This window comes from Hemiscyllium ocellatum, unplaced genomic scaffold (genome assembly GCF_020745735.1).
Source record: "Hemiscyllium ocellatum isolate sHemOce1 unplaced genomic scaffold, sHemOce1.pat.X.cur. scaffold_98_pat_ctg1, whole genome shotgun sequence".
Lineage (NCBI taxonomy): Eukaryota > Metazoa > Chordata > Chondrichthyes > Orectolobiformes > Hemiscylliidae > Hemiscyllium > Hemiscyllium ocellatum.
Genome location: NW_026869341.1, coordinates 851,089 through 995,267, shown reverse-complemented (window position 1 = coordinate 995,267; position 144,179 = coordinate 851,089).

Here is a 144,179-nt window from a genome sequence, read left to right as displayed (position 1 = left end):
CAGGAGAAAGTGAGGACTGCAGATGCTGGAGATCAGAGTCAAAAAGTGTGGTGCTAGAAAAGCATAGCCAGTCAGATGGACTCTGCGGAACAGGATATTCGACGTTTCAGACATAAATCCTTTATCGGGAATGAAGCGGGTGGGCGGGAAGGGATTGAGAGATGAATGGGAGGGGGCGGGGAGGAAGGTAGCTTGGAAGACGATGTCTAAATAGAGGTGTGTGGTGAGAGTGGAAGGTGGAGTGGATAGATGGGAAGGAAGATAGACAGGTAGGACAGTTCAACAGGCGGTGTTCAGTTGGAGGGTTAGATCTGGGATAAGGTGGAGGGAGACGAGATGAGGAAGCTGGTGACATTGCGCTGGATACCATGTGGTTGAAGGGTTCCAAGTTGGAAGACGACGCGCTCTTCATCCAGACGTCTGGTGGCTAGAATGAAGTGGAGGAAGCCAAGAACTTGCATGTCCTTGGAGGTGTGGTGGGAGAGGCGAAGTATTCAGCCACAGGGAAGTGGGGTTGTTGGGTATGTGACGGAGAGTGTTCCCTGAACCGTTCTGCAAGTTGACGCCCTGGCTCCCCAGTGTAGAGGAGACCAGGAGCAATGGACAGAGTAGATGAGGTGTTTGGATGCACAGGATCTTCTCTGCCTGTTGTGGAAGAATCCTTTTGGGCCTTGGATTGAACTGAGGAGGAAGTTGTTGGCACAGGTTTCATACCTCTTGCAATGACAAGGGAAGGTGCTGGGAGTGGAAGGTGGCTTGTTGGGGTGTGGAAGGTGGGACTCGTGAGCTAACGAGGGAGTCGTGAAGAGAATGGTCTCAGTAGAATGCTGATAGCTTTGGGAATGGAAGTATATCTCTGGTGGTGTGGTCTTACTGTTGGTGGCAGAAATGGCGGAGGATGATGCGTTGTATCCTGAGGTTGGTGGTCTGGAAGCCGAGCATCAGAAGGGTTGCTAGAGGGTGCTACTGCACCCTCCTGCAGCTGAACCACCTCTTCGATGCTACCTATCCCTCTATTCCATCTTTGCACTGTTTGAAAACTTCGTCAGAATGCACTCAGTTCCTTCATGCCGACCATTAATGCACAAAGCGAATTTTGTAATCCCAACACTGATTCTTGAGGAATACCACTTGTCACTGGATGCCGTCCTGAGAAGGACACTTTTCTCCCCACTCTCTGCTTTCTGTCAGACAGCCATGCATCTATCCAAGCTAGCACCTTGCTTGTAACACCAGGGGCACTAATCTTTTTCTATCGCCTCCTGCGTGGCACCTTATCAAAGGATTTTATAGAAGCAGGTGGATAACATCTACTGGTTCTCTTTGGTCAAATCTGCTCATTACTCCCTCAAAGTATTCCAGTTGGGCATGAGCTCCCATTGATGAAACAATGCTGACTTTGGACTATTTTGCTAAATCCAAGTATTCAGAAATCCCATCCTTCACGATGGATTCCAGGGTGTTAACCACAAACAAGGTTAGGGTAATCAGTCTGTAATTTTCCATCTTCTGCCTAACTCTCCTTATTAAATGGAGTGTCACGTTAGCAATTTTCCAGCCATTCCTGATTTTAGTCATTCCTGAAAGATTACTACTTTCAATTTCACTACCTCTTCAGTTATCTCCCTTACAATGCTGGGGTGTAGTCCATATGGTTCAGGTGATTTATCCAAATTCAGGCCGTTCTGTTTTCTAGCATGTTCTCCTTGGTGATGACCACCATACCAGCTCTGCCCTCTCACTCTCTTCAATTTTTGGGAAATTACTCGTGTCTTCCACCATGAACATTGATGCAAAGTTCCTCATTCGTTTCTTTGTTTTCCACTGCAGTCTCTCCAGCATCATTTTCCAGTGGTCCATATTCACTTTTGCCTCTCTTTTGCACTTTGTATATCTAAAGATCCTCTTACAGTCTCCTTTGTTGCTGGTTAGCTTATCTCCATATCTAATCTTCTCTGTCCTTTTTTTGCCCTCTGTTAATCTTTGTAAGTTTCCCAATTCTCTAGTTTCCCACTGCCCCTCACCGCATTATACGCTTGCTCTTTTGCTTGTATGCAATCCCTGACTTCCGTCGTCAGCCCTGGCTGCCTCATCTTCCCTGTACGATGCCTTTATTCCTCGGCAAAAATCTCTGCTGTGACTCCTGAATTAATCTTGGAATCTGCTGCTATTGCTGTTCCCCTGTTTTTCATGCTTGACCCCTCTCCGAATCAATTCTACCCAGCTTCTCCCTTATGCCTCTGTAGTTGCCTTTAGTCAGCTGAAATACTGTTACCTCTGATTCTATCTTCTCTCTCCCAATTGCAGAATAAATTCAACCATGTTTTGATCATTGCTTCCAAAATTTATCTTCATCCTAATCTCCATCACGAATCCTGCGTCATTAAATGCAGTATCATCTGTTCCCGAGTGGGCTCCACCAGAAGTTGCTCCAAAAAGCCATCTCATAAATATTTCTAAAATTCCTTTTCTTGCGAACCACTACCAATCTAATGTTCCCAGTGCCCCTGCATACTGACATCACCCATGATTACTGTACTTTGCCTTTCCGACACATCTTTTCTATCTCCTGGTGTATCTTCTGCCCCAGCTCCTGACTACTCTTTGGAGCCCTGTACAAGACTTCAACTGTGGTTGTCTTACCTTTGTGGTTCCTCAATTGTACCCACGCAGATTATACGCCATCTGACCTTACTTCCTTTCTTACTATTGATTTAATTTCATTTTTTAAATAACAATGCAAATCCATTCCCTCTGCCCACCTGCCTATCTTTTCGATAGGATAGATATCCTTAAATATTCAGATCCCCTTGCAGCCACATCTCTTTGATGCCCCTCGCTTCTTATCTGCTGATTTAATTCTGCGCCAGAAGCTAATTTACCTTATTCCTTGTACAGCATGCATTCAGTTGTAACCTCTTCAGTCTTGCATTGTCCGTCCCTCTTCTCATTGTCATTCATTTGTGCAGTGCGCCTGAAGTTTGATATGTTAAACATTTCCAGATGCTCTATCCTATTTGTGCCTGTGCTGGAGATTTTAATAACCTCTACTGAGTTCTGTACTTTTGCCTCCTCTTTTAATTCGGCTTTTCTAATTAAACCTTATAACTGCACCCCTACCACACACACACACACCTAATCAGTTTAAAGCTCTGTCTGCAGCCCCGGTTAGGATTCACTCGGACTTGGTCTCAGCACGGTTCAGATGACCACTGTGCCATCGGAGCAGGTCCTTTCTTCCTCAGTAATAAAATGTGTTTATTCAACACAAAATACAAAGATAAAAAAGCGTTTCTGTACATCCCAAAATATGAAAACTACAAAAAGACGATATTGTTAAAATATACTTACTATGTGGAGCTATATCAATTATAATGTGAATTACAAAACCATGGAAGTGGTGTGGAAACTTTATCAATCATTGTTTGACCCAGAGCTGAGATCCTGATTTCCCCCCTGCCAGTGATTCCCTTCACTGAGATTCCACCCTGCCTCTCACGCAGTGTCTACAGGGGCTATATGTTCCTGTTGGCCCAGAATATATAAATTAATCCACCTTCTCTCTGGAACCAATCTATTGGTCTATTGGATTGTGTTTAGCTGTCAGCAACTCAGCTCTGGGATGTTATTGGCGATAAATGATCTGGGATGACAGCCAGTATCAGCATGGTGCTCACAGGGTATGGCACCAAACAGTCTGTGAGAGTTTCTAAGAAAAGTTTCTGTGTATTTCTCCTCATGCTGTCTCCTGATCTAACTTCACATTCGTCTGACACCCCTTGCTCTCACTCACTCTGTCGCTCCTTTTTTCACTCTGTTTATCTCACTTCACTGTTTTTCTCTCTGTTTATTTCTCTCCCTTTCAGTCTAGCTCCGATCATTATCTCTATTTTCAAGTTGTCAAGTTGGAGAGCTCATGGACGCATGGTGGGCTGAATGGCCTCCTTCTGTGTTGTATTAATTCTGAAGTTCTCTGACCCACAGTAACATGTTTTGGTGCCTGGAGAGACAAGCTGGTCCAGTGAAGGACACAGTGGACAATTAACCATTATCTCTTCTATTTTCTGACATGCAGCGACATCGAAATATCCGTTCAAACAAACAGATTCCTCATATTAAAATCAGCACACTTCAGACATGCCAGGCCATTGTGTTCAGTACACTGTTTTGTTTTGTTGGTCTTAGTTGTACTGGGATCAGACTCCAACTCCTCCTCAGTCACTGTACCTGTGGACCTACTGCTGTGGTTCCACACACCCCTCCCCCACCGCCGCCACACACTAGTTTAAACCCTCGTAAAGGACGATATCAAACCTGCCTGCCAGGAGGTTGCTGCCAGTTCAAGTCCATCCCGTCCATCTTGTTCATATCCTATCAACCGGGAATCCCAATGATCCACATATCGGAGAGTGTTGTCAGTTCATGTGTATCCCGTCCTTCTTGTGTGTATCATACTGACCCGTGAATCCCAATAATCCATATTTCATAAATTGCTGCCAGTTCAGGATCATACCGTCCTTTTTGTGTATATCCTCCCGACTCGGGAATCCCAATGATCCACATATCGGAAGTGCTGCCTCCGCTGCCAGCTCTTTGATCGTGTATTTAACTGTGTTACCTTACGATTCCGTACCTCATTCGCACGTGACATATTCTAATGTCTCCAGAATTCAAATATCCTTTCAGCACAACTCCAGCAAGGCCTTTTCTTTAAACTGGATAGACTTGATAATAAAAACTTAAGTGTGACGTCAGGAAAGTGAGACCACTGAATCAGTCCAATGACCACCGGATCTGATGTCTATCCCCGCCACCAAACCTGTTTGACAAGGCATACATATGGACCATCTATTTGCAGATGGACGAGGATAAACAGAAGATTAGAAAACGTCAGAGCAGATGGATATGATTCCGCCTGTTTACTCAGCTTTGCTATTCAATTGGATTCTAGTTATTCTGTTCCTTTCAATGGCAGGGTCTTTACCCAGCATCCCCAGCGGGTCAGAAAGTTTCCAGTGTCGTTGTGTGCACAGTCCTGCGAAGGGAGTATCTAGTGCCAGGCAATGGGGTATGGGGAGTCCCAGGGGTGGCATAAGGAAATGCTGCATGTAGTGACGATGGACTGAGGGAACTGAAAGAGGTGGAATGGGCATCCAGTGACACTGCACTCAGACAAGTTGCTGGGCAAGATTCCTAAAGATCCAGAGGAACCCGCGAACCACAGCTGCTTTTACAAAAACCTGACACATTTGCTGCATTTCTCCATCAAACAAAAGCAAAAATACTGTAGATGGTACAAAATCTGAAACAAACACAGAAACGTACTGTGGAGAGAAAAAAGAGTTAATGCTCCCAATGCAGACACGGGTAAATCTACAAAGTCCACACAGACAGGGTCCAGACATTAGAAATGAACCCAAGTCCCAAGCACTGTGAGGCAGCATTCCTGTGTCACCATGCTGGCCAATGCTGGATAATTGGGGATAGTATAGTTAAAAACACAGATACTGTTCTCCGTGATTGGGATTATAAGTCCTGATGGTTGAGTTGCCTACATGGTGTTCGGTTTTGGGATATATCATCTGGGTTGCACAACTTGGAGCGGGAGGGGAATGATTCAGTGGTCAGGGTCCGTGTAGGTACCAACGGCTGGACAAACAAATGACAATGAGAAGAGCGACGGGTAATACAGGACTGAACTATTATATCAGAAAGCATGCAGTATAAGCAATAAGGTAACTCATCCATAAATTGGCAGGTACGAGATAGTGGGCATTACAGTGACATCGCTGCAAGAGGATCAGGATTGGGAGCTGAATATTCAAGGATATTCATCCTGCCGAAAAGATAGGCAGGTGGGCAGAGAGATAGAGTTGTCTCAGTATTAAGATTGGAATCGAATCAATAATCAATAATAAGAAATGTAATAAGGTCAGATGGTGTAGAACCTGTGTCGGTAGAATTGAGGAATCAAAAAAGTGAAAAAATGCAGTTGGAGTAATATACAGGGAGCTGGGGTGTAAGATACACCAGGAGCTGGAAAGATATGTAGGAAAGGCAAAGTTACAGTGATCATGTGGGATTTTATTTTACAGATGGACTGGGAATTCAGATTGATAGTGGTTGGCAGGAAAAGGAATTTGTGGAATGTCTACGTGATGGCTTTTTGGAGCAGCTTGTGCAGGCAGACTAGATGAGGGGATCTTAAGGTGACAGTGATCATAATATGATTGAATTTACTCTGCAGTTTCAGATGGAGAAGATAGAATCAGAAGTAACAGTATTACACCTGAATACAGGCAATTGCACAGACATGAGTGAGGAGCTGGGTAGAATTGACTGGGAGACGGGCCCAGCAGGAAAGACAGTGCAACAGCAATGGCAGGAGATTTTTGGGGTAATTGAAGATACAGCAGAGATTTATCCTGAGGAAAAAGAGGCTTGTATAGGGAGGATGGGACAACCATCGCTGACTAGGGAAGTCAGGTATAGCCTAAAAGCAAAAGAGCAATGATATAATGTGGCAAAGTGCAGTGGGAAACCTGAGGATTGGAAAGCTGACAAAGACAAAACAGAGGGCAAACAAAATCAAATAAGGAGGGAGATTATTAAATATGGGGGTAAGCTAGCCAGTAATGTAAAGGAAGACTGTAACAGTTTCTTTCGATATATAAAGTACAAAAGAGCGGCAAAAATGAACATTGGACTGCTGGAAAATGATACTGGAGAGATGGTATTGGGGAACGAGAAAATGGAAAAGGCACTGAATAATTACTTTGCATCAGTTTTCATGGTGGAAGGCACGAGTAGTACCTTAAACATTTAAGATATTGAGGAGCCAGAGCTGAGTATGATGGCCCCCACCATGGAGAACATGCTAGATAAAAATGTAATGACTCGAAGGTGGTTAAATAACCTTGACCAGATTTACTACATCCCAGTATTATAAGGAAGATACTGAAGATGGAGTGGAGGCAATCGTGGAGATCTTTCAGCAATCGCTAGAGTAAGGAACGATCCCAGACCATCCCAGACGTGATACCCCTTTTTAACAAGGGAGTAAGGAAAAAGACAAAAAAAAACCCACCATGAATAATTTAACCTCTGTCGTGGGTAAGATCCTGGAATCCATTGTGAAGGATGAGGTTTCTGAATAGTTGAGAGTGTTTGGTAAAATAGTGCAAAGTCGGCATGATTTCATCAAGGGAAGTTCATGCCTAACAAATCTATTGGAATTCTTTGAAGAGGAAATGAGCAGGCTCTAGCAAGCACAGCCAATGGATGGTATCCACCTGGAATTCAAGAAGGCCTTTGACAAGGTGTCACACAGGAGATTACTGAGTACGATAAGGGTCCGTGGTGTTAGAGGCAAGGTGGTGGCATGGATCGAAGCTTGTCTGTCTGGCAGAAAGCAGATAGTGGGGATAAAAGTGAACTTCTCAGGATGGCGGCCGGCGACAATTGGTGACCCAGAATGCTCAGTGTTGGAATCATAAATTTTTACTTGTTACATTAACAATGTAGATGAAGGAATTGAGGGCATTCTGGCTCGGTTTGCAGACGATACAAAGATAGGCACATGGACAGGTCATATTGAGGAAGCGGAGAGGCTGATCAAGGATTTGGTCAGATAAAGAGATCGTATGATGTATTCCAACGTTGGAAAGTGTGAGGCTATGCACTTTAGCATGAAGAATAGAGGCATAGTCTATTTTCCAAATGGCGAGAAAATTCAGAAATCTGAAGTGCAAAGGGACTTGGGAGTTCTAGTGCAGGGTTCTCTCAAGGTCAGCTTGCAGGTTGAGGCAGCACTTAGAAGAGTATTTGCAATTATGATTGGGAGCATTTACTACGAGAAAAATTGAACATAAGAACTGAATGTATCCTGCTCTGGTCAGACAACATTTGGAATATGAAATAGACAGGATACTGAATGACCTGGAGAGAGTGGGTGTTGATAAGATGTTTCCATTGTATTAGAATCAGAGGGCACAGCCTTAGATGAAAGGGAACACCTTTTAGAACAGTGATAAGGAGAAAGTTATTTAACAATAGAATGTCGAATCTTTGAAATCTATTGCCATAGAAGGCTGTGGGGGCAGGTCATTGAGTATATGTGAGACGGAGATCGATAGTTTTTGATTATCCAGGAGATCAAAGATTATGGAGAGAAGGTCGGAGAATGGGTTTGAGAAACCTATCAGCGATGATTGAATGACGGAGCAGACCCGATGGGCTAACTGTCCTAATTTATGCTCCCAATGTCTTATAGTCTTCTGGTCTAAACCGGAAGGAAGTACCTTGCATCTCTGAGAAGATAGATTCATGTTCTTCATGAAGGTCAGAAACTGTTGGAAATAGTCAACTGTTTTAGAATGAAGGTAATGTGGCTGCTGTCAGGGTGGTGGATAATATAACATTCAGTGCAGGATCACACACCAACTGAACTATATTAATGTGGGGATTAATACTTGGACCTCTCCATCTCTCTGAATGGGAGTAGGGGTTGGGGTGGGTGGTCGTAACATCCGCCCAGACACTTAAAATGTTCCGAATCATGCATCCTGAGTGAAATAGCAGGCATGGAATTTATCACCTTCTCATTGACTGTTTAGAATATAAGAAGTGATTGTTCATCCCTCTCAGGATTCAATGCAATCACCTCTTATTCTCTCACAGCGCTACAGATCAACCTTCAGTCACTCCTCATGGTGCCATCATCCCAGGGGTTAATCTGGTTGAACTCCTCTTCACTCTCTCTGTGATAAGGAGATCACTCCATATAAAGGAAAGAAAATCTGTCCACAATACCCCAAATACTGCCTAAGCAACACTCTCAGGTTTGATCACAATAATTCCTTTCCCTCACTTAGTTGGCTCCAATTCTTTTGTGTGACACAGGAAACAATTCATTTACAATGCGCTGCCACTGACGTAGAATTTAAAAACATCCTTACATCTGGAGGTCAGCATTAATAAAGAACCAGCACCAGAGGTGACATTGGGGATGGACATCACTCTTGGAAGAGACTCAATCACAAAGGATACATCTAAAATAGTGAATGGCTACCTACATTAATGGAAATGAGCCGTTGGAATATGGGATGCAGGCAGAGGAAGGGAGCTATTATTCCTTCTGTTCTGCTCTCACGGGATGTGTGTAGCCATGGTCAGGCCAGGATGTTATGCCGATCTTGAACTGAGTGGCTGGTTCAGCTGTCCCACAGGACAATAAATAGTGCAACAAATTGCCGTGGGTTTGCAGTTAAACAGAAACTTGACCAGAGAAGGATGACGCACTGCCTTCTCTAATGGGCATAAGGCAAGTCGACATCAACAGATTATTATTCTGTGGCTCTAGAATACGAGGCAATGACGTGACCCACCATACACTGTCTGCCCATCTTTCAGATTTTGTGCAGAGAACAAGTCAAACATCTCACGTGCATTTATTTTGTATTGGACACATGGTTAGAAGGGACTTGAAACAGATATATCTGGAATTAACAAAGGAACAAACGATGGTTTATTCAGGAATTGAACTGAGGCTGAGGAGACTTGGACGTCTTAACGGTGGTAATGGACAGGACTGGTATGTGGGTAGGAGATGGAGATGTACACTTTGCAGGAGGAAATGAATCAAAGAGGCTGAGAACAGTGCGTTTTCCTGTCGCGTATTGGTGAGCAATTTGTAAATAATAATTTGCTAGTTTTAATTTCTAAGGAATGGAAATTTGATTGGAGCTGAAAATGCCGGCTTGCACCTTAACAACATCTGCATATCATCAGAATCGATTCAGTTCAGATCATTTCACTAAACAGACAGAGTGACTTACCAGGAACACCAACTGTAGCAAGGATAGGATAGTAACCAGCTTGAATAACCATCAGTACATCTTCAATCCGATATGCTAATGATATCCAAGGCTGTGAAAGCCAGTAAAGACCTTCGGATAAACCCCGGTCCATTGTTGGAATATTCCAGTCTAATGATCCCAGATTTTCAGCTCTCCTGCCATTCTCTCTGAAGCTGCTAATCCCACTTATTGCTGTTGGACATGCTTCCGCTCACACCATGGTATAAAACACTGAAAACATTCCCTTATTGATAGAAGAGAGAAACTCTAGGGACGCATACGATCCATGGAGACTGACATCATTACAATGGCTGAACAAATAGTTCCAGTTAACCCCTTTGAATTCAATGCTACTTTATTAAAATTCAAAATAACGTTGAACATTTGTGCATTCTGGGTGTGATATGCGAGTGTGACTGAAGGAAGGAATGTTGAAGATGGCAGATTGATTGTGTGTAATCATTCAGTCAGCCTTGGATATGGAAGTAAGGCCAGAAGTTTAACGGAACATAAACATGCTTTTCTGTTCATAAATACAGAAATAAATCCTGTCACTACTGATCAGTCATTGCAATATCTGTAAAACATTGAGAAAACAACTATCATCCATGATCTGATAGCAAAATGTGCCAAAAACATCGTGGGTTACAACAAACAAACGGCATGGATACGTGAACAGAGAATTGCACATGACGAACACAGTTCAGATTGTTATTCCAGGATCAGGGAGGGCAGGTATGGGTCATGCTGTTGATGTTTTCGATGTTAAGGAACTGTCATGAAGTGTCATTTAATGGACTTCAATAACATTGTGATTATGATACCGGGGAAAAGACAGAAGATGGAGAGGGCTGGGGGACATGGCTTTTTAGATTGGGTGGAGGGACGTGATGTCCCCCAGTTACCAGAATTGCAACGTAACTCTTTATAATCATATGAAGAACAGATTCAAGAGTACACCTACAATGAGGAATGAGCAGAGATAATATTAATGAAATGCGTTTATGCAATATAAAATTCAGAACCAAAATGATTTTCTGCACACACCTAAGTACAAAGAGATAAGGTTGTTAAAATACACTCCTGATATTGAGCTATATAAAGTGAAATACAAATTACATCACTAGGAAAGTGGTATGCAAACTTTATCAATCATTATTTGACCCACAACTAAGATCGTGATTTAACGTCTGTCAGTGAGTACCCTCACTAAGATTCTCTGGCCTAGTCTCTCATACAGTATTGGTGTGGGTGGGGGGGGGGGGGGGGGGGGAGTAGTCGTGGAGGGGGTGGTGGTGGTTATCATTTCCTGCTGCTCTTGGCACAATCTATAAAAAACTATGCTTTCTCTATGGAACCAATCTATTGACCGAATGAGTTCTGTTTAGCTGTCAGTAACCCAGCTCTGTGATATTGTTGGAAATAAATTATTTGGGATGACAGCCAGTATCAGCACAGTGCTCACAGTGTACGGCACCCAGACAAAGGGCTTGCCGTCCAGAGGAATTTCTAAATAAAGCTTCTAACTTCTGTCTGTCCATATTTATCTACCGTAATGCAGTCTTCTGATCTATCTGACTTCACCCTCATCTAATCCCTCTTCCTCTCGCACTCAGTCAGTCGCTCCCCTTTCAATCCTCTCTCAGTTTATCTCCCTTCACTTGCTTTCTCTCTGTTTATTTCTCTCACACACAATCTCTCTTCACACACTCTCTCGATCTCCAATTGTGCAGTTGGAGAGCTTGTGACTCCAAAATGGGCTGATTAGCCTCCATCCACTCCATAATAAGTGAGGTTCTCTGACCCACAATAGATACTTCCTGGACAGGCATGCTGGTCCGGTGACAGGTACAGTGCACTATCACCTATTATCTTTTCCTGCTCTTCTCTGGTGTACAGCTGCCTTGACATGTCTATTCAAACTAAACAGACTGAATGAAATTCGAGCAGTCGAGAAGGTGTTCATGACTGTGTATTTCCATCAGGATTTAATGAAGGATGAGATTCCAGAATAACATAAGCAATGAATGAAAAACAGGGCAGCACAAGAAATGGCAGCTGAGTAAAACATGTGGTTCCAAGTAGATCTCATGGTATTACCAATAGATTATCAATCCGGAAAAATCAGCTCCTGTTCTGTGGATCCAGGTTGAATCCCGCCACTGCAGATGGTGGAAATTCAATTCAATAATGTAAAAATATCCCTGGAATTAAGAATCTACTGATGAGAATGAAATCATTGCCGATTGTCAGAAGAATCCATCTGGTTCACTAATATCCTGCAATGAAGGAACCTGACATGCCATTCCAGACCCAAAGCAATGTCATTGACTCTCAATCGCCCCCTGAAAAGGTCTAATCGGTCATTCAGTTGTACCAATCACTACAAAGATTCAAACAAATGAAACCGGATGGACCACCTGGCATCGAAATGGGCACCGGAAAAGTCAACATTAGAAACATTACTGTAGAACCTGAAAAGTCTTCCTTACTGACGTCTGAAGTCAAGTGCCAATATTGAAACAACTGCCTTACAGAATAGTTAAGCAACAGCCTGACATAATCATACTCACGGAATCATACCTTACAGAAACAACAGAAATTGAACATGGACAAAGGAGACTCTCACTGATTACCACGTAACGTCGTTCCTCAGCTGAATCAGTCCTTCTCCATGTTAAACAACACTTGGCGAAAACATTGACTGTGGCAAGGGCACGAAGTGTATTCTGGCTGGGGGATTTCAAATTCGACTGTCAAGAGTGGTTTTACAGCAGCACTACTGATCACGCTGGTCGGCTCCTAAGGACATAGGTACTAGATTGGGTCTGCAGAATGTGTTGAGGCAATGAACGAGAGGGTAAAAAACATACCTGACCTCGTCCTTACCATTCTACCAACTGCAGAGGTATATGTCCATGACAGTATCGGTAAAAGTGACCACCACACTGTCCTTGTGGAGACAAGGTCTATTGTCTCCATAAACTCTATTGTGTTGTGTGGTACTACCACCATGCTAAATGACACAGACTTTCAGCAGATCTAGCAACTCAAGACTAACCGTCCATAAGACACTGTGGGCCATCAATAGCAGCAAAACTATACTCCAGCACATTCTGTAACATCACGGCCCAGCATGTCCCCCACTCAATCATTACCATCAATCCAGAGGATTAAACCTGGTTCAATGGAGAATGCAGGAGGGCATGCCAGGAGCAGAACCAGGAATATATAAAGATAAAATGTTCATCAGCTGAGGCTTCCAAACAGTAATACTTGCGTGCCAGATAGCATAAACAGCAAGGGACAGGTAGAGCTTAGCGATCACAGAACCAATGCATCAGAATTAATCTCTGCAGTCCTGCTAATCTGATCCTGTAGGGTGTCTGACGATTAAACAACTCACCAGAGTAGGAGTCTCCACAAATATCCCCAACCTCAAAGATGGAAGAGCCCCGCACAACAGTGCAAAATATAAGGCTGAAGCTTTCGTTGCAATCTTCAGTCAGAAGTTTTGAGTGGATGATTCATTTCGGCCTCCTCCGGTCATCCCCATCGTTACAGATAGCAGTCTTCAGCAAATTCGATTCACTGATATCAAGAAACGGTTGAAGGCACTGCATACTGCAAAGACTATAGGCCCTGATAACATGCTGGCAATAGTCCTGAAGACTTGTGATCCAGACCATCCCGCTGTCCTAGCCAAGCTGTTCCAGAATGTTGACAAACCGACAATGGGGAAAAACTGCTCAAGTATGTTCTGTACATAAAACGCAGGACAAATTCGACCCGTCCAAATACAGCCTTATCAGTCGACTCTCTATCATCAGTAAAATGATGGAAGGTGTCATCAACAGTGCTATCAAACCGCACTTCCTCAAAACTAACCTGCTCAGTGACGCCCAGTTTGGGTTTTGCCAGGGTCACGCAGCTCCTGACCTCGTCACAGCCTTGGCTCAAACATAGAAAAAGGAACTGAATTCCAGCCCTTGACATCAAGGCTGCATTCTGCCAAATGTGACATCAAGGACCCCAAGCAAAAACGGTATCGCTGGCCAACACTCCATTATTGGAGTCATACCTGACAGATAGGAAGATGGTCATTGTTGTTGGAGGTCAGTCATCTCAGCTCCAGAACATCTCTGCTGTAGTCCCTTAGTATAATGTCCTCGATCCAAACATCTTCAGCCGCTTGAACAATGAACTTCCTTCCATCATAAGGTAGAATTGGGGATATTCTATGATGACTGCACAATGTTTATCGCCATTCGCAAATGTTCAGATATGGAAGTAATCCATTCCCAAAGCAATATCCAGGCTTGGGCTGGCAAGTGGCAAGTAACATTTGCGCCACATAAATTCAGACAATGACTGTCATCAATAAGAAACAATATAACCACTTTGTATTCAGCAGCAGTATCATCACTAAACTCCCCCACTATCAATATTCTGGTGGTCGTGGTGGTGGGGGGAGGGGTGGTGGGGGCTGTTGGGGGGGGGGTGTTAATTGACCAAAACATCAACTGGACTCGCCACATGAATCTAAGAGCAGATCAGAGGTAGGAATACTGCACGAGTGACTCACCTCCTGACTACCCAAAGCCTGTCCATTATCTACAAGGCACAAGTCAGGAATGAGATGGAATATTCTCACTTGCCTGAATGAGTGCAGCCCCAACAACACTAAAGAAGGTTGACACAATCCAGGACAAAACAGCCCATTTGATTTGCACCACATCCACAAGCATTCACTCCCTTCACCATGGTCACTCAGGAGCAGCAGTGTGCACTATCTACAAGAGACAATGGAGAAATTCCCCAAAGATCCTCAGACAGCTCCTTCCAATCTCACGAACACTTCCATCTGGAATGATAAGGGCAGTAGACTTTTGGGAACACCACCACCTTCAAATTCCCTTCCAAACGAGTCAACATCCTGATTTGGATATGTAGTGCCGTTCCTTCACTATTGCTGCGTGAAAACCCTGGAATTCCCTCTTTAGTCACTAGTGGGTCACCGCACAGCAGGTAGGTTGCAGCAGTTCGAGAAAGCAATTCACCACCACCGTCTCAAGGGCAACTGCGGAAGGGCAAGAAATACTGGGCACATCCAGCGATGCCCACATTCAAAAAAATCTTTTTTAAAAATAGTTCCAAGTTGAGCATCTCGATGGGACAGGTTATCTGATTTGAACACGAACAGGAAAGCAGTGTTTCTAATATTGAACATTTTAGACTTTTCTGTTATTAAAGGGTGTTCAGTATTCGATGACATATTGTTGCTGAATGCTGTGATAAATTGCACCTGTTTTGTTTAAATCAACAATACTGGCGTAACAGGATCAATCCTTTGAAAATACCAGACAGAAGCAGTGGCTTGACTTGAATTACACCGATAAAGTCTTCACTCCCTGCAACACTGACTCTCAGTAGAAGCACACCCTACCCCCTTTTGCTGTGAGTTTACTTCATTATGGCGCACAAGCCCAGTCTACTGATGTCACTCCGTCTCAATACTAACTCATTGGTGCTCACACCAACCATGTCACTGTGTATTGATGACGATGGAGGTCGGTCGGGGATGTCTATGATGAATAATTGTGTGACTGCCAGGCTGAAACCTGCCCCGACAGCCTCGGATCTACCTGTGCCCGCTGTCACCGCTGCAGGTATGATCAGTCTTCCTGCTGGTCAAATCAAGGAAAGCGACAGCCATGGATAGTGTTCCCGGCTGACCACTCAGATCCTGTGAGGACCAACTGACAGAGGTACTCACATACAATTTCAGCCTTTCCCTCCCATAAGCCGAAATCCCAACCTGATTCAAAAAGACCAACATCAACCTTCATCATTGTGCTTCCAATTAAACCTGTTGGACTATAACCTGGTGTTATGTGATTTTTAACTTTGTACACCCCAGTCCAACACTGGCATCTCCAAATCATAACATCAACCTTGTAAGTGAGAAAGCTCATGCTTTAATGACTTAATAATTACTGCCAAATGGCTCTGTCCTCAATAAACATGGAGTGATTTGAAAGGCTGGTTATGGCCCACATCACCTCCAATCTCCCAGCCTTACTTGGTCCCCTATAATATGCCGACTGATGTAACGGATCCACAACAGATGGCGTATCCTGAGCCATGTACTCATCCCTAGGACATCTGGACAACAAAGACACCTACATCGGACTCCTGCTCATTGAGTACAGCTCTAACTTAAACATCATTATCCCCTCCAGACTGATCTCAAAATTCTGTGACCTTAATCGTGGCTCCACCCTCTGCAACTGGATCCCCCAGTTTCTGACCCACAGACTACAATTAGTGAAGATAGGTATCTGCAACGCCGCCACAATAACACACAACACTGGAGCTCCTGGAGGATGTGTCCTCAGCCCCCTACTGTACTCCCTGTACACACACGGCTGTGTCCCTCAGCCCCTACTGTACTCCCTGTACACACACGGCTGTGTCCCTCAGCCCCTACTGTACTCCCTGTACACACACAGCTGTGTCCCTCAGCCCCCTACTGTACTCCCTGTACACACACGGCTGTGTCCCTCAGCTCGCTACGGTACTCCCTGTACACACACGGTTTTGTCCTTCAGCCCCCTACTGTACTCCCTGTACACACACGGCTGTGTCCCTCAGCCCCCTACTGTACTCCTTGTACACACACAGCTGTGTTCCTCAACCCCCTACTGTACTCCCTGTACACACACGGCTGTGTCCCTCAGCTTGCTACTGTCCTTCCTGTACACACACGGCTGTGCTCTAAGCCCCCTACTGTACTTCTGTACACACACGGTTGTGTCCCTCAGCTCGCTACTGTACTCCCTGTACACACATGGCTGTGTCCCTCAGCTCGCGACTGTACTTCCTGCACACCCACGGCTGTGCTCTCAGTCCCCTACTGTACTTCCTGCACACACACAGCTATGTCCTCAGCCCCCTACTGTACCCCCTGTACACACACGGCTGCGTCCTCCGCTCCCTACAGTATCCCTGTACACACACGGCTGTGTCCCTCAGCTCGCTACTGTACTCCCTGTACACACACGGCTGTGACCCTCAGCGCTCTACTGTACTCCCTGTACACACGGCTGTGTACTCAGCCCCTACTGTACTCCCTGTACATACACGGCTGTGCTCTCAGCCCCCTACTGTACTCCTGTACACACACAGCTGTGTCCCTCAGCTCGCTGCTGTACTCCCTGTACACACAAGGCTGTGACCCTCAGACCCCTACTGTACTCCCTGTACACACACGGCTGTGTCCTCAGCATCCTACTGTACTCCCTGTACACACAGGGCTGTGTCCCTCAGCCCCCTACTGTACTCCTTCTACACCCACTTCTGTGTCCTCAGCCCCCTACTGTACTCCCTGTACACACACACAGCTGTGTTCCTCAACCCCCTACTGTACTCCCTGTACACACACGGCTGTGTCCCTCAGCTCGCTACGGTACTCCCTGTACACACACAGCTGTGTCCCTCAGCCCCTACTGTACTCCCTGTACACACACAGCTGTGTCCCTCAGCCCCCTACTGTACTCCCTGTACACACACGGCTGTGTCCCTCAGCTCGCTACGGTACTCCCTGTACACACACGGCTTTGTCCTTCAGCCCCCTACTGTACTCCCTGTACATACACGGCTGTGTCCCTCAGCCCCTACTGTACTCCCTGTACACACACGGCTGTGTCATCACCCCCGACTGTACACCCTATGCAACAAAAGATGTGACCTCAGCCCCCTACTGTATTTCTGTACACACATGGCTGTGTCCCTCAGCTCGCTACTGTACGCCCTGTACACACACGGCTGTGTCCCTCAGCTCATTACGGTACTTCCTGTACACACACGGCTGTGTCCCTCAGCCCCCTACTGTACTCCTTGTACACACACAGCTGTGTTCCTCAACCCCCTACTGTACTCCCTGTACACACACGGCTGTGTCCCTCAGCTTGCTACTGTCCTTCCTGTACACACACGGCTGTGCTCTAAGCCCCCTACTGTACTTCTGTACACACACGGCTGTGTCCCTCAGCTCGCTACTGTACTCCCTGTACACACATGGCTGTGTCCCTCAGCTCGCGACTGTACTTACTGTACACACATGGCTGTGCTCTCAGTCCCCTACTGTACTTCCTGTACACACACAGCTATTTCCTCAGCCCCCTACTGTACCCCAGTGCACACACGGCTGCGTCCTCCACTCCCTACAGTATCCCTGTACACACACGGCTGTGTCCCTCAGCTCGCTACTGTACTCCCTGTACACACACGGCTGTGTACTCAGCCCCCTACTGTACTCCCTGTACATACACGGCTGTGCTCTCAGCCCCCTACTGTACTCCTGTACACACACAGCTGTGTCCCTAAGCTCGCTGCTGTACTCCCTGTACACACAAGGTTGTGACCCTCAGACCCCTACTGTACTCCCTGTACACACACGGCTGTGTCCTCAGCATCCTACTGTACTCCCTGTACACACAGGGCTGTGTCCCTCAGCCCCCTACTGTACTCCTTCTACACCCACTTCTGTGTCCTCAGCCCCCTACTGTACTCCCTGTACACACACACAGCTGTGTTCCTCAACCCCCTACTGTACTCCCTGTACACACACAGCTGTGTCCCTCAGCCCCTACTGTACTCCCTGTACACACACAGCTGTGTCCCTCAGCCCCCTACTGTACTCCCTGTACACACACGGCTGTGTCCCTCAGCTCGCTACGGTACTCCCTGTACACACACGGCTTTGTCCTTCAGCCCCCTACTGTACTCCCTGTACATACACGGCTGTGTCCCTCAGCCCCTACTGTACTCCCTGTACACACACGGCTGTGTCATCACCCCCGACTGTACACCCTATGCAACAAAAGATGTGACCTCAGCCCCCTACTGTATTTCTGTACACACATGGCTGTGTCCCTCAGCTCGCTACTGTACGCCCTGTACACACACGGCTGTGTCCCTCAGCTCATTACGGTACTTCCTGTACACACACGGCTGTGTCCCTCAGCCCCCTACTGTACTCCTTGTACACACACAGCTGTGTTCCTCAACCCCCTACTGTACTCCCTGTTCACACACGGCTGTGTCCCTCAGCTTGCTACTGTCCTTCCTGTACACACACGGCTGTGCTCTAAGCCCCCTACTGTACTTCTGTACACACACGGCTGTGTCCCTCAGCTCGCTACTGTACTCCCTGTACACACATGGCTGTGTCCCTCAGCTCGCGACTGTACTTCCTGTACACACATGGCTGTGCTCTCAGTCCCCTACTGTACTTCCTGTACACACACAGCTATTTCCTCAGCCCCCTACTGTACCCCAGTGCACACACGGCTGCGTCCTCCACTCCCTACAGTATCCCTGTACACACACGGCTGTGTCCCTCAGCTCGCTACTGTACTCCCTGTACACACACGGCTGTGTACTCAGCCCCCTACTGTACTCCCTGTACATACACGGCTGTGCTCTCAGCCCCCTACTGTACTCCTGTACACACACAGCTGTGTCCCTCAGCTCGCTGCTGTACTCCCTGTACACACAAGGTTGTGACCCTCAGACCCCTACTGTACTCCCTGTACACACACGGCTGTGTCCTCAGCATCCTACTGTACTCCCTGTACACACAGGGCTGTGTCCCTCAGCCCCCTACTGTACTCCTTCTACACCCACTTCTGTGTCCTCAGCCCCCTACTGTACTCCCTGTACACACACAGCTGTGTCCTCAGCCCCCTACTGTACTCCCTGTACACACACGGCTGTGTCCCTCAGATCGCTGCGGCAATCCCGGTACACACTGGGCTGTGTCCTACTGTACTCCCTGTACATACATGGCTGTGTCCTCAGCCCCATACTGTACTCCCTGGACACACACGGCTGTGTCCTCAGCCCACTATGGTACTTCCTGTACACACACGGCTGTGCTCTCAGCCCCCTACAGTACTCCCTGTACACACACGGCTGTGTCTTCAGCCCCCTACTGTCCTCCCTGTACACCGACGGCTGTGCCCTCGGTACTATTGTACTCCCTGTACACACACGGCTGTGTCCTCGGCCCCCTACTGTACTCCCTGTACACGCACGGCTTTGCCCTCAGTCCTACTGTACTCCCTGTACTCTGACAGCTCTGGCCTCAGCCCCCTACCGTATTCCTTGTACACACACGGCTGTGTCATCACCCCCGACTATACTCCCTATGCAACAAAAGATGTGACCTCAGCCCCCTACTGTACTCCCTGTACGCACACAGTTGTGCCCCTCAGCTCGCTACAGTACTCCCTGTACACACACGGTTTTGTCATCAGCCCCCTACTGTACTCCCTGTACACACAGGGCTGCGTCCCTCAGCCCACTACTGTCCTCCCTGTACACACACAGCTATGTCCTCAGCTCCCTACTGTACTCCCTGTGTACACACGACTGCGTCCTCCGCTCCCTACGGTATCCCTGTACACACACGGCTGTGCTCTCAGCCCCCTACTGTACTCCTGTACACACATAGCTGTGTCCCTCAGCTCGCTACTGTGCTCCCTGTACACACACGGCTGAGACCCTCAGCCCCCTACTGTACTCCCTGTACACACATGGCTGTGTCCCTCAGCCCCCGACTTTACTCCTTCTACACCCACTTCTGTGTCCTCAGCACCCTACTGTACTCCCTGTACATACACGGCTGTGTCCCTCAGCTCGCTGTGGTACTCCCTGTACACACACGGCTGTGTCTTCAGCCCCCTACTGTACTCCCTGTACACACAGGGCTGTGTCCTCAGCCCCCTACTGTACTCCCTGTACACACATGGCTGTGTCCTCCGCTCCCTACTGTACTGCCTACATACATGGCTGTGTCCTCAGCCCCATACTGTACTCCCTGGACACACATGGCTGTGTCCTCAGCCCACTACTGTACTCCCTGTACACACACGTCTGTGCTCTCAGCCCCCTACAGTACTCCCTGTACACACACGGCTGTGTCCTCAGCCCACTACTGTCCTCCCTGTACACCGACGGCTGTGCCTTCGGTCCTACTGCACTCCCTGTACACACACGGCTGTGTCATCAGCCCCCTACTGTACTCCCTGTACACGCACGGCTGTGGCCTCAGTCCTACTGTACTCCCTGTGCTCTGACAGCAGTTGCCTCAGCCCCCTACCGTATTCCTTGTACACATACGGCTGTGTCATCACCCCCGACTGTACTCCCTATGCAACAAAAGATGTGACCTCAGCCCCCTACTGTACTCCCTGTACACACACAGCTGTGTCCCTCAGCCCCCTACTGTACTCCCTGTACACACACGGCCTGTCCCTCAGCTCGCTACTGTACTCCCTGTACACACACAGGGCTGTGTCCTCAGTCCCCTACTGTACTCCCTGTACACACATTGCTGTGTCCTCAGCCCCTTATTGTACTCCCTGTACACACACGGCTCTGTCCTCAGACCCCTACTGTACTCCGGTACACACACGGCTGTGTCCTCAGCCCCCTACTGTACTCCGGTACACACGTGGAGGTGTTGCCAAATTCCAAGCAATGCCAACTATAAGTTTGCTGATGACATCACCAAAGCAGGAGAGATATCAAACAACGATGAGTCTGAACACAGAAAGAAGATAGTGGGTTTGGTGGCATGGTGGAATGATAATAACCTCACTCTCAAATTCGGCAAATGTAAAGAACTGATCATTGACTTTAGAATGAAAGGAGGGGAACAAGCCACTATCTACATCAAGGTCGAGACAGTGCAGAGCGTCAAGTCCCTCGGAGTGATGATAACTGGCAACCTACCTGGGACTTCTCACATAGGTGTGACAGTCAAGATGATTCAAAAACGTCTCTCCTTCCTCACTTGGCTCAGGATATTTAGCATGCACTACTTCTACAGATGCACTATTGTGAACATACTGTCCGGGTGCATAATGGCCTGGTACGGCAACACTCTGCCCAAGTCCGTCAGAAATTACAGAAGATTGTGTTCACAGCGCAGACTATGATGGACTCCAATCTCTCAACCATTGACTCGATTTACACGGCTCGTTGCCGTAGAAAGGCTGCCAACATCTGTCCAAGATTACTGAGGGAAGAGAGAGAGGAAATAACTAGGGCCTTAACAGATATCTTTGTAACATCCTTGAACACAACTGAGGTCCCAGAGGACTGGAAAGTTTCTAATCTCCTTGTTTAAGAAGGTTAGCATGAATAATCCCGTTAATTATAGACCGGTGAGCCTGACGTCTGGGGTAGGGAAGCTGCAAAAGAAGATACTGAGGGAAAGGTTCTATTCTCATTTGAATGAAAATGGTCTTATCAGTGATAGGCAACATGATTTAGTGCAGGGAAGGTCATGTCTTACCAACTTAATAGAATTATTTGAGGAAGTGACAAAGTTGATTGATGAGGGAGGGGCTGTAGATGTCATGTACATGGACGTCAGAAAGACGTTTGATAAGATTTCCCATGGTCGGGTAATGGAGAAAGTGAAGTCACATGGTGTCCAGGTTGTGCTAGCTACATGGATAAAGAATTTAATTGGCAAGAGGGGACAGAGCGTAATTGGGGAAGGTAGTTTCTCAAAATGGAGAACTGTGACCAGTGGTGCTCCATTTAAGATGTTTCGAGAAATATACATGAATGGGCAGGGAGCATAGGGATACAGACCTTTAGGTTGAGATGGAGGATTTGGATCGTCGCAGGCTTGGACCGCCGAATGGCCTGTTCCTGTACTGCAATGTTCTTTGTTCTAACATTACCAAAGACACATCATATGCCTGTAAAGATCTCCCACAACCTTTTCCATCAGGCTAAAAGATACAGACGCTTGAACACACAGAGCAGCAAGTTCAGGAACAGCTTCTTCCTGGCTGTTATTAGCCTGATGAATGGGCTCTCTAATCTCAGATAATGCTGATTTTGTTCATATTGACCTCGCCTAGCGCACGCCCTGTGCAGCGTAACCTATATGCCTCTCAGACATGTTTTACAGCCATCGTTCAGGACATCCATGCTTACCTTGATCTTCCTGGATATTTTGGCACAGGACAAAATAAATCCTCATCTCCCTACCCCCAGCTCCCTCCAGTGCTCACGATCAGGTTTCTCCGGTCCTCACCCCCAGGTCCTCCCATTCCCCCAGTTCCCCTTGACACTATCCCCAGCTCCCTGTGAACTTTGTCTCTCACTGTTTCTCTCACACTGCCTATTTCCCTGTGTTTTCCTTTTCCCTGTCTTCTGTTACTTTCCCTGAACGTATTATCTTCCCGTCTCCCTGCACATGCAACTGTTTGTTCCCTTGTTTTGTTTCCTTTCTCTCTTTGACTGACTGTCCATCTGTTTCGCTCGCTGCGTTCTCCCTCCTTCCCTTTGTTTCTGTCTCTTTGTCCTTCGTTGTGATGGTGATGGCTTCTATATTCGTTTGAAGCAGGTGAATGGTTCATTGGTTCGATGTTGGCAATACCATGCATTCAACAAAGTTTTGGTATGGAGGACATAATTTAAAATTATCAGTTAAATTTCAATTGTTGTCAAAACAACAACCAGAACGTGGGTATCCATTTAACAGCCAATTATTGCATCTAACTATTTTGAAACCGCTCGGCTCACAGTGCTCTGCATACCGGCAACTCAAAGCATTCTGTTCGGGTGCATAATGACCTGACATGGTAACTGCTCTGCCTAGGACCATAAGAAACTACAGACGGTTTTGTGCACAGTCCAAACCATCACGGAAGACAATCTTTCGCCCATTTGTACTTGTCATTGTCGGAGAAAGGCTGGCAACATCAAAGATCTCCCCCAAAACAGGAATGATATCCTACAAACTCTTCCAACAGGGAGGAGACACAGAAGTTTGAAAACATGGACCAGCATGCTCAGGAACACTTCCTTCCCTACCATTATTAGACTGACAAATTGACATGTCTCACTTTTTAAACAATATTAATCTTGTTAATGTCGATCTTACTTTGCACACCTCCTGTGAAGCTGTAACCATTGTATGCCCTACTCTGTCCAAGGACCCTGTGATCTCTGTTTTCTTGTTTAGAGTCACGTGCCTGCATTACAATAAAAACAAACCTTTCCATTGTACATTTGACGAAAATAAACGAAACCAAATCAGATCAAACACGTGGACTGCAGGGGCTCAAGGTCTTCTCAAGGGCAACTGGAAAAATGAACTCATGCTGCCCCAGTCAGAGAGACCCCATGTAATTAATGAATATACGAAGATGACCACACTTAGGGAGGACAGACAGAGGGAATCAAATCGCTTTAAACATGATCTTAGATATATACAGGTTTCCCTCAGTATTTGTAAGTTGAGTGTTCCTACGAAACCGTTGTCAAGCTGATATGGTGTAAAGTGCAGTAGGACTAATTTATCTGGGAAAAAATTCGGCTTTCTTCGTAAAAGTGAAAATCCTGTTCGGATTTATTTTTGGTTAGCGAAACAATGTCATAATGTAAGTCAGTCGGAAAGGGAAGTGGCGAAAAGCGAACTTTGGAAAAGTAGGGGATACCTGTATTTACAAGGGCATGATATTCAGGAAGATGGGAAAGCCGAAAAATAGATGAGGTGAATCTCACATTAAATCTCCAGCCCAGCTGATCATCACTCTCTTTGTTTGCTGTTTTTCTTCTATATCTCTCTTTCTCTATTGATCTCTCCTTCCCTTCAAAGCAGACTTCCCTGTCAACGGTATTAATCACACTCCTTTCCAGCTGCTTTCAGTTCAGGAACGTTCCTCAGCACTTTCTGTTCGTTTTTTTGCATTTCTTTCTATAATTTCAGATTTAGAGCATCATCCTTTATTTGATTTCACCTTCAATTTTATTAATTCGTGGGATGTTGGTATCTCTGCCAAGGGCAGCATTTGGGACAATCACTCATTGCCCTGACTCTGAGGCCATTCCACAAGCCAATATAAAGTTAAGCAGATTGCCATGGATCTCAAGTCACAATTAACCCAGACTGGGTAATAACTCTAGATTTCTTTACCGAAGGTGATCAGTGAAAGATGAAGGTTTTCAGACAAAATGTTGCTTTTATATTTGGTTTTCGTGAAATTCAGTTTTATTCTAATTCTTATCATTTTTATTTCAGTTCTGTCATCAGCTGTAGTGGACTTGAAACAAATCATTTGAAGCATTATCTTTCGTTCAATAAATTTTGCTCTGAATTACGTCCAGCGACATTCCTACATTCATGCATTGTCCTAACCATGAAGTAACGCGACAAGAGCAAGTTTGTGATTGAGATATTTGTAATTGGGAAAGTGGTCAGAAGAGAGCTTGAAATCTTTAGTCTGAATTTTAGCAACGTACAGCCAATGGTTTGCTCAGCAACAGCACTGACACAGAGATGAAGATTGTGGATATGAGGAGCTGGGAGTGGACAGGTTTGGTGACAGAGAGAACACGAGACATAAGTCAGTTCAAGGCAAAAAGGGATCTCGTGGTTGTGCACAGCTTTGTTCGCAGATGTTTGTGAGGGAGGGGTCTTCAATTCATGGATAATGAATGGAAACTGAATTGAAACTGAAGGCAATAGTTTATTCCTCTGACAAATATAGATAACAGAAATTGCAATGAAGTTCAAACTTGTTTATGGGATTAATGAATGGACAGAGGTAGAGAACGCCAACAATAGCGAGAATAGGTTAGTAGCACACCCTTCACCCCGCCCAGAACAACCATCAGCACTGCTGATATCCGATATGGTAGAAATCCCCAAGAGGGGGAAATCTTGAAAAGACTCAAGGAAAACCTCCTCTCCATTGTTGTAATGTTCCAGTCCTCTATTATCAGATTAAGATCCATGCAGCTGTTGATCTCTGTTACTGTTGGAGCTGACGCATCTGTTAGTACAGTGGGTTAGCGCACTGAATGAAGCGCTTACTAATAGGAGAGAGAAACCCTCCAGTGACACAGTTACATTGCACCGAGACTGACATCAATCACGGTCAGAGCAAACAGTCCCAGCTTTCAATACAGCACAGTCAGTTCACATTATATCTGGACTGGACTACATGTTGACATTTCTGACTATTGGTCACATCTCCCATCATCAATTGCTCTAGTGAAGTCAGTTGTGAGGGAGAATAAGAATATTTTCTTTTCGTAGGCTACATGATTCTGCTCTGTTGTCCGTTTACTATGTTGTAACCATCTCTCCAAAAATCCTTCCACCTCCCCGCCTCACCAAAACAATCACAATCAGGATGTTGTGACTGTGCTGATCTCTCCTCCACGGGACCAAACGCCAGCGAACAGACTGTTACTGGGCACAACCGCCCTGAACATAGACAGGAAGTGTGGACTTCTCTGAATATTCCTCTCACTGCTCTAATAAGGCAACTTTTGAACTTCCATAGGGAATATGCTTCAGTAATTAATTTATATAAATTGACAGACTTCTAAATGCAGTTTTATTTGATGTAAACCGTATTTTTTACGCATTTTGGCATCTGTCCAAAACTAAAAGGGATAATTATAATGAAAGTATTCATTTAGACTTATGAATTAATGAGTCAGGTTCGAGTGAACATGATATTGGATGGGAGATAGGGCGGAATGGGAGCAGTGTCTGTGGAGACTGCATGGGCAGTACAATGATATTCCCCAGTCATCATCCCTCTTTCTGACAGACAGAATTAAATCTAAAGCATAACAAGGAAACAGCCAACATTTGGGTGATGCAATGCTGAATGACAATGTGAACTAAAAGAATAATATTAAATGTGATAAAGTGAACTATATTTTATACACACACCATTTAATCATTGGGAATACAGATCGAGTAGGGTCACCGGGCCTGAAACGTTTACTTTGATTTCTCTTCACAGATACTGCCAGACCTGCTGACCTTGCCCTCTAAGTTCTGGTTTTCTTTTTGTTTGAGATTTATCATATTGTTCATATCTGGCAGGATACTGACAATAAAAAAGCAGACACTCATAACAAAATGTGAAGGGCAATGGGGTAATACAGGAGACTAACAGTAGAGACAGTCATTCCAAGCTGGAAGAGACAATGGGTTGAGTTCCCCCCAATTTTGCTGTAAGTAATTCTGTGATATGTAATCAAAACCTTTGGAGACAGGGTAGACAAGTTTGTTCAATGATGGTCACAGAGTGCTCCACCAACAATAATCTATTCCTATTATCTCATGAAATTTCAGCTGCCTCTAAAGTGTATTTTTAAACAAAGTTGAGTTCCTGAGATTTACAGGATCATCAGAAAAAAATATTCTTTTTCCTTTGAATCTTAAAGAAGAAACAGATTTCGGCCGTAGCACAGGTATCACAGACACACCAACTATAACAGGAACAGGAAAGGACTACATTGTCCATATGTAACCAAATTCAGCATGTAGCCCTGTCAAGAAACATGAAATATAGTGATACGGAAACATGAAATACAAACTGAAAATGATGGTAGAAGTGCAACAGATGAGGAAGTATCTGCAGAGAGAAACAGAGTTAGCATATCGAATATGATGTGACACTGTTCTGAAAAAGTCATATTGAAATCAAAGGTTAATTCTGTGTATCCCTGCTCAGAGGGTGCCAGACCTGCTGAGTTTCCCTCTATCGATTCCTTTTTCTTTCTGAACTGTGACAAATTGACTGATCTGAACGATATAAGCAAAGCTCTACCTCAGTTCAATCTTGAATATTAGTTTATGGACATTAAATGAGAAATTACAAAGTTCATATATTTGACAGAGCTCCAAATATCCATGACGGATTGCATTGAGGGACAAAACCATTGTGAGACATTGTTGAAACGAAAACCGAAGTTGCTGCAAAAGGTCTGCACCATCTGTGCAGAGAAATCAGAATTAACGTTTCTAATTCAGTGGCCCTTCCTCAGAACGGATGGTAGCCCCGAATGTTGATTAATATACAGCAGAGGCTGAATAGCTGTTCATGGAGACTGTTAGTAGCTAACAATAGGGTGTGAGTAATGGAAGGCCACGTGAGGACTAGGCCTGGTGTATGGGTCGGGAGCATTGAGGAGTTCAGTCCCTAAATTATTGACCATTATTTTGAGTCTGAATGGCTGCAGGGTCCACCCGCGGAAAATGAGGTGTTGTTCTTCCAGCTTGCGTTGAAATGTCCTGGAACACTGCAGCAAGCCTGACACAGAGATACTGGTCAGAGAAAAAGATAGGAGTAGTAAATTTGCAGGCAACTGGAAACTCAGGGTCTTTTGCAGAGGTACAGCTTGGATATACTGTTAAGTAGTCACCCAGTCTACCTTTAGTTTTCCCAATGTAGAGCAGATCATAATGTGAGCAGCGAATGTAGTAGACCGGATTGTGGGAAATGTTGGCAGGATGCTGCTTCACCTGGAAGGTATGTTTGGCCTTTGGTTCGTGACGAGGAGGAGGTAAATGGGAAATGTAACAACTCCGGCAGGGGTAAGTGAAGTGGACCTGCGGTGGGGGCTAGGGGAGGTGTTGTGTGTGTGTTGGGGGGGGTAGGTGTGGGCAGTGAATAACGAGTGGACCAGGGTGTCCTGGAGGAAATGGTCATTTCAGAAGGCGGAAAGGGGAGAGGAGGCAAATATGTGTCTGGTGGTGGCATCTCGCTGGAGGTGGGGGAATGCAGACTGATGATCTTCTGCATGTGAATGCTGGTGGGATGGTAGATAAGGACAAGGAGAACTCTAATGCTGTTTCAGGAGGGAGGAGAGAGTTTGAGGGTAGAAGTGCAGGAGGTGGGTCGGAACTGGTTGAGGTCCCTGTCAATAACAGTGCTGGGGAGTTCTCGGTTGAGGAAGAAGGTGGATATTTCAGAGGCCACATTTTTGAAGTTGACATCATCAGAAGCAATGTGGTGGAGACGGAGGAACTGAGAGAATGGAATGGAGCCTTTGCAGGAAACAGGGTGTGAGGATGTATACTCCAGGTAGCTGTGGGAGTTGGTGGGTTATTACTGGATATCAGTGACCGGTCTATCCTCAGAAATAGAAGCAGAGGTATCGAGTAAAGGAAGGGAGGAGTCAGAGGTAGATAGGTGAATATGAGGGAGAGGTGCAAATTGGAAACAACAAACTTTTCCAATTCTGGACAAGAAAGAGGAGCAGCAGCGATGATAATATCTACATATTGGAGAAAGAGTTGTGGACGGGGGCTGGAATAGAACTGGAACAAGGAATGGTCTCCGTACCCCATGAAGGAACAGGTATAACTTGGGTCCACAAATGTATCCATGCACCCCCTCTGTATGGGAGGAGCAGGCTGAAGCAATGGGTCTGCATGGGCAGTTCTGTTTGTGGATTTTCAGGAGGAGAGAAAAGCGAACTCTGCTATCACAGGACCATCAGCTTCGAGAATATTAGGAGGGGGTGAGTGGGGTGGGGGGAGATGTGGGCCAGTGAGTGGGAATCTCCAGATGAAATGTGGTCAGACGTAGTAAATAAAATAGCCTGATGTGCCATAGTAGAGTTATGGACCAGCAGGTGACATGTGGAGATATCTGAGAGCTGGCACTCAGCCTCTGAAATGTAGAGGTGAGTCCACCAGACTACAGCAGCACCACCCTTATCGGTACAGGCTGAATAACATAGTCAGGGTTGATTGAAGCATACAGCGTACAGTCTGTTCAGAGGGTGATAGGTTGGATAGGGAGAGGGGGAATACAGAGAATTTAAGACAACTAAACTCACATGGAAAGTTTTCAACGAACATATTGAGTTCAAGTAAACGCCAGAGGAATGGATCAGGTGGAGGGAGAGTGTTGGAGCTGGGTGAAGGGTCTATGGGATGGCGAGTGGACTCTTGTCCAAAGAAATGGACACCGAGGAGAAGATGGTGGTAGAGGAGTTCAACATTATGTCGTTCCAGAATTTCATTAAAGTGGGGCACAGAGGGATAAAACTGAGACCTTTGCCGAGTACAGAACGTTCAGCATTAGAGCGTAGGAGATTAGGAGGAGGATGATGAATACACGACAGGAGGTGGGCTTGGGGGAGGGGATGGAGTCAGAGCACAGGGCATGGCAGATTCCAGTGGTTCATAGGCATCTCTAAGTTATTCCATCTTGTGGGCCTCGTATATCTGGTGAGCATGGCAAATGAGCTGGAGAATGAAGTAGAATTGGGGAATGGTGCAGCCTTGAGCCAATGCAATGTGATGCTGTTGGACAGAGAAAGTGTTGATCGCAGTGACAAAGACACGGTGCGACCAGTCCTCAGAAAGTAAGTGATTGAAAATAATCGAAAACGTTACCTTATTGTAATGCTCTGATTTCATTGGGGTGACACTCAACCAGCAAGGTCTTACTTTTCTGAGACTTTAGATCAAACTGTGAAAACTGAATGTATCTTGATGTTATTAATAAAACAAATCCATCCTTGGTTTTGGAAGGCACGAGCAAAAGCAGAGATTATTTGACATTCCCAATAGCTCTAGAGAAGGTGTCATTTTTCACTGGGGAAATTACCAGCACAGAATTTCCTCTGATTTCCATTAACCACAGTTTGCTGAGGGTGAATGATGCTACATGAGTCAAATACTATGATGGCAGGGTAAGTTAGTCTGATCTCACCTCAACTGACATTGGAAAATCAGTTAAAATACTAAAGAGAAAAAGGATAGAACACGGCTTATTGAACAATGTGATCACTGTCCTCGCAAAGTTTAAGGACAAACACATACATGGACTTCTGATTCTGAGAAGAGGTGTTTCCCATTTGGGATGAGGCTGTTTGGTTAAGCGCTGTGACAGAGAGACAGAAAAAAACGTTCCTCTCTCTATGGAGAAAAAAGCCTACCCTATTCACGGTGCATTGGTCAATGACAGACATACACTATTAGACATTGGGCATTGATCATCTCAATCTCATCATTCACTGATGACCAATAGCAGCACAGAAGTCAGGAGCTCCCATCACCCCATTTGGAAAGCAAAAATGGGTAAGGGATGGCCAGTGGAAGTGGGAGTAACTAGGGAATTGGTGTAACTTACAGTGGGAGTGGCAGAAGAAGGGTGTGAAGAGATATCATCAGTGGAAGAGTATGTGGCAGCAAAAGGTGTAGTGCAAGGGAAGTAGGAGTCTAAAAAAAGAGTAGGACGGGGAGGAAAAATGGCTAATGAGGTTTTAGTGACTGGTAAAGCTTGTTTTTGGAAAAGTGAGGTTGGGTGAAAACCACCACTGTTCAGGAAAATTGGGATCGGATTCCATTGAAAATTAAAATTTGATGCACTTCTTTTTCTATCACTTGATTCTTTATCAGATAACCCAACCCAATCTAGTCCCACCTGCCAGTACCCGACTGCTCTGTAGGGATTCTGTTAGTGCCCCATGGTCAAGGACATCCAGCTCCTTTTCACCAAGAGCATTTCCCATCATCTCGCCTTCTCATAAATACACAATGAGAAGGATGGCATTTTTTGCCAATCATTTATTTGCCTTATGAAGCAAAGTCACACCAACAACAACATCACTGTTGCCATTGGAGTTGATTGGAGATACTGAGGAGGCGATGATCCAGCTGTATCATCTCTGATTATGAATCCAGAGAATCAGGTAATTATCCAGACACCGGATCTGAATCCCACAACGGCAAATGTTGGAAATTGAATTCAATAAAATATCAGGAATTAAGAATCAAATGAAACAATGAAACCATTGTCGATTGTCCTACCTAGCACCATAATGCACTCCAGGAAAGGAAATCTACCATCCATAGCTGGTCGGGCTTACATGTAACTCCAGACCCACAGCAATGTGGTTAACTCTCAGTTCCAGTTTGAAATGGCCAAGCCAGCCACTCAGTTATATCAGTCACTTCAAAGCCTCAAAGAAAAGAAACCGCATGGACCTCAGCACTGACTACTTACAGCCCACGGACTGCAGTGGGTCAGGAAGGCATCTCACCAAAATCTTCTCAAGGACAATGAGGAAAGGGAATTAAATACTGGACCAGCATCCCATTAATGAATAAAAGTCGATTATCACACTCAGTGAAGAGAGAAAACAGACATAAATAACTTTAAACAGGGACTTTGACATACACCTTACGTGGTCATGATTATAAGTAATATGGGAACAGGAAAAACACAAGTAATGTTTAATTTCATTTTTATTTCCATCCCAGCTGAGCATCAACAATCTCTTTGTTTGCATGTTTCCTTCTATCTCTCTCTTTTTCCATCTATTCAACTCAGTCCTTCTCCCCTTCAGAAGAGATGTCGGTGTCACCAACATCAATAACACTATTTCCCAACTGTGTTCAGTTCTGATGTATGGTCATTAGAATCGAATTGCCAATTCTGTTTTTCTCTCGACCCGAGGGGGCTGCCAAATCTGCTCAGTTTGTCTGCCACTTTCGCGTTCTTTATTGGTTCTGATCTGTTGCATCATTCTTTGCTTTATTTAACCTTTAATTTCGTTATTACTTGGAATGTCTGCATCACTGCTGGGACAGCATTTGTTGACCTAACCAAATGTCATTTACTGCGAGGTCATTCTTTCAGGCAGTACAGAACCAAACACATTGCTGAATGGTCTCACATCAATCTTAAGCCAGACCAGATAATAACGCAAAATCTATTAACCAAAGGACATCAGTGAAATAGAGAAACGTATAGACAAAATGCTGATTATTGTTATTAGTAAAACTTGCTTTTTTTTTCCAATTCCTGTCTTTAGTATTTACTTTCTGACATCGTCTGTCGTAGGATGTGGAACAGTGTATTTCTGTGTAATACCTGTGCATCTGAATTACATTTCTTCCGACATTACTGCTCTGAGTGAGTGTTCCTGTCATTAAGTTATTTTAAAGACAAGAACAATATTTGCAACTGAAAGAGTGCTTAGAAGAGAGGTGAAACCATAACGTCTGAATTTTACCAAGGCAAAGATAATGGTTTATTAAGCGTTAGCATTGATGCCAAGATGGTGACTGGGCATATAATCGAGCAGGTAGTGGATAGGTTAGGTGATGGACAGAATACGTAGACATAAATGAATTCAGGGGAAAAAAGTACTTCGGTATTGTGAACAGTCTCGTTCTCAGATGTTTGTGAGGGCGGGGGTGTGGGTGGTTCTGAAATTTGTGAGAAATCAATGGAATTTGCATTTGAAACTGAACATAATAGTTTTCGTCTTTGTCATATATAGATAACAGAAATAGTAACGAAGTTCACCATGGTTGAAGAGATTAATAAATGGACAGAGATGAAGAAACTTACCAGGAACACCAACAATAGCAAGGATAGGATAGTAACCCGCCTGGATAATCATCAGTGCACCCCATATCCGAAATGGTAATGTTGACCAAGACCAGGAAAAATAGAAAAGGCCATCAGATAAACTCCTGTCCATTGTTGCAGCATTCCAGTCTAATGTTCTCAGATTCTGATCCATTCATGGATCATTCCAGACTTTCTCAGATGTTTCAATCTCCTTTTTTCTTGTCTCTGCAGCTGCTGATCCCTTTGAGCGTTGGAATTGATGCATATGCTGCTACAATGGCATAAACAATTGCAAGTGGCCCCTTATTAATAGGAGACGGAAAACATCCAGTGACACAACTAGGATCCATGGAGACTGGCATCAATCACAGTCACTGAACAAACAGCTCCATTTAACCCTTTTTCAGTATGGTTCTTTCAGTTCACAAAAACTACTGGACTGTATTGAATGTTGGTACCGCTGGCTATTGACCTCGTGAATTTAGTAGTGAGGGAGAGTGATGCATGTTTTCTTATCCCAGGCTAGGTGATTCTGATGCGTTGCCCGTTTGCAATACTGTAACCAGCTGAACCTCCCACCACCACCCTCAAAAACCACAATCTACGTGCTGTTACCGTGAAGATCTCTCCTCGACTAGAACAGGCACCAGCCAATATATTTACAGCGGATATATTTGCACTCCAATCCATAGGAAATGTGAATTTGCCTGGGCATTCCTTTAATTGATCTAAAGTTTGGTTGAAGATTTGTAGCTCGAGTGTCCGTTGTTGTGGTTCTTCTTCGCCGAGCTGGAATTTTTTGCTGCAAACATTTCGTTCCCTGGCTAGGAAACATCATCAGTGCTACTGGAGCCTCCTGTGAAGCGCTGCTTTGATGTTTCTTCCGGAAGAAACATCAAAGCAGCGCTTCACAGCAGGCTCCAATAGCACTGATGATGTTCCCTAGCCAGGGAACGAAACGTTTGCAGCAAAAACTTCCAGCTCGGCGAACAGAACCTCTAATTGATCTAATAAGGCAATTTTGTATCTTCAACACTCAATGTGCTTCAGCAGTTTTTTTTAAATATAAACTCACAAACACCTTAACACACTTTATTAAGCACACGTTTCTTCACTTTCTCTTCATGGTAGCATTATGCCAGGGTTTAGTCTGGTGAAACCCCGTTGGACTGAATCGCTGACAAGATCAGTATTTATAAAGCTGATTTAGCCTGTACACAATACACCTAACAGTCTCTCAAAAAATACTATCATTGGGAAAGATACATTTACTCTGGTACTTTAATCATTTTGCATGAAGAGCCACATATCGTTTACTTCCTGCTGTGTAAAAATTCTTTTTGTGACTTATGACTAAGCACATCCAGGTCTGTTTCAACAACAGCATTTCCCAACCTCCAACTATTTCATGAACATAAATGTGAATTATGATATTTGTTGTTCATATCTGTAATATTTTATATTTTGCGAAGAGCTATTGCCCAAACACTGATGCTTCTGTTACCCCAAAGACTTCACTCCAGACAGTTATATTACTCTCTTCATTCTCTTGGTTATCCAACTTTTAATACATGTGGTGTATTCCACCCCTACCTACCCATGGACTCTAACATTCCCCACTCATCTGTATTTAACCATGTCAATCGTCTGCTGAAAATTCAAATACTTCATCCCCACTGGCTCTCAATTGTCGATGTCACAACGGAAACCTCCACAAAGTCCAGCAGATTTATTACAGATCAAGATAATTTCCCCTACCTGAATCTAGATTGACTTTACCGAATCGTGTCATTATTTTCCAAGTGTCTCGTTGTCACTTTCCTCACAAAATGTTCCAATATTTTTCTCACAGCTTACATCAAGCTAACCACTGTTTAATTTGCTGTTTGCTCTCTCCGTCCTGTTTTAAATATTTAGGTTTACAATCGCTGCTTTCCAGTCTGGAGGATCCTTTCCAGAATCTAACCAGCTTTGAGGAATAATCAGTAATTCTTTCACGAGCTCTACTGCCACCTTCTCAATACTCTGGGATGTAGCTCATCAGATGCAGCAATATACCAACCTTAAATTCAATGAGATTTTGAAAGACATAACTTTATTAATTCTAATTTCCTGTTGTTCTCCATTTTCACCAGTCACTCTGTTCCCCTGTATTTCTGGAAGTTTCTTTCTGCATCTTCCTCAGGGAGATGGACACAATATATTGCTGTCAGCGGACAGATGGGTTCTGTCAGAAAATGAATATATCAGAGGACTGCACACCGGTGAGGATGGATATGTTACTCACCCCTGCCTGCAAAGTTCCAGAATTAATCCAGTTTAATTTATGGTGAGCATCAGCACAGTCCTGTCACCGGTGTGAGAATTCACAGTATACTGAAGGAGTGGACACAGCTTAGTGACCACCTCAATTTTGAAACAAACAGCTTTTGTACCTGACGCCTGGTCCAGCTGAGACAAATGTCCCGGGAAATCCCAGAAAGATAATGTACTGTCCTACACCTCCCTATTTATAGAGCTTTCCCTATGTGGCGCCTCATCTCCATTTGTTTACCATGGACCCAGACACTCTGTAAATGCAGTGTACAGTGTGTGGTCACCAGACCCAGCAACTGACAATACAAACCCGAGATAAGCATCCACACTGATTTTCCAATGACACGATCAAGTCAATTCCCCACACGCATGGTGCACGCGCTCACTGTTGAAAACTATTTCCACTCCTGAGTTTCTCTTCCTGACTGAGAAAGCCATTGCATCTCGGCACAGTCCAATAGTAAAAGTTTCCCTCTCCAAAGAAGCAGTTGACAATGTCGTATTACCTTCCTCTATATCTCAGCAACTATAAGGGCAGAACCAATATTGCCAATGGATTTGATCATCACACTCAGAGATGAGAGATAGAGGGAACCTAACTCACTTTAAACAGGGATGTATCTAAATGGACGCGATATTCAGGAATATGGGAAATGGGGAAATGTGAGAATAACTTATCATTTTGTTTTCCTTTCGGTTTATCATCAGCAATCCCTTTGCTCACTTTTCATTTCTTTTCCTCTGTTTTTCTGGCCATTTCTCCATCCATTCAATTTAAACCTGGGCCCCACCTCTCTCTCCAACCCAACCATCCATGATACCAGGATAAATAATATTATTTCCCAGTTTGCTTTCAGTCGTGAAACAGAGTCACTGGACTCAAACCGTTATCTGCATTTCTCCTGACAGAGGCTACCATACCTGCTGAGATTCTCCAACACTTTCAGATGCTGGAGAATTTTATTTTCGATCTCTAGCACCCACCGTTCCTTGGTTTATTTCACCTTTCATGCTGTTGTTTCTCGGGATGCCAGCATCACGGGCAAGGGCAGCAATTGTTGTCCATCACTAATTGTCTGTGACAACGCGGCCATTTATCAAGACAAAATGGAACCCACAATGTTGTTGTGGGTCTGAAGTCCAACTGGGTAATAATGTTAAGTTTCTTAGCAAAGACTATCAGTGAAATAATAAAAATAAATCCTAACGGATTCTGGTTTCCATGAGTGAAATTAGGTTTCATTCCAATTTTTGTCGTTCGAATTTAAGCTCTGTCATCGGCTGTGGTAGGATTCTAAACACTGCCTTGGAGTCACAGCCCATGCCTCTGAATTACCCGTCTAGTTACATGATCACTCTGATACAGAGTCCTTATTGCCTAGTCCGTATTCCTTAGTTCCTGCCAGAGAGAGATGGCGGGGAAATAAGTTTAACTACCAACAATCAAAAGGACTTTGGGGAAAAAAGCGAAAGAGAAATTGAGAGACAATTTCATGTAAGATCACAGATTTCAGAACGCTGAAATGAAGACATTTCGACAGCATCCTGCAACATGAGCCAGTATTCCTAAGAATGATATGTGAAGGGGTTATTTGCGTCAATAAAGATGAGGGAGAGCTTTAGATGAACATTTGTTCTGCAACTTTGTAACTGGGTGGGGGTTCATCAGAGTCTTCGACTCATTGGGCTGAATCTAACAATAGTTTGTCTCAGTGACATTTTTATTGAGTGTGACAGAGGGATTGTCTGTACCAGACTGAACTAGTTTCATGGTGCTATCTTATCGAACTCACCACATTCACTACCCACTCAATCTCATAGTGTTCCTCGCATTCAATGCCACCCCGATTCTCCAACCCAACATGGCTGGAGGGACTCACCGTCGCACTGATGCCCCTGGCTATTCTATGATCACTGACACTTGTGCCATCTTTCAAAGACCAATGGGCACACTGTTGTACTTCCTCAGTTTGGAGCCACCCTGCACAGGTGACCCCGAGCATGGCAGATAAGGGGAACTAACACCACGGTTTTTCAACAGGGACACAGAGGTCCTAGTGGATGGGCTAGTATGGGGGTCCGTTCTCTTTCCAGAGGAGGCTAACCACTGTGCCACCGTGCCGCCGTAAGGCTGGCATCACTGACACGACAGAGGTCTTAATCATGGTCATGGAGAAGAAACAGAGGAAAAAAACATTCTCTTCAAACCTGAAAGATCGTATTACTGGAAATAAAATGATTCAGATGAATATGTTAATGTATTTGAGTAATGCAACAAATTGGAGGTGTGACATCAGGGTGAGACCCTCAGCAGAATGAAAATATGAAACTGCATGTGTACACACATCAGAAATCAGGTTAGGTCACTGAGTGCAGGGCTGATGGGTGAATGGGTCTCAGTGTGAACTGGGGGAACGTCAGTAGAATTGATTTGCAGATATTGCAGATCCCACTGGGTTATCATGTGATGCTGTAGATCTCAGCAGCAGTCGCAGAAGAATTGCATTCAAACACAATCCATGACGTTTACCCAAGGATAATCCATCACTGTCCCATTATTATCAAGCAGATCTAAGGTTCAGTGCGGGGTTTGGGTGAACATGCCAGAGTCAGAACCATGTGTATCTAAACCTGATGATAACCCACTAAAGCTACCGTACTTGACTGGTTACATTGCAAACAGCAGAACTACCATCTGATCGAGAGTGGGGAAATAATCCCAAGACAAACTGATATGATGGAAACTCTGCAGTCAAGCCACATCCAGTCATCAATGTCGATGGACTATTAAACATCTAACAGGAGGAGAGGACTGCACAAATACCCCTCGCCCTGCACATCAGTGTACAAGACAAGGTGGTAGTATTTGCACCATCCTGAGCCAGAAGTGTTGAGTCGGTAATCCACCTCACCCTCCTCATGATGCCCACAGAATCACAGATGCCAGTCTTCAACCAAATCGATTCGCTGCACGTGACATGAAGAAACGGCTGAACACAGTAGATATGACGACGGCAATGGGCCTGGATACCATTCCTGCAATAGGAATGAAGATTGTGCTGCACAACAAGCCATGTCGCTGGGGAAGCTGTTTCAATCCAGCTCCAACTCTCACATCTGCCTGGCCAAGTGGAAAGTTCCTCAGCAATGTCCAGTCCCATAACAAGAGAATGACTACAGTCTGACCATTTACCATGCCCTCAGTTCCGTCACGATTATCACATTGGTTGGAGTTCGTTTTGAGTGAGCTGTTAAGCAGTACAGAAATAATGTGCTCAGTGTGGTTTCTGATAGGTCCCCATATGGAGATGGTGCTGTTGTGGAAATGTCACTGGATTTCTGGTCCAGACCAGAATAATGCTCTGGCAGCTGGTGGAAGTTAAAGACTATTCACAAAATATCGAGACATAAAATCTGGTGCCAGTAATATTGACCTTGAATCTAATGTCCATTGTAAACAACTGTTCCTTTCCCAACGTAGTTTCAGGAAGTGAATCTCCCGTGCTTCCTGGTCTGACCGACAAGTGTCTCCAGACACACAGACATGTGATAAACTCCACAATGGTCTCTGAAGCGGACAAGCAAGACACTCAATTGTATCAAATTGTTCTGAGTTCTTCAAGGACAAAACCAGACAGAACACGACAACAAGCTTGGTTTTGGAAAAGGTAACGGGAAACACAGTCCTGTCGACCAGACAGATGCTGCCTTCCTAATGTTTGAGAGCTTATGACAACAATGACAGAGCTTTCCCCCAGACTGCACAGAAACATCAGGAAGGGAGCAGGGTATTGGACACTTTTAGCTTTCCTTGTTCTAGCTCATGGAGACAAGTTCACTTTTATAACTCTAGTTAATACATTCTTCAGAAGCTCATCAATTCATGTCTTATACTGCTCAATCACTGAAGGACTGGCTCTGTACTGTCATAAATACAGCACGATCTACATTAGTTCCACTTTCCAAAATGAGGCCCACAGCCATGTATGTTATGGCAGTTCAAGGGCACGACCACGTGTTTATTAACGGTTGTGAGGTTACCAGCCCTCTCAGGAAGTGCATTCCTGACCCCAACAGGCTCTGGGTGAAAACCAATCGTCAAATCCTCACTAAACATCAAACCCTTCACTTTAACATGGTACTTTCTTGTTCTTCGCCCTTTGACTGAAAGGAACAGCTGCTGTCTATCCATGCTGTCTATGCCCCTGGTAATCTTATCCTTCTGAAGCACATCCCTCTCAGCCTTCTCTGCTTCATAGTAAACAACCCGAGCTGATTTCCTCCATTCAAGGGAACATCCTGGTGAATCTCTACTGCACCTTGTCCAGTGCAATCACATACTTCCTGTTTTGTGGCTCACAGGACTGTACATAGTATTCCATTTGGGCTCACGAAAATTCCACATAGCTCCTGTAATCTGTGCCTCCATGAATAAAGGCTATGTTTATGGTCGCTATGCTTTGTCAACTTGTGCATTAACTTGTTTAATCACATTCAGGGATGTTTCCAGCACCCTCTGAGCTGACTAGTGTGCTGCTATTCATTGCGTCCTCCCCTGTCTGGTTCCTTCTTCCAAAGTACATCATCTCATATTTATCAGGGTTACATTCCATTGGCCATTGATCCACCCATTTGATCATTCCATCTGTATCTTCCTGTAATATAAGGCCTTCCTCCTCACTGCCAACCAACCAGCCAAGCTTTGTGTCAAACGCAAACTGATTTATCACACTCACCCTAACCCCCCGACACCCCCAAATTCACAGCTGCATCATTTATGAATGCTACAAATAATAAGGTGAAAAATCACACAACACCAGGTTATAATCCAACAGTTTTATTCGCACGCACTAGCTTTCGCAGCGCTGCTTCTTCATCGCGTGATTATGCTCTTCGAAATGTCGTGCTTAAATAAACAGTTGGATTGTCATCGAGTGTTCTGTAAATTTTTATCTTTGCCCAAGCCAGTCCAACACTGGCATCTCCGAATCACAAATAAAATGGGACACAGCACTGATCCCTGTGGTACACGATTGGATACTGGTCTCCAGTCAAGCAAACAGATTTCTACCAGCAGACCTTCTGTCTCCTACCACTAAGTTGATTTGGATACAACTTGGCAAATTACTAATAAATCCTACCTTTTCCCTGGTTATTCTGCTCCACTCGACCTACCTGTAGCATATTTGGGGATTCTCCTCAATCTTTCCTGCCAGCAGCTTTCCATGTCGCTGTGTTCGTCCGTCCCCTTCAAATGAAGAATGGCCTTCTAATTGCAGTCTGAAATGGTCTATCCTTTGCCTGCAATAATTTGCCTTAAATATAGAGTAGACAGCCAGAGAAAAATCCTGTTTATTTCCACCTTGTCATGTGTTCAGTGACTTCTCTAAATTTCAATATGATCATCTCTCATTCTTTGAAACTGTAAAGAACACAGGCCGAGTTTCCACATAAGGCAATATCGCCATCTGAGGGATAAATCAGGAGAATATCCATTGCACACCCTCCGTGGGCATTATATTCTTTCTCAGATTGGGTCACCAACACTGGACTCAATACTCTATGTACAGTTTCATTAACAAGCTGTGAAACTGCTTCAGCATGACCTTCCAACAATGTTCTGATTCTCTTATATGAAGGCGAACCTGACTTTAATTTTTCACTTTTATATATTCCTCCAATTACCATTCGCATTACTTTATTTATGAATTCACTGCATGAGTTCTTATAAAAAAGCCTTCTGAAAATCGAAATACGCCATTTCTATTTTGCAATAAACAAGTTCAAATCATTCTGAAGTTTGTCAAATATGAAGACTCTGTCAGACTCTGTCAGTGCATACTGATTCTCTCCAATGTTGCTGTTAATTTCTAAATATCCAGTATCAGATCCTACATAATAGATTCCATCAGTTTACCTACAGACGCCAAGTTAATTGGTCTGCAGTTCTCCACACTATCTCTTCTTCCCTTTGCAGATACTTGAAGCCCTTCCATTTATCTCCAGTGCTTGGAACACATTTACTAAATTCCAGCCTCTGCAGAATGTACAGGAAAATAAAACAGTCATCGACAGCACAACAAATGCGTCTATTGCTGATTTATTTCTAATATTTTGATACGAAGTACAACTGGCTCATCAATTTAGCAATTCTCAATCCCGCGACAATACTACTATGCTAGCCTTCAACTACTACCTTGTAACTGATATGAATTGACTTTATGTCTTTCGTTCCACAAGTTCCATGTGATCATTTGGTATTACTCAGCGATTTTATGGATCTTCCTCCTTGATGACAGATGCAAAGGAACTGGTTACTTTCTTGGCCATTTCCCTGTTCTCCTCAATAACCTCTCCTCTCCTGATTACAAAATCCCACATTTGACCCTGCTTTTATTTTGTTTTCTTTGCAATACAGATTGTAGATTTATGTAGTCTTTGTGTTCTTCTTTCACAGAATCATTAAAAGCCCACAGTGCGGAAAAGGCCTTTTGGGTCAGCAAGTCCACCCTGCCGCTCCGAAGAGTAACCACCCAGACCAATTCCCATCTAATTCTACATTTTGCGACCTAATCTACACATCCCTGAACACTTTGCACAAATAAGCATGGCCAATTCACCTAACCTGTAATTCTTTGGACTGTGGGAGGAAACCGGAGCACCCAGAGGAAACCCACGCAGACACGGGGAGAATATGCAATCTCCACACAACCAAATTTCTCAGAATCCTCTGGTTGCCACAATGTCTAAAATTCTCCTGAGCTCACTTCCTATGATTAATATAATCTTTAATTTATTATGTTAACCTTCATAAAGTCACTTGCCCTTTCTTTGGTGATTCTACCTTAAAGAAATAGACATATTTTTCAGACAATGCAGGATTTCTCCAGATCTCCAGGTCCTGAACAGGTGTATCCAAGAACACAGCAAGAGGCGAGAGAAGATATTGCGGGGGCCCTGGCTGATCTTTTTCCATCACTGCTGTCCACGGGGGAGGTCCCAGAAGACTAGAGAGTTGTGAACGTTGTGCCCTTGTTCAAGTAGGGCGGCGAAGAAGAACCTGTAAACTATAGACCAGTTAGCTTAACAACTGTGACATGTAATTTCCTTGAGAAGGTTCTGAGAGATAACATATGCATGCATTTGAAAAGACACGGTTTCATAAGGAGCAGTCAGCACTGCTTTGTACATAGGATATCATGGCTCATATTGCTTTCGCGTTTTTTTGAGGAAGGGACCTCAAAAGGTGGTAGTTGGTAGACGTAGTCTATCTAGGTTTCAGAAAGGCCTTTGATAAGATTCCACATGATAGGCTGCTCTGAAAGGTCCGATGGCATGGAATTCAGGGGGATCTGGCAAATTGGACACTCAATGGGCTTGATGGGAGAAAGCAGAGGCTAATACTGGAAGGATGCTTATTGGACTGGAGGCCTGTGACGAGTGAAGTGTCTCAGGAATCGGTGCTGGGCCTATTACTAATTTTTATCTATATCAATGTGTTGGATGAAAATGTACAAAGCATGATTAGTAATTAGGATGATGACAATAACATGGGCAGTACTGTGAACAGTGAGAAAGATTATCAGAAATTGCTGCATGACCTTTATCAGCTGGAGAAGTGAGCCGAGAAATGGCAAATAGAGATTAATATAGATATATGTGGGGTGATGCATTTTGGAAAGTCAAATGCAGTTTGGAGTTTCATGATGCATGTTAGACCCCGAAGGAGTGTAGGGGATCAGAAGGACCTTGGAGCTCGTGGTTCTCTGAAAGTAGTTGCACGTAGACACGGCAGTGAAAAAGGCTTTTGGCACACTGGCCTTCATCAGTCAGGGCATTGAGTATAGAAGCTGGCGAGGTATATTGCAGTTGGACAGGACGCTGGTGAGGCATGCACTTGGAGTATTGTGTTCGGTTTTGTTCACTTTGCCATAGGAAGGATGTGATTAAACTGGAAAGAGGACAGAAGAAATTTACCAGGATGTTGCCTGTACTCGACGGTCTAAGTTGTAGGGAGAGTTTGGACCGGCCAGAATATTTTCCTTTTAGTGTAAGAAACTGAGGGGTAATTGTATAGAAAAGTATAAAATCATGAGATGCATAGATAAGGTGAATACACTCCTTCTTTTTGCTAGTTTTGGGAATCAAGGTCTAGAGGACATCAGGTTAGAGGTGAAAGAATAAAAAGGATCCTGAGCGCCAACTTTTTTATGCAGAGGTTGGTACACATATGGAATTAGCAGACAGCGGTTTGGTTGAGGCACGTGCATTAACAACATTCAAAAGGCTTTTAGACAAATACACGGATAGGAATGATTTAGAAGAATAAGGGGCAAGGGCAGGGAAATGGAATGAGCAGGATGGACATTTTGGTCGGCACGGACCACTTTGGTCCAAAGGGCCTGTGTCCAAGCTGCAGGGCTCCATGGTTCTATGACTCTAACAACCATTGCGTGTCTACCACTTCATGCTCAAACATTCGATATTGTATGCAAGCGCCATGTAAAATACAACATATTAACGTCTCTAGTCCTCAGAGCAAGGTTACTAATGAGTCCTTCTGAGCACACAACACCAAATCGAAAATAACCTCCTCTCTTGTTAGAGTCACAACATACTCTTCAAACAACCTGTTTAACGCTTATGGAATTTGTTTTTCACAACATTAACGCAATTTAGATACAATTTAAGATCATTCAATAATACTGCAGCACCCACAGTATTTGCATCTCTGATTTCCAGAGTATACAATGCACAGAATTTGCACGAGAGCATTGGTTTAGATACAATGCTTGCTTCTTCTTCCTATTTGTAAGATCCACCCAAACTGATTCTGTGGAATCTGAGGGATAGGGTCAGTGGCGTTATTAATGATAGACTTGGACAAGACATTTGGGGAGGGTCACCTCGACACTGACATGATCTGAAGAAATGACCAGCATCACAGGACAAGTATCAATATCCTCCCCACTCTGCCAGGTTAACTGTTACCTTACTCTCTCTGCTCCCTCACACTCACTACCTGTTATAGCACCTACCCCCTAACAAGGCTCACACTCTATCTCCAAATAAGGCTCACGCACTACCACTCTCACTATTGAATTCAGCATTTTTCCCACGCCACCCCCACCCCGCACGCTCTCTCTCCCTCCATTATACTCCCAACACTAATAACACTGCATGGGATACAACACTGTGGACTGACTCCCTCCGGATACCTCACCATTCCCCCTCCCCCTCCACCTACAGCAGCTCTAAGAGCAGGGCCACACCCCCCCGACCATCACTCCTCCCCGCCGTTCTCCCATTCCAGGAGAAACGGACTGTAATAGGAGAGAAAGGACCTAGCCAGATGGTGGAGCACCCGATACCTGACCCATCCTCCATCACCCCCCCACCCCGCGCCATGTGAGGAGGACCCTGGTATGAGCTGGAGAGGAAGGGGACGTGTCGTATGGAGATTCTGTGACATCCATGTCCTCTAACTGAGTAAAAAACAATGTTCAGTTAAGGGCAATTCGCACTTTAACCACTCTGTCTGTTCTCACAATTTTCTCCCTCCCAAAACAACAAATATCTCATTGCAGAGCGATACAGACACAAAAATATTCAGAGACACATGTGAACACGCTAATATATTTACACTCACAGTAATTACATGGAGATAGAACCGCACACAAGTAGTGGCATACGGAGACATAGTCGCACACAAATAGGCACAAGCACAAGTAAAACGCACAGGCTAATACACAGATAAACCAATGTCAGCACATAAATACACAAACACACAGACACATAAACAAACACAAACAAGTACACATATGGAAACACAGAGACACAGATACTAGTGCTTATAAGACAGAGATATATAGGTTTTTGGTGAATAAGCATGTCAAGAGTTACAGAGAGTAGTCAGGAGAATGATGTTGAGAAACCTCTAAGCCTGTATTAAATGGCATTCAGAGTCGATTGGCCGAATGGCCTAATTCTGCGTTTTTAATGTTCGTGTGGTGTCATGCTATCAGTTATTCTCTTCCTGGGACAGGAGCAGAGAATGAGTTTAATACATATTTAATTTAAAAGAGTCAGTGGTCCTATTGGACAGGTTTAGAGGGCTGAATGGTTTATGTCTATGCCTAATTATTCTATCCTTGTGTTTCAAAAGAGGTGGCGATTTCATGTTAGGTTAACACAGTTTAATATAACTGGTCCCACACTGAAATAAGGTCGTCCCTTTCACTTTAGTGTTGTACTACCTGTGGTGTCCTCATCCTCAGGGAGCAGTGAAGACTCGGTTTTTGAAGATATTCAAGACTGAGCTCGACTGATCTTTGCTGGACAGGAGAGGCAATATTTATTGGGAACAGGCAGGAGATAGATGGTCAAACACAATCAGATCAGCCATGAGCATTCTGACTGGTGGCGCCGAATAGCCAACTGCAGCCCCTACCCCACGTGTTGTTCCCTCAATCCACCCTCGATGCTGTTACAGGGATATACTGCTGCCACTACCCCATGTATTGTGCCCTCCATCCAACCGTCGAAGCTGGGACAGAGATAGTGGACCACCTCATTCAGCCAGTCTTTATCGTTACCATGGGACTGGAGGAGACCATTCTGCCTCTTTAACGAGTTACAGACAAAAATGAATCGAATCATTTTAGCTCATTGAGTACATTTTACTGCACAGCAGGCCATTTAAACTGCCTGAACTGCTACACAGGAAGCGGTTGCTAACAGTCAATAGAGAGAAGATGTAAATGCTTATTTTCAAATTACAAAGCTGAAACTGGTGGAGTGCCTCAGAGTTCACTGTGGAATCATCAACGATCAATATCTGTATCAAAGATCTGGAGGAAGGGACTGCATATAACAATGCCCAATTAGCTTAAACACCAAGCTGGTCATCCAGTATGTTACCAAATGGAAGTCGTGTGTCATCAATGTGATAAAGGCAAAGGGAAGTTAGTGAGCAAACCTTCAGCAGATATAGCATAATGTGAGTTGTCAATTTTGGATGGAAGGATAAAACAATGTTAAACAATTTAAGTGTAGAGAGAATAGAGAACTCTGTGATACAGACGGTATTCATGATCCTGGTACATGAATCATATGTAGTTAGGCTGCACTTGCAGTAAGTGATTTGAAGCTAAGTGGAATGATTGTGTTTCTGTCAAAGGGTACTAGATTTAATCAGGAATGTTTTACTACATTTGTACTGGTAAAAGTCAGAAGTGCAGATGCTGGAGATCAGAGTCGAGCAGTGTGAGGCTGGATAAGCATAGCCAATCAGGCAGCATCCGAGGAGCGGGAGAATTGGCGTCACGGGTATAAGTCCTTCATCAGTAATGTGCCATAAATATCGAGTCTCCTGTTCATTGGGTGCTGCCTGACCAGTTGTTATTTTCCAAAATCACATTTTTCGAGTCTACATCTGTATGGGCATTGCTGAGACCACATATGACATTTTATATGCAGTTTTTATCCCTTAACCTAAAAACAAGATAATTGTTTTAGAAGCTTATCAACAATGTTTTGTTAAAAATTTCCTGGAGTGAAGGCCTTTTGTTCTGAAACGTTATCAGTTTTGGTCTTAGATGAGAAATCTTTTTGAAGCATACACAATATTGAGAAAATTCAGCTGGATACATATGTTCTCTTCTCAGGGACACTAAAATATGGAATAAATGTTAAGAATAAAATGTATTGATTTTTGCACAGATATTTTGAATAAATCAAACGGTTTTCAAAAATTAAGCATATGCATACCTACATATCATCAAATTATAAAGCAGGAATTTTCTTTTTTTGCTAACGAAAGGCACTGTGTATAACAACAACAATGATGCACTTACATATCGTCCATTTTCATCCATTCCAGAGAATGTCCACAACGAGCGCACACGGACCAGTTTAGTGTTCAGTTGACATGATTGCTTGTTTCAACACAGAGAGGGGGAACAATGTTCCCTGCCGGAGAATCAGCAACTGATTGATCCCTCTATCTTCTTTTGTTCCACCTGACAACAGTAAATCCCTGACTCACTGCTACCTGATGTGTCGTGGAGAATTCCTGATGAGAGATTCATTGGAATCTCCCTACCATCTGAAACAAAGGTAATTCAGCTAACTCCAACTATTCTGGGGAGAAATCGCATTGCAAGCAGCATGCCTGAGCAAAATGGGCGGCACAGTGGATCAGTGGTTAGCACTGCTGCCTCACTGCACCAGCGTACCAGGTTTGATTCCAGCCTCGGGCGACTGCCTGTGTGGAGTTTGCATATTCTCCTGGTGTCTGCGTTGGTTTCCTCCAAGTGCTCGGATTTCCTCCCACAGGTCCAAAAATGTGCAGGTCAGGTGAATTAGCCAGGCTAAATTGCCCATAGTGATAGGTGCATTGGCCAGAGGGAAATGGGACTGGTTGGGTTACTTTCCGGAGGGTCGGTGTGGACTTGTTGGGCCGAAGGGCCTCTTTCTACACTGTAGTGAATCTAATCTAATAACTTCAGAGGACAGAATAACATTTGGGACTGTCTATCATCTATCCATTTGTTATGAGTTCAACTGTTGTGACACTCTGGAAAACTTTCATTTTTCTATTTTGTCTTGAGATGTGAGTGTTTGTGTGTGTTTGACATTTTTCTAGAGGATGAGCCAGGCTGACATTTATATCATTACCCATATCACAAACTTTGAAATTTGTTGTAAACAGTGGAGCTGTCTGACTACAAAAGGTAATACTGACCCTGCAACATTGATTGGATTACGAATGACATATTCTAAAAGGGCTGTTCAAGTGGGAGTACCCTTCCCCAGAGGTTTGTGGTGCCTGGATGTTTACATTTATTCAAAGTTGTTTCTGTTAAATATTTGAGAGACAAGTGAATGTAGGAAAATGGTGCACGTACAGAAGAAGTAGTGCTGAGACCACAATCAGATCAGCTACGATCTTAGTGCGAGACAGAGCAAAGACAAAGTGCCTAATGGCCCACTCCCACTCCTCAGTCTGATGTTCCTATATTCCATTCAGCCCCTCATAGCTCCTGCACAGTTGTAGATGCAGGCCACTCGCTCGAAATACCTAATCCACTGTAAGACGGGATCTTCTTCTGTCCCTCACATTTGTCACACACAGTTTGGCGTGGGTTGAAAAATGTTTATTCAAAACCCAGGCTGGACTCAAAAGACGCCTCTGATCTATTGAAAGAGTGTCTCCTCTCTGCAACTTGTGCTTCGCTTGGTTGTCATGGTGCAGACCCAGATTCACTGTGAATACAGTCCCCGTACCTCACTCAGAGATGACTCATAAAATGCTTTGCTCTCTCTGACTGCAATGTCCAATAACGGAACGCCTAGGAAAATTGCAACCATTAACTTTCTAATTACAGAATATGAGAACATAAGGATCAGGATCAGATGGTAATTCGGATGGTCAGGCCTGCGGTGCCATTGTATAAGATTATGGATGATCCACTGTTGTTATCAACTCTGCTTTATTTCCCGATTCTTCACATCACTAAATTCTATGGCAGGTCAAAAACCCACCTACCTCATCTGTAAATACTTTCAGTGATATAGCTCCCGGAACTCTCTTGACCAGATAATTTCTGACATTCACTATTCTCTGTGAGACGGTTACACGCCCCAAACATACACAATAACATATTTGTGTGTTCAAAAGAGGTGACCACAGCAGCTCATGTAAGACTGACCGATTCTGATATCAAGGCCGGAGTTGACTCCGGATGGTATCAAGAAACGTTGACTAAATTAAATTTAATAGGAATCAGCCACAATCTCTCCAAAGGGGTTTCAGAAGACAATGGATCAGAATCTGAGAACATTTGACTGGAATATTCCATCAATGAACAGGAGTTTATCCAAGGGTTTTTTATTACCTTTCTCAGCCTTGGATATCATTAACATCACGGATCAAAGATATCCTTTGGATTACTCAAGGTGGTTACTATCCCATCCTCGCTATAGTTGGTGTTCCTGGTAAGTCATTCTCTTTCTGTATTAAACCATTCAGCCCAATCCAGTCTTCTCAAACATCAGTCAAAGCTGATAAATTCCTCAAACCCATTCTCCCCGGAACCTTTGATCCTCTTTTCAGTCGAAAACCTATCCTACGCAGTCTTAAATATACTCAATGATTTGGCCTCCACAGCCTTCTGAGGCAGTGTATTCCATAAAACTCACAATGCTCTGTCTGAAGAAGTTACTCGTTATCTCTGTTCTAAAAGGTCTTTGCTGTGGTCTATGGCTGTGCCTCGGATCCTAGTCTTACCTACGAATGGACACATTTTCCAAAAATCCACTCTATCCAGGTCATTCAGTATTGTATAAGTTTGAATTAGATTCCCCCTCATCCTTCTAAACCCCATCGAGTTTCAAACCAGGCCCTCAAACGTTCATCGTATGTTAAGCTTTTCATTCCTGGGACCAATCCAGCCAATCTCCTCTGAACATTCTCCAGGGAAAGTACACATCTGCTGGGATATAGGACCCAAATCTAAATGTGGCCTGACCAGAGCTTTTTAGTACCTTGTAAGTACTCCCCGCTTTTAACATCAATTCCTCTCGAAATAAATCCCTTCATTGTATTTACGTTCTTAACTACTGACTCAACTTGCAAGTTTACCGTGAGAGAAGCCTGGACTAGGATTCACAAGTCTCTTCGCATTTCAGACTTCCGAATTTTCTCCCCATTTAGAAAATAGCCCGTGGCTCTATTCTTCATACCAAAGTGCATGACCTCATACTAGCGCATGTTTTACTCCATCTGCCACTGCTTTGCCCATCTCCTAACCTGCACAAGTTCCTTCTGCAGCTTCTTTGCCTCCTGCATGCTAACTGTCCCTCTGGATAACTTTATAATGTCTGCAAACGTAGCCAGAATGGCCTCTGTTCCATATCTTGATCATTAATGCACAATGTGAAAAGTTGTCCGAACACTGATACTTGCAGAATACATTTGGCCACCGTTTGCCATCCTGGGAAGGAACATTTTATCCACACTACCTGCTTTTTGCCAAACAGCCAAACTTCAATCCATGCTAGCACTTTGCCTCTGACACCATGTGCCCTTATGTTAATCAATAGTCTTCTATGTGGCACTCGCCAAAAGCCTTTTTGTGGTCTGGGTAAGAGTATCCATTGGCGCTCCTGGGTCGAAGCTGATCGTTACTTTCTCAAAAGGTTCAATCAGATGCGTCAGCCATGACCTCCCTTTGATGATACAATGCTGAATTTGCCGTATATTTCTATACACCTCCAAATATTCAAAAATATTATCCTTCCCGATCGGTTCCAGGATCTTACCCACGACTGAGGTTAGGCTAATTCGTCTGTAATTTCCGTCTTCTGCCTATTCCCTTTGTAAACAGGGATTTTACATAAGCGTTATTTCAGTCCTCCACTACCTCTGAGCTTTCTCTCTTTGAACTCTGTGGTGTAGTCATTCTGGTCCAGGTGATTTATCCACCTTCAGCCCATTTAGCTTTTCTACCCTGTTTGCCTTGGCGATGGGTGACATTATGAGCTTTGGCCCTTCACATTCTTTAACCATTGGGAATTTATTCGTGTCCTCGGCCATTTCTTTGTTCTCCACTCCTGTCTGTCCTGCGCCCTGTTACAGCAGCCCAATCTCCACTTTTGTCTCGCCTTTACCCTTTTTATATCTAAAGAAAATCTTCCAACTTTCCTTGATTTAACTGGAAAACATATCCTCATATTTAATCTCCTCCCTCCATATTTATTATTTTGTTGTCCTCTGTTGGTCTTTGTGAGCTTCCAAATCGTCTGGTTTTCCGCTGCCCTTCGACATACTATACGCTTGCTCTTCTGTCCCTGACTTCCTACACAAACACCTGTTGAAGATGCCATACTCTGAAAGCTAGTGTGCTTCCAATTAAACATGTTGGACTATAACCTGGTATGTGTGATTTGTAACCTAAACATCCATGGTTGCTTCATCCTCCCCGAAACTATCCTTCTTTTCCTCTCGGGAAGAATCTCTGTTGTGTCTCCTGAATTACTTGCAGATACTCCTGCCATTGTTGTTCTACTGTTTTTCATGTTAGCATCATCCCAGACAATTGTAACAAGCTCCTCGCTCATGCCCCTGTGGTTGACTTCGTACAGCTGAAATACCATTACCTATCATTCTATCTTTTCCCTCTCAAATTGCAGAATAAAGTCAGTCATATTATGATTACTGCTTCCTTCGTGTTCCTTCGTTTAAGTTCTCTAAAACAGTGTGCCCCATTGCACAACACTAAATCTAGTATTGCCCTGTTCCTGAGTGGGCTCCACCACAAGCTGCTCTAAAAAGCCCTATCGAAGATATTGCACAAAGTATTTCTCCTGCAAACCACTAACAACCTGATTTTCCATGTCCACCTGAGTATGGAAATCTCCGTGACTACTGTACTTTGCCTTTTCTATGCATCTTTTCTATCTCCTGGTATATATATATATATATATATAGGTCCTGAATACTTTTTCGAATCCTGAACATAACGCCATCTAGAACATAGAATATAGAACATTACAACACAGAACAGGCCCTTCAGCCCACGATCTTGTGCCGACCATTGATCCGCATGCATGCATCCTCAAATTTCTGTGACCATATGCATGTTCATCAGTCCTTAAATGTCTCTAATGACCTCGGTTCAAAAACTGCTGCTGGAAACGCATTCTATGCTCTCACAACTCTCTGTGGAAAGAACCGGCCTTTGACATCCCCTCTATACTTTTCTCCAACAGCTTAAAACCATGACCCCTCGTGTTAGCCATTTCTGCCCTGGGAAATGGTCTCTCGCTACCGACTATATCTATGCCTCTCATTATCTTCTATATCTCAGTTAGGTCCCTTCTCCTCCTCCTTTTCTCCAGTGAAAAAAGTCAGAGCTCAGTCAACCTCTCCTCATAAGATAAGCCCTCCAGTCCAGGCAGCATCCTGTTAAACCTCTTCTGAACCCGCTCCAAAGCATCCACATCTTTCCTGTAATAGGGCGTCCAGAACTGGATGCAATTTTCCAAGTGTGGTCTTACCAAAGTTTTACAGAGCTGCAATAAGATCTCACGATTCTTAAACTCAATCCCCCTGTTAATGAAAGCCAAAGCACCATATGATTTCGTAACAACCCTGTCCACTTGGGTGGCCATTTTAAGGGATCTATGTACCTGCACACCAAGATCCCTCTGTTCCTTCACACTGCCAAGAATCCTATACTTTATCCTGTATTCAGCTTTCAAATTCGACCTTCCAAAATGTATCACTTCGCATTTATCCAGGTTAAAATCCATCTACCACCTCTCAGCCTATCTCTGCATCCTGTCAGAGTCCCGCTGCAGCCTAAAACAGCCCTCTCTATACTGTCATCTACACCTCCAACCTTTGCTCTATAATCTTGCTGACCCATCCTTCAATCCCCTCATTCAAGTCATTAATAATAACTACAAACAGTAGAGGCCCTAGGACAGAGTCTTGTGGAACACCACTCACCACTAACTTCCAGGCAGAAAAATTTCCTTCTACTACCACTCGCTGTCTTCTGCTGGCCAGACAATTCTGCATCCAGACAGCTAAGTTCACCTGTATCCCATCCACCTGACCTTCTGAATGAGCCTACCATGGGGAATCTTATCAAATGCGTTGCTGAAGTCCATATACACCACATCCACTGCTCGACCCTCATCAACTTTTCTATTCACATCCTCAAAGAACTCGATAAGATTCGTGAGACATGACCTTCCCCTCACAAAACCGTGTTAACTGCATTTAATCAAGCCATGCTCTTCCAGATGGTCATAAATCTATCTCTCAGAATACTTTCTAACACCTTGCAGACGACAGACGTGAAACTTCTGTCTGTAATTGCTGGGGATTTTCCTATTTCCTTCCTTGAAGAGAGGAAGTACATTTGCCTCTCTCCAGTCCTCAGGTGCGACTCAGTGGAGAGTGAGGATGCAAAGATCTTTGCAAGTGGCGAAGCAATCACATTTCTCATTTCCCAAAGCAGCTGAGGACAAATCTGGTCCGGGCCTGGCGACTTATCAATCTTAATGTTTGACAAAATTTTCAGAACAAGAGCTTCCTCCATCTCTATCCATTCCAGCATTCCCATCTGCTCTTTAAAGGTTTCATTAAACATTTATATTTATTTTTTCAACCTTTGGGGGTACTCAATTCTACCCACACCGATTTTGTTCCATCTGACCCTACTTTATGTCATACAGACAGAGAGCTGTACAGTCAGAGAGCTGTACAGTCAGAGCGCTATACAGTCAGAGAGCTATACAGTCAGAGAGATGAACAGAATGGAAACAGATCCTTCGGTCCAACTCGTCTATGCAAATCAGATTACCCAACCTAATCTAGTCACATTTGCCAGCACTTGGCCGATATCCTTTTTAAGCCTCCTCTTTGCATACCCATCCAGATGCCTTTTAAATGGTGGAATGGGACTAGTGTCCACCACTTCCTCCCACAGTTGTTTCCATATACATACACCACCCCGTGAATGACAAAAAATCTTGCTCTTTTGTTAACTTTTAAATCTTCCTCTTCTCAACCTAAACCTATGCACTCTATTTGTCCCCCACCCCAGGGAAAATAATTTGTCTATTTATCCCATGCATGCCCCTTGTGATTTTCTAAATGGCTATAAGGTCACCCCTCAGCCTCTGAAGCTCCAGGGCAAACAACCCCAGCCTATTCACCTTCTGCATGTAGCTCCAATAGTCCAATCCTTGTAAATTTTTCAGAATACTTTCAAATTTCACAACATTCTTCCGATAGCAAGGAGACCAGGATTCTTATGATTGATTTATTTTCATTCTTACTCCCCCCGACTCAACCTATCTTTTCGATAGGATGCATACTCTTGAATGCATCAGCTGTCAATCCTGATTCCCTTGCAGCACGTCTCTGCCAATTTCAATCTGCTTAACAAGCTCATTCACCTTATTTCTTATACGGCATGCATGCAGATATAACACTCACAGTCCTATAATAACTGTCCATCCTCTCAGTTTCATTTGTCTGTCCAGTGTGCTTGAAGTTTGATTGTTTACACTTTCAATACACTGTGTCCTATTTGTGTCTGTGCTCGAGATTTCATTAAACTCTCCTGCGTTCTTCACTCTTACCTCCTCTTTGAATACAAGTTTTCTAATTTCCCCTATAACTGAAATCCCACCCAAACCTAAAGATTAGTTGAAAGATCTGACCGCAGCCCTAATTAGGTGATTTGTTAAGACTCTGGTCCCAGCATTGTTTAGAGGAAGACCATACCATCAGAACAAGTCCCTTCTTCCTCCATAATTCAATATGCATATGAAACACAAAATACAGGTACAACATGACTTGTTGTACATTCCAAAATGTGGAAAGTACAAACAGATAAGATTGGTAAAATACACTCATGACCTTGAGCTGTATAAATTGAAATGTGAATTACAAAACCATGGAAGTGGTGTGCAAACGTTATCAACCAGTATTCGGCCCACAGCGGAGATGCTGATTTCCCCTTCGACAGTGATCTTCCTCACTGAGACTCTCTGGTCCAGACCCACACACAGTATTTCGGGGGCTTATCAGTTCCTGCTGCTGTTCGCCCAGTCTGTTTAAGTGAATCCACTTTCTCCCTGGAACCAATGAATTGGTCTATTGGATTCCGTTTAACTGTCAGAAACCCAGCTCTGTGATGTTTTTGGAGATAAATGATCTGGGATGACAGCTAGTATCAGCACAGTGCTCACAGGGTATGGCACTAGACAAAGGGCTTGCAGTCCAGGGGAATATCTAAATAAAATTTCCATCTTCTGTCTATTTTCCTCATGCTGACTCCTGATCTATCCAGGTTCACTTTCTTCTAAAACCCGTTTCTCCTACTCAGTCAGTCGCTCCACTTTCTAGCCACTATGTTGGCTTCCCTTCACATACTTTTTTTCTATTTCTCTCTCTCTCCCCTCTCTCTCTCTCTGTCTCTCTCTCTCTCTCTCTCTATCTGTGTCTCTGTCTGTATCTCTCTCTCTCTCTGTTTCTCCAATAACTGTCTCTGCTTTCGGATAGAGCAGCTGGAGAGCTTGTAGATGTAGGATGGGCTAAATTGCCAACGTCTGTGCTGTATTAATTCTAAAGTTCTCTGATCCACAATAAAGACTTTCAGTGCCTGGAGAAACAAGCTGGTCCTGCGAAGGACACAGTACCCAATCATTCGTTATCACTTCCTGTTTTCTGACATGCAATATCCTCTAAATATCTGTTCAAACAAAATAGATTGACATTCGAGCAGTTGGGACGACATTCACCAGACAATATTGAAATCAGGATTTAATGAACAGTCCCACCATGCAAAATGTGGATTTTCCTGACAGCAGCTCCTTCCAATTAACAACCCCTCGCTTCTGCCTGATGTGGATTTGCCTTCCTCCAATTTACTAACTTCCAAAGATCCTGACTTATTCCATGATCGTAGCTATCTCAAACCTGAGGTGCATTGTGATCACTGTTTCTAAAATGATCTTCTAATGAATGGTCAGTCACGTGGACATGCTCATTTTCTACTACGAGGTTCAGTATGACCCATGTTGTAGTTGGACTATCCACATGCCGCTGCAAATAACTTTCTTTGGTGCTCTTAAGAAATTCTACCCCGTCTACGCCTCTTGCTGTAAAAGATTCCCAGTCAATATTGGGGATGTTAAAGTCCCTCACTATGGCAACTCACGTTTCCACAATCAGCCGACATATTTGTTCCTCAATTTCTCGGTGGCAGTTGGGGGGACTGCAGTACAGTCCTAACACATGCATCCATCATATCTTGAGCTCTCTCCATGTTGCCTCAGTAGATGAGCCTTCCAATACGTCCTAAGTGCAGATGTAAAAAAACTTCCTGATTAGTAATGCAACTCCTCCCCCTCTTTTAGCTTCCCCTCTATATCATCTAAAAGAACAAAACACTGGAAAGTTGAGCAGCCAGTCCTGTCTCTTTCTCAACAAAGTCCCTATACTGTTTGCAACATCGTAGTCCCAAGTAGGGACTCAGGCTCTAAATTCAACTGTTTACCCAAAATAATCCTTGCATTGAAATAAATATACTTCCGCCAAACACATCAGATACATACCTGATATTTGGTTTGAGTTTCCCTGAAGTACTTTCTGCTGCTATTTTCCGGTGACAGGAGATTACAAAAGACTATCAGTAAAGCAGAAAAGATTGTTGACAGACAATTCCAGTTTCCTCCTTTGTCACTTCACTCTGTACCTTGCATTACACATGGTCCGATTTCGATAGAGCGCTGAATAATTATTTCACTTTAAACGACTGTCTCCAGCCACTCACTGCATATTCAGCAAGTATTTCTGGACCTACTGGATTGATTGCTCTCTTGCCCCTCTCTCACGAATTCTTGGTAATATTTACATTGTAGTTATATGTACTCATACAATCTCCAAGTACTTACTTGCCAGATTCCTCACATGAAAGTAACAACACTTCAGGTTGCCAGTCCCATTGTGTTCAGTGCCCTCTCCTTCTTTATTGTTGGTTTTATATGCACTGGTTTTAGTCTCCAATTCCTCATCAGTCACTGTATTGTGGACCGACTGTTCTGGTTCCCACTCAACAGTGCCACACTAGTTTAAACCCTCCGGAGTGACAATAGCAAACCTACCTGCCAGGATATTGCCGCCAGTACAGGTCCATTCCGTCCTTCTTTGTGCAAATCCTACTGATCCGGGAATCCCAATGATTCACATATCGGAGATTGCCGCCTGTTCAGGTCAATCCCGTCCTTCTTGTGTATATCCTACTGACCCGGGAAACCCAAAGATCTACACATCAAAGCTTGCTGCTACTTCATGTCCATCCCGTCCTCCTTGGCTATATCCTACCGAGTCGGCAATCCCAATCATCCACATATCAGAAGTGCTACCAGCTATTTGGCCGTGTATATAACTATACTACCTTCCTATTCCTAATCTCACTCGCACGTGACATATTCTAGCGTCTCCAAAATTCAAATATCCTTTCAGCACAACTCGAGCAATGTCCTTTCCTTTAAAGTGGATAAACGTGATTATAAAAACGTAAGTGTGACCTCATTTACCAGGAAGGTGGAGCCTACTGACTCAGTCCAATGGCCAGAGGATCTGATATCTATCACCTCCACCAAACCTGGTTGACAAGATAGATATATGAACTATTTATTTGCAGATTGACGAGGATAAACAGAAGACTACAAAATGAGAGAGCAGATGGATGTCATTCAGCCTGTTTACTCTGATTTGCTATTAAATTGGATTTTAATTATTCTGTTCCTTTCAATGGCAGGGTTTTTACCCCAGCAGCCCAAGCGGGTGAGCGAGTGCCCAGTGTCGTTGTGTGCACAGTCCTGCGAAGGGAGTATCCAGTGCCAAGCGATGGGGTGTGGGGAGTCCCAGGTTTGTCAAAGGAAAGGCTGCATGCAGTATGGATGGACTGAGGGACTGAAAGAGATGGAAAGCGTATCCAGGGACACTGCATTCAGCAAGATTCCTAAACACCCAGGGAACACGAGAATCATGGCTGCTTTTACAAAAGCTGCCACATTTACTGCATTTCTCCATGAAATATATGCAAATATACTGGAGATTGTAGAAATCCGAAGCAAATACAGAGAAATCCTGTGGAGAGAGATAGGGGTTAATGCTGCCATTACAGACACGGGAAGAATGTACAACGTACACACAGACAGATTCGAGAGATTGGAAGTGAACCCAAGTACCTATCACTGTGAGGCAGCTTTGCTGTGCACACAACCGTCATCTCTGGGTTGTTGCCGGTGCCACCTGACAGTGAGGTAAGGAATAGGGAGAGAGTGAAGTTGAACACGTGGCTGCAAGGATTGTGTAGCAGGGAGGGATTCAGGTATTTTGACAATTGGACTGCATTCTGGGGAAGTTGGGACCTGTACAATCAGGACGGGATGCACCTGAACCAGAAGAGCACCAATATCCTGGGAGGTAGGTTTGCTAGCATGCTTCTGGGGGTGGGGAGTTAAATTTATTTGGCAGGGGGATGGGATCCGGACTTGTCGTCCATAAAGTAGGTTAGCTCTTTTTCAGGATGTCCAAGAATGTAGGGACGCTGTGGAGAAGGAAGCACTGACAGGGAATACTTGCAGACACAGATGGGTTCAAATGTGTATACTTCAACGCAAGGGGTATCAGAAATAAGGTGGGTGAACTTAAGGAATGGATTGGTACTTGGGAGTACAATGTTGTGGCCATCACGGAAACGTGGATAGAAGAGGGACAGGAATGGTTGTTGGATGTTCCTGCTTACAGATGTTTGAGTAAGATTAGGGAGGGTGCTAATAAAGGAGGGGGTGTGACGTTGCTAATTAAAAATGGTATAATGGCTGCAGAAAGGCCGTTCGAGGGGGATCTGCCTTTGGAGGTAATATGGGCTGAAGTCAGAAACAGGAAAGGAGCAGTCACCTTGTTGGGTATTTACTATAGACCCCCCAATAGCAGCGGAGATGTGGAGAAACAGATTGGGAAACAGATTTTGGAAAGGTGCAGAAGCCACAGGGTAGTAGTCATGGGCGATTTCAACTTCCCAAATATTGATGGGAAGTTCTTTAGATCAAGTTGATTGGACGGAGCGTTGTTTGTGCAGTGTGTCCAGGAAGCTTTTCCAATTCAGTGTGTAGATTGTCCGACCAGACGGGAGGCCATATTGAATTTGGTACTTGGTAACGAACCGGGACAAGTGATGGGCTTGTTAGTGTGTGAGTATTTTGGTGATGGTGACCACAATTCTGTGACTTGCACCTTGGTTATGGAGAGAGGTAGGTGTGTGCAACAGGGTTGGTTTTACAATTGGGGGAAGGGTAATTACGATGCTGCAAGACAGGATCTGAGGAGCATATGTTGGGAGCATAGGCTGTCAGGGAAGAATGTCATTGAAATGTAGAACTTTTTCAAGGAACAGATACGACGTCTCCTTGATATGTATGTAACTGTCAGGCAGGAAAGAGATGATCGTGTGAGGGAACCTTTGTTGACGAGGGAGGTTGAATGTCTAGTAAATAAGAAGAAGGAGGCTTATAGAAGGATGAGGAAACAAGGTTCAGGCAGATCGTTGGAGGGATACAGAATAGCCAGGAGGGAGCTGAAGAAAGGGATTAGTAGAGATAAGAGAGGGCATGAAAAATCTTTGGCGGGTCGGATCAAGGATAACCCCAAGATCTTTTATGCATATGTGAAAAACACGCGAATGACGAGAACGAGGGTAGGTGCGATCGAGGACCATAATGGGAGACTGTGTATTTAGTTGGAAGAGATAGGAGAGGTGTTCAATGAGTATTCTCCTTCAGTATTTGCAAATGAGAGGGACCGCATTGTTGAAGAGGAGAGTATGAAACGGATTGGTGAGCTAGACGAGATACTTGTTAGGAAGAAGGTGTGTTGGGCCTTTTGAAAAATTTGAGGATAGACAAGTCCCCTGGCCCTGACGAGATATATCCTAGGATTATGTGGGAAGCAAGAGAGGAAATTGCAGAGCCGTTGGCAATGATCTTTTCGTCTTCACTGTCAACGGGGAGGTACCAGGGGACAGGGGAGTGGCGAATGTTGTGCCCCTGTTCAAAATAGGGAATAGGGATAACCCTGGGAATTACAGGCCAGTTCGTTTTACTTCGGTGGTAGGCAAAGCATTGGAAAGGGTACTGAGGCATAGGATTTATCAGTATCTGGAAAGACACTGCATGATTAGGGACAGCCAGCACGGATTTGTGAGGGGTAGGTCTTGCCTTCCAAGTCTTATTGAATTCTTTGAGAAGGTGACATAGCATGAGCTTGAGGGTAGAGCAGTGGATGTAGTGTACATGGATTTTAGTAAGGCAATTGATAAGGTTCCTCTTGGTAGGCTTATGCAGAAACTCAGGAGGCATGGGATAGTGTGAAATTCTGGCAGGTTGGATAGAGAACTGGCTCACCGGTCGAAGTCAGTGAGGGGTTGTAGATTGTAAATATTCAGCCTGGAGCCCAGTTACAAGTAGAGTTCCACAGGGATCAGTTCTGGGTCCTCTGCTGTTTGTAAGTTTTATTAATGACTTGGAAGAGGGAGTCGATGGGTGGGTCAGTAAATTTGCAGACGATATGACGATTGGTGGAGTTGTGGATAGCGAGGAGATCTGTTGTCAGCTGCAAAGGGACTTCGATATGAAGCAGAGCTGGGCTGAGGTGTGGTAGATGGAGTTCAACTCTGTCAAATGTGAGGTTGGCAATTTTGGAATGACAAATAAGAATGCAGAATACAGGGTTAACGTTAGGGTTCTTAGTAAGTGAAGGAGCAGAGGGATCTTGGAGTCTATGTTCATAGCTCTTTGAAAGTTGCCACTCAGGTGAATAGATCTTGTAAGAAGGCCTTTGGTGTATTAGCGTTCGTTAGCAGAGGGATTGAATTCAAGAGTCGTGAGGTGATGTTTCAGCTGGACAGGACCTTGGTAAGGCCACATTTAGAGTACTGTGTGAAGTTCTGGTCGCCTCACTTTAGGAAAGATGTGGAAGCTTTGGAGAGGGTACATAGGAGATTAACAAGGATGTTGCCTGGAATGGAGAATAGGTGGAGAGTGCTAGGTATTTTCTTATCGGAACGGCGAAGGATGGGGGGTGACTCAATAGAGGTTTATAAGATGATCAGGGGAATAGATAGAGTAGACAGTCACGGGTGCAACAGTGTGTTACAAGGGGACATAAATTTAAAGTGAAAGGAGGAAGTATAGGGGGGATCTCAGAGGTAGGTTCTTTAACCAGAGAGTGGTGGGGGCATGGAATTCGCTGCCTGTGGCAGTGGCAGAGTCAGGATCATTGGTGAGCTTTAATCGGCAATTGGATAGGTACATAGATAGGTGCTTAAGCTAGGACAAATGTTCGGCACAACATAGTGGGCTGAAGGGCCTGTTCTGTGCTGTATTGTTCTATGTTCTATGTTGCCCAATTATGGATAATTACGGATAGTACAGTTAGAGGCATAGATAATATTCTCTGTTACCAGGATTGAGAGTCCTGAAGGTTGTGTTGCCTACCTGGTGCTTGAGCTTGGGATATGTCATCTGGGGTGCAGATGAACTTGGAGTAAGAGGGGAATGATTCAGTGGCCAGGGCTCGTGTAGGTACCAACGGGCTGGACAAACAAATGACAATGAGAAGAGGGACGGTAAATACATAACATAACTGTTATATCGGAATGCAAGCAGTGGAAGGAATAATGTAAATATGCTTGTGACGCATACACAAATTGGCAGGTATGACGTGGTGAGCATCACAGTGACGTCACTGCAAGAGGATCAGGATTGGGAGCTGAATATTCAAGGATATCAATCCTGTCGAAATGATAGGCAGGTGGGCAGAGGGACAAATGGTTCTCATTAAAATGAAATGGAAATGAATCAATTCGAAGAAATGAACATCCGATGGTGTAGAATCTGTGTCGGTAGAATTGGGGAATCAAAAAGGTGAAAAAATGCAATTGTAGTTATGCACAGGCCTCCAAACAGTCGTCAGGATCTGGGGTGCACGATACACCTGGAGATAGAAACATCTGTAGGAAAGGCAACTTTACAGTGATCATGTGGGATTTCATTATGCAGGTGGACTGGGAATTCAGTTTGATACTGCTTTGCAGGAAAAGGATTTTGTAGAATGTCTATGAGATGGCTTTTTCTAGCAGTTTGTACAGGCAGATTAGATGAGGGGGTCTTTAGATGAAGGAAACAATAGGAGGCAGTGATCATAATATGATTGAATTTACTCTGCAATTTCAGATGGAGAAGCTAGAATCAGAGGTAATGGTATTACAGCTGAATAAAGAGGAATGAGAGAGGAGCTGGGTAGAATTAACTGGGAGACGGGCCCAGAAGGAAAGACAGTGGAACAGCAATGACAGGAGATTTTTGGGGTAATTCAGGATGCAGCAGAGAATTATCCTGAGGAAAAAGAGGCATGGTACAGGGAGGATGAGGCAACCATCGCTGACTAGGGAATTCAGGGACAGCATAGAAGTAAATGAGAATGCATATAATGTGGCGAGGGACAGTGGGAAACTAGAGGATTGAGGAGTTTACAAAGACAAAACGGGGGCAAACAAAATTAAATAGTAAATATGGGGGTAAACTAGCCACTAATATAAAGGAAGTCTGTAAGAGCTTCTTTCAATATATGAATTACAAAAGAGAGGCAAAAGTGGACATTGGACTCCTGGAAAATGATACTGGAGAGATAGTAGTGGTAAACAAGAAAAGGCCGAGGAACTGAAAAATTAATTCACTATGGAAGATATGAGTAATACCTTAACATTCAAGATAGTGAGGGGCCAGAGCCGAGTATACTGGCCACCACTATGGATAGCATGCGAGAAAAATTTGAATGGCCTGCAAGTGGTTAAATAACCTGGACCGGATGGACTATCCCAGAGATATAAGGAAGATAGCTGTCAAGGGTGTGGTGGGATAGTGGTGATCTTTCAAGAATCACTAGAGTAAGGAACGATCCCAGAACACGGGAAACCCACTAACGTGACACCCCATTGTAACAAGGGAGTGAGGAAAAAGACAAAAAGAAATCCACAATTAATAGCTTAACTTCGTTCGTGGGTGAGATCCTGGAATCCATTGTGAAGGATGAGATTTCTGAATACTTCAGAGTGTTTGGTAAAATAGGGCAAAATCACTTTGGTTTCATCAAGGCAAGGTCATGCCTGAAAAATCTGTTGGAACTATTTGAAGAGGAAATGAGCAGGCTTGACCAAGCACAGCCAATGAATGTTATCCACCTGGATTTCAAGAAGGCCTTTGACAAGGTGTCACACAGGAGATTACTGAGTACGTTTAGGGTCCGTGGTGTTAGAGGCAAGGTTGTGGCTTGTATAGAAGCTCATTTGTCTAGCAGAAAGCAGAGAGTGGGGTTAGAATAGTCCCTCTCAGGATGTCAGTCAGTGACAATTGGTGCTTTACAAGGCTCAGTGTTGGAATCGTAACTATTTACTTGTTATGTTAACAATCTAGATGATGGAACTGAGTGTCCTCTGGCTAATATTTCAGACGATTCATAGATAGGCAGATGGACTATGTCGTATTGAGGAGGCGGATAGACTGAAGAAGGAGATTGGCAGATGCATTCCAACGTTGGAAAGTGTGAGGTCATGCACTCTGGCACAAAGAATAGTGGTATGTTCCATTTTTTAAATGGGGAGAAAATTCAGAAATCTGAAGTGCAAAAGGACTTGGGAGTTCTAGTGCAGGGTTCTCTCAAGGTAAGCTTGCAGGTTGAGGCAGTAGTCAGGAGGGCAATTGCATTTATTATTGATGGCATTTATTACGAGAGGAATTGAATATAAAACAGGTTGGATCCATCTCTTGTGAGACCACATTTGGAGTATTGTTCGAAAGTTTGAGCCCCATATCTCAGGAAGAATGTAGTGGCTCTGGAGCTTGTGCAGAATATTTTCACGAAAATGATCATAGGAATGAAAAGTTTATCGTATGAGGAATGTTTGTGGGCTCTGGTCTATCCTCGGTAAAGTTTAGACGATGAGAGGGAAAATAATGGAAGCGCAGGATGCTGAATTACCGGTACAGAGTTGATGTTGGTAAGATGTTTGCATTGGACGAGAGTTCGAGGACACAGACTTTGATGAAAGGGAACAGCTTTTAGAACAGTGATAAGGACAAATGTCTTTAACCAGCGAATGGCGAATCATTGAAATGTATTGCCACAGATGGCAGTGTATTGTGTATATTTGAGACGGAGATAGATAGGTTCTTGATGATCCAGGGGATGAAGAATTACGAGGAGAAGCCTGGAGAATGGATTTGAGAAATCTATCAGCGATTATTGCATGATGAGCAGACTCAATGTGCTAACTGGCATAATTTCTGCTCCTGTGTCTTATAGACTTGTATTCTAAACGTGAAGGAGTCACCTTGCATCTCTGAGATGATGGATTCATGTTCTTCATGAATGTCAGATCCTGGTGAGAATAGTTAACTGTTTTAGATTGAACACATTGTGGCTGCTGTCGGGGTGGTGGAAAATATGACATTCAGTGCAGGATCACACACCAAGTGCACTGTATTAATGTGGGGAGAGTTTATTCAAAACCTGGACTTCTCTGTCTCTCTCAATTAGCGTGGGGAGTGGAGGTTGAGGTAGATGGGCGTAACGTCCTCAGAGGCACTTAAACTATCCAGAATCATGCATCCTGAGTGAAACAGCAGACATGGTATTTATCACCTTCTCATTATCTGTTTAAATGCAATTAGTGCTTACCCATCCCACTCAGTGTTCAATGCAATCATCTTTTATTCTCTGAAAGCACTACAGATCAAACTTTACTTACTCCTCATGATGACATTATCCCAGGGATTAATCTGGTAGAACGCCTGTTCACTCTCTCTGCGGTAAGGAGATCACTCCTTGTAAAGGCGAGAAAATCTGTCCACAACACCCCAAATGCTGCCTCAAAACAAATTCTCAAGTTTGATCGCAATAATTCATTTCCCTCACTTAGCTGGCTCCGTTTCCTTCATGTGACAAAGGAAACCATTCATTTACAATGCATTAACACTGATGTGGAAAGTCAAACATCCTTACATCTGTAGGTCAGCATCAATAAAGCCAGCACCAGAGGTGCCTATCGAGATAGACATCACTCCCAAGGAGAGACTCAATCACAAAGAATACATCTAAAACAGTGAATGGCCACCTACCTGAATGGTAATCTGGTGACGGATTATGGGAAACAGGCAGAGGGAGGGAGCTGCCTTCACTTTTGTTTTTCCCTCACGGGATGTGTGCAGCCCTGGTCAGGCCAGGATGTTGTACTGACCTTGAACTGAGTGGCTGGTTCAGCTATTCCACCGGACAGGAAAGAGTAAAACAAACTGCTGTAATTTTGCAGTTAAACAGAGACCTGACCAGGGAAGTATGAAACCATTGCCTTCTCTAATGGGCATCAGGCAAGCTGGTATCAACAGATTGTTATTCTGTGCATCTAGATTACAAGCCAATGAAGTGACCACCATACACTATCTTCCAATCTTTCAGATTCTGCACAGATAAAAAGTTAAACATCTCAAGTTCAATTATTTTGCAACGCACACGTGGTAAGAAGGGGCTTGAAACATGTATCCAGAATTAACAAAGGCGCAAACAATGGTTTATTCAGAAGTTGCACTGAGGCTGAGGAGGATACTTGGACGTCTTAGTGTTTATACTGGACAGGATTGGTATGTGGGGATGATATGGAGATGTAAAGTTTGCAGGAGAAAATGAATCAAGAAGGTTGAGAACAGTGTGTTTCATCCTCGCATATTTGGAATAATTTGTCAATAATAATTTGCTAGTTATTATTTCCAAGGAATGGAATCTTTGATTGGAACTGAAAAAGTTGACTTGCACTTTTACAAAATTTATATATCATCAGCATCAATTCAGTTCAGTCGACAGACAGAGTGACTTAACAGGAACACCAACTATAGCAAGAATAGGATAGTAACCACCTTGAATAACCATCGGTGCATCTTCAATCTGATATGCTAATGATATCCAAGGCTGGGAATGCCAGTAAAGACCATAGGATAAACGCCTGTCCATTGTTGGAACAGTGCAGTCTAATGTTCTCACAGACTGATCTCTCCTCCACCTCTCTGGAGCTGCTGATCCCTGTTACTGGTGTGGATTGTGCTCCCGCTCATACTATGGGATAAAACACTGAAGGCATTCCCTTATTGATAGAAGAGAGAAACTCTCTCGGAATGATTAGGATCCACGGAGACTGACGCAATCACAATCGCTGAACAAATAACTCCAGTTAACCAAATGGAATTCAATACTGTTTTATTAAAGTTCAAAATAACTTTGAACCTTTATGCTTTCTAGTTGTGATATGTGAGTGTGACTGAAGGAAGGAATGTTGAAGATAGCAGATTGATTGTGTGTAATCATTCAGTCTACCTTGGACATGGAAGTAATGCCAGAGGTTTGACGGAACATAAACATGATTCTCTTCTCAAAAATAGAGAAATAAATCCTGTAACTACAGATCAGTCATTGCAATATCTGTAAAACATTGAGAGACCATCTTTCGTACATGATCTGATGGGAAAGTGGGTCTAAGAAAACGTAGGTTATAACAAACGAATGGCATGGATATGTTAACAGAGAATTGTACGTGACAAACACAATTCAGATTGTTATTTCATGTCAGAGATGGCAGGTGTGGTTTATGTTGTTGATGTTATCCATGTTAACGAACTGTGGTGAAGTGTCATTTAATGGACTTCAATTACATTGTGATTATGACATTGGGGAAAGACAGAAGATGGAGAGGACTGGGGGACATGGTTGTTTAGAGTGGGTAGAGTGACAGTGATGTTCTCCATTCACCAGTATTGGAACGTTACTCTTCATAACTCATATGAAGAACAGGTTCAAGGATACATTTACAATGATGAAATAGCAAAGACAATATTAATGAAATGCATTCTTTCAATATAAAATACAGTAACAACATGATTTTCTGCATACACCAATATATGCAAAGTACAAAGAGATAAGGTTGATAGAATGCATTCCTGATAGTGTGCTACATAAATTGAAATGCGGATTACAAAACTAGGTAAGTGGTGTGCAAACTTTATCGATTATTATTTCACCCACAGCTGAGATGCTTATTTCCCGTCAGTTAGTCAGTCCCCTCACTGAGATTCTCTGGCCTAGTCTCTCATACAGTACCGGGGGGTGGGGGGAAGGGGTGTCATCATTTCTTGTTGCTCTTCGCACAGTCTATTTAAAAACTCTGCTTTCCGCATGGAATCAATCTATTGGCCTAATGGGTTCTGTTTAGCTGTCAGTAAACTATGTGATATTATTGGAAATAAATACTCTGGGCTAACAGCCAGTATCAGCATAGTGATGACAGGGTATGGGGCCCAGACAAAGGGCTTATAGTTCAGAGGAATTTCTGAATAAAACTTCTAATTTCTACCTGCCCATATTTATATACTCTAATGCGGTCTCCTGATCTGTCTAACACCTCTCTCACTTAGTTAGTCACTCTCTTTTCTATCCTCTCTCAGTTTATCTCCCTTCAAATTCTTTCTCTCTGTTTATTTCTCTCACACACCATCTACCTCCACACATTCTCTCTATCTCTGTTTGTGCTGTTGGAGAGCTTGTGACACCTTGATGGGCTGAATGGCCTCCATCTGTGCTCTAATAATTCTGAGGTTCTCTGACCCACAATAAATACTTTAGGTGCCTGAACAGACATGCTGGTCTGGTGACACGTACAGTGCCCAGTCAGCCATTCTTCCTTCCTGTTCTTTTCTGATGGGCAGCTGCCTTGAAATGCCTGTTCAAAAGAAACGGATTGAATGAAATCCAAGCAGTCGAGAGGATGTTCATGACTGTGTATTTGAATCAGGATTTAATGATGGATGAGATTACAGAATAACATAATGAATGAAAAACAGGACAACACAAGAATTGGCAGTTGCATACAACATGTGGTTTCAAGTACGCCTCATGGTATTACCGATAGATTATCAATCCAGAAAATCAGCTCCTGTTCTTTGGATCCTGGTTCGACTCCCGCCACTGTAGATGGTGGAAATTCAATTCAGTCATTTTAAAATGTCCCTGGAATTAAGAATCTACCTATGAGAAGGAAAGCATTGACGATATTCAGAATATCTGGATCTCTAATATCCATCCATCCTCACCTGGTCTGGCTGACATGCAACTCCAGACCCACAGCAATGTCATTGACTCTCAATCGCCCCCTGAAATGGTCTAGTGAGTCATTCAGTTGTACCAAGCATTACAAAGTTTCAAAGAAATGAAACTGGCTGGACCAACTGGCATCAAACTCTGCATCTGAAAAGTCAACATTAGAAATATCACTGTAGAACCTCCAAAATCTTCCTTACTATCATCGAAGAGGGAGTGCCAAAATTGGGACAACTGCCTTACAGACTAGTCAAGCAACAACCTGACATAGTCATACTCATGGTATCATACCTTACAGAAATAACCCAGACAACACCATCACCATTCCTGGATATATCCTGCCCCAAAGGAAGGACTGGTCCAGCAGATGGGCAGCTCAGTGAGATACAGTCTGGAGGTAGTTGCTCTGGGAGGCCCCAAAATTGACTCCAGACCCAATGAAGTCCCATGGCTTCAGATTAAACATGGACAAAGATGTCTCTTATTGATTACCACGTAACGTCGACCCTCATCTGAATCAGTGCTCCTCCATGTTAAACAACACTTGGAGAAAGCGCTGACTGTAGAAAGGGCACAAAGTTGTATTCTGGCTGGGAGATTTCAAAGTTGGCCACCAAGAATGGTTTGCAGCAGTACTACTGATCACGCTGGTCGGGTCCTAAAGGACATAGCTACTAGATTGGGTCTGCAGAAGATGGTGAGGGAAAGAACAAGAGGGAAAAAAAATCATACATGACCTCATCCTTACCAATCTACCAACTGCAGATGTATCTGTCCATGGCAGTATCGGTAAAAGTCTCAAGGTCACATTCAGAATAAACTCTATTGTGTTGTGTGACACTATCACCATGCTAAATGACACCGACTTTGAAGAGATCTAGCAACTCAAGACTGAGCGTCCGTAAGACACTGTGGACCATCAATAGCAGCAGAACTGAACTCAAGCACTAACTGTAATGTCATGGCCCATCATATCCCCCACTCAACCATTACCATCAAGCCAGACAATCAACTCTGGTTCAATGGAGAATGCAGGAGGCCAGGAGAAGAACCAGGAATATACAAAGATGAAATGTTAATCTGCTGAAGCTTCCAAACAGAAATACCTGCGTGCCAAATAACATAAACAGCAAGGGACGGACTGAACTGAGTTACCCCACAACGAATGCATCAGATTTAAGCTCGGCAGTCCTCCTAATCTAATCGTGGATGGTGTTGGACGATTAAACAACTCACTAGAGTAGGACTCTCCACAAATATCCCCATCCTCAATGATGAAGAACCAAGCACACCAGTGCAAAAGATAAGGCTGAGACTTTCGCAGAAATCTTCAGTCAGAAGTTTCGAGTGAATGATCCATTTCGACCTCCCCCCGTGGTCCCCATCATTATAGATAGCAGTCTTCAGCAAGTTCGATTGACTGATATCAAGAAACGATTGAAGGTGCTGGATACTGTAAAGGCTATGACTCCTGATAACACGCCGGCAATAGTCCTGAAGAATTATACTCCAGACCATCCCGCTCCCCTAGCCAAGCTGTTCCACTCCGGTTACAAACTGACAATGGGGGAAAGCTGCTCAAGTATGTTCTGTTCATAAAACGCAGAACAAATTCAACCTGGTCAAATACCGCCTCATCAGTGCACTCTCCATCATCAGTAAAATGATGGAAGGTGTCATCAACAGTGTTATCAAGCAGCACCTGCTCAGCAATAACCTGCTCAGGGACGCCCTGTTTGGGTTTTGCCAGAGTCACTCAGCTCCTGAACCCGTCACAGCCTTGGTTCAAATATAGGAAAAGGAACTGAATTCCAGCCTTTGACATCAGGGCTGCATACTTTCAAATATGGCATAAAAGAACACCAGCAAAAAGGGTATCACGGGCTAATACTCCATTATTAGTGTCATAGCTGACAGATAGGAAAATGGTCATTGTTGTTGGAGGTCAGTCATCTCCGTTCCAGAACATCTCTGCAGTAGCCCCTCTGGATAATGTGGATGCCGGTTTTCTCCATGAACTGGAATGTTCATTTACAGACGTTTCATCACCATACTACGTAACATCTTCAGTGGCCCTCCGGATGAAACCTAGGTCCAAACATCTTCAGTGGCTTCATCAATGACCTTCTCTTCATCATAAGGTCAGAAGAGGAAAATTTGATGATGACTGCACAATGTCCAGCACCATTCGCAAATGCTCAGATACTGAAGCAGTCCATGCCTAAAGGCAACATGATCTGGACCATCTCCAGACTTGTGTTGACAAGTGGCAAGTAGCATTCCCATCACACAAATGCCAAACAATGACCATCGCCAGTAAGAGATAATATAAACACTTCGTATTCAGCGCCTTATTTGTCACTAAATTCCCCACCCCACCCCTATCAATACACTTGGGGTTACCATTGACCAGAAATTCAACTGGACTCGCCACATAAATATAAGAGCTGATCAGAGGATGGCAATATTCCGTGAGTAATTCACCTCCAGTCTTCCCAAAACGTGTCACCCAACCACATGGCACAAGTCAGGACTGAGATGGAATACTCCTCAGTTGCCTGAATGAGTGCAGCCACAACGAGACTAAAGAAGCTTGACACCATCCAGGACAAATCAGCCCATTTGATTGGCACCACATCCACAAGCATTCACAACGGAACGAGAACTTGCCGGAACCCAAAGGACTAGCCACACTACCATACATCAGGAGCATTTCCGAACTGACAGCCAGACTACTGCCACAACTGAGACTCATAACAGCACACAAACCAACAGCCACTCGCAGACAACAACTCACCAGAACGAAGGACCCGATACCCAGCATGAGCAAAACCAATGTAGTGTACAAAATCCCATGCAAGGACTGCACAAAACACTACATAGGACAAACAGGAAGACAGCTAACGATCTGCATCCATGAACATCAACTAGCCACGAAACGTCACGACCAGCTATCCTTAGTAGGTACACACACAGATGACAAGCAACACTACTATTATAGGACAAGTCAAACAGAGAACAGCCAGGGAATTCCTAGAAGCATGGCACTCATCCACAGATTCAATAAATAAGCACATCGACCTGGACCCAATATACCGACCACTGCAGCAGACAGCTGGGACTGACAACCAGAAGAGGCAGATTCAAACCACTACAAATGGTGAACGAAAGATCACAGAAGCGCTTCACAGGAGGCTCCCAAGCACTGAGGATGTCACCTAGACAGGGGACGAAACGTCTGCAACATAAATTCCCAGCTCAGCGAACAGAACCACAACAAAAGTTTAAGTACTTTCAATTTGAGCACCTCGATGGGACGGGTTGTCTGATTTGAACATGAACAGGAAAGCAGTGTTTCTGATGATGAACATTTTAGACCTTTCTGTTATTAGGAAGGTGTTCAGTGTTCCATGAAATATTGTTGCTGAGCACTGCAATAAATTTCACCTGTTTTGTTAAATTCAACAATATTAGCGTAGTAGGATCGATCCTTCAAAAATACCAGATTGAAAATGACAATCATCGTAGAGACAATGTACTTCCGTCAGATGAGACTCCCAGATAGCAGCTTATATTCAACATATTACTGCGCTTCTGGATGACACTGAATCCTCCCACTGTCCATTTTACAGGGGTTACCATTGACCAGCAGGTGAAGTCAAATCAACATACAGATACAAGGTTTACAAGAGCAGGTCTGAGACTTACAATTCTGCACTGAATAATAAAATGTTTGACCATAAGGGCATGAGATATAACAATAGACTTAGGCCATTCAGCCTATCTCTTCACTCCGAAACTGTGCCATTTTGTCATAGTCTCTAAAACTAGTGGAAATACTTTCTATCCTCTAACTGTATCAATCTTTGCAGTAATCACTCAGTTTCAATCAGTTGCGCCCCGATTCTTCTAAATTCCATTGAATACCGACATAGAGCCCTCAACTGCCGCTCGTATGACAAGCCATCATTCCCAGGATAGATCATGTCCAAAACCCGTAGATCCTTCCCCAGAACAGCTCACAATAATCCAAATGCTGTCTGACCATAGCCCATTACATTCTCAGCAGTATGTCTCCGCCCTTGTATTCACACTCTCTTGAAATGAACGTTAACATTGCATTTGCTTTCCTAACTGTCAACTGCACCTGTGCATTAACCGTAAGAGAGGACGAGGACTCCAAACTCCTTTTGTGCTTCAGATTTCATGAAGGCTTTTAGAACATAAAATCGGCCTGTATTCCGCCTACTGAAATGCATAATCTCACATGTTCCCATATTGTTCCATCAGCCACGTGTTTTCCTAGTGTCCTAAACTGTCCAAGTCTTTCTGCAGCCTCCCCACTTCCATAATATCACCTGCCCATCCAATCATCATTGTATCATCTGCAAACCTAGTAAAACTGCCGTCAGGTCAGATGGTTCACGTAAATGGTACTTCCTGACTACCTAAGGACGGTCCACCATTGAAAAGGCACAACGCTCAAGATGCTTTACTCCATTTAGATTAAAGCAGCATGATGGGAATTACACCTGCAAGGTCTTCACTCCTTGCACCACTGGCACTGACACCCTGCCCAACATTTTATTATGAATTTACCGCATTATGGTGACACAGAACTTGATGGCGCACGATCCCAGCCTATTAATGGCAATCTGTCTCAATGCTGACTGTTTGGTGCTCACACCAACCAATGTCATTTTGTGTTGAAGACGACCGAGGGAGGTGGGGGGAGGGGATGTCGATCATAAATGACTGTGTGACTGTCACTGAGGGCTGAAACAGGCCGCGAAAGCCCCAGATGTACATGTGTCTGTTGTCACCGCTGCAGGCAAGGCCAGTCTTTCAGTGAGTCAAATCAAAGAAAGTGATGGGCCTGGAAAGTGTTTCTGGCTGAGCACACAGATCCTGTTTGTACCAACTAGCAGAGGTATTCACATACAACTTCAGCCTCTCCCTCCAGAAGGCGAAGTCTCAATCTGATTCATCATCCTTGGAAGTGAGAAAGCACATGGAACATGCCCTTAGAGACGACCATCCAGTGACTCCGACCTCAATAATCATGAAGTACTTTGAGAGGCTGGTTATTGCCTACACCAACTCCAGTCTCCCAGCCTGCCCTGCTGCACTATAATTTGCCGACTGATGTAACGGGTTCACAACTGATGCCATATCCAAGCCTGCACGCATCCCCGTAATATCTGGACAACAAGGACACCTACACCAGACTCCTGCTCATTGACTAAAGCTCCACCTTCAAAATCATTATCACTTACAGACTAATCATAAAACTCCGCGATCTTGGTCTCGGTTCCATCCTCTGCAACTGGATCCTCAGATTTCTGACCCACAATCGTGAAAATAGGTTAAACCACCTCCTCCACAATAACACTAAAGCTGCTGAAGGATGTGTTCTCAACACCCGACAATACTCCCTGTACACCCACGGCTGTACCCTCAGCCCATTACTGTCCTCCCTATACACCCATGGCTGTGCCCTCAGCACCTTACTGTACACCCTGTACACCCACGTCTGTGCCCTCAGCCCCTTACTGTATTCCATGTACAGCCATGTCTGTGCCCTCAGCCCCTTATGGTACTCCAGGTACACCCACGTCTGTGCCCTCAACCCCTTATGGTACTCCCTGTACACCCATGTCTGTGCCCTCAGCCCCTTATGGTACTCCAGGTACACCCACGTCTGTGTCCTCAGCCCCTTATGGTACTCCCTGTGCACCCATGGCTGTGACCTCAGCCCATTAGTGTATTCCCTGTACATCCACGGCTGTGCCCCTAAACCAACTACTGTCCTCCCTGTACACCCACGGTTGTTTCTGCAGCCCCCCAATGTCCTCTTTGTACAACCACGGCTGTGTCCTCAGCCCCCTACGTACTCCCTGTACACCCACGGTTGTTTCTGCAGCCCCCTAATGTCCTCTTTGTACAACCACGGCTGTGTCCTCAGCCCCCTACGTACTCCCTGTACAACCACGGCTGAGTTTCCAAATTCCAAACAACGCCAGCTACAAGTTCGTTGATGAAATCATTGTAGCAGTACGGATATTAAACAACAACGCGTCAGAATGGAGAAAGGAGATAGAGAGCTTGGTGGCATGGTGTGTTGATAATGACCTCTCTCTCTAATCCGGAAAATGTAAAGAACTGATCATTGACTTTAGGAAGAAAGGAGAGGAACATACTCTATCTACATCAACCGTTTGAGGGAGTACAGAGCATCAAGTCCCTCGGAGTGATGATAACTCACAACCTGTCCTGAACTTCTCACATAGGTCTGACTGTCGGGAAGGTTCAACAATGCCTCTCCTTCCTCAGGTGATACAGGAAAATCAGCATGCGCTACTTCTACAGATGCATCATTGAGAGTGTATTGTCCCGGTGCATAACAAGCTGGAAGAGACAATATGCTGAGTTTTCACCACCTTTGCTGTAATAATTCTATGTTACATATTGAAAGCTTTTGGAGAGTGGGGAGATAAGCTTTTCGAAAGGAGGACACAGAGTGTTCCATCATACATAATCTATGTCTATTATTTCATGAAGTTCAGCTGCCTCTAAAATGTACTTAAATAAAAAGATTTCCAGAGATTTACAGGATGTTCAGAATTTTTTAAACTTTGCATTTTAAAGAAGAATTCAGGTGTCACAGACAAACCAACTGTAATAGGAACAAGAAAGGACCACATTGTCCAAATATTACAAGTTCAACATGTAGACCCGTCAAGAAACATGACATATAGAGGTAATGGAAACATGAAATGCAAACAGAAAATGCTGGATAAACGAAAAAGATGAGGAAGTATCTGCAGAAAGCAACAGAAATAACGTATGTAATATGATGCGTCACTGTTCTGAAAAGCCATATTAGAATCAAAGCTTAATCTTTTGCATCTCTGCTCAGATGTTGCCAGATCTACTGAGTTTCGCTCAAGCTCTTTTGATTTCTTTTTCCTTTCTGAACTGTGACAAAGTGTCTTATTTGAATGATAACAGCGAAGCCAATATCTCAGTTGGATCTCGAGTAATTTGTTATGGATATTAAATGAAAAATTGCAACGTCCTTATGTTTGACAGGGCTCTAAATATTGCACTGCGAGATCTTGTCATGAAAATGTTGAAACAAAAATAGAAGTTGTTGCAAAAGCTCAGCAGGTTTGGCAGCAGCTGTGCAGAGTAATCACAGTTAAAGTTTCCGGTCCGGTGACCCTTCCTCAGAACTGATGATAGCGCTGAAAATGTTGATTTATGTACAGAATAGGCTGGATACCTGGTAATGGAGACTGTTAGTAACTAACAATAGAGGGTGAGTATTAGAAGGGTATATGGGTAGGGGACAAGGACATTGGGGAGTTCTGACAGTAAAATTATTGAACTTGATTTTGAGTCCGCACGGAAAAATGAAAAGTTTGTCTTCCAGTTTCCGCTGAACTTTCCCGGAACATTGCAGCAAACCTGACACAGAGATATTGGCTAGGGAACAGGATGGGGTTTTAAACAGGCACACAGCTGGAAGCTCAGGGTCTTTTGCAGAGGTACAACAAGGATGTTTTGCGAAGTGGCCATCAAATCTACCCTTCGTTTCCACAATGTAGAGGCGACCACATTGTGAGCAGCAAATATTCTAGACGAGATTGTGGGAAGTGTCGATAAAGTGCTGCTACATCTGGAAGGTATGGTTGCACCTTTGGATACTAAGGAAGGGGGGAGTTAAATGGGCAAGTGTTACAACTCGGGCAGGGGAAAGTGAAGTGAAACTTGGGTGGGAGTGATTAAAGAGCAGGCCAATGCGTCTTGGAGGGAATGATCCCTCCAGAAGGTGGACAAGGGAGGGGAGGTGAATATGTGCAGGTGGGGGCATCTCGCTGGAGGGTGGGTGGATGAGGAAATGTTGGATGATGATTCTCTACATGTGAATGCTGGTGGGATGCTAGGGAAGGACAAGGGAAACTTTGTTGTGAGAGGGAAGTGGAAGGGCGAGGCTAGAAGTGTAGGAGATGGGTCAGACCCGGTTGAGTATCCTGTTGACATGAGTGCTGCGGAATTTTGGTTTGAGGAATGAGATGGACATTTCAGAGGCTTCGTTGTTGAATTTGTCATCATCAGAAGCAATACAGTGGAGATGGATGAACTGGGAGAATGGAATGGAGTCTTTTCAGGAAACAGGGTGTGAGGATGTATACTCCAGGTGGCTGTGAGCCTGGTCTACCCTCAAAAGTGGAAACAGAGATGTCGAGGAAAGGAAGGGAGGAGTCAGTGAAAGTGAGAGAGGGGTGCAAATTCAAAGCGAAATCAATGAACTTTTCCAATACTGAACAAGAGAGAGAAGCAGCAGCGATGATAACATATATGTATCCGTTATTGAAAAGAAAATAAAAAGCTGGTCCACAAATTCGTGTTCTAAATTGGGGCAAGGCGAACATTCATGGAATTAGAAATGAGCTTACACGAGTTGATTGGAGTAGTCTGCTTACAGGTGAAGGGACCTCCGACAAGCCTTTAAAACTGTGATAGCTTGAGTTTAAAGTTTATATGTTCCTGAAACGGTGAAAGGAAAGTTGACAGGAATAGAGAACCTTGGATGACAAGAGATATTGAGGCTTTGATCTGAAAAAAAGGAGGAGGCGTGGCTCAGGACCAGGCAACTGGGATCAAGGGAATCCCTAGAGGTGTACAAGGGATGCACGAGGTTAATAAGAATGAAATCAGGCAGGCAAAAAGGGGCGATGAGACAGCGTTGGTTGAGAAGATCAGGGTGAAGCCAAAGAAGTTCTTTAAGTATATTAAAGGAAAAATATTAACTAGAGAGAGAATAGGATCCCTCAAAGACCAAAGTGGACTTGTATGTGTGGAACCATCAGAGATGAGCGAAGTCCTCAACAAATATTTCTCCTCTGTGTTGACCGTGGAGAAAGACATGAATACTTGTGATTTTGGGGAAGTTAGTGGTGATATCTTAGGGACAATCCATATCACAATAGAGGAGGTATTGGATGTACTAGAACGTATGAAGGTGGATACATCTCACGTTCCTTACCAGATATATCTAAGAACACTGCAAGGGGCAAGAGAAGAATTTGTGGGGGACCTAGCTGATAATTTTGATTATTATTAACTACAAGTGAGATTCCGGAAGACTGGAGGATAGCAATCGTTGTGCCCGTATTCAATAAGGACTGAAAAACAAACTCCTGTAAATTATAGACCAGGAAGCTTAACATCTGTGGTAGGTAAGTTATGTGAGAAGACGCTTAGGGGCAAAATGGGCGGCATGGTGGCACAGAGGTTAGCACTGTTGCCTCACAGCGCCAGAGACCCGGGTTTCCTTCCCGCCTCAGGCGACTGTTTGTGTGGAGTTTGCACATTCTCCCCGTGTCTGCGTGGGTTTCCTCTGGGTGCTCTGGTTTCCTTCCACAGTCCAAAAATGTGCAGGTTAGGCGAATTGGCCATGCTCAATTGCCCATAGTATTAGGTGAAGGGGTAAAAGTAAGGGAATGGGTCTGGGTGGGTGGCACTTTGGCAGGTCAGTGTGGAGTTGTTGGGCTGAAGAGCCTGTTTCCACACTGTAAGTAATCTAATTTAATCTAAAACGTAAATGCATTTGGAAAACAGGGTTTGAGGAGAAATAGTAAGCATGGCTTTCTGAGTGCAAGTTCACGCCTGATGAATTGGTTAAAGTTCTTTGCTGATGTGACCAGCAAGGTTGACTAGGGTGAGCCGGTAGACGTTGATACGTGTGGTGCTGGAAAAGCATAGCAGGTCAAGCAGCATTGGAGGGGTAGGAGAATCGACGTTTCGGTCATAATTCAATCATAAAGAATGTACAAAACGTCGATACTCCTGCTTCTCGGATGCTGCCTGACCTGCTGGGCTTTTCCAGTGTCACACCTTTCGACTCTGATCTTCAGCATCTGCCGTGCTCACTTTCTCCTCGGGCAGGATATTTAGCGATATGGATTCCAGTTACAGCAGAACGGGATGAGGCCTTTCGGCCCCTCGATCATGATATACAGTTTCAGGAGGAGGCCAATCATCCCCTCCAGTCGATAAAGCTAGACCCAGTTTAGATCATGCAGCAACAGTATCAGTCTATCCAGTGACATAGGAAATGGAAGAGGCCACAAAGTGATTGGACTATGGAGAAGACTGGAATAAAAACAGACTATTTAGCTTCTCAAGCCTGCCCTTCCCTTCAGTCAGGGCAGGGCTGATCTGTTCTCGGGCGCAATTTCTCTTTCATGCCCATATCTTTGTAGCCCACAATGATCAAAATCCATTAACATCACTCGTGCCCCAAAAATATTTCAGTGATTTACTGTCTGGGGTAGAGAGGCCCCAATGTCACTACCTTCTGAGGGAAGGAAACACTCCCCATACATGTCATTTGGTCTATTGACATGAACAAAAAATATAAGCACAGCGTCAGAGTGAATGGCCCTGACATTATAGCAGGATTTGACTGAGCAAGTTGCCATGGAGATTGAACAAGCTTGAACCTAATGGGAATGAGATGTAAACTACGGCTAAGACATTAGTTTTTTTTTTAAGGAAGGAAACCTTCCATCTTCAATTTATCGGGCTTACATTTAACTTTAACAATGTGGTTGACCCTCACCTGCCCTTTGAAATGGCCAGGCAAGCCGCGAAGTTATATCGCTCAGTCGAAAGCCTAAAAAAAATGAAACCGGACGGACCTCGGCACTGACGACTTCCAGCACAAGGACTGCATTGGTCAGGAGGACAGCTCATCATCACTTTCTCAAGGACAATGAAGAAAGGGAATTAAATACCTGCTTAGCATCCATTAAAGAGTAAAAGAAGGTGATCACACTCATGGAAGACAGATAAAGGTTGATAACTCACTTTAAACTGCGACTTTGATGTATACCCTAAATGGGCAGGATTTTCAGTATATGGGAACAGGAGAAAAATAAATAAGGTTAATCTCGTTTATATTTCCATCCCAGTTGATCATCAACAATCCCTTTCTTTGCTTCATTTTTTTTCTATCTCTCCCTTTCTGTATCTATTCAACTCATTTCTTCTCCCCTTCATAAGAGAGACACCCTGTCACCAACATCAATCACACTATTTCCCAGCTGTATTCAGTTCTGATGCCTAGTTAGTGGACTCGAAGTGCCAATTCTGTTTATTTCTCGAACAGAGGCGACCAAATCTGCTCAGTTTACCTGTCACATTCACGCGTTTTTCTTTCCGAACTGTAGCATCATTCTTTGTTTTATTTAACCTGTACTGTTGTTATTACATAGAATCTCGGTATCGCTGACAGTGGCAGCATTAGTTGACCTCACTAAATACATTTTCCTGCGAGATCATTCCTTAAGTAAGAAAAGATCCACTTACATTGCTGTGGACCTGATGGCAGTCTAAAGCCAGACCAGGTAATAATGCTAGATATCTTTACCAAGGACATCAGTGAATGAGATAAACACATTGTCAAAGTGCTGGTGGTGCAATGGTTGACATTAGTGAATTTCACTTTTATTTCGAATTACTGTCATTGGGATTTAAGTTCTGATGTCATTTGTGGGAGGATGCAAAACGGTGTCTTTAGTTTAATAACATTCGCCTCTGAATCACCTGCCAAACTACATTACTACACAGTGTCCCTATCAGGAATTTACTTCAGAGACGCGAACAAGGCTGTGATGCAAATATTTGCAACTGAAAGATTGCTTAGAAGAGAGCTGGAACCATGAAATCTGAATTTAGCAAGGCATAGAAAATGGTTTATATAGCAATAGCACTAACGCCAAGATGAGAACAGGGGATATTATGGAGCGGGTAGTGGAGAGATTTGGTGATCGAGAGAATACCAAGATATAAAACATTTCAGGTCAAAATGGGAAATCATGATTGTCCACAATCTTGTTCTCAGATGTTTGTGAGGGCAGAAGTGCACGCATGGTGGGGTGTGGGGAGTGGGTGAAGTTCTGAAATTTGTGATAATGAATATACTTTGCAACTGAAACTGAAGACTATAGTTTCCATGTTTGCAAACTATAGAGAACAGGAATAACAATGAAGTTCAACATAGTTTATGGGATTAATAATTGGATAGAGATAGGGATACTTAACAGGAATGCCAACAATAGCGAGGATGGGATAGTTCCCCCCCCCCCCTCAAATAATAAGCAGTACACCGTATATCCGATCGTGGTAATGTTGACCAAAACGTGGAGAGCAAGTAAAGACCCCAGAATAACCTCCTGTCCATTATTGGAACATTCTAATTTACTGTTCTCAGATTCCGATTCATTATTGGGATATTTGAGTCTAACGTTCTCAGATTCTGATCGCTCCTCTCCCTATCTTTGTAGGTGCTAATCGAGTTAGTTTCGGATGTGATGCATCTGTTTCTACAATGGGGCAAAACATTGAAAGAATAATCTTACTAACAGGAGAAGGAAATCCTGCAGTGAGACAATTAGAATCCATGGAAACTGACAACAATTACTGTCCCTGAACAAACAGTTCTAGTTAACTAATTTCAGTACCGTACGTTCAGTTCTCAAGAAAAACTGGACTGGACTGAGTGTTGGCATCGCTAGCGATTGGTCACATCTCCCATCACCAATTGCTGCAGTGTAGTTAGTTGTGAGGAAGAATGACGGATGTTTCTTATCGCAGGTTAGATGATTGTGCTGCATCTCCATTTGCAATGCTGAAACTACCTGAATCCCCCACCCAACAAAACACAATCAAGACGTTATTATTTTCTTGACCTCTCCTCCACTAGAACAGGAACAACCACTATATTTACCATGGGAATATTTGCCCTGACAATACACAGGAAGTGTGGATCTGTCTGGGCATTCCTCTTGTTGCTGTTATAAGGCAACTTTGTATCTTCAACACACAATGCACTTCAGCAAACTCACAAACACCATAAAACGCTTTATTGGCTTCAAAGCAGTAAGGCTAACATTTATTGAATTCAGTTCCAAGCCAAATGTGTCATGTTGTCACAAACCTTTTAGAAGCTTATGTTGTCCTTGATTTTTTTTTCAGAGAGGGTCTAAACGACCCAAGATTCCAACATGCCTGAATGTTGAAATGGTCATTGAAGTCCTTATGTTTACGCTTAGCAGATAATGCCTCAGGCAGATGGGTTTTTGAAACTCTTTGTGCTAAGGGGTTTGTTTATTGGGATTGTTGCAAGTAGTTTGGAAGAGCATCATTAAGTCAGGATTGCCTGTCAGGTTTGGATAGGTTACGTTATTGGAGTATTCTATTTTCGATTTATTGTCTTTCATTCTGTAATTTTCTCAATAAGTTCTGTTTGTTCAAAACCCGGTCAGCTAATTCATTAATCGAGTATGCACTTTACACGTATCTTCAAATACCACAGTTACGGTCTGGGGTACCTGCTTAAAAATGTTTTCATAGGTCTAGCCTGGTCCATAATAATGCTGTCCATTAAAAATCGAGGATTAATGAGTCAGGGATAGAACGAATATGATATTGGCTGGGAGACAGAAAGGACTGGAGCCAATAGCTGAGCAGACATGAGGGGAGTACTGTATCATCTCCCAGTCACGATTATTCAACCTCCATTCTTTCTCACAAATGGAATGAACTGCAATGCTGTGAGAACAGATGACATTTGGGAGATGGAATTCTGAATGACAATGTGAATAGAAGAGGCAATTTTAAATGTGATGGATGGAGATACATTTTACGGATATACTGTTTAATCACAGAATATACAGGCTGTTAAGATCGTTTATATATGAACATGATAATCAGAATTACAAACAGACACATAACAAAATGAGTGGCGTTGCAGGGATTTACAGCAGAATAAGAATGGGTATGCTGACTGACCACCATCTTTGCTGTAATTATTCGGAGAAATGTATGAAAAGCTTTCGGACCCCGTGAGGACAAGCTTATTAATAAAGGACATAGATAATGTCATCATCAATAATCTATTCTTGCTGTATCTTAAAGGGTAGCTATACCTAAAATGTCTTCAAATCAAAATAAATGTGTTGAGATTCGCACATTTTAGTGGATATTGGCAAACAGTTAATTTTGGATCTTAAAGAGGAAACAGAGTCTAGTTTAATATGGATGTCACCAGCACAAGTCACGGGAACAGGAATGGAGCAAATTGTCAATTATAACATCTAGACCCATCCAGAAAAGCAACATATTATAGATAATGGAAATCAGAAATACAAAAACAAAATGGTGGAGAAGTGCAACAGTTCAGGCAGGATCCGGAGAGAGAAACAATGTTAACATATTGAGGCTGATATGAACCTGTTCTGAACATGTCATATTGGACTTAAAATAGTTAATTTTGTTTCTCTCTGTTCCAATGCTGCATGAACTGCTGAGTGTATCTCCAACACTTTCAATTGGCATAATAACAGGCCTCAGAGAGGAATGGTGGGTGGTTGCTTTTCAGACTGAGGCATGTGACCAGCATTGTTCCACAGATTCAGAATTCCACAAATTCTGTGTTTTCATTGTTCGGTCATTTATGTAAATGATTTGGATGAGAAAATAAAAAGCATGGTTAGAAAGTTTGCGGATGGCACAAAACTGATGGCACAGTAGACAGTGAACAGTGCTTTCTAAGATTACAAAAGGATCTTGATCAAATGGGTCAATACTGATAATGTGTTGCTGGAAAAGCGCAGCAGGTCAGGCAGCATCCAAGGAACAGGAGATTCGACGTTTCGGGCATAAGCCCTTCTACAGGAATGAGGACTTTCCTAATTCCTGAAGAAGGGCTTATGCCCCAAACATCGATTCTCCTGCTCCTTGGATGCTGCCTGACCTGCTGCGCTTTTCCAGCAACACATTTTCAGTTCTGATCTCCAGCACCTGCAGTCCTCACTTTCTCCTCAGATGGGTCAATAGGCTGACAAATAGTAGAGAGAATTCAATCTGGATGATTGCGAGGTGAAGACAATAGTATGTGTTTGCCGCTGTGTGATGCATTGGGAAGGAAATGATTTTAATCCCCATCTGCTGTGATACAACACAAAGATGTCCTCCTTAATCTTTAAGAGGCCTTTCCCTCTCCCTGGTTACCCTCTTGCACTTAATGTATTTGTACAATATCTTTAGATTATCCTTAACCTTATCTGTCCATGCTATCTCATGTCCCCTTTTTGCTTTCCTGATTTCTCTCTAAGTAATTTCCAACACGCTTTATGTTGTTTAAGAGATTCGATTGATTAAAGTTGTCTACATCTAAATTAAGATTCTCTTTTATTCTTGAGTAGACCCTCAATAACTTTAGTCCTCCGTTGTTCCTTAATCTTACCAGACTTACTCTTCACTCTAACAAGAACATAATGCCTGTCGGTTCTCATCATCATACTTTTGAATGCCTTCCAGTAGTCACACTTCTCTTCACCTGCTAACAATCTCCTTCAATCAAACTTGGAAGGTCCTTGTCTCAAGCCATTAAAGTTTATGTTACTCCAATTAAAAAGATAATATTAATGGAAGGCTTATCATTTTCCATAACCATTCTGAAACGAATTGAGTTATGATTGCAACAGCCATCATATTCCCCCACTTTTACTTCAGTCACTTGCCCTGCTTTGCACAAAATAAGGTCTAGTTTTGTTCCTTCTCTAGTATCAACAACCACATATTAATAAAGAAAATTTTCTTGAACACATTTGACAAATTCTTCATCGTCCAAACCTTTAACACGAAGGTAGTAACAGTCAAGGTTTGGAAATTTAAAATCGCTCATTATTACAATCTTATTAAGTTTACGTATAGCTGAGATATCCATACATATGGCGGCACGGTGGCACAGTGGTTAGCATTGCTGCCTCACAGCGCTAGGGACCTGGGTTCAATTCCCGCCTCAGGCAACTGACTGTGTGGAGTTTGCACGTTCTCCCCGTGTCTGCGTGGGTTTCCTCCGGGTGCTCCGGTTTCCTCCCACAGTCCAAAGATGTGCGGGTCAGGTGAATTGGCCATGCTAAATCGCCCGTAGTGTTAGGTAAGGGGTATATGTAGGGGTATGGGTGGGTTGCGCTTCGGCGGGTCGGTGTGGACTTGTTGGGCCGAAGGGCCTGTTTCCACACTGTAAGTAATCTAATCTAATCTAATCATATTTGTTCTTAATTTCTTCCTTACTACTGGGGAGCATACAGTACAATTCCATCAGCGTGTTCTTTTCTTTCTGACTTTTAATTTCTACCAATATATTTGCACTGGACGGTTTGTCACAAACGAGCATGTAGCACAATCTCTTTGAAGTGTCATTTACTTTCTTATCTCTAATTTCTACCCAAATATTTTAAATGGACGAGTTATTAGAAATGCCTTCCCTAGTTAGAACAATACTTTATTCCTTAATCGAAATTGCCAGCCCTGCACACCCACTGCTCTGCTATCCGATGTCTCCTTTTCTATCCTTTCTATAGCATCTGACACATGGAAGACTGAATTACCACTCTGAGAACAAAGAAGATAGAACATAGAACGATACAGCACAGAACCGGCCATTCGGCCGTCTACATTGTGCCGACCTTTGAAGTATTTTCAGCTCGACCCCTACACTATCCCAAAATCACCCATGTGCTTGTCTAAAGATGGTTTAAATCCCCTAATGTGGCTGAGTTGACTACATTAGCAGGTAGAGCATTCCAAGCTCTTGCCTCTCTCTGTGAAACGAACCTGCCTCTGACATCTGTCTTTATTCTATCATCCCTCAATTTGTAGCTATGCCCCCTCGTATTTGCTGATGTCAACATCTATGCCTGCGTCTAAATCATTTATAAAAATGACAAAGAACAGTGGTCCCAAAACAGATCCTTGTGGGACACCACTAGTAATCGGACTCCAGGCTGAATATGTTCCATCAACCAACATTCGCTGCCTTCTTTCAGAAAGCTAGTTTCAAATCCAAACAGCTAAATCAACCTTAAATCCATACCTCTGCATTTTCTCCAACAGCCTACCATGTGGAACCTTATCAAAGGCTTTACTGAAGTCCATGTATACCCCGTCAACTGTCCTACTCTCATCTACATGCGTAGTCACCTTCTCATAAAACTCAATGGGATTTGGGAGACACGATCTGCCTTTGATGAAACCATATTGACTATCTGAAATCAAAGCATTGCTTGCTAGATGATTATAAATCTTATCACTAATAATCCCTTCCAAAAACTTTCCTACAACAGAAGTCGGGCTCACTGGTCTATAATTACTTGGGTCATCTCTACTGCTCTTCTTGAACAATAGCACAACATTTGCAACCTTCATTCCTCGGGTACTAAACCTGTAGACAATGACGACTCAAATATCAAAGCCAAAGGCACTGATATTTCCTCCCTAGCTTCCCAGAGAATCCTCGGATAAATCCCATATAGTCCAGGGGACTTCTCTACTTTCACGCCTTCTAGAATTGATAACACCTGTTCGTAACTAACCTCAATTCTGTGTAGGCTAGTATCTTGTACCTCATTCTTGCCCTCTACAATATTCACCTTTTCCTGAATGAAAACGCATGAGAAATGTTCTTTTAGCAACTCTCCGATCTCCAGAAGGTCCACAGTCAACTTCCCACTTCTGTCTTTGACGAGCCCGATTCGTACCCTAATCATCCGTTTATTCCTCACATACCTCGAGAAACTTTTAGGGTTCTCCTTTGTTCTGTTTGCTAAAGAATGCTCGTGTTCTCTCTATTCTCTTCTTAACTCTTTCTTTAAATCCTTCCAAGCTGATCTATAAATCTCCATCGCCTCATCTGAACCAGGTTGCCTCATCAACACATAAGCTTCCTTCTTCTCCTTAACAAAAGATGCAATTTCTGTAGGAAACCGCGGTTCCCTTTCCTTATCACTTCTTCCCTGTATGACAGGGACATACCCATCAAGGACACACAATAGCTGTTCCTGAAACTAGTTCCACATTTCCACTGTCTGCATCCCCTGCATTTTGCTTCCCCATTCTGTGCATCATAATTTTTGCCTAATCGGATTATAATTGCCCTTAATTCATCGATAGCTCTTGACCTGTGGCATGTACCTTGCCCTTTCATTTGCTAAACTGAACATAACTGAATTATGGTCACTCTCTCTAAGGTGTACAGCTACAACTAAGTCAAACAGTTGACCTGGCTCAGATGCATTGTGGCCTCTCCTCTTGTCGGCCCCTCAACACACTGTAACAGGAAACCCTCCTGTACACATTGGACAAAAACTGATCCATCCAACGTACTAGAGTTATAGCATTTCTAGTCAATGTTAAGGAAGTTAAAGACCCCCATAATAACAACCCTGTCCCTTTCACTCCTACCCAGAGTATTTTTGCTAATCCTCTCTTCCCTGGAACTCTGCAGAGGCTGTAAAAATCTCCAGCAGTGTGACCTCTCCTCTCCTGTTTCTGACCTCAGCCCATACTACCTCAGTAGACGGGTCCTCAGCAAAAGTTCTCAGAGCCAGTGTTATACTCTCCTTGCCTAACAAGGCCCCACCTCCTCCTCTTTTCCCACCTATAATAAATATGACGTCCCAATCCCATGTTCTGAAACATGCGCCGAGTAAATCAGGCTTCCCTGTAAAATCCATGGCACTGAAATAAATGTATTTTAGTTCTTCAGAATTACGATATACTCTGATTCTGTCATCTTAATTTTCTAACTGCTATGCTTTCATTATATTCAGGGATTTCTCCATCCATCCTACAATTTACACTGCTACTTAAAGTACCTCCACTTGCCTTGTCTGTCAATATAAAGCCTGCCTTTATGGGGTGAGCAAAGTTCCCTGCTAAGATATCAGGTGCTTACCCGTTTAGATTAGACCAATCGTTTTGGAACAGACCTTTTCTATTCCAGTTCCCAAAAATCTCAATCCGTCAACAACACAGCAGCTCTTCATGCCATTGGTTTTTCTCCTTTAACCTTTATTTCCCTTCCCCACCTGACTTTGTCATTGGGAACAAACCAGAAATTGCTATTTTAAAGTTTTATTTCTAATCTTCTACACCAGCTCTTTAATTCACTCCGGACTGTATTAATCTTTTCCCTAAAAATATCTTTCATACCAACATATACAATAATTTATGACTTCAAAATCACACCTTTAACAATATGCTTAAGACTTTCAGAGACGTTCTTAATCATAGCACCGGGAAACCAATAAACCATCCTAAATTTTCGCTCACTGCCACAGAATCTGCTGTTTATGCTGCTGACAGGAGAGACCCATGTCGTAATAATTATACAAAATCTTCTCAAATGCTGCCTAACATAAGAACTTTCCAACAGTCCAATAACCGATGGCTCCTCCATTTTCCTCAGAGAGACTACCTCCTTCAACAGTTCCAAAAGCTGGACATTTGTTTGATAGTGGAATAGCCACCAGAGATTTTTGAACTACTTTCTTACCTGACCTGACAGTCACCCATCTATCTGATTGATTTTGCTGGATAAAAACTTCCAGCTATCTCATTCTCTAACTTATATATATGACCTTAATAATATTATGCCTATAAACAGAATTTATCATGACATTAAAATAGAAAATATATCCATATACGTATCAAACATTTCCAAAATTGATAAAATCAACCATTTGGAAAATGGATTCAATAAATAGATTCCTCTTCAATAAATTTCTCGAAGAAAAAAGTCTTCTCCAGAGCTGAACACATGTAGGACTCTCCAAAATAAAGTCACATCTTCCTATCTAAAAATAGTTTTTGAAACAAAAAAAACCTTTTGTATTTAAAACAAAGAAGCCTTTTGAAACATATATAGACTTTTCTAATTTGTTTTTGCATTTCCACCCCCCCCCACCCCACACACACACACACACACACTTAAAAACCCATTAAAACAATGTTCGTTTGAAAAAAAAGTTTTGCTTTTTTGGTTTGTTTTTTAATGTTAATAAAACAAAATGGAAAATAATCTTATATTCATAAACAATATGAACTATATTAAATGCAAAAAAAATCGTTAACTATGCTTGCAATCCCAGGAACAGCTATAAGATCCATACTGCTTTAAGAACATGTATTAAACTTTTTTTTTACAATTTAATGAAGAGTGGTCATATGTTCTAATAATTTGTTCAAATGCAAGGTAGACTTAGCGATATGATTTGATCTCCTACCGTGTGTATATGTGCAGCATTTAATAAATCTTTATCCTCATCTCTTCAGCTCTTTCAAGCAATCATATGAGCCTGTCTCCATCCTGCAGATGCAAAATTCCTTCAGCTCTGAATATTGCAGGGAATGTTACAAAGAACATTATCCAGGTCGACATAAAATACAAATGTTGCAGAGGAAGTAGTCCAATATTAAACACATGCAAGCCTTATGAATAAAACATACAGAGAAGAATAGTATAAAAGGAGAATTCAGCTCCATGTCCAAAAAAAATCTGTGGCTCTGTCATAAAAAGACCTCAACTGCATCACGCTGTAAATTCACCAAAACAGGAAGAACAAGAGACTGGAATTCTTAATTCTTCTCCATTGAACAACATCTGAAGATCAGGATATATAAGACAAGTTTTATCTGTGAGCTTATAAATGAGGATGCTGAAAATGTGAGGGATGGATTTTTGGGGGGAATGATAAATAATGTTATGGATGACACTAAGATTAGTTGGGTAGTTTATGGTGAGGAGGAACATGTTAGTTTACACGACGGTATAAATGGTTTGTTCAGGTGGCTAGATCAATGGCTGATGAGATTGACTGATAAATGTGAGGTGATACATTTCAGAAGTAACAAGACGAGAGAGTACTCAAACTATTGTGAAAGATGGGATATTTTTGAAGCAGAGGACGTTGAGAGGGGTTCCTGATTGACCTGTTTAAGAGCATGAGGTTTATGGACAGTTTGAACAGAGAGCGGCTCTTCCACTTACTCGAATGCTCAATAAGAAGGAGACACAATATTGAAGTGAAAGTGATCTCACCATTAATCTGTAAAGCTTAATTGCAGATTTATGTTGAATTTAGATTCCAGCATCACCCGTGGCGGTATTTGAACCCGAGTTCCCAGAACCTTATCTGGATCGTTGGATCAGCAGCTGGCGATAACACCACCGGGACATGACTTTTATCTTATCATAGACTTCTTTGTTAAGGTATGGATGACATTTCATTTTTTCATAATTACTCTTACACTCAGGAATTAACTTTAATTGATGTGTTTTTACTATCGTCCTAGGTATTTGCTACTGTTCTTCAAATGTTCTGCCCTTCAATGTCTTTTTTTTTCTGAATCCGCTGAGGACAATCATTCCTCAAGCCTGTAAAATTATCACTGCCCGACACTAAAACACTGTTATATGATTCTGTTTTTAACCTTTGAATCTGAATGTGAAACTCCAGCATATAATTGTCACTCTTTTCAAGAGGATACTCTACTACAAGATGATTTATCACTCCTCCCTCATTATTCACACCAAATCTAAAAGACAGTTCTCTGTGTGGTTTCCGTGACTTGTTGTTCTAAGAAACTATCCCTCATACATTCTGCGCATCGTTATTTGAGGCTACCCTTGCCAAATTGATTAATTAAGCCAATATGCATACACAGATTGCTCACTCTTGTGCCCTTCTCCCAAGCCATTGTTATTCCCTGGTTTTTGAAAGTATTTTTGGAGAATGGTGGTATTGTAGCATGAAATTACTCTGAGAAGCAGGTTTCTTTCCATGTGCTGTATTTGGACCCAAACTGTTTTGTCATCTTGGTCCCTTGTGCTAATATCATTTCTTAATGCAGCCTTGATATCATTCTTAATCAATGCAGCAACTCAACCTGCTGTGCCTTCTTGTCTGAGTAATGAGTACTCTTGGATATTTCACTTCCCAACACTGACCTTCCTGTAACCACCTTCCTGTAATCCCCACCAGACCGTATCTTTTTAACTCTGTTTGTGCTGTCAGTTCATTCATTTTTTTCCAAATATTCCATGCATTTAGTTACAAGGTATTTATATAAGTTCTCTTGGATTTGTTTATCTCCATGAATACTTTTGGCGCACTACACTTTCCACGCACTCCATTCATATTTTTTGATCTCCGAAAATAAGGAACCTATCATTTCCACTCACATTTTTAAAATTGCTATGATTACTTTCCTCAGGATGGTCATTACACTGGCCCTGCCTGTCTAGTCTATAAACTCTACTTTCTGCTCAGATGCTGTCCTGCTGCTCTGGTTATCAGTCTCCTGCTTTATTCATTTAAATCCACCCGAGATGCATCAAACTTCCCTGCCAGGATGTTGGTGTTCCTCCAGATAAAATGGACCCTGTCCTTTTTTACAGATCTCACATGCCCTGAACGAAATCCCACTGATCCATAAATCTGAACCCACTTTCCTGAAACAGGTCTACATCCACATATTAATGTTTTCTATCTTCACCTTCGTTATCCCACTTCCACCTAGCACGAGGAGTAATCCCAAGATGACAACCCTGGGTATCCTGCTTTTCCACTCAGGCGAATCTCTCTGCACTCTCCTTGCAGGTTCTTGTTACGTTTCCTGACAATGTCATTGGTATCAGTGTGTACCACGGCCACTGGCTGTTCACCCTCCCCTTCAGTATGCCCTGAGCATGCTCGGAGACATCTCTGATCCTCGCACCAAAGACACTTCTTATGAAGAACGCATAGAATCCTCGAATCACTACATTATGGTAAAAGGCCATTTGCCCAAACATCCCCACACTGACCCTCCAAAGAGTAACCCAATCAGACCCATTTGCCTAATCTCATACTGTACATTTACCTCTGAATAATGCACCTAACCTACACATCCCTGAAAACTATGAGCGTCTTAATCTGGCTAGAGCCATTCCCCGATCATATGTTGATTCTGCTTTTGCACCACAGATACTGCCACTAATTCTGAGTATTCTCAGCAACTTCTGGTTTTGTCACCAATGATGATCACATACTGATCAAAACTTATCCAACTCAGATTTGAAAAAAAAACCCTGAATTTATTTCTCAGTAGAAAACCAAATATTTGGTCGTTCAAGAATCACAGCAAATATCCATTAAATTATTTTTTTTGGTCCATGATTATTATTTATTCACTTTGCCAATCCATGAATAAAAGAGATTTTTGCATGTTTTGTGCATTATCTTTTGGGAGGTGTTAGAGAGGGGGAGTGGGACCAGGGGGATTGCCAGAAAGGTTAATTTCCCACTAAACATGGATTCACCTTGAGCAACAGGCCTCCATTGGCAGCAGCGGTGAAAGCGAGGTGCGAAGTGGGAGAGGACGAAATGTGCACCTGGAAGGTAAATGATCTGACATATTTGGGCAGCGATTGAACGACAGAACTACAGGTGTAATGTCTCCCACCGCGAACTCCTCTAACCAAAACAAAAGAATTCTGTACTGTGTTGATTAGGTGCTTCTCTTTTTTTTAATCCTGTGATTGGTGAAAGAAAAACCTTTCCTTTTACGTTTATCAAATTTCAGACCAAGTTAAGCTTTACAGTAAAAGTGGCTGGAGATGTCAGAGCCACGTTATGCTCCACTTGCTCAATGTGGGATCTCAGGGACACAGCTGCTGTCCCTGTTCTCGTGCAGGATATGTGTCCATCTCCCTGCACTCTCCTTGCAGGATCTTGTCACGTTTCCTGCCAATGTCATTGGCACCAATGTGTACCACAGCCACTGGCTGTTCAGCCTCCCCTTCAGTATGCCCTGAGCATGCACGGAGACATCCCTGATCCTCTCACCAAAGGCACTTCTTATGAAGAACGCATAGACGGGATGATGGTTTTGGAGCTGCGGATGGACTCACCTTGGAGCACACACAATGTGGAGGAGGATGGAGACAGCACATTCAGTGAACTGATCACATTTCAGATTAGGATTGCTGAAGGAGAAAGGGAATTGGTGACCAAAAGGCAGAGAACGAGCAGGAAGGTACTGCAGGTGTCCCCTGCAGACACCTCACTCCTTAGCAAGTACACTGTTTTGGATATTGTTGGGAGAGATGGCTCACCAGGAGAAGGCAGCAGTAGCCAGGTTAAAAGCACCATGGTTGGCTCTGCTGTTCAGAAGTGCGGAAAAAATACTGAAAGGACTAAGTCATAGGGGATTCAATTGTAAAAGGAGCAGATAGGCACCTTTTTGTTCGAAGCCAAGACTCCCGAATGGTATGTTGCCTTCCAGGTGCAAGGGACAGTAATGCCTCGGATCGACTGCAGAACATTCTGAAGGGGAAGGGTGAACATCCAGTTGTAGGCAAAGATATCGTTTTTAAAAATCAGGATGAGGTCCTACGAACAGAGTTTAGGGAGTTAGCAGTCAAGTTAACAAGTAGGATCTCAGAGACTGTAATCTCGGGATTGTTATCAATGCCAGTGGTCGGCAAAGTAGAAATGAAAGAATAGGCAGATGACTGCGTTGCTTGAGAAATGGTGCAGGAGGGAGGAGTTTTGATTTTGGGACGTTCGGACTGGTTATCTGGGAGGTGGGACTATTACAAATTGAACAGTCTACACCTGGACTGGAATGGAACCAATGTTCTTTGGGATACTTTTGCTAATGCTCCTTCGGAGGGTTTAAACTAATGTGGTAGAGGGATGGAAACCAAATGAGGAGGTTAGTCGACAGTAAGGAAATAGCAACTGCAGCCTGTATGGAAATAGATAAGCGTGAATAAGGGGAAGAGTAGGCTGGGAGTAGATGATAAACACAAAGGGACAGGTTGTCTGAGTTGCATTTCTTTTAATGCAAGAAGTGCAGTATGTGCAGATAAACACAGGGCTTGAGTTAGTACCCGGGCGTTGATATTATTGCTATTACTGATAGTTGGTTGAGGGAAGGGCATGATTGGCAAATAAATATTCCAGGATATCAATGCTTCAGGCGGGATAAAGGGGGGGGGGGGGGTAAAAGGGGTATAGGAGTTGCATTACTGATCAAAGAGGAGACCACATTTGTGCTGAAGGAGGGCACTATGGACGACTCGAACAGTGAGGCAATAAAGGCAGAGCTCAGAAATACGAAGGGTGCAGTAACAATGTTGGGGCTGTACTCCAGGCCTCCCAACAGTGAGCGTGAGATGAAAGTACAAATATGTAAACAGATCATGGAAAGATGTGGGAGCAACATGGTGGTGGTGATAGGCGATTTTATTTTTGCAACATTGACTGGGTTTTACTTAATATTAGAGGATTGGATGGAGCAGAATTTGTAAGGAGCAGCCAGGGGGGTTTTTTGAGCAGTATGTAAACAGTCCAACTCAGGAAGGGCCATTTTTGTCCTGGTGCTGGGGAATGAGTCTGGCCAGGTTGCTGAAATTTCAAGTGGCCATTACTTTGGGACTATTGATCACAATTCCATACGTTTTACAAAACGCAAAGACAAAGACAAGAGTGGTCCTAAAGGAAGAGTGCTAAATTAGGGAAGGTCAGCTATATCAAAATTCAGCAGAAATTGGGAATATAGATTGGGAGTAGATGATTGAAGATAAATCCAAATTTGAAGAGAGGTTGATTCGAGTCGAGGTCGGATATGCCTCTGGGGAAATGAGGGGTAGGAATGGCAAGATTAGGGAACCATGGATGACAGGCGAAACTGTGAGACTAGCTTAGAGGAAAAAGGAAGTGTGCATAAGATCTAGGCAACTGAAGACAGACAAAGCTTGGGAAGAATATCGGGAATGTAGGACCAACCTGAAACAAGGTCTTAAGAGGGCTAAAAAGGGTCATGAGATATATTTAGCAAACAAAGCTATGGAAAATCCCAAAGACTTTTATTCATATTTCAGGAACAAGAGGGTCACTAGAGGAAGGGTTGGACCATTCAAGGACACAGGAGGAAAGTTATGCTTGGAGTCAGAGTAAATGGCTGAGATTATTAATGAGTACTTCGTATCGGTATTCACCAAGGATAAATGTTGAGATTAGGTATGGATGCTTGATTCAAGTCGAAATAAGGAGAGAGGAAGTGTTGGTTGTTCTAAAAGGCATTAAGGTGGCCAAGTTCCCAGTTCCAGATGGGATCTATCCCAGGTTACTGAAGGAAGGGAGAGAGGAAACAAGTAGGACCATAACATATATCTTTACAGCATCTTTGAACACGGGCGAAATCCCGGAGCATTGGAAAATTGTTAATGGTGTTCCCTTGTTTATGAATGGTGACCCTGATGTTCGTGGCAGTGAAGCTGCTTGAGAAAATACTGAAGGATAGGATGCATTTCCAGTTGGCAGAAAATGTGCTTATCAGTGATAGGAAACATAGTTTTGTGCAGGGAGTCATGTCTTGCCAACTTAACACAATTCTTTGAGGAAGTGACAAAGTTGTTTTTTGATTGAAGGTCTGTGGATGCCATATACATGGACTTTAGTAAGGCGTTTGATAGTGTTCCTCATGGTAGGCAAATTGAGAAAGTGAAGTCGTATAGGGTCCAGGCTGTACTAGCTGGATGGATAGAGAAGTGGCTGGGCCACAGCTTATGGAGATTAGTAGTGAAAGGGAGTTTCTGAAAATGGAGACCTGCGACCAGTGGTGTTCAACAGGGATCCGTGCTGGGACCACTGTTGTTTTCGATATACAGAAGTGATCTGGACGATCTGGCCTGATTAGCACGTTTGCAGATGACACGAAGATTGGTGGAGTAGCAGATAGTGAAAGGGACTGTAAGAGAATAATGAACAATATAGATGGATTGCAGAGTTGGCAGAGAAATGGTAGATGAAATTCAATCCGGGCAAATGTGAGGTGACGCAATTTGGAAAATCTAATTCAAGAGTGAAATATACAGAAAATTGAAAAGTGCTGGGGTAGGTTGATGTTCAGAGATTTCTGGCTGTTCAGGTGCATTGTTCCCTGAAGATGCAACAGTGTGTTCGAGAGCATATCGCATGCTTTCCTTCATTCAATGGGGTATTGAGTACAAGTGTTGGCAGGTCATGTTACAGTTATATAAGACTTGTTGTTCCCCACATTTGGAATACTGCCTACAGACCTAGTTGCCACATTACACAAAGAATGTGGATGCTATGGAGAGGGTGCAGAAGAGGTTTACTAGGTACGGTGGGTGCTCGCAATGAAGAGCTTTTGAGTAGATTAGTGTTATTTTCATTAGAAAGATGGTGGTCGAGCGGGGTAACTGAGTGAGCTCTACAAAATCACGAGAGATATAGACAGGATGGAGAGCAAGATTCTTTTCCCCAGAGTGGGGGACTCAATTACTAGGGGTCACGAGTTCAAAGTAAGAGAGGAAAAGTTTAGGGTAGATATGCATGGAAGTTCCTTTTTGCAGAGGGTGATGGGGGTCTGGAACATGTTGCCAGCAGAGATGGTAGAGGCGGTCACGATAGCATCATTTAAGATGTATCTAGACAGATATATGAATGGACAAGGAGCAAAGGGATACAGACTCTTAGAAGGGATGCGCCAGGTTTAGGTAGAGGATCTGGATCGGTGCGGCCTCGAGGGCTGAAGGCCCTGTTCTTATGCTGAAATTTTGTTTGTTCTTTGATATCAGACAACTTGGAATCATTTTACGTTTGCTCAATCATATGGATATTTCACATTCTTTCATTTCACTCCAATTGCAAAGGATCATACATAACATATACATACACAAGTACACACCCAAAGACACAGACACAGACACACGTGCATACAAACATAACCAGATAGATCCATGCACACACACACAAGCAATGCATTTCTTTGTCGAAGAATATCAAAAACATTATCAATAATTAGAATGACAACTGGAATTCAGGATATTGAAAGGATGAGAGAAATTGTCTTATTCTACTTGGAAATACCATTATCTCAAGGTACTAAGGTAAACAACACACAACACCAGGTTATATTCCAACAGATTTATTTGGAAGCACTAGCTTTCAAAGCGCTGCTCCTTCATCAGGTGTTTATGGAGTGTAAGATCGTAAAATATTAGAGTGCCATGCAACTGAAATAGTATAATGAACAAACCTGGATTTTTAAGTTTTTCATCTTTAAGAATGGGTTGCAGTTTTCACTTCATTAATATGTAAATCCCAGAACATCATTTAAGTCACCTTTTTAAAATACTTAAGGTTTTACAACAAAAAGTGACATCTCAGCGCGGACAATGCATCAAAGATGTAAGGTCAGAGTCTGTCTCTGTCCCAGTCTTGAGTTAGACTGGTTCTTTTCTAAAGTGAAATTAACAAAACATTTAATGACTGCCTTCAGTGTTTTGCTAAAAAATGCATACAGAATGCATCTGCAAATATATGTCTGTAAATGTAATGATATTCAAATGATGTGGTGGTTAAACAGCTTGTACATTTTCCAATGCCTCCTGGCACTATTCCATCCAATGAAATCCCATGTTCTTCTTCAGTAAATCTGTCAGTTCTGCCCACATGTTGCTGAAATTTGGAACAAACTTCCTGTCGGATTGCTCCGTCCCAAAAGTCGAAGCAGCTATTTCTCCATGCTCAAGGAAATTCCTCCATTGCTTTCGTCGACGTTTTCCTTGGGATCATCCTTCCATGTTCGATGTCATGCCCCAAGAATACAAATTATGTTTGTTTTAAGTTTATCTCCAGTTTTGCTTTTAGGAATCACTCAAAGAATTTTGTCAACTGTTACATGTGATCTTTCCATGAATGGTTAAAGATCACCACGTCATCAGGTTATTACTTAATCGGGCCACAAGTTTGTTCATGAGTCTTTGGAATGTGGCTGGCGTGCTCTTCATTCCAAAGGGTATTATTTTGAATTGATACACTCATTTGGGTTAACAAATGCAGAAAATTCTTTCGCTTTCTCTATTAAAGATACCTGTTTGTAACAATGCAGTAAATCAACTTTGTGATGTAACTGGCTTTTCCAACTTTCTCTGTACAGTCCTCCAAATTTAGTATCGGCTATGAGAGTGATTTTGTTATGTTGTTGACCTTCCAATAGTCCAAAGAAAATTGTTGAGTTGCATCAGCTATGGGAACTAACAAGATCAGCGAACTCCACTCCACTCTGCCTCGGTTCGATGATGTCTTCATTGAGTATCACATGCACTTCCTGCTGGACCTGTTGGGCTTTGAAAGTATTAAGCCAGTAAAGATATTGTTTTATTGGAACAGCATTTCCTGCTTCCACCTCATGCATACTGGTATTAGTCCTCCTATTTTATTCCTGCATATGTCCTCATAATGCTGCAACAAACCTTTCGATTGTGTTCTTTGCTTCTGAGACAAATAGCTAATTCCCTCACTTTAAGGACTTCCTCGTTATTTAACGCACTTTGAGGCACATCAAACTCCATTACATCTGGATCTGATTTCTCATTCGGCAGTACAATAAATAACACCTGCTTCTCCAATTCCCTGTCTTTATTATAGTAAGGTTTAAACATATTCAGAAGGCATGCCCAATACAGCTTATTTTCTGTCCAACATGTTTATCAGATAGTTTGCCTGACTCAAACGTTTTCTCAATATGATAGGAACCACTAAACCTGCCTTTGAATGTATCTCCTACTCCTGGTAACAATACTAATACATCATCTTCTTGTGAAAACGTCTGAATTTTATAGTTTCTATCTGCCAGCTACTTCATTCTGTGCTGTGTCCTATTCAGGTGCTGTTTAGTTACCTCACCTTCCTGATTTAATTATTCCATCACCACTGCTACATAATCCAAGTGTGAGATCTCTGACTTCGATCCTATCAAGTTTTTAGTTTTAAAGGCACTCTCACTTCCTGTCCAAATATTAACACATACATAGTAAACTGAGTAGATTCATTTGGGAAATCTCTCATGGCAATCCATAAAAGTTCGATACCTTGATACAAATCATTCAGTGTATCCTGGAATGTATTTTGTCTTCAGGGTCAATGCCACCTTTCCATGGCTCCCTGGGATTTTGGATGGTATGGACTTGATTTAAAGTGTTGCAGATTAGAGTGGTGCTGGGAAATCACAGCAGTTCATGCAGCATTCCAGAGCAGGAAAATTGACATTTCTGGCAAAAGCTTATCATCAGGATTCCTGATGAAGGGCTTTTGCCCAAAACGTCGATTTTCCTTCTACTCGGATGGTGCCTGAACTGCTGTGCTTTTCCAGCACCACTCTAATCTAGCATCTGGTTTCCAGCATTTGCAGTCTTTGTTTTTCTGTAGTTTAAAGTGCTGTATGTTACCCAAGACTTCCTTAAAAATCTCAGCAGTATAATGGGATCATTCTCCTGATTGAATCTCTCCAGGTACTGGATTGGTGGTGCTGGAAAGACACAGCAGTTCAGACAGTATCCAAGGAGCAGTATAATCGACGTTTCGGCAAATGTCCTTCATCAGGAACACAGGCAGAGAGCCTGAAGGGTGGAGAGATATGTTAGAGGAGGGTGGGGTAGGGAGAAAGTAGCATAGAGTATAACAGGTGAGTGGGGGAGGGAATGAAGGTGATTGGTCGGGGTGGAGGGTGGACTGGACAGGTGGAAAAGAAGATAGGCAGGTCAGACAAGCCATGGGGACAGTGCTGAGCTGGAAGTTTGGAACTGGGGTGAGGTGGGGGAAGGGGAAATGAGGAAACTGTTAAAGTCCACATTGATGACCTGGGGTTGACGTGTTCCGTGGCGAAAGATGAGTCTGGTGGTGAGGGAGCGGTGTTGAAGGAGGACCTCCATATCCTCGGCAGAGGGGAGGGGGAGGTGAAATGTTGGGCCACAGGGCGGTGTGGTTGATTGGTTCGGGTGTTCCAGAGATGTTCCCTAAAGTGCTCTGCTAGGAGGCGTCCAGTCTCCCCAGTGTAGAGGAGGCCACATCAGGAGCAACGGATTACAATAAATGATATTTCTAAATGTGCAGGTGAAACTTTGTTGGATATGTAAGGCTCCTTTAGGGACTTGGATGGAGGTGAGGGAAGGGTGTGAGCGCAGGTTTTGCAATTCTTGCAGTGGCAGGGGAAGGTTCCAGGATGGGAGGGTGGGTTGTAGTGGGGCGTGGACCTGACCAGGTAGTCACGGAGGCAACTGTATTTGCGGAAGATGGAAAGGCGTGGGGAGGGAAATATATCCCTGGTGGTGGGGTCTGTTTGGAGGTGGCGGAAATATCAGCGGATGACTTGGTTTATGCGAAGATCAGGTCCACATTTTTGTGCATGCCAGGCCAATGGAAGTGCTTTTGTACATTAGCCTGAGTCCTCCTTACACCTAGTTGACCTCCTTCTTGTAATTCATTTTCTACCCATAACACTTGCTGTCTTTATGCTGCAGGCAACACAATCTGGTGCACCTCTGCCCATTTCTCCTCTGCACAACCTGCTGGGGTCTCCACTTTTGTTTTAGGCTTCCATCCTTAAGATACTAACCCTCAGGAATATATTCTGATTCCTTTTCTGAGTTTGTATCATAATATATGTCTTCTCATCTTTCTGTTGCAAGTCTCTTAGTCTATCTGGACTAAACACTTCTGTCATACCCACTGCCTGTGAAGGGTTTTCCTGTACCATTACATCATACAGGGTGTCAGCTAACTGAACCTCAACTTCTTCGTTTTTCCTTCTTGCTGTAACTTAAGACAGTGGCTCCTTATTATGACACAGCCTGGAAAACTTCCATGGCATTCTTCTTGCAACTCCTCAGTTCCCTTATCTTCCGTTGGCTTCTCCACAACAAGGGGTGTCACTCCCACCTTGGATCCTGCTAAATAATTCCCAAGAACAAATTGTATTCCTGAAACTGACATTCTGTCAATCTCTCCAACAGTTACTTCCCCAGTCTTGATTTGGGTCTCCAACCTGATCTTACACAGGAGAACGCTAACTTTCTGCCTATTTATTCAACAAATTATTACCTTCTTAGATAACATGTCAGAAAGGGTGATAATAATGTCATCTCTTACTATCAGAGACTGACCAGATCCCATACCTCATGAAATAATAACTTATTTCCAGTCTCTTCCTGATCTTCCTACGTAAACTTTTTCCCACAGAGATAAAGTTTTTACAGAGATCAGCAACTAACTCAATATCCCACCCCTGCCAAGGCTGTGCACTCTCCTGCAGCTCCTCTGCTTTTCTTTGGGTCTCCTTTACTACTTTCCCTAATACGATTGGATTAGCCTCTTGTCCCATGTATTTTCCCACAATGTCATTCTTCCATGACCAGCACTGTGACTTCACGTGTCCCATCTTACCACATCAGAGATCTTTTACTTTCTTGGAATTCTTTTCATCACCAATGGAGAACTATTCCCAGTGTGCTAGACTCTTTGTTTTACAGTGAAGGATATCCCTTGCTTCCAATTTCTTTCCCTCACAGGGATGAAATTCGTGTCAGAAACTAAATTTCACGTCATGCATCAATGCACATTTCTCAGTTATCTCTGCTGCTCCTCTCACGTCGTGAAGCTTCTGTTCATCACATAAGTTCTCTGGAAATGAGTTTATGAACCCCTCCAGCAGAATAAACTTTCCTGACCTTAGTTTCATCCTCTGAACTTTATTTTCCTGACTAATTAGCAACCACTGAAGTTCACACTTTCTCTCCCTTTCTCTTTCTCCTTCATCTCTCTCTCTGCTCAGCTAAGAAACTTCTCTCCTTTTATCTCTCTCTTTTCAGTCTTTTACTCCCTCTCTTCTCAGTCTCCTTTTCTCTCTCTCTCTTTCTCTCTTCTTTCTTCTCTCTATCTTTTTGCTCAGCTAATATCCTTCTCTCCCTTTCTTTTTCTTCTCATTCCGTTTGGCGCATACACAGTTTACGTTTTTCTAACTCTGCTGTACTTCTGTTTCTCTGATTTTCCTCAGTGTTTGACCAAGTCCATTTCAATTTCCTTATCCCTGGGTAAACCCAATTCTAATCTGTTTGCTAATTCCAAAAGAATATCCTTCCTCTGTCTTTGTAACCTTCCTTGGCAAAGTTGAAAGGCATCTTCAAACTTCAGAACCTCTTCATCAAACTTAAGAGCCATTTCCCTCTCTTTTAATTTAACCGACCACATGTAAACAAAATTAAACAAATTGTTTCATCTGCGTTTTATTTAAAGATTTATGACACTAATCACCAAGTGTTTAAATCTGCTGGGACCTTTGGTACCCCAATTCTGTTCGAACCTGTCCAAATCCCAGACAAGCCTTCAATGTGTGAAATGCAGAGGTCGAACCGCTACGAAATAAAGCTAAACATACAGAAACGCTTGCCTAGCCTTGTCATCAGTTCGAAGTGTGAGGGACTAAAAGGGAACACATAATTGCCACCACTTAAAGAAAAGTAGAAATTTTCTTTCCGAACAAAACTATTGAGAAACTGAACATTGCTTCCCTTAACTGAGAACATCCCTATTGACATGCTGTTCCAATAACATACAATAAACATTGCATTAACTTAATCACATGTCTACACAGTCTCTGCCTTCTCTGTTGTAATCAATCTCTTACCCACTGACTTCACTAGGTCGTCTTATATCTTTTTACTAAGGGAAAGTGAGAACTGCTGTTGCTGGAAATTAGAGTCACGAGTGTTGTGCTGAGGAAGGGCTTTTGCCCAAAATGTTGATTCTCCTGCTTCTCAGATGCTACCTGATCTGCTGTGCTTTTCCAGCACCACCCTCTCGACTTATTTCTTTTTACTCCGAATATGTTTTACAGCAAAAGGTATCTTTTAGATATACTGCTTTCTGAATTCTTTGAGAGCAAGATTTTAGATAGGCACTTAGCTCTTCGACTCTACAGCAGTTGCTCTGTTATTCAGTGGCAGCAGCTCTAAACAATTTTGAAAATGCCCACACTTTTTTTACCCCCATCATTGGTCCCTGTCACTGGTCTGATGTCATCAAAACAATAAATTCAAACTTGATTGGGTTTTAGTATCCCAGGCATAGCTTAAACTTTTTGGTTAAATTTGGATTGTTGTCAAAACAGCAACCAAAACCCAGGTATCCATTTAACAACCAATTGTTGAATGCATCCATTTTCTAACAGCTCATCTCCCAGCCCTTCCATTTGGGCAGGTACACCTGCAATTTGAGTTTACTTCAATATTCACAAAACAATGCTCATTGTAAGTTGGATATACGTGCTTTGGCTTCATAACAAATACCATTTAATAACACCAATCATTAACAAAGATTAATATTCGAAGTGCATATTGAATTAGTGTCATTCTTAAATTGTTTGCAATTAGCTAAAGCTCATGCATTTCAGTGAGAAATTAAATTGGTTAATTATATTTATTTCATAACAACATTCAATCTATTTGATTGTTGAATTGTTTGCTCACTGTGAATATGTAATGGATTAGATGCAAACAACTTTTGAAATGTTACTGTGAGAATGTATTCGTTTGAATACTGACGTTGAATATTTAATTGCGATTGTACAAAAATGAGGCAAATATTCTCTGTTCAATATAAAATAACATGTAGTTTTATTTTATTTTTGTATCATAAAGTGTTGTAATGAGTTTATATTTTAGTTCCAAATATATAGTAACAATGTAGTTGCTCTCAGAGATAATGCACGCATAGTTATGGGAAATAGTCGGAGTTCACATGGTATTGTTGGCCCCAATTTACAAAACACAGGAGATATTTTACTATTGTTCATACCGGGAAACTCATCACTTGCAATCACGACCTACATAATTAATAGATTCCAAAGGATCTGAATTTAGACATAGTGCTACTGGAGCTCACAGCTGTCTGTAATACTGAGTGACACACTGGCCTATTCCTCAACCTGTCAAGAGACAACCTGGGTGAGGGCAGTTATTCAAACATACTTTCACAAAAAAAATCATTTGCAGCCCACCCTGTGCAGATGAAAACTAACCAATAGCCTATCGCTGGTCTTAGTGTAGACACACATGCTGTCCACATTAGGTACCAATGACTGACAGCAAACAGATCTTACAAATTCATCTTCAGTCTCAGCCTGTTCCAGGGAGCAGATATATGGGTAAGTCTTGCCAGAACACACCGCACAAGCCATTTGACAGCATCTGGCTTTCCTCCTAGATTCCAGCTATTTGCACGCTGCACCAGATGCAGGATGAAGAAATTCACAATTTGACTGTCTCCTGTAGCACACTGTGTCTCACAGTGAACATTCGTAAGCCATAAGCAATATATGTCAACTTCACACTCACCAGTGTCAAAATAAAATTGAATTTCTGTGTAGATGGCCATGGATTAATACAAGGGTCACCCAACCTGCTTTTGAGTGGGTTTCGATCGAGATAAGTCCTGCAGAGTGCATCTGAGGGAACCAGCAGCGACTGCCAAGCCGAGAACCACTTTCATAACTGAACTGCATGGATTTTTTCTGATGTATGTCACCACACACACATTGTACTGACACTCAGTTGAATGTAAAATAGGCATCATAAGTGGAAGTCTCGACCTAACGCCATTCCCCAGCTTCCTCACCTCACTCCCTCCCCCATTCCCCAATTGATGAGAATCCACTACCAGGGAGAAACAGTCTGTGCTTCATCTCATGTGGTCTACTCCATAATGGCCTGTTCAACCCGCTTACTGACTTTACATTTCAGGGCTATATGTGGTGCTGACTTCCTGAGACAATATGATTCCCAATATCCTGGGGATCATGGAATGGAAAACATAGGAAGGCAATAACCATTTTCTGTAAAATACTCCACATGATGAGAGGCAGATTTGATCTACCAGAGGGAGAGTGATTATTGTTCACAAAGGGTCAGGACAGGCTGGTACCCTGCACACTCCAGCAGCATCGCTGGGAACACATGCACTTGTGGAGGGACTTAATCAACATTGCCCACTGCACCCCTGCACACTGAGTGGGGAATTAATCAGCCAAAAAATCTCATGGTATATGGAGGTGATCGCTCAGTTCGGGAAAGTAGCATTTGATGCATCAATTACAAAAAAATGATGATTCAACAAATATTGCTTCTTACAACCTTAGATTTACAGTTTTGGTTCATAGATTGGGTAGCCTGATTTAAAAAAATGGTTATAGAACTCCGAAGTACAGACCAGTACAGACTGTTCCTGGTATTATACTCCAGGCTGGATGTCCTTTACCTTGGTGCTAGGATTATTACGACAGACAGATGTGATAAGGGAATAGATTGACACATGAAATTGTGACTTTTTTGACATAAGATATGTGGTTGAAGGAGGTCAGGATTGGCAACTCTGTATTCTGTAGCATAGGAATTATAGGCAGGAGATGCTGTTGTTTTGTTAATTAAGGAATCAATTACTGCTGTAAAGAGGGACATTATGTTGGATGAACCTTCAAGGATTGCGATTAGAATAAAAAGAAGACAGATAATTGCTAGGATCATATTAAAGATCGCCAGTTAGAAAACAATACATGAGCCAATGCGTAACCAATCGCTGTAGTGTATTAAAAAACAATAAGAGTGTAATTTTATTTATGTTTTTCAATATGCAGCATTTATTGGGGCAGTCACATGCTTTTAAGAGGGGACAAATACTTTGAAATTTATTACTGAGACCTTCGTGTATCAGCATGTGGAAGATACAAGTGATGGTTTTTTCTGGACCCAACCTAATCTAGTCCCACTTGCCAGCACCTGGCCCATATCCCTCCAAACCCTTCCTAATCATATGTACATCCAGATGCCTTTTAAATGGTGGAATTCTAATTCTAGGTAAAGCTGTAGCTGAGCAGCATGGAGTGGGGAGTAGTGTTCATGCTCAAAATGGATTTGATGAGAGTGTGAGCCCGATATTTTACAATCTAAGATCCAATGAAGGATAACGAGCCCACAGAACCTTCAACAACTGCAAATATTCAGAGCTGAATAACAAAGTAAAGAGAATCTTAAAGCAGCTATAAAGTAAGCAGATCAATGCAATCCCTACAAGAATGTAGAAAGTGTAACACTGAACTTAAGGAAATACATCTCAATTCCATGGGTTTCACTTGATAAATACCCTGGCTTTCTTTCCCTCACATTATTGTGGGTGTCCCTGCACCAAACTGACTGCAAATGCTCCAGTGGGCAGCGCACCGCCACCTTGTCCAGAACAACAGTCTATGGGTAATAAATGATGGCCCAGCCAGCAATGGCTGATACCTGTCACTGAATAATACACTAATGTTTCACAGCTTGCAATCTGGGTTTCACTTTAAGAATAAATTTGGTCTATATTCTTGAGTGTCAGGAAATGGATACCAGATTTGATAGAAATATAAAAGATTTTGAATTGCAAGGGCTTGATTAGGCAGATGCTGAAAAATTATTTCTGTGGGTCAGGGAGTCCAAAACATGATAACAGAGTCTTGGGATAACGGGCAATTTATTTGGGTCTGAGAAGGATGTGAAATCATTTCAATCAAAGGGTATAAGAGTGTTTAGTATTCACCATCTTAAGAATTGTGGATGCACTGTGAATGAAAACAGTGAAAAGTTCACAGAGATAAGGAGGAGCTCAGGGTTAGAGGAGCTGGCAGAAATAGAGAGGTATAGGTGCAGGAGAATGATACAGATATAGTGAAGCTGTAACAAAATAGAGAGATTGCCCGGATAGTGATGGGTGTATGGGCTGGATGTTAGAGAAGGCTGTAGGTGCTGGAAGAGTTTGAACTGTTTATAGCGATAGGGAGCCCAGTTAGAAGAAAGGCATGAGCTATTGTGTAACCAGTCATTGTAAATTCAAGGGTGGGTTCCTGTCCTGTGGAGCGGTGTACGAGCTGGAGGAATCCTCAGTGACAGAAAGAGGTGAAGATGCTGGAGATCAGTTGGGGTGGAGGAGTGTAAATGTTACAGAGATAGGGAGAAGTTGTTGGGGCTGGACGAGATTATAGAGATAGGGAGAGTTGGAGGGAGCTGGATGATGTAACAGAGATGGGAAATGTGCAGGGTCTAGCTGAGGTTACAGAGATTGGGAGGTCCGTAGGGTTGTTAGGAGGGTACAGAGATAGGCAGGTGTGTTTTGGATGGAGTGACATTTTTGCCTTCAGAGGTGTGGTTGATGGAAATCAGAATTGACAACTTAATATTCTGTAGTACAGGAACTATAGACCAGACATGATTTGGTTTTATTAATTAAGGAGTCAATTACGGCAGTAAAGAGGGACGATATTGTGGAAGGGCCTTCAATTGAGGCTTCGTGGATAGAGACTGGAATAAAGAGATGACAGATACATTGCTAGGGTCATATTAAGACGCCCAGTTAGAAGAAAATACAGGAGCTATTGTGTAACCAATCACTGTCATGTATAAAACAATAATAGGGTAATTCTATTTATGCTTTTCAATATCCAAAATTTATTGGGGTAGTCATGAGCTTTTAAGAGGGGGGAAATATGTTGATCTTTGTTGCTGAGCGCTTCTCATATCAACGTGTGGAAAATACAACCAGGGATTATGCATTGCTGGGCCTTATTATGGAGAATGAATCATATTCTAGAGAAGAATTGGAAGAGAAAGTGAAGACCATCGACCATAATATCGTTTATTTCAAGTTCCTTAAGGAAAATGCAAAAAAAAAGTCTTCTAAATATAAGGTTTTTGGATTGGGGGAGACAGAGTTTATTAGAAAACAGGATCTGGCCAAAGTAGTCTGGGGACATTTACTTCTGGGTAACGCTGTCGTCGAATAGCGTGGAGTAGGTTGGAGTGTCCATGCTCAAAATGGAATTGATGAGAGTATGGGCCCAATATGTTACAATCTAAGATCAAGCTTAGGAAAACAATCCCAGAGACACTCCGACGTCTACAAATAATCAGAGCTGAATAACAAAGTAAAGAGTAGTTTAAAGCAGCTATAAAGTGAGCAGATCAATGGAATCCCTACAAGAATGTACAAAGTGCAGCGCTGAAGTTAAGAAAGTCAGTAGAAGAGAATAAAGGAGGTGTGATAAATCATTAGCGGGTAAGATTAGTAAGAAGCCCAAGATATTATATCCACATATCGTGGAAAGAGAATAACAAGGGAACGAACGGGAATATGAGGGATCAAGGAGGCAGCCTTTGCACACAACCAGAAAATACATGAAACACGTATTTCATATCTGTCTTCACTTAGGCGAAGGAGTTCCTGGATTCAGGGAGAGTGACCGTGTGAGTCTTTAACAGATTGATAGTGACCGGAAGTAAGAACTGGAAGTTTTGACAGAGTAAAGAGTGAACAAATCCCCAGATCTGTATCTTAAGGTGATATGAAAGAAGAGGGAGAAAATAACAGGCTCTGAGCTTTATTTATTTATTGTGCTTTTGAACAGAGTGGAGGCGTGATGGAGAGGTCGGCATCTAATGTTGGTTCAACAAAGTGCGCTAGAAATAAACAACGTTAGTAAATAACGGAATCTAATCAGTATTCTGTAACTTCCAATGAAAATGATTTTCATTCCTTGAAACACCAGGGAACACAGGTCAAGTTTCTCAGGGACCTCATTGATAGCATTGGTAGAAGCCGATTGAACCTTCCCTTTCCTCTCTCTATGGCAATAAAATATTTACTGAGAGAAAGAACCAAAACTACACAGAGTCCTCTGGATTCAGTCTGGCCAAGCTCCAATTCAACTGAAGCAAAACGTCTCTCCTCTTGTGCTTACATCCTCTGACAATAAAGGTTCTCATTCCACTGTCTTTCCAAATATCCTGCTGCACCTGTAAGTTAGACGTCAACAGCTTATAGACAAGGACATTTTGGGTTTTATTTATATGTGTACTTTTCATCGTTTTACAATTTATGAAATATAATGTCTATTAATTTCTACAATAAAGTGGATAACTTCACGTTTCTGCATCATATGTCATTTGCAATGACCTTGCCCATGTGGAGGTCCGATCAATTTTCATTAATATTTACATCTTCCTCACAGCACATATTCCCACACGAAAATTAACTGTAAATTCTTCACTTTGTTTTCTGTCTTTTCAAGAATAGTTAATCCATCCGAGTATATTCATAATTATAATTTTGTTCGAGTGAAGGAGGCCAATAGTGTCCTCACTGGCCCTTCAAATGAGCATTATTACCTCCACCCAATTTCCCCCTTTTACTATTCAACCTCCTTGACGCATGCCAAACACAATCTATATATTTTATTTCTTACTTTGAAAAGCTGAAGACCTGTCTTTGTTGAAGAAACTATTCACAACGGAAGCAAAGGCAATGAGTGAAGGGCATTACCCATCATTCAAATTGTCCCTCAACAGACTTCTGCAGTCAACACTGAGTTGACACGATTCAGATATCCACTCAACACCCATCTTGCTACCTGTTTTCGTTGGTATTGTTTCGTTCTTTGTTTACACCTGAACACCTGAGATAGAAACCCTTTTGCGAAGGAAGGGTCATGACAGATTTGGGCCAAAAGCAGGTAAAAGGAGTTATGTAAAGAATCAGTTATATTCTCCTTAAATTGTGGAACAGGTGCAAGGTGCTCAACAACCTCATCGTGTCCTGATCGTATTGTGCTCCACATTGCAATGGCATGGCGATCATGCATTCAATTACAAACTCATTTCAGCAGATAAATGTTCAATTAAATTACATGGAATAACTGATTTTAACAAATTGAAGTCGTATTGCCAAACAAGTAGCTAAGACCATATCTAGAACAGCCATGCTGCCCCTGTATAAGAAAGGGTGCATGTGTAGTTCAGCTTGATTGCCACAACATCCACAACATTCACTATTTCCACTATCAACTCTCAATGGAAGCAGTGTGTTCCAGATACAAGGTACATTGCAGATATTTATCAAAGTCCATTCGACAGCACCTTTCAAGCCTTGAACATCTGAAGTAGTAAGGGCAACAGATCTGCGGAAACACTAACCCTGCAAGTTGCACATAAAGTCAATGACCATCCTGACTGGGAAATATATCTCAGTCTCGCGGGTGTCACTTGATGAGTATCCTGCTTTTCATTCCCTAACATTATTGTGGGTGACCCTGCTGCATGGGCAGCACACAACCACCTTGTCCAGAACAACAGTATATGGGCAATAAATGATGGCCCACCCAGCAATGTCTGATACCTATTAATGAATAATACACAAATGTTTCACTGTTTGGCATCTGAGTGTCCCTTGCTGCATTTGTGAATAGATTTAATCGATATCCTTGAGTCACAGGAAACTGAGAAATGATTTGTTTGAGGTGCAAAAGTGGAAAGAGCTTTCTAGGGCCGATGCTGAGAAATTATTTCAGTGGGTCTGGGAATCCAACATATGATGACAGGATCTCAGGATAAAGGGCAACTTATCTGGGACTAAGATAATGTGAAATTATATCCCACCATGGGTCTCAGAGTATTTAGTATTCGCCATTTCAGTGGTTGTGGGTGCATGTCAATGAATACAGTGAAAATTTCACAGAGATATGGAGGAGCTTCGGGTTAAATAAAGTTACGGTGATATGGAGATATATGTTCATGAGGGTGGTACAGATGTGCGGAAGCTGCAATAGAACAGAGAGATTACCGATATACAGACAGTTGTATGTGCTACAAGACTTTACAATATTAGAGAAAGCTGTAGGGGCTGTAAGTGTTTCCAAAGGCAGGGAGGAATGGAGGAGCTTGTGAAGTTTATAGCGAGAGGGTAGTTTGTAATTGCTAGAGTGGGTCCAGAGATATGGACGGATATACATGATGAAGGAGCCACAGTGATAGGAAGGACTGAAGATACTGCAAGAGATTACAGAGATCAGTAGGGCGGGAGGGCTGGAAGATGTATGTGTTGGTGGAGGTTAAGCAATTAAGAATAGGTTTAGATGTTGGAGGATGTCAGTGATATCGGGATGTGTGGAGAGGCTGGAGGAGGTGACAGAGCTCAGGAGGACCATCGATGATGAATGAAATTCACAGAGGTGAGGAGGGGTAGTGCGGTTGGAGGAGTTTACGTAGATAGAGGAGGATGAAGTGGGTGGAGGAGGCACAGAGATGAAGAGGGCTGTAGTGACTGGGTGTGGTTACTGAAATGGGGAAGATGTAAGTGTTTATAGAACATAGAACAATAAAGCGCCGAACATGCCCTTTTGCCCTCGATGTTGCACTGACCTGTGAACTAATCTAAGCTAATCCCCCGACACTACCCCTTCATCACCCATGTGCTTATCCAAGGATTGTATAAATCCCGCTAACGTGGCTGAGTTAAGTGCATTGACAGGCAAGGCATTCTATGCTCTTACCACTCTCTGAGTAAAGAACCAGCCTCTGACATCAGTCTTAAACCTGCCACCTCACAATTTGTAGCTATGCCCCTTCGTACAAGCTGATGTCATCATCTGAGGAAAAGGGCTTTAACTGTCTACTCTATCTAATCTTCTGATCATCTTGTATGTCTCTTTCAAATCCCCTCTTAGCCTTCTTCTCTCCAATGGGAACAGACCCAAGTTTCTCAGCCTTTCCTCATAAGACCTTCCCTCCAGACCAGGCAACATCCTGGTAAATCTCCACTGCACCTTTTCTAATGCTTTCACAGCCTTCCTGTCATGGGGGGACCAGAACTGCACACAATATTCCAAGTGACCACACTAGCATTTTGCATAGTTGCAGCATGACATTACGGCTCCAGAAGTCAATACCTCTACCAGTAAAACCTAACACACTGTATGACTTCCTAACAGCACTATCAACCTGGGTAGCAACTTTCAGGGATCTATGTACATGGAAACCAAGATCCATCTCCACATCCACATTACCAAGAATCTTTCCATTGACCAAGTATTCGGCCTTACTGGTATTCTTCCGAAAATGAATCACCTCATATTTAGCTGCATTGAAACTCCATTTGCCACCTGTCAGCCTAATTCTGCTGTTTGTCCAAGTGTACCTTCAACCCGCAAAATATTTACACACTGTTCACTACTCCTCCAACGTTAGTGTCATCTGTAGAAATATTAACCCATCAGTCTATGCCTGCATCGAAGTCATTTATAAAAATGACAAACAGTCGTGGTCCCAAAATGGATCCTTGTGGCGCACCATAGTAACCGGACTCTCTGCTGAATATTTTCCATCAACCACCACTTGCTGCCTTTTACAGAAAGCCAGTTTCAATCCAAACTGCTAAATCACCCTCAATCCCAAGCCTCTGTATTTTCTACAACAGCCTACCATGTGCAATATTATCAAAGGAATTACTGAAGTCCATGTGCACCACGTTAAGGGCCTTACCCTCTTACACATGCTTGGTCAACTTCTCAAAAACATCAATGAGGTCTGAGAGACATGACCATGTTGACTAATTGCAATCAAATTGTTGCTTGCTCGATGATCATAAATCCTAACTCTTATAATCCTTCCCAAATATTTCCTACATACACATAAGGCTCACTGGTCTGTAATGGCCTGGGTCATCTGTAGTGCCCTTCTTGAACAAGACCAAACATTTGCAATCCTCCAGTCGTCTGGTACTAAACCTGAAAACAATGAAGACTCAAATATCAAAGCCAAAGGCTCGAAAACATCTTCCCTAATGCCCCAGGGAATGCTCGAATAAATCTCATCAGTTTCAGGAGACGTTTTCATTTTCACTGTTTCTCGATTTGATAACACCTCTTCCTTACCAACCTCGACACTTGCTCGTCAAATATCTCGCACCTCATTCTGCTCCAAAATATTCTCCTTTCCCTCAGCGAAAATCAATGAGAAATGATTGTTTAGCACCTCTCCGATCTCCACAGAATCCATACTCAACTTCCCACATCTGTCTTTGACTGGCTCTATTCCTACCCTAGTCATTATTTTCTCCCTAACGTACCTATTCAAAGCTTTAGGATTCTCCTTTATTCGACCTGCTAAAGACTACTCATGTCCTCTCTTTGCTCTTCTTAACTCTTTCTTTAAATCCTTCCTAGCTAATCTGAAATTCTCCATCGTCTCATCGTCACATAAGCCTCCTTGTTCTTCTTAACAACAGATGTAATTTCTGTAGTAAACCACGGTTCTCTCACATTATCATTTCCTCCCTGCCTGATAGGGGCATGCTATTCAAGGACACACAATGTCTGTTCTTTAAACCAGCTTTACATTTCGATTATCCCCATTCCCTGTATTTTGCTACCCCATTCTATGCGTCATAAATCCTGCCTAATTGTGTTGTAATTGCCCTTCCCCCATTGATAACACTTGGCCTGTGGCATGCATCTATCGCTTTCCATCACTAAACTAAGCGTGTTTATGGAGGTTATACACATAATAAAAGGTAGAGATACGAGATAATGCCAGAATTATGGGATGGTATGGAAATGTTGGAGGAGGTTACAGAGATCATGAGAGTCTAGTGGTTGGGTGAGGTTAAAAAAGGTCGGGAGTGGGGCGTGAAGGAGTTGGAAAGTATTAGAGAGATGGATATTGGTGTTGGATTTGAAGGAGGTCGGAGAGATAGGGAGGTGTGTACGTTTTGGAGGTGATTAGAGAGATAGGGATGGATCTGGTTTTAGAGTAGGTTGCAGCAATAGGGAGGGGCAAAGGAGGTGGAGAGTATTGGAGAGATAAGGAGAAGTATGGTGTTTGGAGTAGGTCAGAGAGATAGGGAGGGTATAGGATTTGGACAGGTTTAGAGAGGTAAGGAGGGAAGTCGACTTTGGAGAAGCAGGATTGGGTGTAGGATTTGCAGGATATCAGAGAGATAGGCAAGGGTGCAGGGTTTGGAGGATGTTAGAGTGTTGGGAGGGACCTCCGTTTTGAGGAGGTAAGAGAGCCAGGGAGTGGAATAGGATTTGGACGAGTTTAGAGAGAAAAGGAAGGATCTGGGTTTGTAGGAGATTGCAGAGATAGGGATTGTTATGGGGGCTGGAGTAGGTGAGAGAGATAGGGAGGAGAGTTGGGTTTGGAGGAAGTTGCAGAAGTAGGGGGGTGGCATTTTGGAGGAGTTTAGATGTGGGGATAGAGTAAGGTTTCGAGGAGGTTACAGAAATAAGAGGGGTATGGGGATGGAGTAGGCTAGAGAGACTGGGAGGGGTGTAAGGTTTGGAGGTAATTAGTGACATAGTGAGGGGTGTAGGGTTTGGAAGGCGTTACAGATATAGGGAGGGGTATAGAGTTTGGAGGAGTTTAAAGAAATAGGGAGGAGGAAGATTCAGCAGATATTTACAGTGATAGATTGGTTGATGAATGGACAGACAAGAGACAGAGAGTAATTGAAGGAGTGAGACCTTGGAGTGTCCAATCACGACAGCCAAAGAGTCAGCGTCATACACACACAGGAGAGGCCCTTCTGTTGACAGTACTAAAAATAAAAGGCACTGTAGACCCTGCAAACTCCTCTTTGCGAATGCATTGGAGCTTATGTCAGAAATGAGAGAGATGTTCACCAGACTGCTAAAGCAACAAAGAGACATAACAATACCTCTTGCGGTCAGATCAAACACTGACACAGAAACCTCCTGCTGACTCCCCTCCCTCAGCCTCACAGTGTCACATCAAACACTGACACAGAAACCTCCTGCTGACTCCCCTCCCTCAGCCTCACGGTGTCAGATCAAACACTGACACAGAAACCTCCTGCTGACTCCCCTCCCTCAGCCTCACGGTGTCATATCAAACACTGACACAGAAACCTCCTGCTGACTGCCCTCCTTCAGCTGATGGATCAGTGTCCCTCCACATTAAACAACACTTGCAGGAATCTCAGAGACTGACAGAGCTGGGGGTCATTTCATAACCACCACCAAGACGGGTTCAGCAGCAGCACTGCTGATAAAGATGGTCGGTTCAAAAAAGGACATAGCTGCGAGTCTGGGTCTGCACTGGGTCTTTGGTGGGGGGTAGGTGGGAATGGCGGCCGGGGGGAGGGCAACTGAGGGGGAGAAACCTACTGGTGGCAGACACATTGATTGATGACCGTATTGGGAACAATGGTGTGTGTGTTAGTGTGTGTCTGTGTCTGTATGTCTGTGTGTCTGTATGCGCACGTGTGTGCGTGTACGTGAGCGCCCATGTGAAAGATACTATCAACATGCTAAATGGGACAGATTTTGAAGAGATCTCGTACTCAGCACTGGCCTGTGTGATGTGGTTTGGGTCATTACCAACAGCAGCAGAATAGTACTCCAGCACAATTTTCACTGCCATTGCCTGGCATCTGCTCCACTTTACCCTGACCATCAGGCCAGGAGATAAACACTTGTTCAATGGAGAATACAGGAGGGACTGCCAATGGCAGCACCAGGTACACCTCACAATGAGGTGACGTTACCAAACAGGACCACTTACTCACCAAATAGCATAAACATCTGGTGACAGACAGATCTAGCCAACAAATCAGACCTAATCTCTGCAATCCTGTCATATGCTGTCAACGTAAATTGTGTGGTCAATCAAACAACTCTCTGGAGGAGGAGGATCCACAAATACTACGTCTCTGAAAGATGAAAGGGCTCAGCACAACAGAAAAGCTAAGGCTGAAACATTCACAGCAATGTTCAGGCAGAAGTATCGATGGGATGATCTATTTTATTCTTCTCCAGATAGCAATCTTCAGCTAATTCAATTCATTTTGTGTAGTATCTCCAAGTGGCTGGAGGGATGGGAAATGCAAAGGCTGTGGGCCCTGAAAACATGCCATTCAAGCTGTTCCTGCTGGGATACAGCACTCACATATACCTGACAATCTGGGGAACTATCCGGGTGTGTCCTGTACACACACAGACCAACCAGGCAATCAATGACTGCCCCATTGCTCTAATCCCTATCACTAATAAAGTGTTGGAATGTTATTGGAATCTACAGTGGAATCAAGTAGCACTTCCTCAGCACCAAACTGCTCACTAAAGCTCAGTTTGGGCTCTCATACCTTGGGCTCATTGAAGCCTTGGTTTAACGATGTACAAGAAGAAAATACACAGCGAAATTCTAGAGGTTAGGTGACAGTGACTGCACTTTTAACATCGTCACAACTGCACTTGACCAAGTGCCGTATCCAGGATTAATGGCAAAACTGGAGCAAATAGGAATCGTCTGCACTGGCTGAAGTTATACCTGGTACAAAGAAGGTGGCTGGGGTTGGTGGAGACCAGCCATCTCCACAGCAGTTCCCCTGTGTTGGTGTTGAAGTAAGTCTGTAGATCAAAAATGGAAAGGTAAGTCACCATACTCCTGCAGAATGATAGGGCTGCTCTCTCATTAGACAGAGACAACTGGTGGTAGTTTAACAGGACAGTCATCATGCCTCAAGTAAGGGAGAGGTTGAGTAGGACAGTCCTTTAGTCACACCAGTCAGTGAAGGAAACGAATCCACACTGTTGGTATTAATAACTAGCTGTCCAACTGATTCAGCTAGCCAAGTCCTCGCTCAGCTCATTGGGGAAGATCCTGTAACATTATTCTGCTCAGATATGTTGTTAGGTCCCTCTGGAGCAGGTGGAACTAGAAGCCAATTTCCTAACCCAGAGAGAGGGACAGTTTGGCTCAGTGAGCTATAAGAGTGCTCTCTGCCCTAGGCCCAATCATAAATGGCCCTCCTTATACATTAAAGTCACAAGTTGGGATACTTGCCAATGATTGGACAATGTTCACCACCATTCGTAATTTACTCTGATACTGAAGCAATCCTTATCCAAATGCAACAAGGACCTGGAAATATGCAGGTATGTGCTTAACAGTGACAAGGACTACTTCCAGATAACAATTACATCTAACAATACAGAACTGAACCACATCCTCTAACGGTCAATGCCACCACCATCACTGAACATCCACCGAGCAATATCCCAGGGATTACTGTAAACCAGAACTGGACTGATCATATAATTTCATTACCCATTCCTGTGAAGGGCTTATGCTAAAACATTGATTCTCCTGTACCTCAGATGCTGCCTGACCTCTTGTGCTTTTCCAGCGGCACACATTTTGACATATGGAAGTTAATTGGCTACAAGAATGTGTCAGGAGCTAGGAATCCTGCATAAATACGATGGCATAGTGGTTATCACCGCTGCATCACAACGCCAGAGACCTGGCTTCAATTCCTGACTCGGGCAAATGTCCGAGTGGAGTTTGCGCATCCCCTCCGTGTCTGCGTGGGTTTGCTCCGGTTTCCTCCCACAGTCCAAAGATGTGCAGGTTAAGTGAATTGGCCATGCTAAATTGCCCATATTGTTAGGTGAAGGGGTAAATGTAGGGGAGCATGTCTGGGTGGGTTTGTCTTCGGAGGTAGGTGTGGACTTATTAGGCCTGTTTCCATACTGTAAGTAATCTAATCTAATAATTTACCTCATGATTTCTGAAAGCCTGTCCCCTCTCTCTAAGACACATTTTGAATGTGTGTGTGATGAAATAACCTCACCCTCCCCATTTGCCTGTGAGTGCAGCTTCATCCCTCATCCATTGACACTCAGTAGGAGCAATTCCTGCCATCTACACGGTGCTCTGCAGAAATTTACCAAGACTCCTTATAACGTACCTTCGAAACCACAACCATCAAGAAGGACAAGGGAAGCAGACATATGGATGCCTGACCATGTTCACATTCTGATACAAGCCACCCACCACCCTGATTGGGAAATATATTGCTGTTCCTTCAGTGTCACTGTTTCAATGTCCCTCTCGAATGGTATTGTAAGTCTAACGACAGCACATCGACTGCAGTGGTTTAGTGCGGCAGCTCACCACCACATTCTCAAGGGCAACAAGCGATTGATAATAAATACTGGCCCAATCATATTCTATGAATAAATTAAAATGAAAAATATTGTCCAAACATGCCCAATGCTAGACACTATGCTTTGGGTTTTGAGAGCTCAGGCTGGTTGGGTTCAGTCCGTAACTTGCTTGTTGTGAACAGCTGAAGGGATAATCTGTCAGACTCTCAGAGGTTTGGCCTAAATACCGAGCATCACACAGACATTGACATTCACACACAACATTACTGAGCTCTGAGACAGACATAAACAATTCAAAATGTTCTCATATCTGACTAACATGTTTAAACACACAGTGAAATTGTTCCCACAAAAATGATTATGAGTGAGTAATACCAGGGAGAAAGTGAGGACTGCAGATACTGAAGATCAGAGTCAAACAGTGTGGTTCTGAAAAAGCACAGCCTTCCAGGCAGCATCTGAGGAGCAGGAAAGTCGACTATTAGTTCACAACATTAATACAAGGAAAAATAATTGCATATTTTCAAAGTCCTTGCACTTAATAATAATTGGTCTTGGGTGTGGAAATGAGACTCAACATTTCAATGATCCTTACTGTGAGTTGTGCACTTTTTTCATCATATTTGTATAAAAATGAACTGAATAAAGGGGGGATTTTGTTTTTATTGCACAATCTAAAAGTTGGTATTACGAAAGGATGTTAGACCTTCAGTAAAGAGACTTTGCTGCTAATGGTTAGAACAATGCTGCAAACATTTACACAGACATTTCCAGCTCAAGGCACACAAGGACATTGGGCTGGGATCATACTGGCCATCAATGGAGCTGTACAATTCTGTTTGGATACTAACATTGTGGGGCTAACATACACTGCATCTGGTTTATGAGGGATTCAATGTAAGATGCTATTTGCTGCAAGAGTCCATCACCTTTATAACACCTTCATTCAGGATCGGGTCCAAGGCTCAGAATTACAGAGTTTAGGTGGCACACCAGAAGGAATATACTTGTAAGACATGGCTGTTTATTGATAATTGTTACAAATGTTGAACTGCGTCTGAACCAGCGCCATGTGCTAGCCCATTGACCAGTCTGCCTCGCACGCCTCTTCCCGTTGTTCAGGTATGTCTCTAACCAGTCTATTGTGAGGGATTATGTCAGTAACTGCCCAGCTCCAGTTTGGAAGCTCTCTGGACAGATTTTGGAGATGGCCAGTGTTTTGGAGGTCATGGTGAGGGCCAATAATACTGTGTCTGAATGTAGGTTTTTTCTCAATGTCATTTCGAGCAGCTTTGCTGCCTGCAAGATGGTGTGTTCACTGAACTGAACATGAATCAGCTGTTTACTATAGTCACTGAACTGTAATAGTTAGGTGTGCGCTCTGGTAAATCAATTATTGTTCACTTCAATTGCTTTCAACTGAAAAAAAACAATGATGTTTGGTTTATTTTAAAATATGTAAGAAATAAAGTGATATTAACTCTTCATTATACAAAGTGTAAAAGTGACCTGTTGTATATTTCCCACAGACTAATCAAGCAACAATCAGATATTGTCTGGAAAGCAAGATTATGCGATCAGGACTATGTCCTAGGTAACATCACCATCATCTCTGGGAGGTTCTGTCCCCCGAAAGGGCACGACCAGGCAGAAGAGGGCAGCTCCTTGGTATATAGTCAGTATAGGGCCGCATGATGGCTCAGTGGTTAGCACTGCTGCCTCAACGCATCAGGGACCCAGATTTGATTTCAACCTCGGGCAACTGCCTGTGTGGAATTTACACATTCTCCCTGTGTCTGCGTGGTTTTCCTCCCACAGTCTAAAGAAATGCAGTTCAGGTGAATTGGCCATGGTAGTGGGTGCTCTTCAGAGGGTTGGTGTGAACTGGTTGGGCCGAAGGGTCTGTTCCCACACTGTATGGAATCTAATGTAATGATAGTGCTCAGCATTGATGCAGGATCCTATGGCTGCTAGACTCCTCTGTGGCAGGTTATGGGGAACCAATAAAAGGGAAACCTATAATTGACCATATCATCACTGATCTGCCTGCTGCAGATACACCCCTCCATTTCATATATCGGTAACAATGTTCACTGCACAGTCCTTATGGGAAGCAAGGGCTAACTTCACATTTTGTAGACCCTCCTCACCATGACATACTGAATGGTACAGATTTAAACAGATTAAGCAATCAATGACGATGCATCCATGAGGTACAATGGCTCATCGGCAGCAGCGCAATCATATTCTGTACAACTCAGAGTCTGCAACTTCCTGGATCGAGATGCCTCCCACTATACAGTAACCAGCAATGCCCGATATACGTCCCACTGCACAGTAACCATCACGGCCTCACATACCTCCCACTGTACAGTAACCGAAACGGCCCGACATACCTCCCACTGTACAGTAAACATCACGGCCCGACTTACCTCCCACTGTACAGTAACCATCACAGCCCGACATACCTCCCGCTGTACAGTAACTATCACGGCCCCATATACCTCCCAATGACCAGTAGCCATCATGGCCCCACATACCTCCAACTGTACAGAAACCATAACGGCCTGACATACTACCCTCAGTACAGTAACTATCACGGGCCCACATACCTCCCACTGTACAGTAACCATCACAGCCCAACCTACCTCCCACTCTCCAGTAACCATCACGGCCCAATATATCTCCCACTCTACAGTAACTCGGTTAGTGTTGAATGCAGAAGAACATGCTGGGAGCATCACCAGCCAGACCACGAGATGAGGGACAACCTGGCAAAACTCTTACTGCTTTCTGCTGCAAAGCGGGACGACTTGTATTCTGACAGCACCAGCAGCAAGTAATGGACAGATGTCAGTGATTCCACTATCAAAAGGTCCACATCCACAACGACTCCCTCACTCCACCACCGACACTCAGCAGCAGGTATGAATACATTGACATTTCCTCAGTTAGCACCATCCGCAGTCATTACCATTGCCATCTGGAAAGAAAAGGACAATATTTAGGGAATAGTGATCATAATTCATTTGATTTTAACACAACTATTGTAAAGGACAAAGCTAGACTAAAAAGACACTGTCTGACCTTATTTCTTTAAGTAAACAGGAACAAGTAACTAGAAGATAAATCAGAATCAGAACAGTGGCCGTAGGCTGAGAGGAGATTAAAGTGGTTCTAAGAAAATGTGTTCTCATAAAGTGAAAAGGGTCAGGCAGCTAAATCCAGAGCCACCTTGAAATCTAGAAATACAAAGACAGAACAGGAAACCTTACATCACACAACGGGAACGTAATACTACAGAATGCCGAGAGGAGTGCGGAATGTGGAGGGGTTAGATCCAGTACGAAATTAGAAAGCAAACAGTGTTTGTGAAATGATGCTGTCAAGAAATATCAAGTCATCTTTAGCAGATTTCTTTTCAGACCAGAGAAGGAAAAGTAAAATAAGGAATATAAAAGGCAAGCAATAGAAACTGTCGAAGGTTTGTATATGGTTCTGAGTTTCAATTAAAGATTAAAGGACCACAACAATAAGGGCTATTGTGATGTATCTGGGAGAATTTTCTGAGAAGCCCATCAGACCCTTCTCGATGTTACTATATTCAGGGATGTGAGATCTGGTCATGGAGACAGGGTGGTAAGGATGGCAAGATTTGGGAAAGTTTAAGGACAAGAGAAATTGTCAGTTCAGTCAAAAAGAAAAACGAAGCACATCTTGGAGTTTGGCAACTGAAGACATTCAGAAGCCTTGAAAAACATGATAACAGGCAGGAAAAACGTAAAGAAAAAGTGTTGGGAGGACGAAAAAGCACGATGAAACGTCTTTATAAAACAGGATTAAGGAAAATGCCAAAGTAGTTTATTAGGAGGAACAGAGTAGCCAAGGAAAGAGTACGCCTGATCAAGGACAAAGGAGGGAATTAATGCATGGAGCTGGAGAAAGGGGGTGAAGTCCTTAATAAATACTTTGTATTGGTATTCACAAAGGAGGAGGACATGGATGGTGGTGAGTCAAGAGATGGATATGCTGATATCCGGTGTCTTTCTGATATTAAAAATGGAGGCTGTGTTGGGTGTTTTGAAAAATATTAAGGACGACAAGTTTCCATGATATGATGGGAATAATCCCGGAATACTGAAGGGATCGAGGGAGTAAATTGCTGAGACTTTGTGCACACACTTGGTTTGCGCTTCAGTGACAGCAGAGGTTCCACAGAACTGGAAAATAGCCACTTCGTTCCTTGGTAGAACGGCAACACGGATAATTCCAGGCATTTCAGCTCGGAGAGCCTTACATCAGACGGAAGGAAAATCTTGGAGATTCTAAGTGATAGGACTGAATCACATTTGGAAAAAATATGTACATATTCACGATGGGCAACACAGCTTTGTGTGGGAAAAATTGTGTCACACAAACGTGATTGAATATTTTGAGAAAGTGGCAAAAGTGGTTGATGAGGACATGGAGCTGGATCTCTGCAAGGCCTTTGATTTGGTTCCTTACAGCAGGCTCATACAGAAGGGGATGTGAAATAGGATCAGCGGTCAGTCAGTAACATAGACAGAGAACTGCTTGGTCATAGCAGTCAGTAGTGGTGGAAGGGTATTTTGTTTCGTTCTGGATATGCGTGAATAGATTGGGGGAGTTGCGGGTTGTCAGGATGATTGGCAGATGATGCAGCAGGATATACGTGGGCTGGAGACTTGGATGGAGAAAAAGCAGATGTAATTTAAAATGGGCAATTGCGATTGATACCTTTGAGAAAGTCTGCTGCAGGAGAGAAATATACAAGTAATGAAAGACCTCTAAGTAGCTTCAACATTGAAGGGATCTGGGCATACAGGTCCATAGTTCCCTGAAAGTAGCAACACAGGAAAATATTGTTACATGTTGCAACTGGATAGAACTGTATTTCGGCATCATTTAGAATATTGTGTGCAGGACTGATTACCAGATCAGCAAAAGGATGTCAAGGTATTGGACAGGGTTTGAAAACCATTTACTAGGATGTTGTCTGGTTTGGAGTATATTAGACATAAGTGGAACCTGTTACAGGTTTCCAAAATGATGAGAGGTGTGGATAGAATAGACAGTTGGAGACTTTTTTTTCCCAGAGTAGAAATGTTAATTGCTAGGGAGCATAAGTTTTAGGTAATTGGGGGAAAGTTTAAAAGAGATATGAGAAGCTAGTTTTTTTTTGCTGTGTTCCAGACAGAATGAGGAAGTGACCGGAATGCACTGATGGAGGAGGCTGTAGAAGAAGATACAACAGCAATGATGGTATCTTGACATGTACATGAGTTAGCAGGGAGAATAACGATTTACAACATTTTATAACTTTTAAAGGCATCAAGTATCAGTGCAACTTAGTGGGCTGACAGGCCTGTTCCTGTACTGTACAGTTCAAGACAAGATTTCAGCAAGATAGTGGCCAATTGCTGATTGGATAACTTCTTATGATCAGAGCCACATTCATGCAGATCTCTCCTCATTAATTTTCAGGTTCATGTCCTCCCTCCCACTGTGGGAAACTCAATTTGGACAGTTTGACATAAATGTTAGAGCTGGTATCTGGTGACGCTATCGTGACCCTCGCTCCTGTGGCCTTCTGTCTTGGACATCAGCGTCTCAGGGGACACTGCACAGACCAAAGCTGCATGTAATACATATCCTCCAATGCTGACATCTAACATATGTCAGCCTCACCATGCCATCTCAGCAGATCTCCGACCTACTGACAGTACGCTTCTGTACTTCAATGCTGCAGCTCAGGGTGCACTGACAGCTCTCATTGCAATGCTGCTGCAAGGACAGTGTACTCAGAGACACACCCAGGTCATGGACTGTCCCTCTGGGCTGCTCGCTCCGTGTTTGTACACACTCAATGCTGCTGCAAGGACACTGTGCTCAGGGATACACACCCAGCTCATGGACTGTCCCTCTGGGCTGCTCACTCAGTGTCTGTACACACTCACTTTGAGCTGAATTGAATGCTCACAGAATTATTGCCTTACCTGACGCTGCCTTTAGCAGTGTTACCCCTCAGCTAGAGCTACCAGGCTCACCCACCTCCTGCATTGTCTTGGTGTTTAGTGCAAACACAAACCCAGGAAGTTTGGTATCATTGTCCAGTCAGTCACGGTGCCCAGCACAGGGAGTCAGGGGGAGTCTCAGATCCCAGTCCGGGAGCTTGGACATGGTCAGTCAGTCTCTCGTGGTTGTTAGGGTCAGGATCCTTCCCCTGTTAGGGGAGTGGGGTGGTGGTGAGGAGCTGAATGTTGGTAGACTTGGAGGAAGGTATCGGTTCCTTGATTAGCAAGTTTGAAGATGACACTAAGATTGGTGGAGTAGCAGACAGTGAAGGGGAATGTCAGATAATACAGCAGAATATAGATAGATTGGAGAGGCGGGCAGAGAAATGGCAGAAGAAGTTCAATCCGGGCAAATGTGAGGTGATGCATTTCGGAAGATCCAATTCAAATGTGAATTATACAGTAAATGGGAAGGTCCTGGGGAAAATTAAAATCTGGGTATTCAGCTCCATTGTTCCTTGAAGATTGTAATGCAGGTCAGTAAAGTGGTCAAGGCAGCATACGGCATGATTTCCTTCATTGGACGGTGTATTGAGTACACGAGTTGTCAGGTCATGTTTTTTTTTGTATAGGACTTTGGTTTAGAATATTATGTACGGTTCTGGTCTCCACATTACCAAAAGGGTGTGCATGCTTTGGAGAGGGAGCAGAGGAGGTTCACCAGGATGTTGCCTGGTATAGAGGGTGCTAGCAATAAGGAGAGATTGAATAGTTTTGGATTATTTTCATTAGAAAGATGAAGGTTGACTGGGGACCTGATTGCTCTCTGCAAAATCATGGGATGTATAGACATGGTGGATAGCAAGAAGCATATATTCCCCCAGAGTGTGGAACTCAATTACTAGGCGTCACAAGTTCACAGTGAGAGGGGAAAGATTTAGGGCAGATATGGGTGGAAAGATCTTTACGCAGAGAGTGATGGGGGCCTGGAACATTTTGCCAGTGGAGATGGTACAGGCAGGAATTATAAAGTCAGTTAAGATGTATCCAGACAGATGTATGAATGGGTAGGGAGCAAAGTGTTACAGATCTTCACCAAACAGGCGACGGAATAGGCGACAGGTTTAGACAGAGAATCTGGATCAGCGGAGGGAAGCGGCCTGAAAAGCCTGTTCCTGGGCTGTGATTTTCTTTGTTCTTTCAATGGCCTGCAGGTTAGATTGATCTTATAGTAGGATAAAAGATTGACACAACATTGAGGGCTAAAGGACCTGTACTGTGCTGTACTGTTCTGTGTTCTAAATAAGGAGGGTTACAATGGCAGGAAGGGGTTTCAGGAGGCTGAAGAGGATGGGATCTGAATGAATAGATAAATTAGGGAGGTTTACGAGGATTGTCGGACGTAACAGAGAGCAATGGTCTGATCTGGAGAAAACAACACAGACTCTGAGGGTTGTGTGGATTGGAGATGGTTTCAAAGGGAGCACATAGAACCACAGGGTGTTACAGAAATGTGGAGAGCTGTACGGTCTACATGTGTTCATGAAGATGGAGAGGTTGGGAGGGATGGAGCAGTTTTCAGGGAGAAGGGTGTTAGTAGGATGGAGCGGTTTACACGGACAGGGAGGATTTTCGGTGAATGGAGCAGATGGCAGGGATAAAGTGGGTTGTATAAACTGGTGGCCATACACAAATATGGAGGGTAGTGGTGACTGAAGATGTTTGTAGATATAGGAAGTTTTCCTTCTGCAACTTATTTGGATACGAACTGTGTGGAGGCTTACAGATTATCCAGAAACCAAACAGAGATATGGCAGTTAGTCATGATTGAAGATGTTTGGAGATATAGAAAGTTTTACTTCTGCAGATTATTTAGATATGAAGTGTGTGGAGTCTGACAGATTATCAAGAAGGGCAGTAATTTCGATTGGAGACAGTTCCACAGATAAGGAAGCATTAGTAACTTCCTCCAGTTTGTCCAAAGTGGAAATGGTTGTAGGGGAGGGTGAGTTTACACAGGAAGCGGTGTAAGAGCTGGAGAAGGTTATGGAGATGAGTAAATGGATGGAGATACAGGAGGGACTTACATTGAAAGGGTGGGTGTTAGAGATGGGATGATGTTACACAGAGAGTGAGTCTCGTCAGAACTGGATCGGGAGAATCACAGGCTTTCAGTGGGTTATACAGACCGGGAGTGCTGCAGGGACCTGAGAGGATTGTTGTGTCTCCACGGAATGATCGTGTCTTTAGAAGTCGAAGAGGTTACGTAGATACGGAAACATCGAAAACAATGTGTACAGCATTCTTTTTCTTGAACAGAACCTCAATATCCCCCATCAGCCAGGGATCCCTAAACCTGACAGCTTTTCCCTTCACTCTAACAGGGACATAGTGGATTCTTGAGCTCACACTTTTAAAAGCCTCCCATTTGCCACTCATTCCTTTTCCTTCAAACACACTCACCCAGTGGATGGGAGCATGATGTGGAGGAGCTGGTGTTGGACTGGGATGGACAACGTTAAAAATCTCACAACACCAGCTTACAGTCCAGCGGGTTTATTTGGAAGCACTGGGTTTCATAGCGCTGCTTCATCAGGTGGTTGTCGAGCACAATACACAGACCCAGAATTTATAGCAACAGGATTGCAGTGTGATGGAATGTAATATCAAACAAATTTAGCTTAAGTTTTCATCTTTCAGAATGATCACCTGGACTTCGAAAGCTGGTGCTTTGAATTAAATCTGTTGGACTATAACCTGGTGTTGTGTGATTTTTAATTCACCCAATCGACCTCTGCTCGATCCTGCCAAATAGCCCCAAAATTAGCCCTGCTCCAGATTAAGAACTTAATCTGTCGACCTGCCTAATCTTTTTCCATAACTATGTTAAAATGAGGACAGTTGTGGTCATTGGACCCAAAGTGCTCTCCGACTGACACTTCAGTCACTTGCCTGACCTCATTTTCTGAGGGGAGATCTCGTTTTCAGCTGCCTGCGTAGGATGGGGCTCTCTCTATTGATATAGGAAAGTTTCTGGGACACATTTGACAAATTCCACCCCATACAGGACTTTTACACTCTGGGTGGTCAGGCCAAACAGGGGAAGTTAAAATCTCCAACCAATACTATTCTATTATTTCTATAGGTACCTTCAATGTCTCTTCACATCTGCTCCTCTCGTACCCGCTGGCTATTTGGGGGTCCAGAACACCATCCCAGAAGACTGACCATCCCCTTTTTGTTTCTAACTTCTAGCCATACGACCTCATTTGATCACCCCAAAAGAGTATCGGTTGTCATGTCCTCCCCTATCAATAAGGCAGCTGCCCCTCCTCACTTACTTGTCCTTCTGTCACGCCTGTACCTTCTGTATCCTGGAACACTGAGCTGCCAATCCTGCCCTTCTCTCAGCCAGGTTTCTGTTATGGCTATAATATCACACTCCCCAGAGCCAATCCATGCTCTGAGCTCGTCTGCCTTACCACTCAGGCCTCGTGTGTTGAAATAAATGTCCTTTAAACCAGAAGTCTTTTCCCTCCCTATACTGTGCCCGGATATCCGGGATAGGAAACTTGCTCTCGATGGCTGATGTATTTTCCCCTGACTGGTTGATGGTACCTCTCTTACTCAGAGTCCAAACCCCTGCCAAACTAGTTTAAACCCTCCAGTGTAAGACAAGCAAATCTCCACCCAGGGATACTGGTGCCCTTCTGGTTCAAGTCAAACCCCTCCCCCCCCTTGTTCAGATTGCCTCTACCCCAGAAGAGATCCCAATGATCCAAGAACTGAAAACTCTACCCTCCACCAGCTCCTCAGCCACACCTCCATCTGGCCTATCTTTCTATTTCTATCCTCACTGGCACGTGGCACTGGGAGTAATCCGGTGATCACAACTCTTGAGGTCCTGCTTTTTAACTGCTTTCCTCATTCCCTGTACATATTTCACAGGATCCCATCCCCTTGACAAATTATGTCATGTGAACCGATGTGCACAACGATCTCTGGGTATTTACCCTGTCACTTCAGAATGTTGAGTAACCGCTCAGAGACACTCTTGAGCTGAAAATGTATTGCTGGAAAAGCGCGGCAGGTCAGGCAGCATCCAAGAAACAGGAGATTCAACGTTTCAGGCATAGACACTCTTGACCCTGGTACCTGGGAGGCAGCACACCCTCCTGGGGTCGCTTGTCTGTCCCTCTCACAACTGAGTCTCCTATCAGTATCACTATCATTAGAGATGATCTGGCAAACAGAGTCTGTGAGGACAATCTGCAATTGGTTCCATATTTGGAAAATGAGAGTAAGTTAAAGTGATACAGTGAGAATTCATGGCCAGTGTGGTCCTGACAAGGGAATAGTAAAGGCAGCAAGACCAGCGAATACTGGTTAAGCGATATCATGAGTTTGATGAAGAAAATGCAGTGCAATAAACTCAGGTGAAGCCATTCGAAAGCATAGATTGTGCAAGGGGGCTCCGTAAAAATTAGGGACAAGCAATGGGTCATTAAACATCCTTGTCAGATAGTGTTAAGGAAAATCCACAAGGTATTTTAGCAGGATAATTAGAATAAGAGAATTACTGGGTAAAGTGTGGAGCCTGTGAGAAACCAAAGGGACAATCGGTACATGGAGCCAGAGGAAGTAGGTGAGGTCTTCAATGAATACTTCCCATCTATATTCACACAGGAGAAAGACATTGTAGCCGGCGATTTCAGTTGAGATGGTGAGATTCTCAAACATATTAAGATCATTAAGGAGGAGGTATTAAATGTTTTCACAGGCATAAAAGGTGGAGAAATCCCCAGTGCCCAATGAAATGTATCCCACGCTGCTATGGGAGGTAAGGGAGGAGATTTCTGGGGCCCAGGTGGATATATTTAATACTTTGCTGGCCACAGGTAAAGTGCTGAATGACTGGAGGATCGCTAATGTGATTCCTTTGTTCAAGAAAAGCAGCAGGGATAGGCCAGGTAATTACAGAGCAGATAGTCTGACAGCAGGGGGAGGGAAATTATTGGGAACAATTCTGTGGAACAGAATGAATCAAAATTTGGAAAGGCAGAGATTGATTAGGGATACTCATCATAGATTTGTTAGAGTAAGATCCTTTCCCAAATTCAGCTGAGATTTTTACTTGAAATTACGATTGAGGATTTTGATGAGGGCTGTGCAGATGATGTGGGTTACATGGTGTTCATTACATCGTTTGACGAGGTCCCACATAGAAGGCTGGTCCAACAGACCAATGGGATCCAAGGCAATTTGGCAAACAGGATCCACAACTGGTGGAGGGCTGTTTTTACGATTGAAATTCTTTCACTAACGGGTGTACCACAGGGAGCTGTGCGGGAGCCATTGCTGTTTATTACATACATTCATCACTCTGATGTGACAGCAGAAGGTATCATTAATAGGTTTGCAAATGACATGAAAGGTGAGGGTGTTGTCCATAGTGAGGTGGAAGGTGCCAGGCTGCAGTCTGAAGGTAGAGGCTGGGACAGAATTTCAAGACAGGATCTTAAGTAGAAGCATCAGGAAAGAGCACAGCAGACATTGAGGGAAAACTGATTGATTGAAGTGCATTTATTTCAAAATAAAAGGCCTAACAATTAAGGCAAATGAAGTCGGCGCATGGATGGGAACATGGGACTGGAATACCATAGATATGGCAGAAACACAGCTGGGAGCTCAATGTTGCAGGTTACAGATTCCACAGGGAGGATAGAACAGGAGGTGAGAGAGGAGGGATGGAGATTTTGATCAGTGAAACATCACTGCAGCACTTAGAGAGGATATTCCTGGGGAAAGACCAATGAAGCCATAATAGTGCAACTGAGAAATGGGAATGGGTCATCAGTTTGATATGACTGTACTACAGGCCCCCAACAGTCAGCGAGAGTTTGAGCAGCAAATATGTCTGGAGATCTAAGATATCTGTAAAAATTATAGGGTTGGAATGGTCAGGGATTGTAACTTGCCAAACCTAGTCTGGGACTGCCAGATTGCCCTGAGCTTGAATGGGTGGAATTTGTTAGGCATGTACAAGAAAAATGTCTCAGTCAGAATGTAAATGGTTGGACAGCAGGAAGTGGTAAAACCTGACCTCCCCTTGGGGAACAAGGTAGGGAAAGGGACTGAGGTATTAGTGGGGCAACACTTTGGCAAAGTGAGCACAATTGTATTAATTTGAAAATAGCGATGGAAAAGCACAAGCCTGGTCCACAAGTTAAATATCAAAATTCGTCTTGCCGCAATCCAGAAAGTATTAGTGAAGAGCTTTTGGCAATTGATTGTGGAGGCTATTTGCAGGTAAAGGGACGTCAGGCAGGTGGGGAGCTTTCAAACGAGCGATAAAATGAGAGTTCAGGGTCACCATATTTTTGTTAGTGTGAAGGACAATGCTGACACAAGTGGGATACACTGATGATTGGGGGCATTGAGGCTCTGGTCAAGAAAAAGGGGGCACGTGTCACATATAGGCAGCTGGATTAAGGGAATCCATTGAAGAAGATAGCGGGTGGAGTAATTAACTTAAAGGGAAATCAGGAGTGCACAAAGGGGTCCACAAAAATCATTGGCAGATCAGGCTGAGGAAAATCCAAAGAGATTCTTCAAGTATGTTCTTCAGGAAATTAACTAGGGGAAGAATATAGCTCCTTGATTACGAATGGGGCCATCCAAGTGTGGAAACACAGGAGATGGGTGAGACCTGAACAAAAATTTCATGTTTGAACTTAACTTGGATAAATACTGGGGAAGTCAGGGAATAAGGTACAGTGACGTCTTCAAAAGACTCCACTGAACAGAACAGGAGGTACTGAAGGTTCTAAAATGCATATAAGATGGACAAATCCTTGGGAACTAATCAAGTATATCCCAGGATATTGCGGGAAGCTCAGGCTGAAATTGTGGGGTCCCATAAAGAGATATTCCTATCACTGATAGCCATGGGTGATGAGCTGGAAGCCTGGAGGGTGGCTAAGGTTGTGCCATTATTTAGGAAAGGCTGCAAGGGAAAGTCAGGGACATCAACACCAATTAGTTTGATGTCAGCGATGCAGACATTGTTGGAAGCGATTCTGCAGGACAGGAGTTACATGCAGTTGCAACGACAAGGATTGATTAGGGATAATCAGCACAGCTTTGGAACGCTGCATAGAATTCTGATCATCCTGATCTGGGAAGCATTTCCTGAAATTGCAAATGGAGCAAAGATTGACGAAGATGTTACTGATCCTGGAGGATTTGACAGAAACGGAGAGGCTGGATAAGCTGGAAAGCATTCTGGGGGAATGAGTTAAATTTGGCAGATAGGTTTAAATCGAATGCGATGAATTTTCTACAGCACACACGTCTAAAAAAGCAACTGGAGAGACACAAGGGCTCCTCAATGATCAGTGAAGCCATCCAAGTATCGAACCACAGGAGGTAGGAGAGAGCCTAAATGAGCATTTCATGTCAGAACGTACTGTGGACAAAGACTAGGCAACAAAGGGAAAGAAACAGTGATGGCTTGTAAAGAGTCTCCATGACAGAAGAGGTGGTGCTGGAGGTTTTAGAACACAAAGGTAGAGAAAGCCCTAGGTCCTGAACAAGTGTATACCAGAACATTGTGGCAAAGTAGTAGCAGGGACGCGAGCAGAAATATTTATATCATTGTCCTTCACATTTCCACTGGACGTAGGTGGCTGAGGGGTGACCGTATAAAGGTTTATAAAACCATGAGGGGTACAGGTAACCAACATCTTTACCCCAGGGTAGTGGAGTCCATAACTAGATGGGATTGAACTGCAGAAGGATAAGGTGTTAGCAATTCTGGCAAGTGCAAAAAAAGGTCGCCTGGGCCAGATGGGATTTATTTTTGGCTTCTCTGGGAGGCCAGTAAGGAGATTACTGAGCCTTTGGCTTTGATCTTTATGTCGTCATTGCCGTCAGGAATAGTGCCAGAAGGCAGAGGACAGCAAATGTTGTCCCCTTGACCAAGAAGGGGAATAGAGACAACCCGGGGTAATTATAGAAGTGTGAGCCTTACTTCGATTCTGGGTAAAGTGTTGGAAAGGCTTGTAAAGGCCAGCATTTATAATCATCAGGAGATGAACACGTTGATGAGGGATAGTCGGCATGGTTTTGGGAAGGGTAGGTCATGCCTCACAAACCTTGTTGACTACTTTGAGGTGACCAAACAGGTGGATGTGGGTAAAGCAGAACTTGGTAGTGCAGATGAGCAGAGAGATCACTTTGTCCATGTACATGGATCATTGACAGTTGCCACCCAGTTTGTTAAGAAGGCATTCAGCATGTGAGCTTTTATTGGGACAGGGAATGAGTTTCGGAACCATGAGATAATGCTGCAGCTGTACAAAACTCTGGTGCGGCCGCATTTGAAGTGTTGCCTATGGTTCAAGTCACCGCTTTAGAAGGATGTTAAAAATTTGGAATGTGTTCCGAGGAGTTTTACTACGATGTTACCTGGTACAGAGGGAAGGTGTCATGAGGAAGGCTGAGGGACTTGAACCTGTTTGTGTTTGAGAGAAGAGTTTAAGATCAATTAATTGAGACATATAAGACAATCAGAGGGTGACATGGTTTGGACAGTGAGAGCCTTTTCCCTCAGGTGGCGACTCCTAGCACGAGGGCAAATAGTTTTAAATTGAAGTAGTAATTAATATTAACATTAATTAATAGATATAGGACAGATGCCAGAGGTAGGTTCTTTACTCAGAATTGTCAGGCATGGAATGCATGGCCTGAAACAGTGGTAAAAGTGAGGTCTACAGATGCTGGAGATCAGAGCTGAAAGTGTGTTGCTGGAAAAGCGCAGCAGGTCAGGCAGCATCCAAGGAACAGGAAATTCGACGTTTCGGGCATAAGCCGTTCATCAGCAACACACTATTCCAGCAATACATTTTCAGCTCTGAAACAGTGGTAGACTCGCCAACTTTATGGGCATTTAAACAGTCATTGGATAGGCATATGGATGAGAATGGAATAGGGAAGGTTAGATGTGCTTCAGATTGTTTCCACAGGTTGGCGCAACATTGAGGGTCGAAGGGCCTATACTGCACTGTCATGTTCTATGTTCTGTGTTCTGGAGGGCATAAGTAGGAGATGGCAGAGGAAAAAACTTAAAAGGATTAGGAGGAGAAGATTTTCCACACAGAGTATGGTGCGGGTATGGAATAAGTTTTGAGGGGAAGTGGTAGAGAAAAGTACAATAACAACATGTAAAAGACATTTGTCCAGGTACATGGAGAGGAGAAGGTTTGAAGGGATTTGTGTTAAGTGCAGGGTAACGGGACTCGTTCAGGGATTCTGGTCAGCATGGACTAGTTGGATCAAAGGAACCGTTTCCGTGCTGCATGTTATTGGAGGAGGAGACTACTGAGATAAGGCACATAATAGACACTGAAGCAAATTATATTAATAGTGATGGTAGGCTGGAATGCACCATAATTCAAGTATGTGGAGGGAGGAGAGGGAAGGGAGGCGGTTACCGGGACTGTATCTGTTGTAGGAGTTACAAATTATTGAAGACACTAGTCACCAAGACATGCCATAGATAGAGTGTTGCAGAGTAGTGAGTCTTAACACAACAGAACTTACTATAGGGGTGTTGATTGAGCCTGGGGTGTGTCTGTACTGTGCTTCCTCTCCAGCACTGTATCTGTGCCATGTTTTGTTAGCCGATGTTTGGAGCTCTGTCTTTGCTCTCTGCTCTGTTCACTGTGAGTGATCTTACCTCACTGCGGGATTTATTTAAGACTCCAAATCTCCCTTCCCTTTATCTCCCTGGCTGATCAACCATCTTCAATGTGGCGATGGACGAGACAGCCAGCAGCTGGGAAGTCTATTGAGTCAGGACCTTCCTGAGTACCTACAGGAGTCAGAGGAATAGACTGTTTGGGAAATTAGAGTGATCTCGTGAGGGATACACATCGGGAATGGCACTAAGTCCAACAGAGATCTGAAAAACCCTGTCTCCATCCCTGGCCTGTGCTGTCCTGTCTCTCTGGAGTGAAGACTTCAATTGGCTCAGGATCTGGAGTAGCTGCAAGAGTGAGAGACGCTGACAGAGGCAGCAATTAGACCCTCACAGTGAGGGATACCACATGGAGTGAGACTGAGTGATATCACCAGAGGGCAGGAAGATTTCATAACGAAACAATCATGTAGGAAGAACAGGTTTAGGTTCCTGATGCCCTGGTATCAGTGCTCAGGAATGAGCAACCTTTGAGCAGGTGAAGTGATGGCTTCGTGGTATTACTGCGAGAGCATGTATCCGAAACCTCACCCAATGTTTAGTGGAGTAAAAAATGAGGTCTGCAGATGCTGGAGATCACAGCTGCAAATGTATTGCTGGTCAAAGCACAGCAGGCCAGGCAGCATCTCAGGAATAGAGAATTCGACGTTTTGAGCATAAGCCCTTCATCAGGAAATGTTCAGTGGAGGCAGGTTTAAATCACACCATCAGAAATGGTGGAATTTGCAATCATCATTTTTTTTAATTGCAATTAACAATCTATGGATAAGTACGAAATCATTGCTGATGTCCAAAACAATGTTTGTTCATCAAAAATACACTAGGGGACATCTGCCATCCTCACGTGATCTGTACGACATCCCCACAGCAAAGTGTTTGCCTCTGAAATGGCTGAGCAAGTTACTCAGCTCAAGGGCAGCTAGGGCTGGGCAAGAAAGGCTGGTCAGCCAGAGATACCCACATCCCAGACCTGAGTTTAAAAATAAACCATTCGGATGGTCCCGCTGTAAATGTGCTGGGACCAGTGTCCTGAGCAATCACGTTGGTAGGTTTAGGGACAGGGCTTTAAACTGACAGAGAGGATCAGGGACAGGGTTCAGATGAAAGGAGCTTTCCAAATTCAAATAGAAAAGGTGAAGCTTTGGGACAGCATGGGGATGTGGCTGAAGACCAGCAGAAAGACCAGGATGGGGCCAAGTTTAACTAAAACTGTACGTCAGCAAATCACTTTGTGACAGGAAATTGTAGGAAACAGTAAATTATGTTTTTTTGTGTGGAATGGACAAAGTCTTTGCCATAAGGTAGATGGATTTGTGACACAGAGATAAAAGAGAGTTAGACACCAGGGTGTCGTGGTTACAGGGTGAAAAAAGGTGCACACAAATATTCAATAGTTCACAACCTTGCGCAAACTCAGGCAAAATGGACAACGCTAACAATAATGGGTAAGAAAGGCATTACAGAGAAAGCATTTGGCTGCAGATCATGAAGTAGGGTCAGTCTGAATGTAAATTCTGGCTACTACTTGCCAAGGACACAAGCAGCAGAACAGTTTTAGGCAACTGAATAGCATTTCATTGCTCATCACTGCATTAAACAGGAACTCATTGGAATTTTTAATAAAGGCATAATGACAATTCAGTGAAAATTCAAAATTCGTATAATCGTGACAATCACACTGACAACAGTGATATTGGAAGGGAAGTTCGGAGACTTTTTTCAGTGTTTCTTTAAATAACATTGTGCAACTGGCTAGGGATGTAACTATGTCAGATCGACCGTTGTGTGATGAAACTTAGTGAATGAGTAATGTCACCTGGAGAGATCCTCTGGGAAATTGTGATAAAGTGCAGTTTAAAGAAATATAAAATTTTTCAGTGAATCACAGAAAGGACAAGCTACAACTAAAAACAAAAATTGCCAATTACATGAGTTTGAGAGGAGAACTGACCAAGCGAAACAAGCTAAACAGACTGAAACATTAGTGTGTGTAAATGAACAATGGGAAACATTTGAAGGATATTCCATTGAAACAGATAAAACCTCAACAGAAACTCACACCTGTCCCTCACTCAGGACAAAATGGATCATATTAGATTATGAGGCTGAGAAGATCATCAAAAAGTACTTAAAATCTTGAAGTGAAAGATTTTCACTTCGGAGTAAGCTTTAAAGGGGTTGCAAAGGGTCTGTTAGCAGGAGGAGGGCAATTGGAAGAGGAATCCCTGTGAGGGTATAACATCACAATAGGCACAGGGAGAGATGAAGGTGCTGGAGGTGGTGAGAGTGTTACAGAGAGCGGTTAGGGCCTGAAGTGTGTTTCAAACTAAGTACGGATTGTTGCAGCTGGAGGGATTTGCAGAGGTAGGGAGGGACATATGTATTTTTATTTATTCATTTATGGCATGTGGATGCCACTGCCTGGCCTAACATTCTTTGACCCCATTCTTAATTACCCAGAGGGCAGCTCAGAGTCAGCCCTCTTATTGTGGGTCTGGAGTCACATGTTGGCCAGACCAGGTGAGAATATTTGTTGTTCTTCCCTAAAGCAGGGAAGTGAACCTGATGAGTTCTTCCTATTAATCAGCAATGTATTTATGGTGGCCTCACCAATGTCTTGTACAGATACAACATGAAATCGCAACTCTTACTCTCCATGCTCTGCCCAATGAAGGTAACCATCCCAAACGCCTGCTTCACCAGCCTGCCTGCCTGTGACGCAACTTTCAAAGAACTGTCTACCTGCATCCCTGGTAACTGATTGACAACACCACCCAGGGCCTGAACAGTAACTGTACAAGTCACACCCTGGTTTGTTTCACCAAAATGGAACACTTCACATTTATCTAATTAAATTTTATCTGCTATTTTTCAGCCCACTCTCCCAGCAGTGCTGTTAATCTTGTTGTATCATAGATAACCTTCTTCACTGCCCACTTTACCACCAATTCCAGTGTCACCCAAGAAGATTACTTACCAGGAAACAAATATTCCCATCCAAACCATTTACCCAAATGACAAACAATAGCGGACCCACTACACCGCTGGTCACATGCCTCCAGTCAGAAAAACAACATGTCTCCCATCACCCTCTGTCTCCAACCATCAAGCCCAATTTTGTATCCAGTTGACTAGCTCCTCCTGAATGCCATATCCTTTTACACTGATCGGAGGTTGTTACCCATTTACCAAACAGAACATAGAACACAGAACAGTACAGCACAAGACCCTTCGACCATGATGCCATGCCAACCATTTATCCGACTATAAGACCAAACTAACTTCCATACCCTTCATTTTACTACCATCCAAGTGCTTCTCCAAGAGTCTATTAAATGTACCGAAAGTATCTAATTTTACTACTACCATTGTCAGTGCATTCCAACCACCTACCATTCTCTATCCTTTATCCATCCTCCATTCACCTTAAAATTATACCCCTTGTATTAGCCATTTATGCCATAGGGGAAAAAGTCTCTCACTATTCACTCTCTCTGTGACTCTCTTCATCTTGTTCACCTCTACCACGTTGTCCCACCCCTTTCTTCACTCCAATGAGAAAAGCCTTAGCCCCCTCAACCTTTCTTCATAAGAAATACCCTCCATTCCAGGCAGCATCCTGGTAAATTTCCTGTGTATGCTCTCTAAAACTTGCACATCCTTCCTGTAAACAGGGGACCAGAACTGAACACGATATTCCAAGTGTGGTCTCACCAGGATGCTATAAAGATGCAGTAAAACCTCACTGTTCTTAAAATCAATCCCCTTGCTAAGGAAAGCCAACACAACATATGCTTTTTAACAGCCCTATCAACGTGTGTGGCAACTTTGAGGGATCTATGGACATGGACACCTTGATCTCTCTGATCCTCCACACTGCCAAGTGTTCTGCCTTTCACACTGTATTCTGTATTCAAATTCCACCTTCCAGAATAAATCACTTCATACTTTTCCAGCTTGAACACCATTTGAGATTTCCAGCCCAGCTCTGTGTCCTGTCAATGTCCCATTGCAACCTACAGCAGCCCTCCACATTACCCACCACTCCACCAGATTGGCAAATTAACGAACCCACTCTCCAACATCCACATGCAAGTCATTTATAAAAATCACAGAGAGCAGCGTCCCAAAGCCGACTGTTACAGAACCCCACTGGTCACTGAGCTCCAGGCTCAATACTGTTTATCTGCTGCCATACTCTGTCTTTTCTGGGCCATCCAAGCAAGTATCCAGACAGATAGATTTCCCTGTATCCCATGCCTCCTTATTTTCTGTATGAGCTTCAATATATTCTGCCATATCTTCAAAGAAATCAATAAGGTTTGTGATGCATGACCTGCCCCTCACAAACCCATGCTGACTGTCTAAAATTTAACTAAGATTTTCCAATTCTGTCTGTCAGAGTCCTCTCCAATAATCTGCACACGACAGACATTAGACCAAATCTGCAATTCCCAGAATTCTACCTCCGTAACATGGCCCGGACTCTACAAATCTTCCCTCCTCTGCCATGTTCCCAAAAAGGGCACTGGAGGGTGGTGGGGGTTACAGAGATCGGGAAGAATATCAGGACAGGAGAGTTTTGCAGACCGTAGGAGGGTTGCAGTGCAAAAGGAGAATTCAGTAATTGTGTGGTTACATGGTAATTAACGCATTTGAGGAGGGAGGGAGGGAGGATTGTAGCGAATTGAAAGCTTTCAAAGTTAAGGTGTTTGATTAGGACTGCAAGAGGTTACTGAGTTGGGGAAGGTTTAAGCACTGGTGGATAATACAGAAAATGTGGTTTTGATTGCAATTTCAGGAAGAGGATGCAGGAAGCTGGAGAGTATGGGGTCTGAACGAGGTTACACAAATGGGAAGAGTTGTCAGGAGTGGAGGTGTTTACAGAGACAGCAATGGTCTGATCTGAAGCAGAGGAGCCAGATTGGGAGGGATGTGGGGACTGCAGGTGGTTTGACAGGGAGGGAGGACCATAGGCCCACAGGAGGTTACAGAAATGTGGAGAGCTGTAGGGCCTGCAGGAGTTCATGGAGATGAGGAGGTTGGGAGGGATGGATCAGTTTACAAGGATAAGGATAGTGGGAGGACAGTGCTGGTTTATACTGACAGGTACTATTTAGGGAATGGAGCAGATTACAGAGATAATGTAGGTTGTCTAGGCTGGAAGCAAAAAACACACATATGGAGGGTAGTCGTGACTGAACAGGTTGAGAGATGTCGAAATTCTTAGGTTCTGGTGTTATTTAGACATGGAGGATGTGGAATCGGACAGATTTTCCTGGAGATGAGAACAGCAATTTTGATTGGAGACAGTTACACAGATAAAGGAGCATTAGTCATCTCCTCCAGTTTGGCCTAAGTGGGAAAGTGTTGTTGGGGAGGTTGTCGTTAACACAGATAGGGGTGTAAGAGTTGGAGAAGTTTATGCAGATGAGTAGATGGGTGGAAATACTGGAAAAGCTTACACTGACAGGGTGGGTGATAGTGATGAGAGCATGTTACACAGACCGCAGTTCCTTTAGGAACTGAATTGGAACAGTCACAGGGCCTGGAGTGGGTTCAACAGATCGATGTGTGGCATGGACCTGATAGGGTCTCCACAGATTGATTCTGTCTTTAGGGCCGGAAGAGGTTCGGTAGATACGGAAACCTTAAACCCAATGTATACCATCTTCAATTGCCAGATCAGAGACTCAATATCCGTCATCAGCCAGGGATCCCTAAACCTGCCATTTTCCTTTCACCCTAACAGGTACATACTGACCGTGGATTTTCAGTATCACACTTTTAAAAGCCTCCCATTTTCCAGTCGTTTCTTTTCCTTCAAACAGACTCACCCACTCAACCTCTGCTAGATCCTGCTTCATGGCCCCAAAACTGCCTGTGTTTCAGCATAGCTCCTTAACCTGTGGACCTCTCCTATCATTTTCTGTAGTTATGTTAAAACTAACACAGTTGCGGTCACTGGACCCAAAGTGCTCTCCGACTGACACTTCAGTCACTTCCTCATCTTGTTTTCTCAGGGGATGTTCAATGTTGCGCCCACCTGAATAGAGTAGGACAGCCTATATATTGGTCAAGGAAACTTTCTTGGACCCATTTGACAAATTGTTACCCATATGGTATTCTGAGGTCCCAAGTCAATCCAGGGGAAATTAAAACCTCCAATCAATACTACTCTCTTATTACTTATTCAACACCTATCTACAATCTCTCTACACATCTGCTCTTCTCATACCCGCTGGCTATTTGCGAGTCTGTAATACAGTCCAAACAAAGTGACCGCCCCCTTCTTTCTAACTCCCAACCATATGGCCTCATTTGATTACTCTTTAGGAGTATCCTCTCTGATCACTGTTGTTATGCTCTCATTTATCAAAAGCGCACTCCCCCTCCTCAATTACTTGTCTTTCTGTCACACTTGTACCTTCTGTATCCTGGAACACTGAGCTGTTATTCCTGCCCTTCTCTCAGCCATGTTTCTGTTATGGCTATAACATCCCAGTCCCCAGAGGCAATCCATGCTCTGAGCTCGTCTGCCTTACCAGTCAGGCCTCATGAAATAAATTTCCTTTAAACCAGAAGTCTTTTCTCTCCCTTGACTGTGCCCCTGGATATCCTGAATAGGAAACGTGCTCTCGGTGGCTGGTGGATTTTCCTCTGACTGGTCGATGGTCTCTTTATTTTTCAGAATCCCCATTGTCCAGGTCACTTCTACCCCAGAAGAGACCCCAATGATCCAAGACGTAAAAACCCTTCCCCCTCCACCAGCTCCTCAGGCACTCATCCATCCAGCTAGTCTTTTTATTTCCATATTCACTACGAGCGGCACTGGGAGTAATCTGGGCTCACTACCTTTGTAGTCCTGCTTTTTACCTTCTTACCTAACTCCTAATACTCACTTGACCAGATCCCATCCAACTGTATCTATGTCATGTGTACTGATGTGCACAATTACCACTGGTTGCTTGCCCTCTCCCTGGAGAAAGTGGCAAAACCTGACCTCCCCTTGGGAAACAAGGTAGGGAAAGGGACTGAGGTGTAAGTTGGGAAGCACTTTGACAAAGTGACCACAACTGTATTAATTTGAAAACAGTTATGGAAAATGACAGGCCTGATCCACAAGTGAAAGATCAAAATTGGTCTGCCCCAATCCAGACGGTATTGGTCAAGAACTTTTAGCAGTTGATTGTGGAGAGTATTTGCAGGTAAATGGACCTCAGGCAGGTGGGAAACTATCAAAAGAAAGATAAAATGAGAGTTCAGCGTGAGGATATTTCTGTTAGTGTGAAGGACAATGCTGATTACAAGAAGGAAATTCTGGATGATTGGGGGTATTGAGGTTCTGGTCAAGATAAAGGCGTCCATGTCATATATGGCCAGCTGGATTCCTCAAAGAACATTGTGGGTTCAGTAATACACTGAAGAGGGAGAGCAGGAGGGCAAGCAGGAGACCTGAGAAAATTTTGGCTGATAATGCTGAGGGAAATCCAAAGGAATTCGACATGAATACTAACGAGAGAAGATTAACTAGAGACAGAATATGCCCCTTGAAGATCAATGGGATAATCCATGTGTGGAACCACAGGAGATGGGTGAGATCCTTGACGAAAATTTCACATCAGAACTTAAAGACTGGGGAAGTCAGGGAAATGAAGTCTTCAAAAGACTCCGCATAACAAAACGGGAGGTGCTGGCGATTTTAAAACGCCTAAAAAAAAGTCAAATCCCTGGAGCTAATCATGTATATCTGAGGACACTGGGGGAAACTCTGGAAGAATTGTCCCTTAAAGAGATATTTATATCAGTGACAGCCACGGGTGATGAGCTGGAAGCCTGGAGGGTGTTTCACGTTGTGCCATTATTTAAAACTGACGCGAGGGAAAGCAAGGCACCTAAAGACCAATTGGCTTGATGTTAGTGGTGCGTACGGTGTTGGAGGGGGCTCTGAGGGACAGTAGTTACATGCATTTCGAACGGCGAAGGTTAATTAGGGACAGTTGACACAAAGTACACAAGTAGTGTCTCACAAACTTGCCTGAGTTTGTTGTAGAGGTGACTAAGAAGATAGAAGAAGACAGAACAGGAGACTGTGTCTATACTGACCACAGCAAGGCATTGGACAGGGTTTAGCGTGGAACACTGGTTAGTAAGGTTAGATCACATGGTTTCAGGGAGAACTAGCCAACTGGATACAAATTGGCTTGACAATAGGAGACAGAGTGGTGGGAGAGCGTTGTTGTGCAGACTGGGGGCCTATGACCAGCAGTGTGCCATAAGGAACAGTGCTGGGTCCACTGTTATGCATCATTTACAGAAAACATTTCAGTAAGAGCATAGGAGTCATTGTTAGTCAGTTTGTTGATAAACGTCCGGATAGAACACGGGTTATAGTGGGCAGGGAATACAGTTCTTGAAGGGGATCTCGAACAACTGAGCCAGTGGCCAAGGAATGACCGATGGAGCTGAATTCAGGTGATGGATTCTGTCAAGACAAACCAGGGAGGACTAACACAGTTAATAGTTGGGCCCTGGGCAGTGCTGTCGAACATAGATAGACCAAGGAATGCAGTTCCTTGGATGGTGCATCACAGGTGGACAAGGTGGGGAAAGTGGAATTTGGAACACTTGCCCTCATGGGTCAGCGAATTGAATACATAAGTTGGCACATCATGGTACGGCTGTACAAGGCATTGCTGGGTCCCCAGTTGGAGTACTGTGGAGAATTCTGATCATCCTGCTTTAGGAAGCATTTCCGGAAACTGTAAATGGAGCAAAGATTGACGAAGATGTTACTGATACTGGAGGGTTTTAGAGAAACAGAGAAGCCGGATAAAGCTGGAAAGCAAAATGGGGGATGAGATAGCTTTGGCAGATAAGGTTAAGGAGATTGCAAGAAAATTCTACAGCACACAAGTACAAAAACGCAACTAGAGAGACAATAGGGCCCTGCAAAGATCAATAAGGACATCCATGTGTGGAAACCACAGGAGATGGGTAAGACCCTAAATGAACATTTTGTCAGAAATTACTGCAGACAAGTCAGTTAAAGAGACAGTGATGGCTTGAAAAGAGTTCCCATTATAGAAGAGGTAGTGCTGGAGGTCTTCAAACACAAAGGTAGAGAACGCCTTAAGTCCTGAATAAGTGTATCCCAGAACATTGTGATAAGTAGTGGCAGGGACAAGAGCAGAACTATTTGTATCATTGTCCTTCGATGATACAAGTCGCAGGACGATGATTAAAACCACGAGGGATACAGGTAAGGTGATTAGCCAGGGCAGTGGAGTCCATAACTAGATTGAATTGAAGTACAGAAGGGGGAGGTGTTAGCAATTCTGCAAAGTCTAAAAATAGATAAATCTATTGGCCGGATGGGATTTATCCTCGGATTCTCTGGGAAGCCACGAAGGAGATTGCCAAGCCTTTGATTTTGATCTTTTTGTCATCATTGTTTACAGGAATAGTGCTAGAAGGCTGGAGGATAGCAAATGTTGTCCCCTTAGATTAGATTACTTCCAGTGTGGAAATAGACCCTTCGGCCCAACAAGTCCACACTCACCACATCTGATGAGATTTATTAGAAAGTTACCTGGTACGGAGGAAAGGTCTTATGAGGAAAGGCTGAGGGACTTTAAGCTGTTTTTGTTCAAAAGAATGTGTTTGAAGTCAATTAATAGAGACATATAAGATAATCAGCAGGTGAGATGGGTTGGACAGTGAGAGCCTTTTCTCTTGGGTGGCGATGTCTACCAGGAGGGGAGATAGCTTTAAATTTAGGTAGATGCTAATATTAATAAATAGATATGGGACGGATGCCAGAGGTAGGTTCTTTATTCAGAATAGTCGGGGCATGGAATGCATTGCCTGCAACAGTGGTAGACTCGCCAATTTTAAGGGCATTTAAACGGTCGTTGGATAGGCATATGGACATGAATTTGAATAGTGTTGGCTACTTGGGCTTCAGATTGGTTCCACAGGTTGGTGCAAAATCGAAGGCCGAAGGGCCTGCATTGCGCTGTCATGTTCTGTGTGCTAGTGGGCATAAATATGAGATGGGAGAGGAAGCACTTAAAAGAGATTTTAGGAGAAAATTTCTACACAGACGATGGTGCAGTTATGGAATGAGCTTCCAGGGGAAGTGGTAGAGAAAAGTACAATTACAACATGTAAAATACATTTGGGCAGGTACTTGGGAGGAGAAGGTTTGAAGGGATCCGGTCAAATACAGGGAAACGTGACTTGTTCATGGACTCTGGTCAGCATGGACTAGTTGGATTGAAGGATTGTGCTGCATGCCTCTGTCTCCAGTTATTGGAGGAGGGGACTACTGAGATAAGGCATGTTGTCGACACTGAAGCAAGTTACAGCGATAGGGATGGTAGTCTGGAATGCAGTACATTTCAAATATATCGAGGGACTATTGAGATAGGAGGAGGTTACAGAGATATAAACTGTTATAGGAGTTACAAATTATTGAAGACACTGGTGTACAAGACATGCCATAGATAGTGATGCAGAGTAGTGAGTCTTAGTACAACAGAACTTAGACTGGGGCGGTGATTGAGCCTGGGGTGTGTGTGAACTGTGCTCACCCTCCAGCACTGTATCAGTGACATATATTGTCAGCCGATGTTTGGAGCCCTCTCGTTGCTCTCTGCTCTGTGCACTGTGAGTGATCTTACCTCACTGCAGGATTTATTGAAGGCTGCAGATCTCCCTCTCTTTTGTCTCTCTGGCTGACCAACTATCTTCAATGTGATGATGGACGAGACACCCAGCAGCTGGGAAGTTAATCGAGTCTGAACCTTCCTGAGTACCTACAGGAGACAGGAATAGGCAGAATGGGAATTGTGCTGCCTCGTCTTTCTTCAGAAGAGAGAAACAGACAGAGACAGACAGAGACAGAGACAGACAGAAAGCAAGATCCTCAGTGATATCACCAGAGTGCTGGAAGATATCAGGATCACACAACTGTGTTGGATTGACAGGTTTTGCTTCATGATGCACTGGTATAACCGGTCAGGAATGAGCAACCTGTGAGCAGGTGAAGTGATGGCCTCGTGGTATTATTGCTGGAGCATGTATCCCAAACCTCTGCTAATGTTCGGGGGATACAGGCTGGAATCCCAGCATCAACAATGGTGGAATTTGAAATCACTAATTTTAAAAATAGTAATTAACAATCGACAAGTAAGTATGAGACCATTGCTGATGACCAAAAAACCCAAACACTTGCCCTTTCGAGAAGGACATCTGCCCATCCTCATCTGATCTGCACGACATACCCACAGCAAAGTGTTTGCCTCTCACTGACCCGCTGAACTGGCTGAGAAAGATATTCAGCTCAAGGGCAGCTCCGGCTGGGCAAGAAAGGCTGGTCAGCCAGAGATACTTCATCCCATGCCTGATTTTAAATATAATCCTTTTGGATGGCCCCACTGGAACGGTGCTGGGACTATTGTCCTGGCCGATTATGTCGGTAGGTTAATGGCCAAGGGTTTAAACTGCCAGAGAGGATGCAGGGACAGCGTTCAGGTGAAAGGAACTTTCCGAATCCAAAGGGAAAATGTGACACACGAAAACAGCATGGGGATCTGGCTGAAGATAAGCAAAAAGGAACAGGATGGGACAGAGTTTAAGTAAAATTGTACGTCAGTG